We start from the raw sequence: 142,995 nt of genomic DNA, 5'->3' as shown, positions 1-142,995 counted from the left end.
CCTTCCAACCCAAAACATTCTGGGACTCTATACCACACTTGCTTGTCATCACAGGCCTCCAGCTGGGTAATAATTAGCATTGACTCCATGATTCTCAGAAGGCTGGTCAATCACTTTATTATGCTATACTTATTAAGAAACCCATCGCCGTTATAGAAAGTCATGATACAGGTGGGCCCAACTGGTCCTTCAGCCAAAACACCATCACCATTGCCCATCAAGAAACCACCCTTTGGTAAACAAATCTCCATAACACATTCCACATGTTCACAACAGCATGTGCAGCAAGTGAAGATAAGAATTGTCTGTAATTCTTTTCTCTGATCTTCTCACAGCATTTCCCAGCACAACGCCTGGAAAAGTTGTGCATTGCTTTCTGTGGCCAGAGAGCTGCTGCCACACTTGCTTAGCATCAAATCCTCAAAAATATGTTTTTTCCAGACACCCAGATCTTCTTCCAAAAATACTCCCCAGTATAACTGTCAATACTCCATTATGGCTTTGTCCTTTTGGTGTCACTCTGTTCCCACTCTGGAATGTTTCGCCAGCCCTTTTCTAAAACATTCCCAATCTGGTACATGCCAACACAGGCTGCAGTGTGTGTTCACAGCTCAGTAGTTGTGCTGTAAACATAAATACATTCATCCTGTCATGGATGCAATTTAATACACTTTTTTTGTTACATTTGTCCCATAAACCATGGAGTTTTTTCAAAGTGGATCAGATTAATGTTTTACTAATTAACTTATGTCCCCTCCTATTAGAGTGTGTGCTTAATTTTGTGGCCTTAATGTGGTAGTAGAATGGTAATGCATTTGTTTTTCCATTACCATGGACTTCTTTTTTTATGGCTCTGAAAGAGAAATTCCTGTAATTGCAGTTAGAATTCAAACCATCCCAGGTTTGTCACTGTTGTGAGAATAGCCTAGGTTCAGGGCTGTGCTTGACTGGAGAGTTTTCCACAAGTACTGCTAAAGGGGTAATGCTACCTTAATACGTGGTTTCCTATAGTTTTGATGAATAAAGAGAACTCTTCAAATCCTTTGAACAAAAGTTGAGGGTAATTTAAACAAAAACTGTCCATAGAGGCAAATGCTCACCCACAGTCAGGGAGGCTGTGTTCAAGACTGTGAAATCCAGGCCTATGTAAATAGACATAATTTAATAAAAATAGTAATGATCAAGTAAGCAACTTCAAAACAAAATTTGAATATTTTGCTGTTAATCCTATTACCAAAATATAGGTGTATCGCTGTGGTATGTTAAGATGGGCAGGCAAAATTAATATTTCATTATCAAAACTGATTAGAATATATATATATATATATATGATTACATTAGGTTTCTAATTTTCTAAACTTTAATATATCTATTGTCAATGAAGTTATATATAACTATATTCATCAGGTCCCTTTGTTGCCTTTGTCCCAACCTGGAAATGAAACTTGGGATCATTTTAGTAAGGAGGTAGGTAATATAAAAAAGGATCTTTAATGAAGGCCTTCAGGGGCAGTTATGGAAAGATGTCCACAAAAGCCCACTCCCCCTCAGGGGTGAGTGCATTTTAATAGGTTTTAGGAAATAAGCATAATTGATAAAAAGCACCTATTAGGAGGACAAGTGGTGATACAATTCCCCCCCCCCCTCAGGCCAAGCCCCTTCTCTGCAGTCCCCCCTTCAGCACTAGCTGTACTTTGCCCATGAAAATGTGTCTTGAAGGGCTGTTCTCAGCCTTGGCTCCCAGGAAGAACCAAGACAGCAGGGAGCCTTGTACCTCCCGGGGCTTGGAGCTCTGGAATTTGTTTTGTCTTTCTGCTTAGGGAAAGGCCATGGAAAAGTAGCTATTAGTACAATAAGTGACAAGAGTTACAAATAGGCGTGTGAAGAATGCAGAGAACATGTAAAAAAAAAAGGCAAAACCCAAACAGCATCACCTTGACAGAAGATTATGTCCCATCCAAACTCTGTTTTGTCAAACAGCTGCATAGAAAGTGCAGATAAAATGCAGGCACATAAATGATTTCTTTCCAATAAGCAGACTCAGAGAACCACAGGATAGTTGGAATTGGAAGGGACTTTGAAGACCATCCAGTTCCAATGCCCTGCCTTGCACAGGGACACCTTCCACTAGCCCAGGTTACTCCAAGCCCTGTCCAACCTGAGAATCCAACTTAGAGTATTTTGACTTATAGCCAGAGCACACATATTTTTTGTTAGCAGCATGATTAAGGGTGTCTTTCAGCCTCTCTGCTTTGACAGCTCTAGACCTCACACAAGAGGGTTGTAGGCACTGACCACCACTTAAATATTTTTGCCATTCACTTTTAATGTTACTTTAAAAAGTACATGACTATGGGATATGAGAGATGATGGAGAAGGTTAAGGCTGACCTCATAAAATTCCTTCCTTTAAACACAGTACACCCAAAACAAATCTACTTTCCACCCAGTCACCCCAGCCCCGCCTGCAGTTCCACTCTGTAGGTTATTAGCAGCTGGTTAAGCTGCACAGGAGGGGTTTGATGAGGTATAATGCTGATAAAAGCAATTGTTGCAGTCTTGCGAGCAGCTGTAGAGTGGTTTTGTTTGTTGTTCTGGGCTTTTTTTTATTTTGCCTTTTTTTTTTTTTTTTAAACTGCAGTGTTTGTGGAAGGCTGGGAGGGTTTATTTGGATGTTCAGATGTCTTTCTGTAGTTAACACAGCTGTGGGAACAGGCAGTGCTTATACAGACATACTGTACCTAGAATACTAGAAAAGGTTGAAACCAGATGGGGCTTTTCCCCCTAACAAGCCTCAATTTAGGGGGCAGGTTGCTTAGCACCTATAGGCTTGTTCCTTACCCTAATTAGAGCCTGCTGGGGAAGACAAAAACCCCAGTGGCTAATTCAGTGATCTTTCTGGGAGATAGTAGTATGCACTAGCTGCCTAGAGGAAGGTCTCCTCCTCCAATGGCTGATGCTGGGCTGAGTTTTAACACTAACACTGAAAATTCAGAAAATGCCCAAGAGAAGAGCCTGGGAACTGATTCAGGAGCTGCAGCATCAGGTTTAGTGAGAAGGAAGAGGAAGAGAAGAAGAAAGGGGTATCGGAGATGGAGGTCCAAGAAGAAGCAGAAGTTTCAGATCCCGGAAGAATTTCTGACATTTGAGGTAGGTTTCTTAAAAGTTTGGTGGAAAGAGCAATATTGGAAATGTTGAAATTTAGTAAAGATGACTTGGTAGCTGTGGAGTATAAGCCTGAAGTTGATGTGTTTGTGAGAAGTTATGATAAAACAGCAGGATTTTGAAGAACTAGAAAAAATTTGAGGAGGACCAAAAGTCCTTTTTTTTTTTAAGGATAGGGCCCCAGAGATGTGTAGTAGAAAGGCTGTGAGGGAAAGATGGAGGAAAACAAGATACGATGGAGGAACACTTCAGTAAAATATTATGGAAAGCTACTATGTAAACTCTTGTTATCATATGCATGTGAGATAAATAAAAATAGCATTTGTTCTTATCCCCACAGATACTGGGGATAAGATGAATGGAATTGTTGAAAGATGTGGTTATGAAGTGAGAGGTGAGTATACACTAGAAAAGACCTGCCTTGCTCTGATGTGAGCTTGAACACTGATGTCCTTCCCGGTGTGTTTGAAGGAAAGAACACTTGAGGGTTTGTTAAAAGAACAAAAGAAGGCTTTGGTCTGGTCATGCTTTAATGATCTAAGGGAGTCTAACCTACAGCTTGCCCCTTTAGTCTGGTATTGAATTGGAGGGGAGAATAAGCATTTGATGGACTTAGGAGTTGAACTCATGCAGTGGTGTGGCAGGTGGCGTGTTTTATTAGCCTGTCGATTTTTGGTTTTACTAACAGAAGGGGTTTGAAATTAATGAAGTCCTTATGTTTAAATCTTCAGGGAAAGGTGTGTCACAGGAGCAAGCACAAAAGCTGTTAGTGCAGAGGACTAGATATCTGTGCCTGTAGTGGAAAACTTCAGCACATTTAAGGGTTTATCTTGGAGTAAATAGTAAATAAAAAGGAAAGCCTGTCTCAGCAAGCTGTTGCAAAATTACAACAAATTATGTTAGTTATTGAGTTCCTTGGTGTCCACGTCTTACAGCAGCATTAAGTGCTCACAGGTAGTGTGTATGGCAGGGATCAGTATCCTGTAGAAAAGGTCAGCTGTTTGTTCTCAAAATTACCTGCCAGCACCCCTCCTCGCAGAGCCTGCTGCTGACATGGCCTGTCCCTTGGCCCGTAAGTTACTGTTGTAGTTGCTGCTCTGGATGTGTCAGTCATGCAAAACTAGCTGCCTTTTGGTTAATACAATCAAATATGTTTTGCATTTCAGGCCTCTTTTCTTTTCCAGTGTGTCTTTATCTTCTTGTTTGGGTTGTGCTGGCTGCTCGCCTGTTTGTTGGCTGAGTCTTTCCTGTTTTTTATTGCAATAAATCGGTTGTTTGGTTTTACAGCCAAGTTGCTGATGAAACTGAATATTGTGAGTAGGTAATTATTGTGACTAGGTAATGATCTCTGGCTGCTTTTGAAAACAATATTCTCGGCTGCACCTCGATGTTTATTTTTCTGTAAATGTCTCAACATTTACATTCCTTACAGCAGGAAACCCATTATCCAGTTTTTGAAGCTTACTGCTGGTGACATTTTCCCTTCATTTTTTATTACTAAAACATGCTGCATCATCATTATAACACAAATTATGAGTGCTCTTGATTGGGTGGATAAACTGGGCTGTAAAATCACAAGCTTTCTATTTAATCCACTTCAATTGCAAACTGGAATATGTTCTATTTATTTTATTCTATGATTTGCTGGTTTGGTTGGCTTTTCTTTTTTATTTTTGTTTGGTTGGTTTTCAATAGAACAACTTAGTTAAAGAGTGGAGTGTTAATTCTGGAGGGCAAGAAACATGGCAGGTGTGTCCAGCTCCTCAGAACAGGAAAGACAAGGAGCTAATGCAGAACGTCCAGTGGAGGGCACAAGGATTATGAGGGGTCTGGAGCATCCCTTGTGATGAAAGATTGAAAGACCTGGGCATGATTAGCCTAGAGGAGACTGAGAGGGGATCTCATTAATGCAGATAAACATCTCAAAGGCAGGCGTCCAGAGAATGGTGTTGGACTCTTTCAGTGGTGTCCAGCGACCAAATGAGGAGCAATGGCCACAACAGAAATACAGGAAGTTTCACTTCAGCATTGGAAGAAATTCTTTATGTTGAAGGTGGCATAGCTCTGGTAGAGGGGTTCCAGTGAGGTCGGGGAGTGCCCCTCTGTGAGACATTTCACACCCACCTGGAGTTCCTATGCTACCTGCTCTGTGTGACCCTGCCTTGTCGGGGTTTGGTCTAGGTGATCTCCAGAGATCATCTTTATTTTGTGATTCTGTGATCCCTCCAAGATCATTTCCAGGGCCACTTGAATTCTTCACACCCTGGAGCTGCTGCAGGAGTAGCGTGTAATTGGGGCCGGTACCTACCGGCCTGTGTGTATGCAGCTGGACTAGTTTTCCCTCTCAGTTCTCAGTCTGTACCACCGCAGTTTCCCCCCAGGGTTCCCGGTGTGTCTGTACCACTCTAGCCCAGTTTCCCCTCAGGGTTCCCGGTGTGTCAGTACCACTCTAGCCCACTTTCCCTTAGGGTTGCCAGTGTGTCTGTACCACTGTAGCCCAGTTTCCCCCCAGGGTGGCCGGTGTGTCAGTACCACTCCAGCCCAGTCTCCCCCCAGGGTTTCCGATGCGTCTGTACCCCTCTAGCCCAGTTTCCCCTCAGGTCCCCCCGCCCCTCCCTGCCGCCCTTCCCGCCGGACCGCCCTCCCCGTCACGTGCCGGGAGCGCGCTCCGGGTGCACGATGATGGTGGCGGCGGCGCCCGGCGGCGGCGGGTAGAAAATGGCGGATTTCGAGGAGCTGCGGGTGAGGAGGAAGGAGGGAGAGACGTGGCTGCGGGGGAAAGATGTCGGTGCTGGGGGGCCCACGCCATCCTCGGAGGGAGAGGGAGGGAGGGAGGGAGGGAAGGGAGCGGGCCCGCCCGACTTCCCGGGGGTCGGCGGGGTCTGCCTGGTGAGACCCTCCCTGACAGTGCCCGGTTCCCCGTCCCCGCCGCGCGGGTTGTGCTGCTGCTGCCGCCGGGGAGGTTCTTCGCGCTCCTCCCGACATTTTAAAAGCCATCTCGGCCGCGCTGCCGAGCGGCCCCAGGGCTCGAACGGCTCCTGCTGGGCCCCGCGCTCCGTGCGGCTGAAGGGAGGGCGGTGAATAACCACCGGGCTGTTAAAAATGCTGATAGTTGTGGAATCTCTGGAAATCCGTGGACCGCTTTCCATCCGGGAAAGCTCTGCTTGCCCAGCGTGAAACCCAGAGCCGCTTTTCAGACTTGTTTTATTTTCGGTTAATTATCTTTCATACTGTCCTGGTGGACTCTGTGGCAGATTTGTCGGTGGGGGTGTGTGCGTGCGTGTCCTTTCATTTTGTTAAGGTGTGTACACAAAGAGCTGACTGCATAGTTGGTGCTTTTTCTGCTATTTCCTGAACAATCCGCTGTTACCTTTGTGTGGAAGGAGGAGGTTGTCTTTCAGCAGCGTCCGCAGCGGCAGAAGTCGAATTCTTCGTGGGAATTCTGCGTGCAGGCCGCTCCCCCCCACCTGGACTTTGTTGCGGGAGGGATAAAAGCCAGTTAAATAGGAACCCCTGTGAGCTGGGCTTTAGTGGGCAGGAAGAGCTGGTGTTGGTGTGACCAGTGGGAAATGTGCTGCAGCCGCCAGAGAATTTCCCGTGCTGAGGCTTCTTCCAGCACTAGCACTGGTAGCGCAACTGAGGAGCTCACTTACGAAAATACAGTGGAAAGAACTGAGTTTCTTTGTTTGAGGACAGCAGTGCTCTGTCTCAGGTTTAGGTTTAGGAATTGTTGGCTTATTTTTTTGTACGTCAGCCTTGTGGTTTTGGGGTTTTTTCCCCCCCTTTAAATGTATTTGTGTTTACAGATTTTCTTGCTCGGTGTCCTTACCCATTCTCACCCTCATTCCAAGGTGTCTCAAAGGGTTTGGCTGAAGCCCCAGTGTAAACTTTGCACCAGTGGTGACTCTTCTTTTATCTCTTCCTCTCCAGTCTTGAGGTGGAGTTATGATCTGTCTCTCCCAAAGCGCTGGAATCGCTTATCTAGATATCCATAAGTATTGATAGTCTCCCTCAGGGCATTACGTTCCTGAATACCTTTAAAATTGACAGGAAGCTTGAGGTGCATAGATAGGTGTAATGCAGGAAGTATGGAGGGAAAAGGGAACTGTGTTTCAGACTGACTGCAGGGCTGCCCTTTTATCGCTCAAGATGTGCCACTAGTTTAAAAAAATAAATTCTGAAGACATACCTTTTGATATTCCCATTCATCTTATTTGTAAACTGGAGTGCTTGCGAGATGAATCCGTTAGCCTGGAGCTTCTCTAAATGTTCAGTATTAGTGTGATAATAATTCATGGCATGTTGCGGGAAAGCTGTAGGTAATTTTTGGAAGAGAACGTAATTGTCTGCCTCATATCTGCAAGGCCATGGCTGATTTTTTTCCTTTTTTCTTTTTGCATTTGAGGATGCATTTGAATGTGTCTACTTGAATACTTTGTTTTGATGATTAAATTTTTTTTCAGACAACCAAATCTTCCTGCTTTTGACCAAAGATGAGAGAGATTCCCTTATCCCCAGTAGATTTTGTGAATTGACCTTTAGGTGTGATCTTAAATGGCTGCTTTATAGATTAACCTACTGAATGTTTTTATGGAAGTATTGTTTGCTGCTTTCTTGTTGACTGCAGTTTCCTGTAGTATATAATCTCTACCTGCTTTATAAAAGGCCACTTGGGCCATTTTGAGAGTGGAATTTATTTTAGTAATTGGTTAAGGACTGTCTAAAGGCAGGAGATCAGAGCTCTCTTTTAAACCCTGTTTCTTGAAGGAAACAAGCAGGCATAGCTGGGTTTATCTTGGTGGGTTTTTGGGTTTTTTTTGGTTTTTTTTTTTTTTTTGGTTTTTTTTTGTTTTTTTTTTTTTTTTGGTTTTTTTTTTTTTAGATTTGTTAGGACTATCCCTAGCATCCTCTGGATCTTCACAGCAAAAGTTCTGTGGAGTTGGGACCCAAGGGTTATAACTGAGAGGCTGTAGTGAATGAAACCAGACTTCAAGAAACCTATTGTTACATCAGGCCTTTTGAAAATCTTCAGTTTTGTTAAAGGATTTGCTACTTTTCAAGATATTGCTGAAAATGTCTGGTCTGAGGCTTGCCCTTCCAGACCATATGATTAAGCTTTTATTAGCTAGTAGTGTTTATTGATTTCTGTAGATTACTGGTTTCTGGAGTCTTAGGGAGTGGCTGAGAAGATGTGGAGAGCGCAATAGTGTCTAGTTATAGTTAGTTTTGAGATACCATTTCCAGAGCTGCTGTTCACAGATGTGTTTTTAAACCTGGCTCATACCTTTCTCCATAATCCCCTCTCCAGAGCAGCCCAGTAAATGATGAAGGAATTACTCAGGCACAGGCGGATGTGGAACAGAATCATCAGCCTGGTGTGGAGGCCAGAGATGACGAGTAGACACATTTTTGAACAGAATTGGCCCAGAAGTGGGGAACTACAGCTCCTTCTGAGAGCCATCTGTGAGGCAACAATTCCAGCTCCCAGCAGATTCTGAACTCACCAGGATTTAGCTTGAAGCTTGTTGAATCTCAGCAAAATACTGCAGATAAGAGGATCACTTACATATTATTTAGTATTCTTGGGTCCCCTGTTTTTCTGCTGGCGTCCTGACTCTAAAATTGAAACAAAAAATGTGGAGTGCATGCAGTCTTTGAAACAGATCTCTAGTTTAGGTGGCAGTATCAGTCTCGCAGTTTGTGTTTAGTCACATTTTGAAGTAATTTGTTAGTGTCATCTCTGTGGGACAAAAAAGTAGGCTCTTTATAGGCAAATGATTCTGCCTGTGCCAAAACTACTCTGTGACACTTGTGATAGTTTCATAGCCATTGTGGAAAACAACTCATTTTGTTGAGAAGAAATGGAAGAGTGCTAATATATCCTTTCTGGCAGGAGAGATTGAACAAAATTTACTGGAAAATCATGTTTATAAATGCTGGAAGTAGGTCCCACTTTTACTTTTTATTCTTGCACACCCAGTACTGAAGACACACGATTCAAATGGGAGGAGAAATGTTGTTTGGATACCATATTAAAATACAGAAGTTGAAGTCTCATACATTGGATCTCTTGTTCATGCCAGACTTGGTGCCTTTCCACTTCACTTGCTTTATTTTTCCAGTCTGGAAGAACACTGTAAGTGACCACCTCACATTTACCAGGTGAAGCAGTGCTTAGTGTTAAATTGCTAACAAGAAAATGCTGAGAGCTGTTTTCATGTGTCCTCCTCAAGGTCATTGACAAACACTATTTTATTTTATCCATGTTAATGTAATTTTATTGTCTATGCCAACCCATTTATGTTTTTGATGTAGAAAACAAATTCCACATCATGATCTGGGTTAAACTTAAGATGGTGAAAAGAATGGATGTGAGAAGTTGCTCTTGGTGCTGTCATGATCCTTAGGCTGCAATTAAATTGAATTTATTAAATAACATAAATGCTGATAAAACACTCCTAATAGCCTATGATAATGTGCTGTTACCTTGTATCTGCACAAAATTCCTGTGTGCTCCATAGATTCACTGTTACTATTCTAGATCATAAAGGTTTGTTGAGACACCTTAGAAGTTTGTTTATGTAAAATCAGTAACAATTAACTGATTGTGCTGAGACACAGTGCTGGGAAGAGGAAGGAGATAATGAGTTTTTGGATACTGTAAATAGAAGCTGCAGTGAAATGGCCAAGCTTTGTTTTGAATGTCTTAAATATTTGTGTGTGTTTAACTTAGGATTTTTGCTGTTATTAAGTGCATGCAACTTTGGTGCTAATTCCTAATTAAGGAGCCAAGCTAGAATCTGTGCAGAAGAAAATCTCCATAATACTGTGGATCTGATGGTTATGGTTTGCATTGACTCTGGTTTCCTTTAGAGCTGCTTTTGCTGTCCTGCACTACTGACACAGATTTCAATAATGGCATCTTCATTTTTCCCTGTGACGTGCATTTCTTTATCTATGGTTATATCAATTTGAGAAGACACTTCCACTCTGCAGAGAGGTCTTCGATGTCCCAGGACACAGGTTGTTTTTCCTCACCATCACTACCCATTTCTAGCCTGCTGTAAGTCAGCATGGATGCAAATCTACTGCAAAAGATGTCACAAATGTGGTGCTTTGCTGAATGTCCATGAAAGGGCTTAAAGTCAGGAGAGAGGATTTGTGGAACCTGTCCTTGGTGTGTCCCTTCTGTACAGAGCATTCAGACACTTTGGGGATTATCTGGAAAGCAGTGGGGCTGAAGCGGAGCTCTTAGGGGCAAGCTGACCAGCACTTCTGAGTAGGCTGGATTGCTTCTGGAGTGCGGGTGTCCAGTTGGCAGCTCAAGCAGGACTTGCCTTAAAGCCAAGTTGTTGCTGCATATTGTAGGGCATGTATCAAGAATTAAACAAATTAAACAGGCATTTTCAGTTACCTTGCACTGATCTCTCTCTCTCTTTTTACATATATATAAAAAGAGAGAGACATGTAGAGTGACTGTCAATATTGCAGGGGAGTGTGGAGAATTGCACAGGTCTTGTTTGGAGAGATGTTTGATCCCTTACTCTGCTTTGAAACACGCCTGCCCCTTAATTTCAGTGGCATGTCAGCATTTCCTGGGCTCCTTAACATCATCCTCCCAGGGAAATTAATGCCATTCCAGATACACCTACGGCTTAACGCTTTAGAACAGTGCTTCTGCTGATGAATCATGGCTGCTAAAGTTTAACTGTAAGAAACAAAAAAACCATGAAGCTTCTTATAACCTTCAAGTATGAATTTCAGGGGGAAAAATATTTCTGGAATATAAAAGCGCTTGAATTATCCAGTCTGATTTCCTTAGAGTTCTGTCAAACTACTTTGTGTTCATGGAGTAGTGTTAAAACTAAAATGGCTTTGGTTTTGTGTTAAAAAAAGCTTTTTTTATTGGGCTGTGCAGCTGTAAAGAACTTCTCTTAAGAGAAAATGTCATCTACATGACACAACTTGAATGTCTAATAGTAATTGAGTGATGTGAAAAGCATATTAATAACGAGTCTGCAGTCTTCTGCAATATGCTGGAAAACCAAAAGAAAGTAACTTGATAAGGGTTTGTTGGAAGCAGTGTCTGCCTTGCACCATGATTTTATAAATGTTCTCAGACATACATTGCTGTAAAAGTTTATTGATGATAATGAATGTCCACTCTATATTTGTAAATGGAGTAGGAAGATAAGTACAGAATCATAGGTTTGGGTTGTATGGGACCTTAAAGCTTCACTCCCATGGGCAGGGACACCTTCCACTATCCAAGGCTGCTCCAAGCCCCATCCAGCCTGGCCTTGGGCACTCCCAGGGATCCAGGGGCAGCCACAGCTGCTCTGGGCACCCTGGGCCAGGGCCTGCCCACCCTCCCAGCCAGCAATTCCTAATTCCCAATAGCCCAAAATCTGTCCCTGCCCTCTGGCCCTGGGAGCCATTGCCTGGCTGCTGTCCCTGCATGCCTTGTCCCCAGTGGCTGTGCAGCTCTCCTGGAGCCCCTGGAGGCCCTGGCAGGTGTGTTTTCATATACATGTTTGTTGTTGCCTTAAAGGGAAAGTAGAAACAGGTTTAGAAGGAAAGTGTTGTCAAAGCTATTGCTTAGATACTCCTGTTAACTTCACTTTTTGCAACTCTTCTTTCTAAAGCCTAAGATTTTTACATTGGTGGACAAAGCAGTGTATATTTTTCATACTTGAAAGCATTTTTAATGTGGGCGTTAATTTAAAATTTTGATGGCTATGGTATTGAAGCCAGGCTATGTCTTCTAGTAAAATGAAATCCATCTTGTAACAAAGTGCTAGTTTGTGAATTTTTTTTGTGTGAAATGTTAGCTGTATTGAGGCATGACTGACTGCACATTTCACCTTGATTAACTTGCCGGAATGCACAGAAGGCAGCAGGCAGGGTAGTAGACAGTATTTTGCAATACATGCTGTTTCCATAATCTCTGTGTAAAGGATTATTTTACTCATTTGCATTGTGATTATGGAATCCAGCGTCATGCTTACTGCCTGCATATGAAATAAAGGAGCTGGCGTTGCTATCAAGCTTATGCAGTTATCTACAGAAGCATGCAACATGAAGTTTTCTGTAAATTCATGAATACTACTATTATCTTTTAACACAGTTTCTCTTTTATGTTATAACTATAAAGCTGTTACAGTATTTCAAGCCATTTTTTATGAATGTTGGAACACTTTCTTTTCATCGCTCTGAGTGCAAGGAAAAGTAGAAGAGGAATGCTGGGTAGAAACTAACATTCTCCATCTTGTATTGTTTTGTGGTTGAGGTAGGTTGCTGTGATGAAATTAAGGTAACATCTGCTGTTGGTTTCTTCAAGAGTTTGGGTGAGCCACTCAGTGTCTCATGTGACTTTTTGCTTTTATAGACAGGGTGTTGGGGGAATACCTGTGTGAAGGTCACTGTGTTATCTCTGCTCAGAACAGCTTCTTGGTAGAAGAGTCACTGGATCCAAATGAGCTATCTGGAAATGTTGAAAATCAGAGGCTGAAGTGCAATAACCTTGTCTCATCAATGATGAGGAACGGGTGTGCCAGATGAGGTTTCTGCCATACTGTTTTAGATGGTTATTTTGATTTGCATAGGTAATGTGGCCCTTGAGAAGGCAGGTCCTGGCTACTTCTCCTGCTGTGCTTTAATGGCACAAGAAATAGCCAGTGACTTGGATGTGGGACTGCATGTGCCCAGACTTGGGTCCGCGTGTGCCCAGGTGGACAAGGTACCCATGGTGTCCCAGCCAGGCTGTGACACAGCCCCAGGGCAGGGCCTGTCCCTGTGCCGGCACTGCTGAGGCACCTGCAGTGCTGGGGACAGCTCTGGGCCCTCAGGACAAGAGAGACACTGAGGGGCTGGAGCGTGTCCAGGGCAGGGAACGGAGCTGGGGAAGGGGCTGGAGCCCCAGGAGCGGCCGGGGGAAGTTGGGCTCTGCTCTCAGGTAACAAGGGATGGGACAAAATTAAATGACCTCAAGTTATTCTAGGGGAGGTCTAGATTTGATACTGGGAAAAATTTCTTGACCAAGGCTGTTGTCCCGCGCTGCACAAGTTGCCCAGGGCAATGGAGGGGTCCCCATCCTGGAAAGATTTAAAAGCAATGTGGATTTGGCATTTAGGGACATGGGTTAGGGGTGGCCTTGGCAGTGGTGGAGCAATGGTTGTTCTTCATTATCTTGGAGATCTTTTCCAACCTAAATGATTCTGTGATTTTAAGTTCAGTTTTCATCTGATACAATTCACTGGTCTTACTGCCAAAAGAATTTTCACAATATTAAAAAGAGAGAATAGGGAACAGGCCAGGGGCACAGGGAGGATTTTGACTTGATTGGTGGCTGACTCAGTGTTTGGGCAAAAATTGTGTTAAAAATTCAGCTGAGGTCAGATCTGTCAGAACATGAGTATTAACTCTGTGTAGTATTAACTCTGTGTAGTAAAGAGTTGGAAGGTAAAGGCAAAACACTGTTTTGAGTTGTGTCTCTTTTGAAATCAACGCCCAAAGTTTTAGTAAGAGTCCAGATGCCCTTCTGAGCTGTTTTTAAAAAATACATGTGATCCCAGATGTCTGCTGTTTCATCCCTTCTGTTAGCACCTTCACCTCCAATCCTTGAGTCTGGAGTTGTCATGGTGCAGCAGCACAGATTGGAGGCAGGTGTTCTTTCACCTTTAAAAACTTTATCTCCTTCCTATGGTGAAAGGGTCCCTAAGAAATAGGAAGGAAGTTTGTACCTGAAATGGAGGTATAAATTGCTCACAAAAATGAGAGAGAATGCATCTGTGCAAAGTTAATTGTTAATAGTAGTGGAACACAAGTTTGTTTCCTTTTGTACAGTTGGCTTTTTTTTTTTCATTTCTATTTTCACAAACAGTAGGATTCTGAGGATTGAACTGTGAAGTTAAAAAAATTAGTCTTCCAAAACTAACCCTGGTCACCAAGTAAATAGTATTATTTGTTTTGAAGATACCTTTGCGAAGCTTGATGCCAGAATGTGATCTGAAGAGGAGAGGGAGTTCTTTGTGACATTTGAAGAATCAATTATGTTGTTTGTGTGTCATTCTGTATGCCACAGTATGCAATACATAATGTAGCTTTTAAGAACTGTCCTTCTTGCTGTGCATATCTTTCAGCAATGGAATCTGATATGCCTATATCTCTTTATGCTTGCTTTAACAGTGTCCGAAATAAAGGGAGTTTCACAATAAACGGTTCAGAAATTAAGAAATAAAATAATGAAGTGCTTAAAATGTGTTTGAAGGCAGGTGATAATACTGATTCACTTGATTTTTTTTTTTTGTTTGGTATTTTGCTCCACAAAGTGAGACCGATTCTTTGTGGCACAGCTTGTGCTTGTGCTATGAATTTAAGATTTTGTTGTTACTATTGTTTGAGTGTGGAAACAAATCTTTCATGGGCGAGCTCAACCTGCATCCTGGACGCTTTGTTTCTTCATTTTAAACTAACTGTGCTTTTGTGTTCTGTGAAGGTGTGGGCAGTACCCATAACCAAATAACAAGTTGTCAGATTAAGTGATGAAAGATGCCGCACGATACTCCTTGAAAAGGCTTCCTTGGGGTGCTGTGGGCTCACCTGTGCTTTTCTTTCTTTCCCTTTTAGAATATGGTATCAAGTTTTCGTGTTTCTGAACTGCAAGTGCTGCTGGGATTTGCTGGACGTAATAAAAGTGGTCGCAAACATGACCTCCTGATGAGGGCACTGCACTTACTGAAGAGCGGCTGCAGCCCAGCAGTTCAGATCAAAATCCGAGAACTCTATAGGCGCCGGTACCCAAGGACGACTGAGGGACTGTCGGATTTGTCGGCTATAAAACCCGCGGCGTTCAACTTGGACAGCAGCTCCTGTCCAGTGGAGCCTGACTTGGCTGTCGCGGGCATTCACCCACTCCCTTCCACTTCAGTCACGCCTCAGTCTCCATCCTCGCCTGTCAGTTCCGTGCTCCTCCAAGACACTAAGCCCCACTTTGAGATGCAGCAGCCATCCCCTCCGATTCCACCTGTTCATCCTGATGTTCAGCTGAAAAGCTTGCCTTTCTACGATGTGCTCGACGTGCTCATTAAACCCACGAGTCTAGGTAAGTGTTTAATACCTCTGCAGCTTGCTTAATTCATTAAATAAGCTTTGCTTCTGGCAATACTGAGCCCAGATTTCAGTGGGTTTTTGCAACTGGGACAAATGGAAACTCCTTTTCTTTTATATCTTTACATTTTCCTTTTCTTTACCGTTTTTCCCAAAAGTGCAAAACCACACTTCAGAAAATAGTTTTCTGTTATAAAAGTAATATGATTAAAAACTTCTTTCTTTTGAATATTAAAGAGAAGAGCAGGGTTATTCAGTTGGAAGGTAGCTACTATGATCATCCAACTGTCTGACCAAAAGTTAGAGAATAATAGTTAAGGGCATTGTCCAAATTCCTCTAAAACACTGACAGCTGATAGCATTGGCTGCTTTTCTTTGGGCCTTGTTTTGGTGTTTGGCCACCCTCTTGGTAACAAAATGTTTCCTAATACCTAGTCTGCACCTCCACATTTTGGGTGAAGGATTTGGACCTGAAGTTTCTGCTTAGTGCAAATGAGGAGCAATTTTGTCAGGAGTAATAGAAAAAGGATATCAGGGTCAGTAATTTACAACTTGCAACAGGATAAGGAGTTCATTGGTTTGCTGCTTTACCCTTATCTCACAGTAATTCTGCAGGCTCTGAGATCTGGCATTGAAATGGACACTTTGTGCTGCAATGTTCAGTGCTGTGCTCGGAGTAATGAAGTTTGTCAGCCTGAAAGCTGTTGCAGTACTGTATGTTATAATATGGAGTGGACATTGTCTTCCAAATAACCTGAAATCAGCTTTATCTTCCCCAAGTGCCTCAGTCTTGAACATTTTGAATTATTTGGGGCTACATCTTCTGTCTTGAAATTCAGTCTGGCTTAGTTTACATGTCAAAAAATGTTCCCGAACTATTTAGTAACATGTTTATAAAATAAGTAGCATCCTCTTAAACAATTTCATTTCTTAACTGATTACAAAGTCTTTTAGGCTGTGACATGTAACTCGGTGAGGGATGAACTGATCATCTGCCATCCTCCAGTACCTAAAGCAGAAAACTTAATCAGTTTTTATCAGTAATTACAGTGTAATTTTTTTGTATTACTTTATCAGTAATTACAGTGCCTATTGTCACTTCTCTTTGTGCATAGTGACACTCATTTTTCTTGTGCACTTGAGAGTTAAGTATTTAAACATCAGCTAAGTCAGAGAACTAGGAGTATAGTCCGCCTCACTGCTTCATGCTTGAAAAGGGATGAGTGTGGTATTCCTTTGCACTAATATGAGAGCACAAGTGTAGGGTTTAGTTTTAACCCACACCAAATTAAATAACAAAATACTTCTGCTGTCTTTTTTATGTGTGCTCAAGTATTTTTAAATATCCAATGTGCTCTGTGGTGTGTGTGTGCATACATGCACACTGTATCTGTTTGGAATTGCTCGAGGAACTTGGTGTGTGTTTGTTCCACCTGGGTTCCTTTTAATGTTTGACTTCTTTTTGTGTGACTTTTTTGTGGGTATAGAAACAATCTCCCCTGAATGTCACAGTGCGCAAGACAGTCCAACTCTTCCAAATTTGATTGGTTTAGTTGTGCTGTTTTTTCATTTGTCCTCCCTGCTGCTTATTGTAAATTGGACATGCCTTATCTGCCTTTATTTCAGGTCAAAATTTTTAACTTCTCTTCAATTTTAAAGGAAGTAGGAAAGTGACAGGTACCTACTGTGGACTTTAAATATGAAAATACTGCCAATTCCCATCACTGACAGACAAGTTGTATTCATAGATACAATGTGAACATTGTATTTCTTTATTATTTTGTCAGATGCCACTAAAGGGTAACTCCAGACATGAAGTCTAGCTGGCTTCTCTGGCTTGAGGGGTTGTGGTCCCTCACTTCCTCCCCCAAGATTTTCCAGCTGTCCATTAATAACTTCTGGTGCACATGTTCTTCCTGTGGTACCTTACAGTAGTTGTTGGCATCTCTGTGGTATTCCTTTTGTCAGGTATCCAGTGAAATATTTTGTTGTGTATTTGTTTGAACCTTCCTCCTTTGGGAGAAAGGATTGTAACACAGTTTGTCAAGCTGCTTCAGTACTGAAGTGTAATGTGATATTAAACCATCTGAATGTAGTTTAATGAAAGATTTGTTCCATTGCTTTTTTTGTTAACAGTTACACGCAGTTCAACCACCATTTGAGTGACTTAATGCCTTGTTCCAGATCCTGTTTTAATCAACGGCTTTAATCACCATGGTTCAACATCTTTTGTGTCTTTTTTTCTTCTTCTAGTACAGAGCAGTATTCAGAGGTTCCAGGAGAAGTTTTTTATCTTTGCTTTAACTCCACAGCAGGTCAGAGAAATCTGTATTTCCAGGTAAGAAGTAAGAGTGTGGTATAGTGTAGGTAAATCTCTACAAAATTTCGTGAGAAAGTGTGAAGTTTTGGTTCACCATATGCATCACTTACTCTACAGATGCAGAGTGATAATCCTCACTGAAGTTACTCTTGAGTTTATATCTGTTCTGTTTCCTTCAGGAACAACTGTGCACAGAATTTGTGTGCATTTTGTGAAAATTGTACCCTGTTAAAGAATTAACAATTACTCAGTTCCGAATAATTGTCACTGTTTAGAGAGGTGGGAAGCTTCCCTACATTTCTGCTGGCTGTAGGAATGGAAGCCTGCTTTTCTGTTTTTTCCCAGGGTTGATGTTGTAAACTATGAAAATTCATAGGTGCTTTTTCATCCCTGGCAGCATCCTACTTGATTGTTGCTATGAACTTTTGATGGAGGATGCTGACCCTGAAGTTCTGTGTAACTTGGGAGTAGTTAAACAGAAATGTCAGTTGTAAGGTGGCTCATAGCTCAATAAAATAAAAACAAGAGCAAAGTTTAATGATGCTGGGGCAGTTGTGTCAGTTGTTTCTCTGTATGGCTGCAATATGAGTCCTGCTAAGCGGATACTTCTCTTTTTCCTTCTCTTTGTCACAGGGACTTTTTGCCTGGGGGCAGGAGAGATTACACAGTCCAAGTTCAGCTAAGGTACGTTTTGTGCAGTGCTCTCTGAAAACTTTATTGGCTGATGGATGTTTGTGGGGACACTTGAAAATGATGCTTTCTCTTCCTATGAATACAGGCTATGCCTAGCAGAGACAAGCTGCCCTCAAGAGGATAATTATCCTAATAGTTTGTGCATTAAAGTAAATGGGAAGCTGTTCCCATTGCCAGTAAGTATGTATGCATGTATTTGTGGCTTCTTGGTAACTTGTGGAGTGTGTGTGTGTTTTTCTGTAGTGTTAGCTTGCCAGAACAGTCAAGCTGTTTGTTATCACTCAGATTTCTCTAATGTTAGGCATGGAGTTTGTATATTTGCTGTGTGAGATAGCCATTACTGCTGTTAATCATATTACAGCCACTGCACGGACTAAATGTGGTTAAGCCCCCTACAGCAAACCTCGTCTTTTGCTGTTAATGTAACTAAATAATTCAAAAACAATCTGGTGTCTGCATGAAGAATCTTCCTCACAGGTGCTCAGACTCAGTTTATTTGAGGGTAGTAGCCCTTGCTGTGTGGGCTGCCTGTATTTGTGAGAGGCTTGAGTTCCTTCTTGTTCTGAGGCAATGGAATCAGCCTCTTGCGTGCCACTTGTGCCCTGCTCTGCGTCTGTCTGCTTAGAGCACAGTTTATTGCGGGGATGAAGAACAGACACATTTTAGGGTTCCTAGTACATTGCTGATACTGTATCAGAACACTGTTGGCAATCACGCTTCAGGAGTGTCTGATGTTGCAGAAGTTAGTGCAGAAATTGTCACCCGAGGGTCATCTGGAGGCTTGGGTATATGGACAGAAAGAGAAAAGCTCTCTCATTCTCAAAACATCTCTGGAATGGGTTTCTCTCTTTCTTCTTTCAGTAGAACAGAGAGAAACTCTTGCACAACCCATTCAGAAATACTACTTGAGGCTATAAAGTGTGGTAAAAGTCATGGAACAGAGGGTTTTTTCAGTAGGTTTTTTCAATGGGCTTGGAAAGATACCATGTGGAGAGAGAAGGTGTGAAACCTCTTTTTCAGATTGTTTTTAACCACCTTGGTGTGTTAGATGTATTGTCTTGTACCCTCCCTCCTCCCATATGCAACTGTGACTGTTTTTTTAAATTTTGCCTCTACTCAGCTTAAATGAGACTCCTTACATTCTCTTCCTCCTACTTCAGTCTTCAGGTTATAAAAGGTTTCCTTCTCATATTTTCTGGTCAGTGTTTTTTGCAAATGCTGGTTACATTCTGTGTGATAACTTTGAGGGTTACAACAAAAAACAATTCAGTCTGACGTTATCTTTTGGGCATCAGTGTCAGCTGATTCTCAGTCTTGTTAATATAGGTTACACCCTGCTGTGCCCTCCATTTTGTGTGTAAGGTGTCACAGTTGTAGCAGAAACTACTACTAATCTTGGATTATTACTTAGCTTGAGACTTAAATCCGCTAGGTTCTTTCTGCACATGATAAGATGATTTTTTAATCTGTTCAGCTGAACCTTGAACCTTAGATGGGAAAATGAATAAATCATATTGCCGTGGCAACTTCTCCTCCTCATTCACTATGAGCTGAATGACAAATAGAGTCTCAGTCTGAGTGCTTCTGCAGACTTTTTTTGTTCATTTGGTCTCTGTCTGCATCATTGCTCACTTCCTTTCTGTTGCAGGAAGTGTGAGGTAACTTCTTTGCCTCAAAGACCACTGTTTTCCATTGCAGCAGTGTTAGTTAAGCTCTGATGCCAGCTCTTTTTGCCCACTTGCACAGTGCATAAGTGAACTTCTGTCTTTGCCTGGTAGGGCAGTTCACATCTCTGCAGAAAAAACTTTTCTTTAAATTATTCTTGGTCTGTAAGTTATTCTTGGTCATCTCCTTGCTTGCAGTCCTTACCAGAAGCTTCACAGCAATGCTGCCTGTGTGCCAGTACTGCATGGGATTGTGTTTATGTGAACATCATGTTTCCTTGTATCCTGCATCTGTGTCACTGGGAAAAGCCAGATAAATGGGCAGTTATGCTTTCTCCTGATGAGTTTCCTTGCTGTAGCAGATGATACTTGCCTTGAGTAGTGTGGTTCTTTGAAGAACCATGGAAGACTTCAAGACCCCAATAACATTGCCACTGGAGTTAGCAGCCTGCTTAAACAGTGCCAGGCCGTGGAGAAAGCTCCTAAAAGGACAGGAAGAGAAGGTTCCAAATTGTTGTAGGAGTATGAGAGTGAATCTGTTCTCAAGAATAAGCTCTGTGGAAGAAAACTCTAAAAGCTTTACTGAAACAAAGCATGTGCACTGCAGAGTCTGTCTCTTGAAAAAAAAATTGTGAAATGTAAGAGAACTTGCATTCACTCTCTTCTGAAATCATTCTGTGTTTTAAATGTGAAATTGTCACTAGTTCCCATATGACTTTTGCCTCTGTGTTCTGGAATAAAGCCCTCATGGCATACTGGGCTAGTGAGTAGAAGAGGCTGTTTTTATTTTTTTTATATATATATATATATATATATATATATATATATATATTAATTATTGTTTTTATTTCTAGACTTAGCATTTTTCAAAGTAACTCCTTCACCAAACGCTAGGTTGTGAATGTGTGTGTATTTCTCTGATTAAAGATTTTTTTTTTTTCCTCAGCATATCCTTTCTGGTTGAGTTTTTTTAAAAACAACACTGTCTGGAAATTCTTCAGTACTGCCTGTGCAAGAGGCTGAGCTGCACTTGCTGGCATCCTTCATGTGCAGGATGAGTTTGAGATGAGTGGCTGCAGGCTGGCTGTGAGCTCAGAGCAGGGGTTCTCAGGGTGGCTCTGTCAGACTGGCTTGTTGTCACCATGACAGATGCAGGGTGAGAGGAATAAGCTGCAGGCTTATTGTGTGACGAGGGAACTGGATGATCTTTAAGGTCACTTCCGTCCCAAAAGCCCTCTGATTCCATGATCTCTTAAATACAGCTGGTACTCCATGTGCAGCCCTTCTTCAGGGGCCTTGGCAGAGGACAGGTGACACCTGTTGCTAATGGGGCCAGTAGCTAAGGAGGCACAGTAGTCACTGAGGTGATGTGGAGCTCTTGGAACAAGGTGTAATTGTTTCTTAATCAGTGAAGTGTTTTCAGTGTGTGAAACACTGAGTTTAGTCTTCATTACTTGCTCTGTTTGTCACTAAGGCTGTGACCTTGTGATGTTTCACTCTGTTCCAGTAGGGCATGGGGAGAAAGAGGACAGAACATCCACATGACCTTTTACTTTTCCAGTGAACTTACCTGGACCCTAACTGTGTTCTCTTTCACCTGTCCAGTGCTTCTGTAGAACCCTTTTAAAACAACAAATGCCTTACAACTGTGTTTGTCTCCGGTGATCTACTGTGAGAGTCTGATATTTCTCAGAATAAATGCTGGCTTTGCTCTCCTAGACAGCCTCTAAGTTTGCCTGCTTCTCATAGATGTGTTTAAAACTAACAAATATGTGTCAGCAGTTTCAGAGTGCACTGGGGAGACTGGGCAACACATCCATTGTCCTTTTTTTCTACAGGGATATGCTCCACCACCAAAAAATGGAATTGAACAGAAGCGACCTGGGCGTCCCTTGAATATCACTTCTCTGGTTAGGCTGTCATCAGCAGTGCCAAACCAGATTTCCATCTCTTGGGCTTCTGAAATTGGAAAGGTAACCTACATGGTCTGTAGGATGTGGGAAGTCATCTAAATAGCCTGTTTGAGTGTTCCTGCTCCCCGGCTGCCTGATGTGGCTGGCAAGTGTTTTTTGTTAGATGGCTGAGCTTATTATCAGTGCCAGGAAACAAAGTTTGCTCTAGAACTGTAGTAGTTTTCAGTAACACATGATTTACATACAGATGGAAAGACTTTCTTACATGGTTCACATTCAAAAGTCTCCTTTTAGAGTTTGCCTGAAATGCATGTCAAAAATAACAAACTGTTTTTGTGGTGTGGATAGTAAATCCCCCTGTAGAATTTATTAAGGAAAGAGAAGGAGAGTGCAAGGAATTTTTGACTCCATCCTAGGTTTAAATAACTGTTTCAGCACCCTTTCAGCTGTTGTCAAGTCAAGAACAATTTATTCCTTATCTGTGACTGTTTGTGTTAATTCTGGATGCAGTTATCAAAGTAGTTTTCTCTACGAGGTTTTATTCAAAATCAAATTCTCTGGACTAAAAATACCACATATTTCAAAGAGACTCCAGTATAAGCTTTTATATTAAAATTTTAAAAAGAAATAGAATTGAAAGGTAATGTTGAAAAAATAAATGAAGGGCAGTGCTGACATCAAAGGATGATTTTCTAGAACAGGGGTGGAGACAAAGAACTGAGCCATTGCTTCCCAGTCAAAGCACAGAATCTTAAAATGGCTCCAGTCCTGTGTGTGGTCTTGGCCTCTCATGCTGAAGCCTGCTAGCTTTCCTCCCTGTATTGCCAAAATATACTCTGATGGAAGCAGATGACTCGGAATGCTTGGACATCCTCCCCTTAGCCTGAGAGGTGAAGCAAGTTCTGTGGTTTCAGTGTTGGTGCCAGAATTTGCTGCTTTTCATCCTCAAAGTGAGACCCTGGGAAACAGTAAGGGGTGTCACAAAAGGGCTTGTTGGCATGGACTGGGCTGATACTGGAGGGCTACTGAGCCAAGGGGGCATAAACCCCTCAGTGCTGGGCAGACTTGAGTCTCTAGAATCCTCTCTGTAAGGCAACAGTTGGCCATTCTTTAAGGAAAAAAACCAAAATTCTAGGTTTCTTAGTGGTTTCATGTGCAATTAGAATGCTTTATCTGCTGCTCCAGGTTAAGAGCTGGTTTTCCTATAGGTGGTAAAGGAGGATCAGGGCTGTAGGAGTTGTTTGAAGTTCCTGTGCAGTACCCAGGGAGTGCAGGAGCCATAGGAAGATGGCTGACAGGCAGTGGAAATAAGAGGTCACGGGTTGTTCTTGTTACATGGATGAAACCATTATTATCCTGCAGCACTGGGGCTTGCAGACTTTTCATTAGTGACCTAGAAGTGGGAGTGAACAGTGAACAAAAGAAGCTGACAAGTGGTGTGAGTTAGGGAAGAGTAGAAAATGCTGGGGAACGGGGCCAGGCTCAGTGGAACAGACATGGTGTAACAAGGCTGGGCTTAGGAGTACAGAAGAAGCTAAAGAAAAGGTACAAAGAAACTAGGGCAGCTCTGTACCATCAGAAGCTGTTGTTTATACCATAAAGACCATTTATCTTTTTTCACGTGATTCTTTGAGCTCCCCACTGACACTGGGAGAAAGGGGAAGATAAAGGAGACAAAATGTGAGAAATTCTTAAAAGATTACATGTATGAAATGTGTCACATATGATCTTTCCAGGAGGAGAACTCAGATAGTCTCTTGGATGTGAAAATTACCTTTTAGTTCAGTCATAACTGGAGTAGGATAATTAGACCTGATTGGCCAGAGAATTCTGGCAGAATGTTGGACCTCCACAGAGTTGAAGTTGTCTGTCAATGCTCTTAATAATTACTGATTAAGCAAAAAGTCACATTTTCGTTTTTACTATATGCTACAACTAGTGTAAATAGTCATCTATTGTCATAGTGGGAGTATTATATGAAATCAACATTTAATCTTTAATTCTTCTTTTTGTAGAATTACTCCATGTCTGTGTATCTGGTTCGCCAGCTCACCTCAGCTATGCTTTTGCAGAGGTTAAAATTGAAAGGTATCAGAAATCCTGATCATTCCAGAGCACTAAGTAAGTAATCAATTTGCCTGTCTCTACTTTTGGAGGGTGGTTAGTGGCTCTTTAAAACTAGAATTGGTAATACAGAATAGATTTGCTGTATTTTGAGAATAAAGTCCATGCCCAGGGTTTCACAGCTTCCCTTGTCTGTTGGTGAGGCATCACACTCTTTTTCAGTAGGAGTTTTTAGGGAGCATACCCAGAGATCCCATCTGAAATATGGTTATGGGAATGCCACAGGCACTCCTTAGTGGAGTGCTGGGCTATGAGGTGCAGCTAGGTGTCCCGAGTTCTCTTCACTTGTACCTCACTCATAATGGTTTATTTATCTCTTGACATGTTGGCTTGAGTTTGCTCTGTGGTTTTACTGCATCTGCAGTCAAACAACATCAGGTGTTGATGCAGTTTGCCAGTTGCTTATAAGTAGTGAAACTGTTGTTGTTTATGACTAGTTTCCTAGATTAATATTTTTAGATAGCTGAAAAAAAAGTGCATGTACTGCTAAATCAAGGTTAGCATTTGAAATTATGACCTCTATGTATAACTTCTTTATTTATTTTAATAGTTAAAGAAAAACTAACTGCAGATCCTGATAGTGAGATTGCCACAACCAGTCTGCGGGTCTCTCTGATGTGTCCTGTAAGTATGGCTGGAAATTTCCAGATAACGTTCACATTTTCATCTGTAGTGCAGAATTGGGCTGCTTTTCAAAGGCCTTGCTTTAGAAACCTCACTTGTTTTATATTTTATTAGCAAGCTAAGATAAAATAGTGGGGAGAAGCAGCAGTAACCCAGCTGTGGTTTAGGACTGGATGCCTCAGCTGTGATGCACTGAGTCAAGCTGCTGCTTGTGTACAGTGAGGCCTGTAGAGGGATTAATCTCCTATATTGACGTGCTGAGGCTAATCAGGCAGGCTGACAGAATAATTAAAGGATGGAATGATAATTAAAACCTCTTATCTCCTCATCTTGGTGGCTTTGCCTATACTGCAGATGCAGAAGCAATCAAAAAAAACAGGCGATCACCTTATAACAAGGTAATGCTGCCTTGGAGGCTCTCTTCCCAGGAAGAAAATTGGTCATTCTGAATGTAACAAGTACCTGGAGCTGAGGAAAACGCCTGAAATACTGGGTTAAAAGAAAATTATAGAAGAATCAACTTCAGTTGATTGTTTAATAAAAATGAAGTCTTTCAAATAATGTTGTTTCAGGTCCATTAGAAGTGTTTCTGACTGTTCTCAGTGTGATGAGGCCTTGGAGCAGGGCTTAATTTTTCCTTTAGGAGCACTGTGTGGGTGCTGTGATGGGGTGGATTTACTTACAGCACCCTTAGCCCCAGGCACTTCTGTAGTGGGCAGCAAGAGTTGTTTCACCAAATGCCTCTGGATTCATTGTTAACCATTCAGGCCTGTTTCTCTGTCTTCTATTCTGACACCCTTTAAATGCATCTCTTGCAGCTGGGAAAAATGAGACTGACAATCCCATGCCGGGCTGTGACCTGCACGCACCTGCAATGTTTCGATGCTGCTCTTTATCTTCAAATGAATGAAAAGAAGCCTACCTGGATCTGCCCTGTCTGTGACAAAAAGGCAGCTTACGAGAGCCTAATACTAGATGGGTAAGAGACTGGCTTTGCAGATTACACAATTACTTAAAATGTTTCATTATGTAGTGAGTAGCTACTTTTGTGACTTGAAGTTTAGCCATTTCATACTGTTTTTGGTCAAAATACTTTAAATTGGAGGAGCCATTAGATTCCATTAGTTTTTCTTCCCATAATGACCTATGTAAGTTTATCTCCTAAGTGCACCATCAAACTCTCGAGTCTCAGTGTATTTCTTCTGGAGAAATGTAAATGCAACATAAAAGGACAGGTCTTCCTTTTACAATGTCTCTGTCCCTGAAAGGTGTTAACTTCAAAATGTAACTTCCAACTTGTAACAATTGCCTAAGTTGGTTCAAAAGGTGATGTATTCTGCTTCAGAATGGAAATCTGTGCATTGCAGTAGTGTTGGAGTGAATTGTGGATGGGTTGGGATAATCTTATTTTCTGATATCTGCAAAGGCTGTAGTTACAGGCTTTCAGGTAAGAGGAACTACGAGGAAAGGAGACATAGTGGGTAGAAGGTGATCATAATTATCTTTTTATCTGTGTCTCCTTTCACTTAGAATAAAAAATGTCACTTAGAATCAAAAGTGAAACTTTATTTTTTCAGCCTCTTTATGGAAATCCTTAATGAATGTTCTGATGTGGATGAGATCAAATTCCAGGAAGATGGCTCCTGGTGCCCCATGAGGCCAAAGAAGGAAGCTGTGAAAGTGTCAAGTCAACAATGCACCAAAATAGAAAGTATGTACATCTGGGTACTGGTTACAAACCAGCACAAAATGTTGGGGAATTAGTTGTAGCTGGGATAATGCATGTGGATGTTGGTGTTTGTTTTGTAGAGGGCTTACTACTACTAATCTTATCATAATTTAAGCTAGAAAAGAAAGGGCTGTATCTCTAAGAGCGCATTTTTGGTCTTTGTCTTTGCTCTTTATAGTAGCAGTTAAGAAAATAAAAGGTTGCTTTTGTTTTACTTCCTTAAAATGATAATTAAAGCACAAAAGTTTGTTTTTTAATAGTCTCAATGTGACACAGAGGAGTCATAAAGCAGGTACTGGGGCAAAATATTAATTGTAATGGCAAGGAAGGTGATCTAGTATACAGGATCTGGGTTCCTGGTTCTCTTGCAAATAGAAACTGCTGACATCACCATCTTTTGGAGAACAATGGTGTTTCATTTTCTTCTTCAGGTTCCAGTGTTGTTAGCAAACCATGTTCCGTGACAGTGGCCAGTGAGGTAAACAAGAAGAAGGTTGATGTTATCGACTTGACAGTAGAAAGCTCTTCTGATGAAGAAGAAGATCCTCCAACCAAAAGGAAGTGCATATTTATGTCTGAAATACACGGGAGCCCAACCAAAGGGTTTGTCAATTTTAAAGTTAGTTGTTATTCTGTAATGTCTCAGCTGAACTGATCTGTAGAGAAATGTACTTGGAATCCAGCTCTGCACTTGCAGAGGAGAATGTCTAGGCCTCTCCTGTAGAAGGTTGTATTGATGCAGTAACTTTGTACAGGCAAAACACAATTAAATAGATTTTCACTTCACAAAAGAACTTTTTTGTGCGCTGACTGTTGCTGTGTTTGCAGGGACATTTCTCCATAGAAAAGGAATCTGACTAAGCTAGTGGGCAGTGTTCTCCTGAGAAAGTAGATTATGCCAAGTGGAGGAACTTCATGCATTCTTGCTGAGTTAGTGTCATCTTAAAGGCTTTTCTCTTGCTGTCTGCTGTATCCTCTATCTAATCTGCTCTGGTGCCCAGGGAATGAGACTGTGTTGTGTGTTCCATCCATTCTGTCAGTCTTGGAAGGGAGCCACTTTGCTGTTTTGAATCAAGATGAGCTTTTCCTCCATCTCTCTGTTAAATTCTGGAATGTCTTGGATGCTGTTGTTGGCTGTGGTCATCAGTCAATCCTGCACCTTGATTAGCATAACCAATGACTTCCCAACTCCTCCATCTTTGTAGTCAGGCCTGACTTCGGCACCAGGCTCGACCAGTTTCTCTGCTGCTGTGCCCTTGTGTCTGTCCAGACCTTCTGTCTGTCCTGGTCTGTGCACCTCAGCTCGGGTGCTGCTTGTGGCTCCCATGTTTCTGCTCTTGGCCCGTGGGGCACCCCAGACCTGCAGGGAGTGAGGGCCACTGCTCAGGCTCACCAGCACTCACTGCTCCAAGCTCAGCTTTCAGTAATGGCTCATCAGTTAGTGTTGCTGCCTGCATGAGGTGCGTGTCTGTGTCTCTCTGTGTAGTGGCTTATGACCTGTACTAAAATAATAATAATAAACCCAATCCCCTTCTGTTTTGAAGGTTCCCCTTCTGTTTCAGAAGTAATGAGCAGGTGTGGTGAGTCTCTAGTCCACAGGAATGTCTGTGTGGTCCTTGGTGAGCAAGTAGTTGGTCATCTTCAACCACTTTCAGCAGTGATGCTGCAATGCTGTTGCTTTTTTGTGAGGATTGTGGAGGAGTCCTGCAAGAGACTCTTCCTCACTTTTACAAGAAAGTGTAGCTACAAATACATGTCTCAATGAAGTTTCAGAAGGCACCAAGACTTCCTTCCGTGCTCCTATGTTTGAGATGGCTGCGTGCAACTGTAATTGTAGGAGGACTGACTTCTTTTCTCTCTATGACCCATGTATTTTCCTTCCTTTTTGGGAATGGATATGGCATATTTTTATTCTTCAAATCCAGATCAAAGTGAGGCTCTTGGGATATAGCTTATCTCCTTTAAACAGTGTTGTCTGAAGGCTAGTTTTGGGAAAACTGAGGTGTCTTCTTAGAGGAAGCAACAATACAGGCTGAAGTGTGAGAGGTACCTGAGAAGGGAGGGTCTGAAATCCAAGGTTCTGACATCAGAAGTAGGTTAACAGGCAGGAGTGTGGGAAGGAAGATGAATGGATAACACTAAAGGCTGGAGGGAGCGATGCAGAGCATCTGGGAGCAGAATTCTGTGTGTTTCCACCTGACTTGGAGTTCACGAACTGTTCTGTGCACGTGGCTGGTGCCTGGGCACCTGTGGCAGTGTTTGTAACAATGCTGCCAAGAGATCAGGCAGCATGAGGGGAAGCAGAAGGGTTGTAACACACTCCTTGAGAGCTGAACTGGAGGCTGTGAGTAAGGACAGACTTACATTTAACTCCCACCTGTGCAATCTGTGTCATCCTGTGGGGCAGGATAATGGTCAGTTGTGCCCTTACTGTAACAGGTGGGCACTGAGCAGCGGTTCTGTGGAGAAATTGAATGGAACACTCTCCTCCTGGCTCTGGTCACCTTTACATCCCTCTGTGGGTGCTCACAGACACCCCTTTGACTGTTGCCAATGACTCCAGCACTGCACTTTGTTTTAATGCCAACTTGCTCTTATGTCACAGCTGCTGTTGAGAGCCGAGATACGGTCATGTTATTATGAAGACTGTTATGAAAAAGGAAATTAGAGTGGAGTACTGTGTAGTGAGTAGCCACGCTGTAGTTGTGTTGTCGCACGGTGACTTGTGAATGAGAGTGCACAGCAGTGCATGGTTTCCCTTGTGCGACTAACAGCCAGGTTGTTTGTAATTTCCCATGCTGTTTGAAACAGGGTTCTCATGTATCAGCCATCTACTGCCAGAGTGCCCAGCGTGACGACGGTCGATGCTGCTGCTATTCCTCCTTCATTAACAGACTACCCAGTACCATTCCATCACCCACCAATATCCAGTATTTCATCAGACTTGCCAGGTAGGTGCTGAGTGTTTTTCATGTATGTTCTGACAACGGTATTAATTTATGGGGTGGGTATAAATTGGAAGAATTTATTAACTCTTTGTTTTTGTTTTTAATGGAACAAGTCTATATGCAGTATGGCACTGATGGGATGTCTGGACAAGCCTCGTACAGGCTGTCTGCCCATTTTCAGATTGCATTTTGCAGCAGTGATGTGACAAGCACTGCTTTTGGGGTACAAACTGGCACTTGAGCACGGCAGCCAGAAACTGCTCTTGCTGTGCTGAGCCAGACTTTGTGTAACATCTGGTAGTTACATGTTGTAGATGCAAGGGAGAGTAGTTGCTTGTTTTAGTTACTAGAGGTGTGAGGGTGCTAACTCATCCCAGCCCTCAGTGTAGTTACTCTGCTAGTTGATTGTAGTGGTGCTCTGTCTAGACTGTATGAAAAAGGTTAAGGTGAGCTACAATCTGTGAGCTGACCTCTATTGACTTTCTTTACCTAGACATACCCTAAATGCCTATGATGTATTCTTCAACACTGCTGCTAAATATCAGACAAAAGGTGGGGATACTGATTGTTTTCTATCCTGGCTCCTTGAAAAGAACACTGTGTATAGGGACTCTGGGGTTCTCTTGGCCGGCTGTAACAAACCCAGAGCCCAGGAAGTGGTGACATGTGGTGACAGGTGTCACTTTGGCCTCCTGTACTTCCCTTTCCCTGCTCCATTGCCTGTCTCCATTCCTCCCCTGCAACATCTCTGGGTTTTTTCCTCTTCTTTCAGCACCAGTTTGGCAATGAGATGGATATCATTCCCCTTGTTTCTCTGTCCATTTTGGCTCCCTTACTGCTCCCTCCCTCCACTTCTCCCTTGTTAAGAAATCAGTTGTCTTCCCAAATTGGATAGGAGAATAAGCTGAGAGAACAGAAGTCTAGAACTGTTGTTCATCTCTTACCAACTGAAGTTCTAGAACTTGCACAGACAAAAGAAGCTGTCAGTTCTGAAAATGCAGCTGACTTTTAAAATCTCCTTCAAAATTTTTCTCTAATGGAGAAGAGGAGGAGAGATGTCGGACCAGAAGAGATTTGGAGGTGAGGGGAGAGGGAGGGAGTATATCATTTCTTTCTGTTGACATAGCAAACACAAGGCCAATATTTAGGAAAAAAAAAAAAAAACCAAAAAATGTGGTAATTTCTCATTGGTTTTATAATTCTAAACATTTTGCCCTAAATGCTTACACGCAAATGGTGTTTAAGATGGACACTAGTTGTCACTGGTCTTAGAGGATATACATTGAACTACTTGTAGTTTCCTCTTCTTCATTCCTTTTATTTGTCTAGACACAAAACGGGGATGATATTAGAAATGTTTCCTTATTGGCTGCCCGTGGGTGGAGGAAGAGACCTGCTGCTTGTTTTTGGACTTGTGCATGTTGTGACTTTACTTCATTCCAGCATCTTTAATGTGATGACACTCTTCATGTCCCAGTTTGGCCAAGTCAGGTACAATATGCAGTGAAACTTGCATTAATGAACCAACAGCTCCAAATGGCAACCTCCATCTAAGCAACCACATTGAACCACCCTGCAGTATTCAGTGAATAATACATCATTATGTCATCCTCATTATTAAAAAGAGCCACTTGTACTAGATAATTCGTTTTGCTGCTGCCTGAAGTAGTCGTTGAGAGTGGTGTCACAGTGGTATATTCCATTTAGAAACTCTGTATGAATTGCAAAATCTGTTCTACAACCACAAAAAAAAATCCTTAAATTTGTTGTGTGTGAATAAAGGAGATACTTGTCTACTTATCATCCTTCTCTTCTTCCTAGGTCTGGATTTTCTTTCGCTAATCCCAGTTGATTCACAGGTATGTTTCTTATCTGTTGTGGGGTTAATTTCTAAGCCTGATTTTTGTGACATGTGCTACAATAATTGTCAGGGTGCCATCATCCAAACTGTGTTTGCCGTTCACTTGCTTAGACCTAACCAAAGTCTAGGAAAACCTAGCAAGAGCTAGTAGTGAATGTGTATTAAACAGGATTCAGCTTTTCCATGATGAATCCAGGCCTGGAAGCTCATTCTTTACTGATAGCGTGCCTTTTTAAAGTAAATACATGCTCAGCACTAACTTGAATGTACCCAGAGTGTTTTTGAGGCCCTGGCATAGGCTGCACAGAGCAGCTATGGCTGCCCCATCCCTGGAATTATCCAAGCTGGATGGAGCTTGGAGCAACCTGGGCTAGTGGAAGGTGTCCCTACCCATGGCAGGGGATGGAATGAGATGAATTTTAGGGTTCTTCCAGCCCAAACCATTCTGGAATACAAAAAGGGGGGAGGAGGTGAGGGAGGAGGCTGGTGGCTGCCATCCCTGCTTGGTCACTGCTCCGCAGAACTCCGGTTCTCGCTGTGGTCCCGTTGCGTGGGGAAGATGTATCTTCTGAGCATACATTTCCCTCGCGCAGTTAGTCTCTTCACTCTTCATTGTTTGTTTCAAGCAGTACTGTCCTCCTATGTTTTTGGATAGTCTCACCTCAACCTTAACAAGCAGCACGCCTGGCAGCATCATCACCTCCACCAGCCACCACGAGAGCAGCACGCATGTTAGCTCCTCGGGCCGGGCCGAGGCCGGCGTCATCACCAGCGGCGGCGGCAGCGCGCCCGACATCATCTCCCTGGACTGACCCTCGGGGCAGCACGGACCCCGCAGGCATTGCACACAGCTGCTGCTGCTCCTCTTCCCCCCCCACCCGGAATTCCAGCACCTCGGAGCTCACGCTGATATTTATTGAAAGGATTTCCCTCCTGGGAGAGTGGGGTGAATTTTGCTGATGCTCGGAAGAGAAGTGATAGGATGGTTTTTGGTTGGGCTTTTTGTTTTTCTTTCTCCTGCTTGTTGAATAGATGGTTGAATAGAAAAGGCCCTTTTGAGAATACATGTTCAAGCTCTTAGTTTGTTCTGGGGATACTGACTTTCTGTTGTGTGGATTCCATAAGTGCTTTTTAATTTTGTTGTAAAATACAGCAATAATGTAAAAACAAATGAGTTTTTTTTTAATAAAGAAAAGCACTTACTTGCTCTAGAACAGCAGTTAGGAAAAAGGTGCAGAAGTGTAGGAATTAGTGAATTTGTAATATTTTCACTGGGGCCTGTAATAAACTTCATTAAGAGAATGAAGCTTTGAATAGCCATGACGGTGTTTTATGTCTTGTTCCCCACCTCCCCCTTACCTGGGGACATACAGGAAGCCTCTATAAATGGAGTTGTTGGGGGTTTTTTTTCCTAGTGTCATGTTCCAAATGCAACAAGAGCCTAAGCTGTGACCTCTTCCTCTTTATGTTCTTTCAGCTAGGAAGGGGACAGACTATCTATGCAAACCCTGCATCACACAGTCTCTGTGCTGCCATGTTATAATTGGGACACCTTGCCACCACCAAAAACTCCCGGTATACCGTGGAATGTGCAGCTGCTTTCTGCGGCAACTGTAAGCAGATGAAATAGCAAAGACTTCCTCCAGTGCAGGAGTGTTTTCTAGGATTTCCTGATTATGGTTTCTCTCTCCTCAGCAGCTGCTGTATTCCATGTGGACTGTAAGGGAGACTTGGCTTTTTAGGAAATAGAAGCCATAGCTGCACAGTTTCCCCACCTAATTTTGAATTGTGTGTTTAGGGCTTAATGATGCTTTGCCCCACATTTCCTGGCCTCCTGATTGTTGCTTTTCTACTTCAAAGGGAACAACTTCCCCCTGTTTTACTCCTCTGATGACCGTGCTGCTTTGTTAGTGTGTATGTGGTGTCTGCCCACACACACCTGGGGATAACCTCAGCAGTACTGTATGTGGAAGAGGTAACAGACTAGGAAAACCAAGTCATTTCCATGGAGCTGGAATAATGGTATTGTCTATGTATGCTGAAATAACAGCTTTCTCAAGTGTTGCGTTTCTGTTCAGTAACTGTATTTGAGATTATTCATTCCCTAATGACCAGATCTTACTTTTTTGCTAATTTTTTGTTCCATTTTTCTTACCTCTTTAGTAGGATGTCTGGTGCTTTTTGCCTTCCAGTACTGTTACAGTATTTGAACCAAGTACATGGATGAGGTATATTGAAATAGGATGTTTTGTAATTTTTGTCTGCCCTGTACCCCTACCTTTAATGCTGCATTACTGTTCCTTATTGCCTTTTTTGTATGATGTTTCACGCAATCTAGAGTTCACATGTTGGTTTTAATAGTGCCCCAATCTTTCTTTTCTTTTTTCTTATCAGTTTTATATTTTGTACCTGTTAAGGATCAGTTTTTAGCATGATTTATTTCCAATAAAACCATGCTTGTTACAAAGTTTTTCTTGATGGCCTGCAGCAGATCAGTGCTTTCTGCATCACCATTGCACGTCGACTTGACCTGTAAGTAGAGTGTGGAAAGAGGTTCCAAAAGTAATTCTAATAAAAGTTTGAAACTGGTCTCTGCTGAAAATGCTGTTTGTGCTCTTAATGTCAAACTTGAGTGTGGCTGAACTGGCTGAGGGGATAAGAACATCTTGCGTGTACATCAGGAAAGTGAAGTAAGGACAAGTGTCCTTAGGATGTGCTCTAAACCACTCAGGGTGTAATAAAGTACAGCTGCAGATTTGCAAATTACTGTGCCCCATGTAGCAGGCAGTAGTTGGAGCTGAGGCAGGGTTGTGTTCTTCAAACCTTCCAGAGCCATGACAGCAGCAGTGCAAGCTGAAGACATTTCAGCCTGGATTGTCACAGGCCGTGGTGTGTGTGCTTTTCCTGCAGTGCCAGTAAGTGCAAGGCCTGTGTAACCCCTGAATCCTTTAACTCTGCTGAGGATGAGGGTGTACCGAGGTGTCAGAACAGTGCAGTGTCCCCTTCCATCCTCCTGCTTCCACAAGAGAGCAAGGAATTTGTTGGGATGGGTGGGGAGGGGGTCAGGGCTGCAGCTGAGGTGGGGCCTGCACCGCGCCCGTGCTGCTCAGCCAAACTGGCCAGTGTAGCTAGGTGTGGCTTTGGTTTATTTCCCTTTCAGCAGATCCTAAAACACATCAGAATGTCTATCCAAAAACTTCCAACAAGAAAAAGCTTGGAGAAAAGGTTAGATAGGGTCTTGCCTGTTTCTTTCCCCTGTGGGAGTTGATGGTTGCTGCTTGGAGTGGAGCCAGCTGCAGAAGTGCAGTAAAGCTGGTGAGGTCAGCACACAAATTCCCCCCCACTGCATGCAGTGAAAGCCTTGCTCCTCACCCTGGCCTCCTTCCCCTCACCCATTCATTTGCTATGATTTTCTCTGCAGTTTCTGGAAGTGAGCTAGCTGCTAAAATTCTAGTGACAGGAAGACTCTGCCTTCTTAAAGGCTCAGCCTGAACTGGCTTCTGATTTTCATATTCACCATCACACAAAGCTGCCAGCTATGGAGGCAGGACTTTGCTGCCCAACACCACCACACCTGCTCCAGGAGATTGTGCACCCATCCAGCAGCAGGAACAGGCATTTTCTGAATTGGAAAATAGTGGGGCACAGCCCCAGGGCAGGGCCTGTGCCAGCGCTGCTGAGGCGCCACCAGTGCTGGGGACAGCTCTGGGCCCTCAGGACAAGAGAGACCCTGAGGGGCCGGAGCGTGTCCAGGGCAGGGAACGGAGCTGGGGAAGGGGCTGGAGCCCCAGGAGAGGCTGAGGGAGCTGGGAAGGGGCTGAGCCTGGAGCAAAGGAGGCTCAGGGGGGACCTTGTGGCTCTGCACAGCTCCTGCCAGGAGGGGACAGCCGGGGGGGTCGGGCTGTGCTCCCAGGGAACAGGGACAGGAGGAGAGGGAACGGCCTCAGGCTGGGCCAGGGCAGGCTCAGGTTGGATATCTAAAAATTCTTCACAGAGGGAGATTGGGTGTGGGAATGGGCTGCCCAGGGAGGAGGTGTTGTCACCATCCCTAGGGGTGTTCAAGGAAAGACTGGACGTGACACTCAGTGCCATGGTCTGCGTGACAAGGGGTCACAGGTTGGGCTCGATGACCTCAGAGGGCTTTTCCAATCAAATTATTTCTGTGATTCTGAACTGCCAGCCTTTTGATATCCATCCCCCAGAGCACACAGGATTCCTGTTAGGAAATCAAAGAACACATATTTTGTCTGAGAGGACAAAACCTGACCATTCGGCAAGAATTCCTGCCAGAGCAACAGTGACATGAGGTGCCTGCTAGGTTAAAAATAATTGTGGTCTAGGCAAACTCTAAAGAACACCATTAGTCCTGGGTGGCTTTTTTTTAAAGTGGGTTTTTGAGCCAGGCAGGAGTGGTCACAGACAACATACAGGCAACAACAACCACGTAAGTCACATTTGGATGTAACTTTTGGTTTTTTTCTAATTAGGTGGTCCTGTCATCACCGCACTTTGTTAACACTGTGTATTCAATGTAACAATCAAAAAAATTTCCATTTCCTTTCTGGTTTTAAGAGGAAACTGTCAGGACAAAACTACGCAGTTTTGGGCAAAACTGGGCATCACACACCATGAAACAGATGTGATTACAACTTACCTAGGAAGTTATCCAGAGGTGGAACACACTCCTTGAAGTCTTTGCCTTTACCTGTTTCAGTCACAACTTGCCAGGGATCTCCAGGCAGAATCTGCCAATGATCAAAGATGCACTGGAAAAACCTGGCTGCCAGTGTTGGATCTCAAATTGGCAGTAAAATCTACTGGGAAGGAAAATAAAGTAAATTAAAAAGGGATGAGCCAGCTACAGGAAAAAATAGGACTGGCTTATGGTGAGTTTTTGCATAGACAAAACCCTAGAACACCGTGATGGTAGCTAGGGAACAGCTACTTTCCAATTAACTCTTTAAAGCAGGTAAAAAGTGAGGCCAACTCCCACTTGAAGAAAGTTCTCACGTGACCAAGTTAATTGGCAATAAAAAAGTCAAAAACTCAATTCAGGTAGACAGAATGGGATATGGAGAAAAAGGTGTTTCACTTGTCACAGGAACTGACCTGGTCAGCTTGAGCTCCTTGGGCTCTTACAAGCACCCAGAAGTGTTAATTCAGTATTCAGAAGCAGCCAAGGTGAGAAATGGAGTGCTTGCACCTGTTAGGAAAGGAACAGGACACAAAACAATTTGTTCAGTGACAGCCTGTCCTTTATCATGAACATGTGCGGTGTGGCTCTATTATTATCAAAGCAATTACAGCAGAGAAGGTTCCAGAAGGGGAACATGAACAAAGCCCTCAGCACATTCAGCCAGGCTCGGGCCCTCCAGCATGGGAAAGGCAGCAGGTACAGAGGGCTAAAAATTAAACCTGGGAAAAAAACCTCCTAAATACTCAAAGCCAGCCACGCAAGTATGTAGATTATTATTTCAAGAAATTAGATTGCCAGTTTGGACTTTGTAAGTTGGCCATCTCTCATTTCACCACTGATTACTTAAGCAGGCACCACACTGATGCTCTGAAAGGAGCCACCTCCGAAATAAAACCTGGCATTTCTTGCAGTTTTTCCATCTGAGGAGGTCCAAATGTGCCCCGTGAAAGCTCCCCATGCCACAGGACACTCCTGAAGGGCATTTTTAAAAAGGGAGGAGTGAAATGGGACTCACAAACAAAGCACAGTACCACAGGAAGGGCTCTGTACCACACTGAAAATTGTTTCAGTGGCAGCATAAGAAAGATCACATTATTTTCAAAGGTAAGGAGGGTGTCCTGTCATGGAAGCTCCTTTGGCTGGCACAGTGTCCTCCTTTTAAAGCTTCAAATTTCTACTAAATTTTCTACTCTGCTGCTGCTGGTGACCAATTCTCCCTTCCAGGCTTGCTGCAAAGGAAAATCTTCGCTTAAAATGATGGAAACCCAACCTGAAAAGAAAAAGTCTGAGTGTGCAGGAGCTGCCACATCTTTCTGGCACCCTCTGCTGGCACCAAAGCCTGGAGGAGCTGGCTGCCAGGAAAAAAGGAGTGAATTATGTGAACTGGAGATGCTCTGAACTGAGGATGTACAGGACAACAGGCTGACAAGCAGTCTGATAAATACTGTACCAAAATAACCATCAGCTTGGCTTAGGAATATCTCTACAGCTGGAAAACTCCACTGCTTTGCCAGGATAGGTCTCACGAGTCATAGAGGTGGAAAAAATTCTCCATTTTGCTCTTTCGTCCTTGCACTCACATCCTTCACCCTGATGGCCAAGACATTTTTAAGCAGCTGGGCTGGTATATTTCCTGCCCACCACCCAACACTGTGGTCTGGAATTAATTTTAAAGCAGGTTTTAAATCTTCTGATTGCTTTTAAGATAGTTAGGACAAATTGTTAGGTGAAAAGCTGGGCTTAGTGATAAAAAAATAATTTCAGGATGGAATGTATTTTCCAGGCTTTTTGTGGAAATTTTTTTTTTACTAAGAAAATCCAGTTATTCAAAGGCCAGAAGTTAATGTTTAAACAGTTCAAAAAGAGTTTATTTTAAAAACCCCATTCTTTCTGTTTTTTTAGACTACCTATTGCTTGTTATCCTAAAGGTTTAGTGACAGAAAGGAGAGAAGTTACCTCCAAATAGTAACTTCCCCAGAGGAAAGGTAATTTATAAAGAAAAAATTTACCTACCCACCTACATTTTGCTATTTCCATTAAACCTTTTCATAACTTTAGAATAAAAAGCCTGCAGAATCACAGAATGAGGATGATTTGGGTGGGAAAGGACCTTCAAGTCCATCCAGTGCCACCCCAACTGACATGTGCAGGGACACCTCTCACTGTCCCAGGCTGCTCCAAGCCCCATCCAGCCTGGCCTTGGGCACTGCCAGGGATCCAGGGGCAGCCACAGCTGCTCTGGGCACCCTGGGCCAGGGCCTGCCCACCCTCCCAGCCAGCAATTCCTAATTCCCAATAGCCCAAAATCTGTCCCTGCCCTCTGGCCCTGGGAAGCCATTGCCTGGCTGCTGTCCCTGCATGCCTTGTCCCCAGTGGCTGTGCAGCTCTCCTGGAGCCCCTGGAGGCCCTGGCAGGGGCTCTGAGGTGTCCCTGGAGCCTTCTCTTGTGCAGCTGAGCAGCCCCAGCTGTGCCAGGCTGGCTCCAGAGCAGAGGGGCTCCAGCCCTGGCAGCATCTCCGTGGCCTCCTCTGGACTTATTCCAACAGGTCCAGGTCCTATTTTGGGCACCATAGAGGTGAACACAGGACTCCAGGTGGGAATGCTGAGTCCAGGCCCTCTCCAAGTTTCTGCATCACTGACCTGAAGACATTGTTCAGTGTTCAACATCAGAACAGAACTATTGTGGTTTCCTGGAAGTGAATGTGAAAACACATTTAGATGTCTGTCTGTTGCATCTCTCGTTTTGTCATAGCTAGGTTTTCATCTGGGTTTGATGATCTCAAGGGTCTCTTCCTCCTCAGATGATTCAATGATTTGGCAATTGCAAGCCCAGGTACAGGCTGGACAGAGAATGGATCAAGAGCAGCCCTGGGAGAAGGAGCTGGGGGTGCTGTGGGTGAGAGCTGGGCCTGCCCCAGCCTGAACCCCCTGCCCTGGGCTGAGCCCCAGCGTGGGCAGCAGGGCAGGGGGATCCTGCCCCTGTGCCCCTGGGCTCAGGTGAGAGCCCACCTGCAGAGCTGCCCCAGCCCTGGCTCCAACAGCACAAGGAGCTGGAGCTGCTGCAGCCAGTGCAGAGGAGGCCACGGAGATGCTGCCAGGGCTGGAGCCCCTCTGCTCTGGAGCCAGCCTGGCACAGCTGGGGCTGCTCAGCTGCACAAGAGAAGGCTCCAGGGACACCTCAGAGCCCCTGCCAGGGCCTCCAGGGGCTCCAGGAGAGCTGCACAGCCACTGGGGACAAGGCATGCAGGGACAGCAGCCAGGCAATGGCTTCCCAGGGCCAGAGGGCAGGGACAGATTTTGGGATCTTGGGAATTAGGAATTGCTGGCTGGGAGGGTGGGCAGGCCCTGGCCCAGGGTGCCCAGAGCAGCTGTGGCTGCCCCTGGATCCCTGGCAGTGCCCAAGGCCAGGCTGGATGGGGCTTGGAGCAGCCTGGGACAGTGGAAGGTGTCCCTGCACATGGCAGGGGATGGACTTGAAGATCCCTTCTGACCCAAACTACTCTGGGATTAGAGGAGAGCTCTGTCTCCTTTACAAAAAAAAAAAAAAAAATTAGGTGAGCTAGAATTTAATCCTAACATTTCTCCATCATATTCCTGCTGATCTCAACCACGCATTCTCTGAGTCTAAAATAAATACAATTTAGTTTCCCACACATCAGCATCCATCATATAAAGATGTAAGCCAAACTTTGTGTGGTACCCGGAGGCTTTTTTGTTGCTTGTTTTCTCTTTGCAATACCCTGTTTAACAGTGCCAAATTACTAAGTATAACACAGAATACTTAATCTAAATCCATTTTAGGCAGTTTTGCTCATGTGTGCAGGAGGAGTGCTGTATTTTTTACAGCTCTTGGTATTGTGGGGATATTTTTTTTTGCCCAAAGCAGCTTCACTGTCAGGTGGCCCCTCACCTTCACTGTCAGGTGCACCGTGGTGCTTTTATTGCTGGTGCAGGGTAGGGTAGGTGAATGGTGATCACCCAAAGCAAGGCATGTCCAGCAGGGAGCCATCAGCACATCATGCATGGCCTAGGAATCCAAAATTTGCACTGGAATTTAAATTTGTTTCAACAAACTTAACAACAAACATCAAAATAAACTTCTTGGATTCCACATAGAAGGCCTCACCTAGGGATTAATTTCAATTAAATTCAATTTAATTCTATTCAATTCAAAAAGTCATGGCAGCCGTTTGAGATTCCCGTGTGACTACTTAAATCTTTTAAATCTTAAAGCCGTGAGTAAAATACTTATTTAGAACAAGTAATTTGGACACAACTCTATGTTAGAATTACTAAAAAACATCACTCATTGCATTCTATGTTTCCTTGGGCTGATGCCTTATATTCCAACCAAAGGTTGGGATCTTGGATTATATCAAGATCCTAAAAAAAAAGCCATGAATGTCCTTCAAAATAGTACTATACAGTACTAAAAAGGAAAAGGTCCAAGGATAGTGTCCTGGTTCAGGACAAAATTAGGGGAAATCTCCAAAAGGGAGATCCCCCCCCCCCCCAAAACACCGGGTTCGGGAAGGAATTCCTCGGAGGAGCAAAGTGGAAAACAAAACCTATTTATTGACAAATAACAAAAGAACACTCCCCAACACAAGAAAAGAAAAGAAAAAACCAGTTCAGTGTTGTGGAGGGTGCCAAGCTTCTCTTGCAGGCTCCAGAGATCCCGCCGGACGTCGGACGTCCCAGGTCAGGTCCAGAGCCGGTCCAGTGTCTTCACGGGAGGGTGAGAAAGAGAGGACGAAAGAAAAGGGAAAAAGAGGGAAAAAACCAAAACAGCGCAGAAAGCAGCAAAGGGAAAAAAAGCAGCTATCAGCTAGGGCTAAGGCAGTAGCAAGCAAGCGAAGCAGCAAGCAGAAGCAAGCCGGCCAGCCAGCCAAGCAGCTCAAAGCCAGCAAAAAAAAAACCAAAAAAAAAAGTGCACCCAGTCCCCCTCCCTCCTCCCCTCCCCGCCCCGCCGCGGCAAGACGGCCGGGAGGGGGGGGAGAGAGAGAGAGAGAGAGAGGAAAAAAACACAGCTGCCAGACACAATACACGATATTGGGATAAAAGCGGTCATCCCACGACACTCCACCCCTTATCCCATATCGTGAATATACAATAAAAACTTTCATTTCACTTACTCACACCTTTGACACTTACGCATTCCTCTCATCTTACTTGTTCAGACCTTTGACACTTACAGTTTCCTTCTGTCTCACATTCAGCAAACAATGACATTCATATATGAGCCTTATCCCACAATCAGGTCTCCCTGAGGTACACACCGTGTTGTTCCATCTTTCTGCATTATCCACCACGTATAACCTGGTCCTTGAGCAAAAACAATCCCACGGATGGGTTTGTCTGTACTCGAGGCAGGGTTGATCCATACTGTCTTTCCCAATAAACCTCTGACATGGGCCACTGGGGCTTTATCCCCATCTACTATATTAAGGAGCTCAGACTGAGCAGGACCCGCTCGGTTGGTGGAACCTCGAGTGTTAACTAACCAGGTAGCCTTCGCCAAATGCTGCTCCCAGTTTTTTAAAGACCCCCCACCCAATGCTTTTAAGGTGGTTTTAACAATCCATTATACCTTTCCACTTTCCCTGCAGCTGGTGCATGATAGGGGATATGGTATACCCACTGATGCCATGTTCCCTAGCCCAAGTATTAATAAGATTGTTTTTAAAATGAGTTCCATTATCCGACTCAATTCTCTCAGGAGTACCGTGCCTCCAAAGGACCTGCTTTTCAAGGCCCAAGATAGTGTTACGAGCTGTGGCATGAGACACAGGGTAGGTTTCCAACCATCCCGTGGTGGCTTCTACCATGGTTAGTACATAGCGCTTGCCTTGGCGGGTTTGAGGCAGCGTGATGTAATCAATCTGCCAGGCCTCCCCGTATTTGTACTTAGACCACCGCCCACCGTACCAGAGGGGCTTCAGCCGTTTAGCCTGCTTAATGGCAACGCACGTCTCACAGTCACGAATAACCTGAGAGATACTGTCCATGGTTAGATCCACCCCTCGGTCTCGTGCCCATTTATAGGTGGCATCTCTACCCTGGTGGCCTGAGGCATCATGGGCCCATCGTGCCAAGAATAACTCTCCCTTATGCTCCCAGTCGAGATCTATCTTCAATTCCCCTATCTTTGCAGCCTGATGTACTTGCTGGTTGTTTTGCTGCTCTTCATTAGCTCTACTTCTGGGGACATGGGCATCTACATGCCGAACCTTCACAGGTAACTTCTCTAACCGAGTAGCGATATCTTTCCACTCTTCTGCAGCCCAAATTGGTTTTCCTCTGCGCTGCCAGTTCGCCTCTTTCCATCTCTTCAGCCATCCCCATAGAGCGTTGGCTACCATCCAAGAATCGGTATACAAATAGAGCCTTGGCCACTTCTCTCTCTCTGCAATACCTAGGGCCAGTTGAATAGCTTTGATTTCAGCAAATTGACTGGATTCACCTTCTCCTTCAGTAGCCTCCGCAACCCGTCGAGTGGGACTCCATACAGCTGCTTTCCACCTCCGTTTCATCCCTATGACGCCGACAAGAACCATCGGTGAATAAAGCGTAACGTGTTTCTTCTGCTGGCAACTGATTGTATGGTGGAGCTTCCTCAACCCGGGTCACTGGCTCTTGTTCCTCATCCGCGACACTAAAGCTCTCACCTTCGGGCCAATTTGTAATTATTTCCAGGATCCCAGGGCGATTTAACTTCCCAATTCGAGCGCTGCGTAATGAGGGCAATCCACTTACTCCAAGTAGCATTGGTGGCATGGTGGGTAGAGGGAACCTTTCCTCTGAACATCCATCCCAGCACCGGTAGTCGGGTGCCAGAAGAAGTTGTGCCTCTGTACCAATCACCTCCGAGGCGGCTTGGACTCCTTCATAGGCGGCCAAGATTTCTTTTTCTGTTGGGGTATAGTTATCTTCAGACCCCCTGTAGCTCCGACTCCAAAATCCCAATGGTCGGCCTCGGGTCTCGCCAGGCACCTTCTGCCAAAGGCTCCAGGACAGACCATGGCTCCCAGCCGCAGAGTAGAGTACGTTCTTCACATCTGGTCCCGTCCTAACTGGACCCAGGGCTACAGCATGAGCGATCTCCTGCTTGATTTGGACAAACGCTTGCTGCTGCTCAGGGCCCCAATGGAAGTCGTTCTTCTTGCGGGTAACCAGATAAAGGGGTCTCACAATCTGACTATACTCGGGGATGTGCATCCTCCAGAAACCTATAGCACCTAAGAAGGCTTGTGTTTCCTTCTTATCAGTTGGTGGGGACATAGCAGTGATTTTGTTAATAACATCCGCAGGAATCTGACGCCGTCCATCTTGCCACTTCACCCCCAAGAACTGAATTTCTCGGCAGGTCCCTTGACTTTGCTCTTCTTAATGGCAAATCCAGCTTTCAGGAGAATATGAATGATCTTCTCTCCTTTCTCGAACACTTCCATTGCCGTGTTCCCCCAAACAATGATATCATCAATATATTGTAAATGTTCTGGAGCCTCACCCTCCTCTAGTGCAGCCTGGATCAGTCCATGACAGATGGTAGGACTGTGTTTCCACCCCTGGGGCAGTCGGTTCCAGGTATACTGCACTCCCCTCCATGTAAAAGCAAACTGAGGCCTGCATTCTGTTGCCAGAGGAATGGAGAAAAACGCGTTAGCAATATCGATGGTCGCGTACCACTTTGCTGCCTTGGACTCCAACTCGTACTGCAGTTCCAGTATGTCCGGTACAGCCGCACTCAGTGGTGGAGTCACTTCATTCAAGGCACGATAGTCCACAGTCAATCTCCATTCTCCGTCAGATTTTCGCACGGGCCAGATAGGGCTGTTAAAGGGTGAGTGGGTTTTACTGACCACCCCTTGGCTCTCCAGCTCTCGAATCATCTTGTGGATGGGGATCACGGCATCTCGATTCGTCCGGTACTGCCTGCGGTGCACTGTCGAAGTGGCAATTGGTACTCGTTGCTCCTCTACCTTCAAGAGTCCTACTGCAGATGGGTTCTCTGATAGTCCAGATAAGGTATTCAATTGTTTAATACCCTCTATCTCCACTGCAGCTATTCCAAAAGCCCACCTGAATCCCTTAGGATCTTTGTAATAGCCATTCCGGAGGAAGTCTATGCCCAAAATACACGGAGCCTCTGGACCAGTCACAATCGGATGTTCCTGCCACTCCTTCCCAGTCAAGCTCACCTCAGCTTCCAACAAAGTCAACTGTTGTGATCCCCCCGTCACTCCAGCAATGGAAACAGGTTCTGTCCCCACGTATTCTGATGGCATTAAGGTACACTGTGATCCAGTGTCAACCAATGCTTCATAGTCTTGTGGCTCTGATGTGCCAGGCCATCTGATCCACACCTTCCAAAAAACCCGATTTTCCCGTGCCTCTTCCTGGCTAGAGGCAGGGCCCCTCTAAGCCAGATTGTCCTTTTTCCTTGGGCGTATGCCTTAGAAGTTCCTTCAAGGGGATCGGACATGTCATCGTCATACTCAACATCTCGGCTGCGAGCAACCGGAGCTGCCCTCTTTTTGGGTGATACTTCCTCTTCTCTTCAAATCACGCACCCGTTGTGCCAAAGCAGCAGTGGGTTCTCCATCCCATCTCCTCATGTCTTCTCCAGACTCACGCAGAAAGGCCCATAACTCAGCCCGTGGGGTGTACCTTCTCTCGCCATCCAAGGAGCGCCAGCGTTGGATACCAGGGCCTCTAATTTGCACAGCCGAGATTTGAATAAGGTCCTCCTTAATCTCTTCCCGGAGTTTCTTATGATTCTCCTCTATTTTGTCCTCTAGTTTCCGCAGTTGTGTTTCCACTGCTGCAATTCTGGCATGAGTTGGTCCATGCACAGCATCTGCATATGCTCGAAGCTTCTTCGCCATATCAAGCACAGTCTCATATGTATCATCCCGCTTCATTATTGCCAGAGCAGAAGCGTATTCAGGTGGCCCAAGTCGCACAAGTTTCCTCCACATTACAGGTGTGCATGGTACCAGGTCCGGATTCCTAGTTGTTATATCATCTGAGAAAATGAGCTCTGCCACCGCCATTTCTCTCAGGCGTTGGATCCCCTGCTCTATGGTCTTCCACCCTGTCTGCTGCATATAGAGATCATCAGCACATAAGTATCTTTGTGCTACACTCTCCAGGACCCGTTCCCAGAGGCTGTGAGGGCTAGCCCTGCTCATCATACCTTGATCGATAACAGTATCCTGCGACAGGGATCCCAAATGCCTCGCTTCAGTACCATCCAAAATCGTAACCTCCCCTGCAGCATCCCAAAGGCGGACTAACCAACTGATTATAGATTCGTCAGGTTGTCGTCTGTAATCCTTTCTTAGGCCCCTGAGGTCCTTCAGAGAAAAGGAGTCAGTATTAGCTCCAGAATCTGTGCCCCTTGATGTGGCCTCTGATTTTGGTGAGGGTCCTTCTCCTGCATCATCATCATCATCCTCCACCTTTCGATCGGTCTTGTCTTTACACTTTCCACCTCTTGTATTAGCTGCGACAGCCATGGGTTGGGGCCTGTCGTCTGATTCAGCTGCTAGCCTGGAGCCTGGGATGTTAGCTGCAGCCTGGGTCACTGGGATAGTAACTAACTTATCTCCCTGTTCCCTTTCTACTATCTGCTGCTCCACAGTATCTAGCAGAGTACGGTAAACAAACGCTAAGGCCCAGCTCACTGCAGTAAGTCTTTCCTCCTTAGTATTACCATGGCACTTTTCCCTCAAATACTTTGCCACCTCGACTGGGTTCTGAATTTGATCAGATGGAAAGTCCCAGCCTATAGGATCAGCAAATTCCTTTAAAGTCTGGCCCATACCCTCCCATTTCCCACTCCAGTCAAGATTTTCCCTGCTTTGTTTTACTCCTGAATCAGGAGTCTCTCTAACCCCTCTAGAGATCTCGGCTTTCATTTTATATACACTCCAGACAGTATAGGAAAGGCTTAATAAGTTAAATGCCAGAAAGATGGTTTCTTTTAAACTCAGGGGAAATTCAACATTTCCTAATAGAGATGTCAACAATTTGGAGGAGAAGAAGGAAGACAAAAGCTGAGAAGCCCCTTCCCCTTCTTCTCCCCAAACAAACTGAGTACACAGCCATGACAGCAATCCATACATTCCTGAAACAAGGTTTTCCATAAACCTCCGACAAATCAGCACACATAAGACCAGCCCAATGACTATTCTGGTTAGTGCCCCCTGCTTACAGAAGCTACTTATTACGGACAACACCAGAGCTATTTTTGGGTAAGGAAATAACCCTAGGGACCACAAAGGTATTAAAGCTTCAAAAACCCCAAGGGACCAGAAATACCGGCAAACATTCACCCCAAATGACATTATGAATTACCAATATGCCCACAAAACAACCAAGACCAAAATATTATTGTTATAGGTTTGTTTTCCACTGTCTTCGGCCTCCTTTGTTTCCCGGCCAACGCACCAAAAAGGATGTCCTGGTTCAGGACAAAATTAGGGGAAATCTCCAAAAGGGAGATCCCCCCCACCCCCAAACACCGGGTTCGGGAAGGAATTCCTCGGAGGAGCAAAGTGGAAAACAAAACCTATTTATTGACAAATAACAAAAGAACACTCCCCAACACAAGAAAAGAAAAGAAAAAACCAGTTCAGTGTTGTGGAGGGTGCCAAGCTTCTCTTGCAGGCTCCAGAGATCCCGCCGGACGTCGGACGTCCCAGGTCAGGTCCAGAGCCGGTCCAGTGTCTTCACGGGAGGGTGAGAAAGAGAGGACGAAAGAAAAGGGAAAAAAGAGGAAAAAAAAAACCAAAACAGCGCAGAAAGCAGCAAAGGAAAAAAAAAGCAGCTATCAGCTAGGGCTAAGGCAGTAGCAAGCAAGCGAAGCAGCAAGCAGAAGCAAGCCGGCCAGCCAGCCAAGCAGCTCAAAGCCAGCAAAAAAAAAGCAAAGTGCACCCAGTCCCCCTCCCTCCTCCCTCCCCGCCCCGCCGCGGCAAGACGGCCGGGAGGGGGAGAGAGAGAGAGAGAGAGAGAGAGAAAAAAAAACACAGCTGCCAGACACAATACACGATATTGGGATAAAAGCGGTCATCCCACGACACTCCACCCCTTATCCCATATCGTGAATATACAATAAAAACTTTCATTTCACTTACTCACACCTTTGACACTTACGCATTCCTCTCATCTTACTTGTTCAGACCTTTGACACTTACAGTTTCCTTCTGTCTCACATTCAGCAAACAATGACATTCATATATGAGCCTTATCCCACAATCAGGTCTCCCTGAGGTACACACCGTGTTGTTCCATCTTTCTGCATTATCCACCACGTATAACCTGGTCCTTGAGCAAAAAACAATCCCACGGATGGGTTTGTCTGTACTCGAGGCAGGGTTGATCCATACTGTCTTTCCCAATAAACCTCTGACATGGGCCACTGGGGCTTTATCCCCATCTACTATATTAAGGAGCTCAGACTGAGCAGGACCCGCTCGGTTGGTGGAACCTCGAGTGTTAACTAACCAGGTAGCCTTCGCCAAATGCTGCTCCCAGTTTTTTAAAGACCCCCCACCCAATGCTTTTAAGGTGGTTTTTAACAATCCATTATACCTTTCCACTTTCCCTGCAGCTGGTGCATGATAGGGGATATGGTATACCCACTCGATGCCATGTTCCTAGCCCAAGTATTAATAAGATTGTTTTTAAAATGAGTTCCATTATCCGACTCAATTCTCTCAGGAGTACCGTGCCTCCAAAGGACCTGCTTTTCAAGGCCCAAGATAGTGTTACGAGCTGTGGCATGAGACACAGGGTAGGTTTCCAACCATCCCGTGGTGGCTTCTACCATGGTTAGTACATAGCGCTTGCCTTGGCGGGTTTGAGGCAGCGTGATGTAATCAATCTGCCAGGCCTCCCCCGTATTTGTACTTAGACCACCGCCCACCGTACCAGAGGGGCTTCAGCCGTTTAGCCTGCTTAATGGCAACGCACGTCTCACAGTCACGAATAACCTGAGAGATACTGTCCATGGTTAGATCCACCCCTCGGTCTCGTGCCCATTTATAGGTGGCATCTCTACCCTGGTGGCCTGAGGCATCATGGGCCCATCGTGCCAAGAATAACTCTCCCTTATGCTCCCAGTCGAGATCTATCTTCAATTCCCCTATCTTTGCAGCCTGATGTACTTGCTGGTTGTTTTGCTGCTCTTCATTAGCTCTACTTCTGGGGACATGGGCATCTACATGCCGAACCTTCACAGGTAACTTCTCTAACCGAGTAGCGATATCTTTCCACTCTTCTGCAGCCCAAATTGGTTTTCCTCTGCGCTGCCAGTTCGCCTCTTTCCATCTCTTCAGCCATCCCCATAGAGCGTTGGCTACCATCCAAGAATCGGTATACAAATAGAGCCTTGGCCACTTCTCTCTCTCTGCAATACCTAGGGCCAGTTGAATAGCTTTGATTTCAGCAAATTGACTGGATTCACCTTCTCCTTCAGTAGCCTCCGCAACCCGTCGAGTGGGACTCCATACAGCTGCTTTCCACCTCCGTTTCATCCCTATGACGCGACAAGAACCATCGGTGAATAAAGCGTAACGTGTTTCTTCTGCTGGCAACTGATTGTATGGTGGAGCTTCCTCAACCCGGGTCACTGGCTCTTGTTCCTCATCCGCGACATCACTCATTGCATTCTATGTTTCCTTGGGCTGATGCCTTATATTCCAACCAAAGGTTGGGATCTTGGATTATATCAAGATCCTAAAAAAAAAGCCATGAATGTCCTTCAAAATAGTACTATACAGTACTAAAAAGGAAAAGGTCCAAGGATAGCCATATTTTATGGTCGTATTTTCCATACAGAGAATATTAAAAATAAGCCCAAATGTTTTATTAAATCTCTGGCCACTTGTCACAGTGATGTGTTAGGATTTCCCTTCTCCAGAGAAGAGTTAAAGAAATTTACACATCCCCTGGAAACCCTTTTCCTGTATGTTTCAACAAATTTGAAGCTAACGTGAGTTACAAAGGGAACTGGGCAGTTTCTTAATTTCTCTTCTCTTAGCATTCAGTGCTGCACAGGAAGTGCTGATGTCCTTTCAGGCATTGCTCTTCCAGGGGCTGACTGGAATTCAGTCTTTTTGGGTACACTGGAATGCATGAGGGCCCACAGAAACTTCATTTTGGTTGCACAGACACAGCATTTGTATCAGCATTGCACTGACACTGACACCACTGAGAAGAGGCAGGGGGGCAGTGCTGGTGTCTCTTTCTAGTAGGAAATAAAAAATTCCCTCTTTTCTTAGACCAGGTTTGTGCTTTGTGTGCTGCGCCACACTCACATCCTGTTATCTCCCTGGCAGATTCAGTGCAGTACATTCCCAGCACATTAATTCAGATTGTGGCATTCCTGACACACAAATTTAGCACTGACCAGGTTGTGAAAGGACAATTGAATATGCTACTGCACGTAACAGACTGCTCAGATTCTTCTTCTGTCACACATTTTTCACACTGTTCTTTTTTGTTTCTAATATCTACAGAAAGTATGGACCTACTTTAGAAGAAGGTTGGCTGTCCTAAAGGTTAACCTGCTAAAAGTCTATGCTTACCCTCTTGCAGTCAAATCAAGACAAAATAGTGTTTTACCTTAAAGACAGGATCCAGAACTAGCTGGCAGAATGTCCTCAGCAACTTCTTTCCATCTGGGCTGATTTGCTGAGTTTTCCAATTGCTGGATCAAAATATCTGAAGAAGATGTTTATTTTTACTCATCCAGTTTGAACTCGCGGAGTACCCACTTCCCCTGCAAATTTCCACTCGCTTACTTTTAAAAGAAAGCCTTGCAAAGTTTCACATTTAAGCAGAGATTCAAATAACAGAAGGTGGCTAATTTCAGTATAGAATAACTGCTAGAAGTCTGTGGAGGCAAAGGATGGCTTTTTGTTAATTTAGGCCTTTGATTGATTGATTGATTTTACTATAAACACTTTGCATTTTTCCAGGTTGGACAGAGTTTGGAACAACCTGGTCTAATGGGAGTGTACCTGCCCTTGGCAAGGGGTTGGAATAGATGACTTTTAAGGTCCTTCCTACCCAAACCATTCTGGGATTCTTTAATTTCTTGGCTTTTACAGGGAAACAGGTACTTAAAGTAACTTTGCTCTCAAGAATTCTCCTAGACCACCCTGCTATCTCTAACTGCCTTTTGAAGCCTTGCTGAAATAATTTAAAAAGAGAAATCCTGGAGGAACCAGTGGGCTACATAAGCCAAGGTAGGTCAATTTATTACAAAGCACCAGAAGACAAGGAAATACATTGAACTTTCACACCTGTATAAATCATTCTGTTAACAGCAAGCTGGGTACACAGCTAATAGCAAATCGAGCCTGTTGATTTCAACAATGTCAGGTTCATTAAATTCACAAAAATACTCAGTGGAATCATAAGACTGGGTTTGGTCCATAATCTTGTGTTTGTACATTAATTTTACCTGTGCAGGCCAATGAAATAATTTAGCTTCTGAAGCTGTGATGGTGAATCTTTGCTCTTACGGAGAGAAGGCACACTCGGAATATCCGCACGACAAGAAATTTCCTTCCTCAGTGTCACGGTTAAACACCCAGATGTTTAAATATTTCTGTTGCAGGAGTTCCAAACTCCTTCCAGGGGCTGCCTGTGGGAGCTCAGCTCAGCAGAAGCACTTGCATGCTCCGCTGACATCCTCAGAGTGTCACTGTGGTATCTCAGCATGGATCTATCTGCAGCCTTCCCTCTGCTTCCTTTCCACCTCAGAGGCTTCTCACCATCTCTTCCGCTTCATTTCAAGCTCAACCGCAGCTCTGGAGCAAGAGTTTCCTTCCATACGGTGGGAATATTTATAGCAAAGGTTAAATTGAAACTTGAGAAATGCATTTGTAAAGCTCCGAGTAGGATTTGGAGGACGATAGCTTTGTGGTGAGTGTTAACTGAATTGTTAGTGAACTTTCTCTGGCATTTAGAATAGAAGCGGCTCATTCCTGCCACACAGATGGAACTGGCCTGACTTAGGGGTGGCTGAGATCCATGGAATATAAGAATCAGAGTAAAATCCTTAGCTCAGAGACCTTTTTTCAGTAACTAGGTAAGCTGCAGTCAATTTTAGCTGTAAAACAAGCCAGTACGAGAGAATTCCATCTGAACAAAGGGAAACAGAGCTCAAAACTGGGGAGAAAGTTGGTCTTGTACCTATCTGCTGAAAAAAAATAGTATCTGAACCAGCCCAGTTCTGATAATTCTTCACCTTAACAGCTGGACCACCAGAGAGAACTGCCAGTTGACTTTGCTTTTTTATTTTACAGTTCTCATCTGCAACACAGGAAATACTGTTTGTCTTCCTATCCATCTATGCTTCCAGAGGTATCCAGCACATTATCATATAATTGCTGATAGAAAAACAGAGACTTACATCTTCAGATCAGAACAGAGCAAATTAAATATCTCCCCAGTCAGGAATAGCAGAAAGGCCACCTTTCTTGTTGTGTAAGTGACAGAAGCAGCAAAGTGAGGCACAGAAAGCCAATCTTATGGATTTAAAGACCCACAGCTCCCCTTCATCAGTTTGCCCCAGGCAGATTTCTGACACTTGGGGTTTGAATGATGCTCAGAAACCACCTTGAGCATACAGATTTTGTCACCAGAGCATGACGTGCTTTGTGAATTCTCCCCTCCCTCCCAGTTGCTTCCACTCCCCAGTTGTTTGGTCTGAAATAACATCCCCAAAAGAAAGAACGTGGGACAATGAGGGGGGAAGGGGACTGAAGAATGACTCTGAACTGCATTAAATGCATGCAGTTATTTTGCTTCAAGGCTGGTGCTCTCCAAAACTCGGTTTCAACCACAGCAAAGTTTTTATATCTTCTTTACCACAATATCACTCATTGGTCCAGTTTCACCTTCCCCCCATGTGGGAATTGTAAGAGTGATATTTTCTACACCATTCTGGTAAAATTCCTCCAGCTCCAGCTGCAATCCCAGCAAGGAATGGTCCATTTTGTTCATCATCAGTATGGGCTTGATGTGTTCTGCAACAGCCTGTCACAGAACTGTCTCTGTCTGTACACAAACCCCTTAATAAGATATGCCCACTATTAAAAATGGTATTATATATGGTCAAGACTTCTAATCTGCTTGGTAAGAGTGGTGAGTGGGAAAGGCAAACTGGTACCAAAACCATAATTTTCAGTTGTCTGTACTTTTCTAATGGAAGGAGAATAGAGACAGGCACCTCCACTCTCCAGGATTGTGCTGAAAGATCAACTTTATTTCCTGCATTTCTACATTATTTCCTTCATTTTTACACACATGTATTTACTCTACATTCAACCCACAGGTTGGGTATGAAGTGCTACGATCTCCTAAGATAGAGGAAAGGCCGTGGGCTAAAAATGCATGTCAGAATTCATATTCAAAGTTAAACTGTTAGAGGAACAAGCTTCCCCCATCACTTGTGATTTACTTTTTCCCTTAAGAAGATAAAAGCAAAATACACAGAGTTCTTTCCAGCTGAAGAGCATGTTTACCTGGAACAGTCAGTCACAACAGGGGCACCATCAGCGACAGGAGGGTTGCTGTGAATTCAGAGAAGAAATTGACATTTCCTGGGAAGCCAATTAAGCTAATAAGAAAACTCAAACCATCCCTGAGCTGTCTGATGAAGGCCAAGGTGCTATCTGAGAGTTTACAATTCCCAGAAATTGCCCTGTAAGAGAAGAAAATAAAAATTAATAATGCTTCATATTCTGCTGATCTTATAGGTTGCATTGGTTGGGCAATTACTGTGCCAACAGTGTTATGGTGCCAGTATTTCTTAATATACTTCAATATTTCAATTCCTAAAGTTATTAGGATCTGAAATTCTGCTTTTTTGTAATTAATTGTTATTCTTATTCAAAACCAACACGCTAACCTAATAGTCACAGCATGACATATCTGTGAGACACCTGTAGAGCAATGCTCCAATTCACTTTAAAGTTTATTCACCTTAAAACTTTGCAGTTGCAGACCTCAGATACAGAGGAAATAACAAGGCATAGCCCTCCAGAGTAAGAAATCCATGAAAAATGAAGGATTCTACTAAGAAACTCTCCAAAAGCATCTTCCCCCATACTGAGGAGCAGGTGGGAATGGTCAGTGGGTGCCACATAAAAGCTGAGCCCCAAAACTGCTGAGATTTCACTCTGAGGACTGTGAGCTTCTGTTCTGTAGTGCAGAGCTTGAGGCACATGTCAAGTTAAAAAAGATCTGGCAAGAGGCAAGGCTTTCAGCAGAGCCCTGTTCTGTCTTCAGGTTTTAAAGAAAAAGACAGGAAGGGAAGATACAATCAGAATTTACGTAGATTCAATTATGACACATCTTTCTTGCTCTTTTTCTGTGTCTGTGAATCAGATTCCTCAAGCTCTGGCTGAAGAAATCATGCTCTACACACCAAGGAGCCTGACAAGGTTGATTTGTTCTGTTCTACTGTGAAAGTCACCCTGAGGAAGGAGGAAAAAAAGAATGAAAAATCAGCTATTGCTTGCTTTCAAAGTATACAAATTATATGAAGTTTTATAGTTTTACTGTCATTAAATTCACAACCTAAAGAGGAAATGAGGTTGCTCATGATTTTAAGCTTAGTATTACAAATATCCATTCACATTTTTGGCTTGTTTGTGTGAGTACAAAGAGCGGAGGCATAACTTAAAATACATCCCTGGTTTTGTACACACAAAATGTCAACCACCACAGAAAACGAAGAACCCACTTGCAGAGACAGAACAGCTCATCCCTTCCAAATGTTCCAGGAGGGTTTGGTGCACACAGCTGAGAGCTGCAGCTCTCTCCAGAGCTCCATCCTTCTCCTCTCCTCTCCTCCCACCTCTGCTCCCCGCCGTGCCAAGCCCTGCTCCCGCTCCAGCTCCCCATCTCCCAGGATCTGAGCCCTCCCAGGTGAGCCCCTCTTCCCAGCCTCCAGCACACACAAAATGGTCTCCTCCTTTTGGGGACAAAACACCAGATCTAGAAACTAGTGGTCCAGCTCAGCCAAATACCTCTTAAAAAACATTAATGAGCCAAGTGCAGAATTTTTAGAGCCCCTTTCACAAATTGTACCGCTGAAAGAAATGGTTCTTATTTCCATAACTCTTCTATCTCCTCCTAAGTGTATCTCCCCTCTTTCAGCTTGTAAAAAAAAGAAAGGAAAGAAGAAATCTTGACCCCCAGAAGTGCTGGCATTTCTCTGCTAAGCACATGAGACACCTAAGCAAAGGCAGGTGAGATGCTTCTAATCTTGGCCTGTCTCAGTCTGTCACAAGCACCTTTAATTGGTTATTCCTGCAAATCCTCTTAATGCAGGAAGTGCTTCACAGGGACAGGGAAAAGGACAGAAGTGGGAGGGAAAAATTATAGGGAATAGCAAACAAGTGAAGAAAAATGCGCCATAAGAAACACCTAAATGGGTTCCTTGTCTGAGCTGGAGTCACAAATGACTGAAAAATCAAATTAAACACGCGTTTCTATTGCTACACCTACAAAAGTTTCCAACACAGCTGGAGTGCTAATGAGCACATCTTCCTCCGAGGATAAGATATTAATTTAAAATATCAACCAGCCCAGCTGAAAATATAATTAAATGTAAGAGACAAAACAGGATTATTTTGTGCATAGACAGATACACTGCAGAAATAAATTACTGCATGTTCTCTTACTAACTTTGGATCTTTAGTTCATTTTTTTTAATTGTATGTTTTCTCAGAAATTGTTTCTCATTAAAATCTTCAAGTTCTGTTTGGAAATGAGAAATATCTAAGCAGCAGCTTGGCCTCTTCACCCAAAAATGTGTTATTTCCCCACAGTCCTTTTCATTTATAGTTTCTTTCCTACTTAAAAGTCTGTAGGAAACAACCAGCCAACCCCTCCCTCTTTTGCCACCAAGAGAAACTTAGTATAAACAAGACAATTTTTACTGTATGTTTACAGTTTTTTCAGTGATCCACCTCATATGAAGGTACAGAATTTCTGAATTTGACTCTTTGGGTTATTTTTCAGCTTAATAAACAAACAATTGTATTCCTTTGCCATAAAGTTCTACAGTGTCCTGGCACCCAAAGTCTCACAGCAACACTTACATACTTCTTCTGAACTTTGAACTATTTATTTCTTCTCTTTCTTTTCCATTTACAGATGGCACCACTACTTTTCTTTTCTACTTTTATAGTTTTCCCTGTTTTTTAAGTTGTGCTGTGCTAAAATAATATAAAATCCAGACTCTTAGCTAGAATTATGTATAGTTCCATAAGTATGCTATGTACATTTGTTTCATAATGCAAATAAATACCTAAGTGTTGAAAAACGCTCTCTACCTGCTCTTTGTTCTTCCTAATTTTACACTTTCATGATGGTACAACTGAAATTTGTGCCAAATAAATATTTAGCTAGCAAAGATAATTGCATTTTTTCCATTTGCTTTAAGTTTCCACCATATTATTTGCACAGGCCACACTGTGGTTTTCTTTTGGGATAAGGAACAGAGATGGCCATAGCTGTTTATTTTTATTTCATATTTTAAGCCTTCTATAAATGTCTGTTTGCACTAATTCTAAATGTAAACATCACAAGCACATTACTTCAACAGGGCTGGTTGTTACCCCGTGGCATGAACTTCAGGATTATGTATCAATAAATGCTGTCCACTTCCAAACGTTTTATTTACCACTTCATTTACAAAATTCCAGAACAGGCCTGGGCATGTGCTGCTCTGTAAGAGAGAAAAGCACGAGCAGCACAGTTTTTTTTGGTCTTAAATACAATTGAAAACACGTATTCAGATTAGAAATTAACAGCGACTTTATGTTATTCTAATTGAAGAGCTGTTACAGAATTTCTGTTCTGCTGTGTCAGTCAGCAACCAGATCAAAGGTATCTTGCCATGAAGTGCTTGCTGCAGAGGGGTTAAGATCCTTAACCAGCAAACAAGAAATTATTGAGGTGAAAGCAGTATCTATAGAATGGAGAAATATCACCACTTTATTAAAAACAGAACTTCATTTTTTTTCCAAAACTCCCAAGTTTCATGGCCAGAATGGGCAGAAAATTACCTTCCTTCCTTTTAACTTCTGACATTTTTTGGTAGCTCACACTGCAGTGCTGCCAGTAATGCCTCCAAACTAGACTTCTTCTGCAAGGCATCTCTTCCTCTTAAAGGTGATGAAATTCTTATTGGATTGAACAATTACATGCTTCACCTCAGAAATAAATATCCTGAAAGCCAAAGAAATATGAGAGCACTTACAAAAGCGGACATGGGTAACTAGAATGTCCATTTCAATAAAAAGTAACATTAATACAAGGAAAGACTACAAGAATTTGAGAAAAAAAATTAAGAAGGGAAAGAATTTTAATAGCATTAATTCTCAAGAAATGCAAAGGTGCGCAAGCATCTGTTTTTCACTGGTTCACTAGAATAAAAAAAAGCTCAGAATGAGCGAGACACATTATGAAAACTGCAGTGATTTAAAAGAATGATAGAATCAGAGAATCCCAGAATGGTTTGGGTTGAAAGGGACCTTAAAGCTCATCCAGTCTCACTCCCTGCCATTGTTATGAATATGAACGAGGCCAAACTTTCTCCGGAGAAGGAGGTTCTCATTTATTAAAATAGCTACAAGGAACGGAGTACCCAGGATAAGCCCAGGCACCCACACAGCGAGCCAAAAACAAAACAGTGAGCTAACCCCAAGCGCACTGAGATCTTCCCAATAAAAAACAAACATCCAAAAAGAAGAACCCCAAGACAACCACATTTCCCCTATTTATAGCCCCCTTTGAGTCCAGGATAGGTCCATTTTGGATCCGCATGCTGATTGGTCCATTTCCAGGCTTCTCACTGGTCTTTAACGCCGTTCATTCTGGACCAATCGTTTCTGCAGGGCTTCGAATGATTGGTCAGGTCTTCCATCCAATCCCTCTTTGACCTCACCTTGCCGCGCCAGACCACTGTTCCACCAAACCCTGGACCCTTCTCCTAGCACATTCTAATAAACCCTCCCCCCTCTTTAACATAATACAATTAATATAACATAATTAATACAATATAATTGAACTATACCCTAATTTAACTTAACTTTTACCTATAACACCATGGGCAGGGACACCTTCCACTATTCCAGGTTTCTCCAAGCCCCATCCAACCTGGCCTTGGACACTTCCAGGAATCCAGGGGCAGACACAGCTGCTCTGTTCAGCATGGACTGACAGCGGGAAAGAGCTTTCCTTTGCTTTTTTTTAGTTAGTTTTTAGCTAGCTGAGGCAGCGAAGTTCCCTGGACTGTGTTTTTTTCTTTTTCTTGGAACTTTCTCAAACCTGCTCTGGACTGAAAGCCCAGGAGAACACCAGGAGATCACACCTGTGGCCCACTGGAGCCTGGGACACAGCACTTTGCAGCGCAGGAGGGACTGATAAGAGACTGAGCAAGCTGAGCTACACCTCATAAAAAGAACTTTCTAAATATGCCATCTCTTCAGAACAGCAAGAGGCTTTATTGTTTAATATTAATCTTTTATGCTTGTAAATACTTTGCTTACTAAATAAACAGTTTTTTTCATTTTTCTCCAAGGAAATATTTTACCAAACGAGTTGGATGATGGGCTGCTCACATCTGCTTTCTAGAGAGACCGCTTTGGAAGTTTCTTCCAAAATTCACCCTAAAGCGGGACAAGAGCCTTTCCCTGATATCCACCCTCACCCTACCCTGACACAACTCCATGCTGTGGTGTTCACTGCTCTGCTCCAAGAGCCCCCTCTTGTAGCAGGTTTTCCCTCTGAGGATGTTTCGTTTTGATTCCTGGCTTGGAGCAGGTAGTCAGTGCCATAACCCCCCATTAGTTAGCTTTAAAAACGAGTTAAATGACTGATCAGTTCCGTGTTGGAATGCAGGGATGACACCAAGTCCCATTAAAAATAACTCACTGTCATAGAAGGCACTAAAGTAATAAAAGCATTTCATTTTTCTAATACAGACTTTCATCCAAAAACGCCTTTTAGAAATATTAGGTAATTAAATTGTCAAGCGCAGAGTGAGTGTGTGAATGGCTTCACTGAAAAGCTCCAACTTCAGGAACCAAGCTAAGGGAACATTTATACAGGAATACTTCCTAAGAACTGAAGGTCAGGCAAGATGAATATCAAGCACATTATTATATACGAAGGGCTGTGGATGGGCTAAATGGTTATATCAGCCCTACAGAATGAAAGGTCCTTTTTAATAGGACCTGTCAGCCTTGGGCATGGTAAAATGCTGCTGTAGCTTTCCACAGAGCTGCCAAAGGAGAACTTGCAGGATCTGGCTCAGCTGAATGAAACTTAATACGATTACATAAGTTTAAGATGACAAAATACCGAGAGTACACATTCAGAGAGCATCAGAATGTGGGAATGTGGAAATTCTGGCCTGCAGCGTCAGAATTTTTTTTTTTAATTAAACAGCAATTTCAGTGGTCATAAATACTCAGTCTGGAGTTCAAAATTACGTGTTGCCTCAAGGGCATTGTTCATTTTATTAAAAAGCAGGTATTAGGTGCACCGTGCTCCTCAAAGCAGTGCCATAACAGAGGAAAAGCTGGATCTGAGAGCTCCAAACTTTGTTTGGCCAGACAATTAACTTCACGTTGAGCAGGCTGTAAACCCAGCATGTTTGATGCCTTGTCAGCACCTGTACTCAAGACAAAATAATCTAAATAACCAAAGTCCTTTACTTGCCAGGAAAGAGAAGGGCTCCTTTGTTCATCTCCCTCCCCTGGACAAGAGGAAATGTTCACAAGTCACTTCTCTGCCAAGCTTATCCTGCCCAAAGGCGCATTTTTCTTTCAGCTTATCTTTGAGGGGTTATGAAGCAGACATTAAATAGCTTCCTTTAAACAAGCAGGTTGTGTCACAGCAGAGGGAAAGTGCTGTTGTTTTGTTCTGAAGAGATGAGCAGCACTTGTAAGGGCCCTGCTTGTGCAGTCTGAACTTCAGCTCTGTGCACAGTTCTTTGTCAGCATGAACAGTTCCTTCTGAAGACTTGATGTCTGGTAACAAAACCAGCTTTTCCTTGGGTCTGTGTGCATTTAAGTACACAATTTTTGGACCATTTTGCTGAGCTGGTGCTCACACACAGTCCTGTACATATAACTGAAATTTATTTTCCTCTGCCTTTTCTTCCTTTCCAATTTACGCCAATCTGTGCAGGAAAACAAAGCTTAGAGAAGTGTTGAAAAATTTCCAAGCTAACAGCTTCCTGGAAGAAAACACCCAGTGTACACTGGCATGCCATTTTCATGGGCATTTTATTCTTTGTACGACCTCAATTCCATTTAAAAATGACAGCTCTTCCACAAATTGTCTTTCAGTTTGTTACTTACCTACAAAAACCTTCTTACAGGTTCTAACCGTCCCTCTTCCCACATTTGGTTGGGTTTTTTTTTTTTGGTTTTTTTTTGCTAGAAGCATGGTCTTTTGTGTTTCTGGAGCAATTACTGTCCTTATTCTCTCCTCCACAGCATCGCCTTCAGCCCTGGATGAGGAGAGTGCTGTACTGAACCCCCTCCTGGCTGTATCTTCAATCAATATAATCATGTAAATTGTTCCTGCAGAATGAAAGAGCTGTGTGCAATTCAGCACACATTTTAAAGGCAGAAGGGAAATTGAAGAGACATTATTTTTGTGCTTGCCTTCTGCCAGACTTGATTTCTTTAATATGCTGGGGTCTGCTTAGGAGGAGAGTCTAAAATGATTCTGTGTAAGTGATCAATTGTTCTGTGTTTAGAGCACTGTAAATAAGAGCAGGACAGCAATTCTGGAGGATTGAAAAATGCTGAAAAGAGAGGTTTGTCAAAGGGTAGCTGAGGCTTCACGAGGAGAAGTAGGTTCAAACTGCACCCAGTATTTTATCACATTGTACAGAGGGTACAAAGACCCAGAGCCCTTATTGAGTAACATTTATTGGAACAGTTAAAAAGTTGCTTGTTACCACATGTGCGGCAGGAGATGCCATGATGGGATGGGGGGAACCATTTCCTGTGTCCAGTGTTTCTCAGAGTTTTAATACGTTTTCACTTACCCTGTTTTGCCCTGGATCCACCCTTTCTCATGCATGTATTCAGATTTTTCCCATGCATTTCATTTTGGTCTAGGTTCTACTTTCTATTCAATTCAGATAGATGGGTTTGCCTTGTTTTATAGTGCATGGAGTACTTGGTTTTCCACACCTTGTCTATTCAGATAAATTTTGGTAACATTCAGTGGCTTAGAGGATGGGTGTTTCTGAAGTTTACTGGTACATGGGCTTGTGTGGACAGGCAGGACCCTCCCTGGCTATCACCTAGAGTAGCCAAGCAGAAGACAACTCAATCATCATTACTCTGTAGTTTCCACATCGGTGCTTCCTCAGATCTTGAGAATTCCAAGTACATCTGAAGAGCTCAAGCCTGCCTTCACCTGCACAGTTGACTTTGCCATGAAAAATTCAAATTTGAACCCTCCCTGGATAAAAATGCCACAGCCTTAGCTGAAAACATATTTTATTCTGTAAATCAAATGCATTGACTAAAATATGTTCTGATTTGCAGTATTTTTTCATTTGCATTATTTAAGCACTGCAGTTAACAGAGATCAATCTGCAGCCTGTTTATTTCATTTACCAATTGTGTTTCTCTGTACCTACAAATAACAACTCTGAGGGATCCTCTGAAGACAGACGATTTATCCACATTTCAGTATATTACCTGTTTGTATTTCTAGTAATGATGCATGAGAACTAAAAGACTCATAACTTTTTTACTAAGTCAATCTACAACAAAATATTTTACTGTTGTAAGATATCTGATGGGGGCAACAGCTTCTTTTCAGATGGTAATTCACATACTGTCAGGGAGCAATCCTGCAGGTTTCTCATCAAGGAAGTGCTGTCTCTCAAAATACTCAAATTATTTACCTCAAAAATATCCAAAATAGCATTGTAAATCTTCTGCTTTACAACACCTCCGTGAGAATAAAATGATGGATAAGTTCATGGGAACAAAAAGGTACCTGACCAACACAGTGTTAGAAAATCTGCATAACTGATGCCAGTAAAAGAACAGAGCAGTAAAAGTCTAAAATTTTTGATTTTCAGGAGTGGGAAAAGAAAAATGTATTAGTTGTAAATTGGAGTTGTTTGGCTTAATAATCTTTGAAAAGCAGATAATTTAAACCTCAAGCATTTGGGCTTTTCCCAGGGTAGCTCTGAAAGTTTCCCTAATCTGTTGCCATAGTCTTTTTTTTTTTTCCTTTTTGGAAATCTGTTGCCTCAAGCAGCATGTGTGTTTGAACCTTTGAACATATAACTTAATTTAATCTTGATAATCAGGGCAATATAGATTAAGTGTGACTTTAACTTTTCTTTCCCTAGTAGAGGCTTTTTCCTAACAGCTCGCTAGTCCTTTAAAGGTATTAATCAAAAAGCTGGTGAATTATTTTGCTGGGGTTTTTTTGATGAAACCTTTTTTTTTAAATTATGCATTGGCTACAGTCAAGCAATCTCCTTGGATTGTGCCTTCACTTCAGAATAACCTCTGTCCCCCTCACAAAATATGAGGCATTTGACAGGGATATCTTCCTTGGAGGCCTTACTTAGGGATGGAGAGAGACAGGCACTTCAGGAAGGCATTTCAGCTTCTTGCATGCCTGTGATGTGTTGTGACTGAATGACAAGAAGGACGTGCCACATGATATTATTTCCGCTCCTTCGCTGGATGCTGTGTGAGAACATCTGATATTAATTCTAACACATAAAAGCAGCACATATGATCTTCAAAATCTGCTGCGTTTATTCAGTTCTCCTTAAATCAGTGGGATTGCTCTTGTCATTTTAAGCAATTTGCCCCCAAATGACTGTTTTTGAAAAGCTGTAAGAAAAAGAGTGCTAAGCAAAGATAATTATGTGTAAATTTGAAATGGACTGTGTGATCATTTGTGCTAGTGAAACACACTTGCTTGTCTGCCTGTACCAAATGAATAAGTAGGTAACTCATCCAAGCTTATTTAGAGTTTAAGGCTGGCCTCATTAAAAGGCATCTCACTACATTTGGGAAATAAATGGAAGACATTACTGAAAATTTACATAATTTCTTTGCCAAAAGGTCCCTGCTTGTGAGTGAAATTAACAATGCTTCCTTATCTTAAAATAATTTATTATTATAATATATTTTACAATTATGTATGATTATTTTTAATTATAATGTTCAATATAGTGAAATGGATGTAGAAGTAGTTCTATGTTATCAAAGATTCAAAAGGGATACATTTTAGTGTTCATTCAATTCTGGTTTCAAAAGACAGTGAAAAAGAAGGGAAAGCACAAGGAATTAAGTGTTTTTCTGCTACAGGAAGGACGCAGGCAGATTTCCTACAGTGTATTCAATAAGGGCTACCGCTCAGCCTTTGGTATATTGGGAACATCTGCCAAATTGCACTGGGAAGGTCACACCTGTTTATTGGGAGCAGGATGTGTCCTCCAATGGATTGAAAGGAGCAGTGTGGGCCAAAATGGCCGGGCAGGGAGCCTGTCCTGAGCAAGGCCCATCAGGACTCAGCAGGCATCCAGGATGCTCCACCAGGAATGAGCAGTCACAGGGGAACCTTCGTGCACAGGGCTGGAAGTATCCAAGGAATTAATGAGACTTTTTTTTTCAGGAAATGAAGAGATTAAGAGTGAAAGCTCCCAGCCTGAGCTAGGCCCAGCAGCCATGTTCCCTCAGCTCACGGAAGGCATGAGGGGGCTGGAGCGTGTCCAGGGCAGGGAACGGAGCTGGGGAAGGGGCTGGAGCCCCAGGAGAGGCTGAGGGAGCTGGGAAGGGGCTGAGCCTGGAGCAAAGGAGGCTCAGGGGGGACCTTGTGGCTCTGCACAGCTCCTGACAGGAGGGGACAGCTGGGGGGGTCGGGCTGTGCTCCCAGGGAACAGGGACAGGAGGAGAGGGAACAGCCTCAGGCTGGGCCAGGGGAGGCTCAGGTTGGACAGCAGGAGGGATTCCTTCATGGAAAGTGTTGTTAAACATTGGAAGGGGCTGTCCAGGGAGGTGTTGGAGTCCCTATCCCTGGAGGTGTCCAAGGAAGGCCTGGACATGGCACTCAGTGCTCTGGGCTGGTAACAAGGTGGGGATCGGGCACAGCAGGCACTCCATGGTCTTGGAAGTCTTTGCCAACCTGAATGATTCTGTGACTCACTGTAAAACCACTGTGAACACTTTGAAATCTGTGATGGAGGAATAGTCACTTGGAAGCCCAGCTGGATCAGGTGCCTGGGGCAATCTCTGGTCACAGCCTGTTAAGGCAGATGTGCCCCTTTGAGGCAGAGAATGTCACAGGGCTAAGTTTGGGGTGGCCAGAGGAAGGGTAACCTCACTAAAGAGAGGTGGACCAACCTTCACAATTATATTAATCAAGGCTGGTGAAATAATTACAGAGTTTCACAATATTCCTCTCATACCCAGTGGAGGTATGGGGTGGTGAGACTTGTAATAATCAATTTTATGCAGGTTTTTCTTTTAGATATAGCCCTCTTCTAGCAGAAGTGATCAACATACCTCTTTCAGAGGTACTGTGAAAGGAGGTGAAAAGCATTACTGCTACAATAAAATCACTGTTAAAATATTTCTACTTACCCAAGTGATGAGAGGGTAGTTATAAGAGCTTTTTGTGTGGTTTCTTATTCTTACATCTTTTAACATAACTACTGCTTCCCTCGCCCAGCAGCAGTCATGAGTAAGTTCCTGTAATGTTGAATGTGCTCTGAGTAAAAAATGGCATTTTAAGACTGACTGTAATTATGGGTAAAAGCGACTCTTGCTGTGCTGAATGTTTGCTCCTGGTCAGTTCTTTACAAAGCAGTGTTTTTCATTTCATAGGCAGAAGGATGATTTTTGTAAGGTTACACTTCCAGGACAATTTTTAGCATCCCTGCCATAACTGTGAGGCACCAGGTTTCTGCAGAGCAGGCAATTTTGTCAGTGATGCATAACAAAAAGTAGTATCCAAGCCATGCCTTCAAATTTTCATTTGGTCATAATACCAGCAGGCCAATGGACCTGTTTTTGTAATTAGTGGGAAGAGATAGGAAGATTTTTTAATCTTTGGTCTGAGCATGTTTCATAATCAAATGTTCCTTTAAAGCTGGGAAATAACATTAACATTAGGAAAACAAAAAAAGAAAAAGGAACATTTTCTCTCCTAGGCACTGCCATATGTCTTTCCAGGTGGAAATACAACAGGGTGCAGTAAGGCAAGGATTGTGCAGGGCCCCTGTTGTTCTTGGCTGTTGGAAAGCATATGGTGCAATAGTGTTCCAGTTCTGACTGTGAATTTTCCTTCTCTTGTCTTCTCTGGCAAATATGATTGTTCTGATGTGTATTCAGCTTTTCTGTTTGTGGCTAGGTATAGCGTGCTCCTCTATCTTCAAACCTACCTGTAAGATCAGATCCCACTTTGGAGAAGCCCGAGAAGAAAAAGAGAAAAGGTATGAAAATTTTTCTCACTAGTTGTTTGAACCACTTTTACAATGTTGAAGAGTTTGCAGAGGCTTGGATTTCACCAGCCTTCATGGAGACTTTAGGATGCTGAAATTCTAGAAGGAACCTTTCCCCATCTTGAAAGAAAACAATGCTGGTCCTCAGGCAGTTTTTTGCCCTTGCAATGACACTGACCTGCAGCTGGCTTGGTCTTATTGTTTCCTTCCTACCCTTGGAGTTGATTGCTTGGGAAGTATTGCATTTTGGAATTTATTGTTTGTTGCTCAAGTTTCTCAGGACACTCTTCAGGCTATGATGCTGCTGCTGAAGTTTTAGCACTGCCTCAGTGCCTGTCATCCTGCTCCCCTCTGCTTGGCCAGGCATGCCAAGAACTGCGCAGCAAGCTTCTGCATCCCCAGGGCCTTAATTCCTGTGGGATGTGGTGAAACGCTTTGGACACGTGTGTAATCAGAGATTATGGCAAAAAGCAGAAGCAGTTGTATTTGTTTCAGTCTCCTACCTCAGTATCAGGTCAGCACACAGTACTGTTTCTGAGGAAGGCTGCTGCTCGTGGCTTCTGGGGAAAAAGGCATAAATCTTGGGCACAGGGCAGTTTTTAAATAAGAAACTCATGCAGGGAAGTTCATCTGGAATCATATGCAGTTTAATGACTGCCTCCTACTCTGAAGATGTAGGGGTGCTACATCTCTCCAAAAATTCTTATCTCTAGAACTCCTACTTCTATTTTAACTGTGGGTACTTCCATTGTGCAGTCCTTATTAAAAAGCCTATTAGGCTATTGCCCTCCATGATTTCTGTCTGCAGAAAATCTCTTGGAGCAAAAAGAACTTCTCACAAGGTTCCCTGCATGGACGGTATTTCTACACTAGGTTTCCACCCTGTGGAACCCAAACATTTAGAAGCCTCAAGATATGTTTGGCAGCCGGGCTGAAAGGAAATTGTGGATGCCTGTTTGGGCAAGGCTGTAACTGCCAGCTTTGCAGTGTGGTTGTAGAATGGCTGTGACAGCCCTAAAATACTGAATTGTTCACTATACTCCTAAAAACTAGCTGTGCCTCCATCTCACTTCTTCCTTTACTCCTCTTACCTTATCTCCTTCATGCCTGTTGTCCCCAGGGGATGAAAATGCACAGTAATGCAAACTGACTGAAACTCACAAAACAAGTAGAGACGCAAAGCAAATACTGCAGATTCTCTTATTGATTGTAATCCGAGTTGTACTTCCAGGCAGTGACTTGTGAGTGTCACCCCTTGTCAGTGGGGCACATGGAGCACCCATCAGATTGTTTATCTGCCCTGCTGCAGTTGTGCCTCTGTATGCTGGTTGAAGAATTTGGGTTTCATTATTATCATCATCATCATCATCATCATCATCGCTGTGTTCTTGACAGAAAAATTTCTTTTATTTCTTAAATGTTGAGCAGAGCAGAGCTGGCAGCGTCTATGACAATGCCATTTGTGGCATTAGTAGCAAAGTGGCAGCATCATCTTGCTTTCTCAGTGTGTTCTCTATTAGCACTCTCCATGTGCTGAGTGTTTGTTGTATTTTGTGTTTTAATGTTTTTTCTCTGGGGTCAGGGTGCTGCTCCACAACCAGAGTAAAAGAAGGCAGCAAGGTTTTCTGAAAGTGACAGTGGACCCTGCTGTGTTGATAACAATATCCTTTGGAAGCAGTGGGACCTCATCTTCGCTGCTCAGAAGCAGCAGATCTCTTCAGTAGCCCGTGCATGCACATTTACAGCATTTCTGAAACCAAAGCCTTTTGATCTGCTTTGTTTCCTTGGGATAAAACTCTCTGTGAGTTCCCACTCCTGAGATACTCAGTTTGAACTTGCCATTTCTCCTTGATCCTCGAGACTGGGTGAAAACATTGTTCTCACTTTCTTTTTACTGCCTTTTCCATGTGAGGAAACAAAATTTTATCCCTCCTATTCCTGCATATCCCATTGAATCCTGCAAATATATCTGATTTGAGAGTTGTGAAAGCTGGAATATCGTACAGCCATTAATTTCACTGAGTCAGAGTCCAGATTTAGTGGTGGATTTAAACAGGGCGAGTTGTTCAGAGCTTGGAAAAAACATTCTCCAGCTGCTTTTTAAGTCAAGTAAACTGCTAAATTATTACAGAACTGCAAAGGTCTGCTACAGAATTTCAGAGATCTGGCACGGAATTGTATGAGAAAGGGTGTAGTCCTGCAATGTAACTTCTCTTCCACAATCTTATCTGCATGAATGTCTGTAATCAAGCTCACACATTCATCCAGCTTTAAAACTTCAAATGCAATTTGCGGTGCGAAATGTGATGTAGAGTTGATAAGGCAGGGACATTTCTCCAGAAGTCATCAGCAATCTGCTGTGAGTGCTCAGTCTCGCTGCAGATCTGCACCCGAGGCTTTTTGCAGGAGCAGAAAAATGCTTTGTGCAGTGTGTTAAACAAACAGCAGCAGTCAGTCCTGGCCTCAATCAGATATTAAGATAATAACCCAGATTCTGAAAATTTTAACCTGTTTTGTGCTGCCACTATACATAACTGAGTGGCCCCAAACAGGTCTGTGTTTGAATCCAGTTGCTCATGAGGTGGTTTGCAGGACTACCCTGTAGATCCAGCATTTAACTAAAAGTTATGCAGGTAATTTATTTCACCAGCACACCCTCTGCCCCTTGTTTCCTTGGTTTTTTTCCTTTTTTTTCTTTATTTTTTTCTTTTTAGCACTCATGCACATAAAAAAGTTGCATGGATTTAAAATTTTAGATTTAGAATCATGTTATTTTGAGAGAAATAATCCCCTTTAAAAATGGTTTAAATGTTTCTTATGGATATGAAAATAAAGTCTGATAGGAGAAATGCTCCTTTGAGAAGTTTTATTGACTTCAGGGGATTTCAGTCCCACTGGAGTAACTGAGAGATCTGTTTCTAGAAAAGGAAGGGGATTTAGCTCAAGAAAGAGGCTTCCCTCAACACAAACAGCTGTTTCTTGTCACATAAGAGAGGAAAGCTGCAAAAGAAATGGGGCATCAAGCACAGAGTGAATAAAACTGCTGCTTCTCTGCAAACATCCCTTGCAAAGTCTGGAGCATAGGAGGGTTTTCCAGCTCATGATGCAAGAGCCGTGGGCTGGGCTGAAACTTGACATCAGGAGGAAGCTGAAATCCAGCATTGGTGGAAGCTGCCCGTGATGCAGAGGTGAAGGCTGGATCTGGCTCGACGATCCGGGAGGGAAGAGGGGCACAACCCGTGCTCCAAAGAGCCAGAGAAGCCGGAGGAGCCCGTGAGTGACAGTGGAGGAGAAACACAGAGAAAGGGGCAGCCTGGCAAAATAGGAGGGCAGCCACAGCATGTGTGGAAGGTAAATAAGCAGTCACAGTAAATTAAGGGGCAATTTGATTGCAAAGCGCCAGGTTGCCGCTGCTCTCCTAGTCTGGCTGGATTTCTTGCAGAGGGTATGTGCTGCTCTCTGCTCGGCACGTTTCTGACCCATTCCCACGAGTTTTACGGGAAACCCGGCTCCACAGCCATCTGCATTAATCTGAAAGCTGGGTTAAAAACTGTGAGTCAACTCCAAACACAAAGGAATTAAGTTTTTTCAAATGGTAATTTTTCTCTCTAAAGCAAAATACCCTTGTTATGTCAGGAAGTGGGAGTTCAGATGCAGGCATGGCACATCTGTAAGATGCATGCGTGCTATGGGAGGGGGAACTGAAAGCTAAAGATCTCTTGCAATTATGTACAGAACTTCACCGTGGACTTAGGTTGCTTCCTTTAGATGTGGTAGCAAGCTGCTAACACCTGCAGGTAACGGAGTTGCCAAAAAATCCTCGGAGTACTTGAATAATTCTAATAATAGTTTCATATGTTAAGAGAATGGTGTGAAATTGTAGAAGTAGGAAAGAAAGAGGGATCATAATGGAGACTGGCTGTGTGATGAAGTGTAAACAAATCAGAAGTCAAATTAAGTCCTATTTAATCTGACTCAGAGCTGATTTGCCTCAACATGATTTCTGTGGGGTTGTAGGGTGTTTTCTCCTGTGTTACCTAAATAGAATTTGAGCACTGTGCAGATGCTACCGAGTTAATCAAAGAAATGTTCATTTGAGCACGAGCATGAGTTTTCAGGGATGAGTGCTTAGGGTGTTTGCTGAGGCTGCAGCTTATGCAGAACCCCATCAAACCAAATAGCAGGCAGGTGATCCTGTGTGGGGTGGAGATGGGAGGAGAAGGAGCCGGTGTCTTGGCACCTGACCCCACAAATGTGACACTGGCTCTGTCCTTGGAGAAAGATAATTAAGATATTGTTCTCTGGTTTCAAGTAAATCTCTTACCTAGGATCTATTATCTACTTCCCACCAGTTTGCTGGGAGATTGTGGTAATAAATCTCTCCATCACGTGCAGGGGAGGCTGATAGCAGCACTGCACCTCTCTGCCATTACACGCTCTAATTGCATGCAAGGTTTTCAAGGGTGCAGAGACGTCATGGAACAGAGAGAAAGACAAAAGCCAAGATTAAAAAAAAAAAAAACAACAACAACAACAACAACAACAACAACAACAACAACAACAAAAAACGAGATGGACCAGGAGCAGATCAGATAAAACACAACAGACAAAATGCAGCCTGTTTCATGGGCAAAAGGAGAATACTCAGCTATCCCTGCAAGTGTGTCAGAAGTCACAAACAGAGGCTGCAGTAATTGCAATTAATTGCACTCCAGAGGGATGACGCAGCACCCACGGCCTATTACAGCTTTATTTTGAAGAACATAATGACTCCCCAGCCACCCACTGGCCCTGTGCTCAGCGCTGTTTGACAGGAGGGTTATGCACATAGCTCCCTTCTCAGAAGACTTTTCCACAGGTACATCGGTTTGAAGGATTTGATGGACTAATTATTTGTATTATTTTAAATCAACAGTAACCAAACAAGTAGATTTTTTGCTCAAAAATTATCCAAATTTCAGACAGACACCAAATAAGCTTGCTTTAAAGTCAATGTACAGAAGCACCTAAACCTGTTTCTAGAATAACTCTGATATTTCTAGGGCATATCAATATGTGTATGAATCATGGTTTTGAAAGACTGCAACTTTTTTAGATTAAGCTGTTTAAGGAACAAAGGGATGTTTGACCACCAGTCTTAGTTTCCTCCAAATCTAAATCTCTGCTTTTGCAGAGTGATTTTATTCTTGGCTTTTATTATGTTTACTTTAATATTAACTTACTTTTAGGAGTTAACCTCATGTTTCAGGCATAAGTGTTTTTTAAAGTATTGAAAAGCAGCAGTGTTTTCTTGTCAGAAAAAATGATAAAATGGGAATAGTCAGTATTTGCATTTATATAGCATCTTCCCTCATAGGACATGGAAGTGCTTTGAAAATACCAAGTTGCCCAAGATGAAAAGGATTTGTGATAGCTACAGATCTATCACTGACTGCAGTGAATGCAATGAAGTAGGTGCACCCAGGAGCCTCAGAGCTCCAGGATTTACATGGAAACAAACCTTGGAAAAATGGAAAGCAGCCTGTCTCATAAAATAAGTCAATTGTTCATTCTCTGACCCTTGGTAGGGGGCTTTGGATGGCACCTGGGGAGCCATGCAAGAAGAGAGGGACAAGCTTAAGTTGTTACAGAGTTCCCAGATAGCTCAAGTCTAACTGTGTAGAGCTTCCAAAGAACATATTGTTATAGGATTGAATTAGAATAGCCTCCTTTTTTTTATTGGGTTTGATGAATTTACGTCTACCTCATTTTCAGAACAGCTTTTACTTGGAAACTATTTTTTAAATTGGTGTGTGGGAGGCTTGCTAGGTCACTTGAAAATGACAGACTAGAGGTGTAATCAATAGTTCATTTCTGGGAAAGAGTGAGCCAAAGGAGGTGATGCAGGGCAGGTGAATTGCTCTAATAGGATTCAGAGTCACAGAACAAGAAAATTACTTTTTATTGTGTTTGCCCATCATTATCAGTTCTAACTCTTAGTGTTTATTTATTAACTTTCCAATTATTTCCCAAAGAAACAGGATGCAATTGCTTTACAAAACTCTCAAGAATGTGATTCTTGCTATTTGGGTATTAGGACATGCTGTAAAATATTTAATTTTTTTGATTATAACTCAATGCCGTCTCTATTAGGAAAATTAACTTTAATTAGTGCAAAAATCCCACCTCACTAGTGTTCCCACTGAGTCTCTCTGGGTCTTACCAGCAAGGATGTGGAGCCATCAAGGAGTTTCCTTCTCCCTTTTCCAAGAAGAGGAAGAGAGGTACAACTTCAGAAGTGAAATCTCACACTAATGTCTTTGACCTTTAAAGTCTGAAATTCTGGTGTGACAAGTTTAAATGCTAATAATATTTTTGGTGTTCTTAGCTAGTTGTGTAGTTTCAGCAAAATGCCACATTTTGAACCTCTAAGACTGGGCAGATGATAATTTCTGGTTTGTGAACTCAGTTATATATATCCCAGCTTGAGATCTGAGAAGGAAATAGCTGTTGGCCTGTTTTTCCTGGCAATGTGAGAACTGTGTGCTCAGTTATCAGTTCTGTTTTGCTGCTGCTCCTGTCAATATCTTGTAAATGATTTTGCAAGTAAAAATGATGTGTGACCATCTTTGTTGGGGGGAATGCATGTTCCATGTGATCCTGGCAAGCTGTCAATATTTTGTAGCTCCCAAACTATCAAATGCTATCTTTTAAAGAGCTTTCTTATTTTTTCAGTAATACTAATTTTCCAGTTAATTCTAAAACTCTATTACTTTAAATATTTAAATTCTGATATATTTTTCAGTGTCCTAGTAAGGGACTTTTGTTGAGCAATTGTCTATCCTTGCTTAAGTAATGTTATTTACGACATTTCAAGCATGCAACATTCTGTTCTGAAAAGAACTGCAGAATCATGCAGTTTTAGTGGATGGATATGCTCGTACTTATTGATGTAAAGATAACCATAAATGAAGGACCTCAAGTTCTTCATAAGAAGTTCTTCATAAACTCAAGTTCTTCATAAACTAAGAACCTCAAGTTCAATGGATAACTAAATTTTTGAAATAAGACTGACAGCTGGTGAAATTTTCTTAGCATGGGCAGCTTCCTGGACCTGCAGTTGAAACTGATACCCTTCCCAGTTAGGCAGCTAATGAGAAAAATATCAGTTTCAAAGAGCAGATTAAGAGCAGGGCAGATGCCTGTCCACTTCACACCTCAGTAGATCTGTTTGGCAAGAAGGTTTTATTCTTAACGATGAAAAAAAATACTGCTGTGTTATATGTTGAAGTAATTCACAGCTTCTGGTGGCCTATGCTCCTGAATTAAAATCACCAAAACCCCCAGGACTGTTGTTATTTGCAAAAAAGATTGAGCTTAGCACAGGTGACATGACTCCTACTGCTTTTCACCTAAGCTTTGGCTATCTCTCAAGGCCTGGAACAGAATGAGAGACATTATAAGTAAGGTAAATTAATATCAGTACTTTTCAATATCTGAACAAAAAAAAAAAGGTTTACTTAGGGCTAAAAGGAAATTGCTCATGATCCTGGAATACACCAGATTTTCTGGGCAACAAATCAAACTATTTTTATATGTTTTTTTTTCACTGAAATATAGATAGATAGATAGATAGATAGATAGATAGATAGATAGACAGACAGACAGACAGATAGATAGATAGATAGATAGATAGATAGATAGATAGATAGATAGATAGAAAAGGAAAGAAAATCCATCCTGAGAAAATTTACTAAAGTTTAAATTTCAAGGCAAATTTATTAAGTGGGAGCATTCATTCAACATTACAACAGGCTGCTAGGAGGAACTGTGGAATTTCCTTGGAGACACACGCAGACCGTCACTGGAAAAGGCTCTGAGCAAACTGCCACAGTTTCAGGTGGGCCTTCTCCAGATGGCACTGAGTAGGAATAGAGGATCACCATAAGTTCCTGCCTTGCATAAATTGTCCCTGCCTGTGGCAGGGGTGGATTCAGATGGGATATTGGGAAAGAATTGCTGGCTGGCAGGGTGGGCAGGCACTGGCACAGAGTGCCCAGAGCAGCTGTGGCTGCTTCTGGATCCCTGAAAGTGTCCAAGGTCAGGTTGGACAGGGCTTGGAGCAACCTGGGATAGTGGAAGGTGTCCCTGCCTGTGACAATGGATGGCACTGGATGAGCTTCAAGGTCCCTTCCCGCCCAAACCATTCTGAGATCCCGTGATGAGATCAGAGTTCCAGCTTCTTTACAAAAACTACGTGACTAAGATAGAATATCCTCCTAACATTTCATCTACATCATTCATCTTTTAGGTTAAAACCATTTGTCTTGTCCTGTCACTATCTGTCCTTATAAAAAATTGCTCTCCATCTCTTTTATCAGGCCCCCCTGGAGGCCCTGGCAGGGGCTCTGAGGTGTCCCTGGAGCCTTCTCTTGTGCAGCTGAGCAGCCCCAGCTGTGCCAGGCTGGCTCCAGAGCAGAGGGGCTCCAGCCCTGGCAGCATCTCCGTGGCCTCCTCTGCACTGGCTGCAGCAGCTCCAGCTCCTTGTGCTGTTGGAGCCAGGGCTGGGGCAGCTCTGCAGGTGGGCTCTCACCTGAGCCCAGGGGCAGAATCCCCTCTGTCAACCTGTTGCCATATCTAAACTGATAATTTAAGCAGTCTCTGGAGTGAGTGGGGCTGATGAGCACACCCAAGGGCTGATTTGCCTGACTAGCTGCCTTAAAAAACAACTTTTCCAGAGATGCCTGCTCTCCTCTGCTGTTTATAGCACGTGTTTTCTGAACAGCTTTTCTACAGATCTATCACCAAGAGAGAGCTAATATTCTATCAGAAGAACTCTGGCTTTTATGCACCACAGTCATGTTCTGTACAGGCCCAGGGCACATTTCAAGCTGGACTTAATTTTTTATAAATTTTGGTTCAGAAAAAGCACAGAATATATCCTTAATTAGATGTAGATGTAACATACAATTATATTATATATAATAATAATGATATACGCATAGAGCATTAATCAGATTTTTTTATTTGCCACTTTTAATATAATATGCCTTTTCTTTTGAAGTCTTTCTGTATAATGTGACATCCAGAAAACTGTTTTCCTCCTATTTGCAATAAACAGAGCAGTGACAGGTAAAGCAATCTGGTGCCTGAACTCTGGAAGGTGAACATGTGAAGAGAGGACATTGGATCATCAACTTTAGCATCTGAGTAGATTTTGTTGTGGTTTTTTTTTTTTTTGTTTTGTTTGTTTTTGTTTTGTTTTGTGTTTTGTTTCTGTTTTGGTTTGTGTGGTTTTTTGTTTTGGTTTGTTTGGGGGTTTTTTGGGGTTTTTTTTTGGAATGCAATTTTCTTTGTATAATGTATTATTTGGAGCTTAGATATTTGAGGGAGTAGAAATTGCATTACTATTTTCTGTTAAGAACTATCAGAGTAAAACAAAAATAGTAGTTCTCCTTAATCTACATATGGGACATTCTGTTGGTTCACAGAGAAACCATTAAGGTAGGATTTGAAGAAAACAAATGAAAAAATATAATGAAGTAGAGTTGGAGGCAAAATCTCTTATAGAAGCCTCTGAGGGTAAGTGAGTAACCCTAAACATTATCTGGATTTGAGGTGGAGGTTCTCATTATTGATTGTGGACCTAGGAATTGAGCCTAATAGAATGCAGAGTATTAAATGATACAAAGTAATTTTAGAGATGTGACGTAGTGTTTTCAGCCTACATAATACTTTAATCCTCAGACCTACTATTCTAAAAGTATCAGCTGGTGTTAATCAGGAATGCTCGCAGCAGGGATTGGAATGGCCAGTTCACTCCTTTTTTTTCCAATCAAATTCTGCTCTCAGCCACACTGCTGTCCTGTGTACTTGTGAAGGTAGGATTTGGTACATCATTTGATCTTCTTTTTGACTGCAAGCCAAATGAAAAACTGTGTTTGACTTGCCTGTGGTACAAGCTGGTTAGATTTCCCTTTAGATATTCACTAGCCTGTATAAACCAAACCATTTCATAGGTGTTTTAGAATGTGTTTTCAGCGTGTTTTTAAGGGATCTGGACAAAGCTGAGTCATTATTCCTAGCCTTGTCCTGTGTTGGAGTGGTTCCATAGGATGGGGGATTTTTCAGTTTGGCTGAAAAATCTGTGTTTGTGCGTCTGACTCCCAGGTACCCTCCCACCCTCTTCCAGCTTTTCCCCCTGAGTTTTCCTTATGCAGGGCAGGAGAGACTATGCTGGGATTCTGACTTAGTCCCTCCTGGGGACAGGCAGGAAGGCAGGCAGTGTGTCACTTGCTGAGTGACACAATTTTGACATCACTGTCTTTAGGTACATCTCTTTGGTGACTAAAATGATGCACACCATCCTTTCTGAGTCAGGTGATCTCTTTCCCTGAGGCTGTAAGGAGCTGCCTAAGTGTGAAGATAAGCAGAGTCCTTGTCTCCCCCAACAGCTTGGCTCTGCTTCTGCTCATAATAGATGACTCTCCAGACTCTGAGAAAGATCTATTGCCTCTTAATGTGAGGCCAACACTTGGGCAATTCCCACAGTCAGTGGCTGTGGGTTGTCGTGTGAGGCCTTTCCCAGTCAGACAATGAGCTATCTGTCTTCTTTTTGCTGGAAGGGAACAAATAATAATAACTTGCCGTAGCCAGGGTTGAGCCATTGCATGAGCACACTAAAGGTCCTTCACCCCAAGGATGGACTGAAAGCCTCATAAACTTGATACCAGTTCTGGATGTTGAAAGTTTGCCCAGCTGGACCTGGTTTGTCTGGTTCTCTGGTTCACAGGATCCCAGAATCCCAGACTGGATAAGTTTGGAAGGGACTAGAGGGAGTCAATCTGGTGCCACATCCCTGCTCCAGCAGAATCATCTCACAATACAGGGCACAGGATTGTATCCAGAAGGATCTGGAATATCCCCTGGGAGGGAGACTCTACACCCTCTCTGTTTCAGGGCTGGGACACTGCCCAGGGCAGAAGTTGTGCCTCCTGTGCAGGGGAATTGCTGGGCTCAGTCCCTGTCTGTGGCTCTGGTGCCATTGCTGGGCCTGGAGCAGATCCTGGGCCCTGCTCTGACCCTCCTTGCACACAGGGACAGCCAGGGACAGCCAGGGCTGAGGATGCCTCTCAGCTGGGGCTCCTCTCCAGGCTGAACAGCCCCAGCTCCCTCAGCATTTCTGTACAGGAGATGCTCCAGTCCCTCCATCATCTGTGTCACCCACCCCTGGGCCTACTCCAGGAGCTCTCTTTGCATGGATGAAGTAAAGGACACCTCTGGCTGCCCATTTTCCTGTGCTGGCGTATCTCTTTCTGACCCATATTAAAAACCTCCGCTGCACACTCGCATGTCCTGAAATTCCCAGGGCATGCTGTGCAGTTTTCCATGTGCAGGGATGCTGGGTGGATGTGCAGGAGCTGCAGTGCAATAGACCTTTGCAATGGGAAAGGTTCATCACCACAGTGTTGTTGTAAAGGTTTTTAGTAATGGAATGCCATGGGTGAATTTTTCGTCCCCTCTATCTAGATGATATTTCATTTATGATCAGGGATCCTTGCTTTTCAAGAGTTGATTCCTTTCCAGCTCACGGCTGAAGACTTAAAAAATAAAGTTCACATCTTGTTAGCTTATTGTCATTTTGAGAACTCATCCTTCTGAAACCCAGGGTTATAATTTTGCCTGAATCTCACATTGTATAATAGGGAAGAGTTTGTGCCCTTCAGAGTGGCCTTAAATAGCAGTAGCACAAAGAAAGCAATCAGATGCCATTAGCAGCCTTCTGTTGGATTAATGGCCAGCAAAATCTGGTGAAGATGCCTGGAGCTTTCTAGCATCACTGTTGTGACTTTGTACATAATTGCCCACGAGCAGCTACACAAGATCCAGCTCTGTTACTCAACATCCAGCCCAGCACAGCACAGTCCCCCGCACATCCCTCCCCACAGCCTTCCCAAGGGAATGCAGTGCCTCTCCTGAGGGGACACAGCAAGGCAGAAGCTCTCCTGTGCTTAAAATCCTCCATCTCTATGTGGCTCTTGGGCTTTCTGTCCTGCACTCTTGCGTGACGCTTCTTTATCCTCCTGCCTGCTTGAGCTGGACTGGCTTTGCTGGAGAACCAGCCTGTGGTGTGTAAAAATAAAGAGATGCGATGCGATGCTGTCCGAAGATTTCAGTGGGGTTTGCTTGAGAATGCCACAAGTCACATTTTCAGGCCATCACTTTGCAAGCATTTCCAGCTCACAGAAAGCGGCACCACTGCCAAAAACGTCCAGCCTTCTCACCCCTTCATCTCCAAATTCCAGCGTAGCATCCCTTCTCCTGATTTTGCGTCTGTTTTTTTGTAGGGAAGCTGAGCCATCTGACAACTAACCTTTAAAATTCTTTTCCTGCTGGCCTTATTTTAAACTGGATTGCCTCTCAGTTAATCATGGAAAACCCATGCAAAAACTAATGCTGTGCAAGATGAGGAGCAGTGCAACAACAAACACAGGTGGCTGAGAGCAGGACAGGTTTGATTTTTCCATTGGTATTCCAGTTTAAGCTAGGTTGTAGTAGTGCTTGTAGCGATGCAGCTTCATGTTTCCTTCATTAAAAAGCCACTCTGCCCTGGCACACCATGAACTTTTCCATAAAATAATGTAGTCTGGAACAGCTAGTTAGAACTGTTTGAGAAAGTGGTAGTTTTTAAAATTTTACTTTTAATTAGGACCCATTAGACCAGATGCTGCACTTTCATTAAGCAACTCTACAGATGTACAAGAATCAAAGAAAACCCTATCTGCACCTAAAATATAATATAATGATATAATTCAGTCCCTCCCAGAGTCAGAAGATGCTGTTTCACCCCGGGGTAACTTGCAAGCAGGTGCACAGACCGGGCTGCAGACGCAGAAATTGTGAGGGGAGGAGGAGAGGCCTTTGACAACCTCCCCAAGCTGGGAGGCAAAGGTCAGAGAGGGGAAGGGAGCTGCTGTACTTTGGATGTTCAACTTGTCAGAGTTTGTTTAGTGAAAAAAACAGGAATATTTCCCAAAGCTCCTCTTCTGGGCACATCTGTTATTTTTTCGGTAAATGAACTGAAACAACAAAGGGGGAGGAAAGTTAACTCCCTAATGTCACACATGGAGAAGGAGTCATGTCCCTTTCTGGTTATCAGATTCTGATTGTGTTTGGGGGAAACGTCAGCCCCTAGTCCACCCTGAACAAAGATGTTCCCAGTAGCAAGTTTAGAAGAGGATGATACCATGGGACCTTTGCAAAACAGGATCTGACCAGCTCCTGGGAACGTCTTACACCCACCTCAGTGTCTCTGATACTGATGCAACTCATCTTTAACTTGAGCGGGATTTTCAGGAGGAAACATGGATTTTTTTGCAGTGATAGTCTGTCTGAAAATCCCCTTCCTTTTTTACCTCTCACCAAGCACCTGTAAAAGACTGGAGCCCAAGCAAAATGAGTGTGGGGTTTGAGGCAACAACAGCTCCACCAGGCCTGAAACAGGAAAGGGAGCAGGGAAAACAGGACAATGTCACTTGGAGGGGAGCAGAAACTCATCTGCACTAGAAAACGTCTCCTAAAGAGCACAATCTCTCTTCTGTGCTTGCTGCCAATTGTACTTGATTAATCAGGTTTCTGTGGGGGTGTTTTCCTTCGCTCCATCCCTAACAGCATATTTTTCCATAAGTGATCTGAATCTTGTTGCAGATATCTCATTGCCTGTGAGATCATGACTCTTCCAAACGGTTGCAACATTTTGCTCTCAGAAATGAAGAAAATTCTGGTTGAAAAAAACCCACCAGTACAATTGTCGGGGCATTGGTCACACAAAGGTGTTTGTTCTTTTAAAAGTAATCAGTGTGAGCTTTCCTCCCCAACAAAAAGATGGGGGGGAGAGTTAATCTGGCCTTGCTCCTGCGGAGCTGGCTGAAGATTTCCTGCTGGAGTCTATGAGATAGTTTCAAACCAGGGAGCATTTCTGTGCCACACACCTGTGCCAACAGCTCCCCCACCTCGACACAGACAGATGCAGCAGAAAGCCCCATTCACTCTGGGGAAAACACATTTTATAGTAGCATCCCATCCCCCAGCCAAATGGGATCAAGCTGAGGCAGCTGCAGTCCAGGTCCCATGAGGAATACTACAAAAAGTGCAATTAAAATAATTAGTTAATGCCTTTTTATCCGGGATGGTAACAAATAGGGAAAAGAGCTTGAAATAGCTATTCTACATATCAGTCCAGTATGGTACTGGATGCTTCCCAGGATTGCTCTAAGCTTTCCCCAGGGCTTTAAAAGCTTGTGGGTAGTGCTTGGCCACTTGCTGGATTAAAAATCTCTATTACTGATGGTAGCAGGGGTAGGTTAAAGCTACTTGAGCAGTAGATATTGCTGTGAGAACAAAACAAGTGAGTCTGAGTTTGTAATAAAATGATTTAGATTGCCATTCCTCCCTAGGAAATCAAGATTGCTTCCCATTGATTTAAACATGTACTGGCTTAAGCTCTTGATTAAGCAAAATTTGCCCAATGATTCAACTTTATGGGGGATGCATGAACAAAAAAATACATGGCCAAATACATCCCTGGCACAACTCAGTGAAATCTGGCATTTACCCAGCTGTTAGCTGCTTGTTGATTGAGGATTTCTCTGCTAGCCTTCAAATGGTGCAATAAATGAAGATTTCTTTTGCAGGCATTCTTTTCCTGAAGTGTTCAAGGCAAATAAAGCACTGAACCAGGAACTTTAGCCCCAGCAAACTGTATTTGTTATTGCCACAGCAGGTGATATTTATTCTGCAGCCAAGTGAGATGGCCAAAGGGTGAAATATAACCTAGAAATCAGGGCAGACTCTCTTAATAATCTTTAGATCCTCTGATTTCACTCTGAGATTTCATCCAGGGGCCAAATTATGCAAACATTAGGTTTTTTTCATTTTATATTCCTGTCGTCATTCCCTGCAATCCCTGTGGGGTAACCTGCAGGTCAGGCATCTTATTAAAGAACATGAAAATACAGAATAATATGGAATAATAAATGCTTCAGGTCATGCAAGCTGTCCCTGTGTCCCACCTCCGTGGCAGATGAATACAGAATAGCTGAGCTGAAGGAAGTCTGAGTGGCTCACACACATTCTGAGGCGTTCATATGCAGTCTGTGAAACTGCCAATGATCTTACTCTTTGCATGGCTCATCAGAGCAGATTTTGAAGCTCACTAAGCACTTTGGTTTGTGGCAGCGTGGTCCAAAAGCTACCTTCTATAGAACTGGCCATTTCCTTTTCATAGTTTCAAATAATTTCCCTTTTATAATTTCACATTATTTGATTTTTCTTGCTTTTAAAATTATTTCAGTTCTGTGAGACCTGTTATTTTAAAGTATCTCCTTCTCTTATGTTGTGTGGAAATATAACTCCCCCCATCTCCTCATCCCAGACCATTTTTTGATGTCACTGAGGGGGAAGAAGTACCCAAGGTTTGCTTCGTTTTCCTTTTGTCTATGAGTGGAAGGTTAACAGCAGAAGAGGGAAGAAGGGTTAGCAAAGGGGAGTGCTAGTCATGTGGACAGAATGCCAGCAGCAAAGCTGGCACATGTTGTTCCATTCACATGGAAGTATGTTTTATTCATTTTGTGATGATCACCTACAGTAGCTATGGGAGAGAAACAAGAGGACCAGGGTAAAAGTGGAAATCTGGGTAAAATTCTGTAGCTTTTTCCTCCTTTGGTGGTAGGTGGTTGCAGGAAGTGTGATTTTCTGTGACATTTTCACTGGATTTAAGACTGGCACTTTGAGTGGATTAAATCTTAAGGGGAAAACAATCATAGCTCCCTTCCTGATGTTATTTTCCTGACATCAGCTTGTTTCCGTGCTGTTTTCGCACTTGGCCCTCTTGCCATCCCACCTGCAGCTGAAATGGTCATCCAAAGCTCCTGTTATACTCAGGAAAGAAAAAGGTGGTTTTGGGATGTGACTCATTTGACATATCTTCGGGATGCTTTGGGATTCAAAGAGCTCTTATTCTCCATGGAGCATGTTGACTAAATCCCAGCTAAGTGCCTGGAGGGTTTTGGTGAGTGTAGGCACATTCATTGGTGGTGGGAGTCAGACTCATCTCTCTTCAGTGCTGGCAACATGAAGATTTCTTGTTTTCCAAGAGCTGTGCTTGATGCTTGTGCATCTTCAGCAGGCATGACAAGGAACTGGGGATGGGATTGCGTAGGGAGGTGGATCCTGTGCTCAGTCGGGTGGATCCTGCTCTTGCAAGAGCGAGATCTTAGGATCTTAAACTGGCACAATCATATGTTAAAAGGCAGCAGGGATTTTTTTGTTGTTGTTTTTTGTTTTGGTTTGGTTTTTTGCCTTATACAGTAAGTGGAAATTTGTCCTTGCTCCTTCTGCAGTACACCTGCAAGGCCAAGAAGTGCTCTGATTGCTGGTTCAGAAATGAGGGAAGAGGTGCTGAGGAGGGCAGAGACGCCCACCTGTGCTGCATATGAGCTGGCTAGGTGGCAGATGACTCCCCCTCAGCGTGCAGCAGCCACAGTTCAGGTGCTGGAAGCAGCCATCCTATCACAGAAATCCCATCTTGCCTTGCCAAGCCAGCCTGGAGTCCCCAGCACTGTGGTGCAGCTGTGCCTGGAATCAGGGAGGAAGCCTGGTAAGACATGGAGATGAACCCAAACCTACAGCTAATTAGGAAATGATAGTTAGGGTTGCTGTCCCCACTCCAATGAAGATAAGGATGGACTTGGTTTTTTAGCCTGCTGAGAGGAAGTTCAGGGTTTTACATTAAAATAAGACAGTTCTTCAAAAGCAGCAAAATCATTAACTATTCTTTAATTGAAGCTTTTACATATAATATTAATAACCTGTTAAAGCCAATGGGGCGTGAAACGTTTGGAACTGTAGCTTGAAATCACGTTGGATGGATATTGAACTGTGACTTTTTGTAGCTGTGTAACTCTTCACTAGCTGCTGGGGAGATAAAACTGCTAACAGGAACACATTAATTTCTGGAGCACAGACGTGTTGTGATGGGAGAGTGGAGATTGCAAGGACAGGCAGTGGGTACAAAATGCAGAGTTAATGGCTTTTCTGCCTATTTTAGGGGAGGTGATGTGCTGGTTCCAGGCGGCAGCTGGTGAACTAAGAGCTCTGTGTAGAAAACTGGTCAGAACTTGCAGGGATTTTCCAGGTGCGTGGCCCAGAGCAAGGTGTGTATTCCTGTGGAACTGGTGACTGTCTTAGCTAAGGTGATGTGTCACAGCACAGTGTTTGTTGTGAAAACACTGATTTTTGCAGTGCCAGCTGGTTCTGCTTCATCAACTGGAAGGAGAAGTGCTGTGGAAAAAAGTTTGTCCTTCCTTTGTCCAGAGCAGAGGAATGCTGAATGTACAGATCTGAGCTGCAGCTTCCTTGGATTTCCAAGCCAAACCTTCAGTGATATCCAAGGTGAGCATGAGCTGCCAGAGGGAAGCTGATGAGCCTGCCATAGCTCCCTCCTGCACTGGAAGGACTTAATTTTCCTACTATTTTGTGTTCGATATGGTCCTTTTTTCCAGTTGGGAAAGGAAAATAGAAAATCTCTACCTAGAACAGTATATTGTAAGGGATGTCTCCAAATGAGGAAAAGCAAGAGCAACTAGGAGGCTCGAAATCTGTAAATTAAAAAGGAGTAAGGGACATTCTTCATACACCCTTCCCATTTTGCTTTTAATTCCCTTGCCTGGTAAAGCTTAGAGCAAAAATTGAATCAGTTGATAATGACAGTGTGCAACAGTTTAGGATATATCCTCCATAACATCTTTGGCACAGTGGAAAAAAAACCAACAAAAAAACCCCAACTTATTGTGATTATTGCCCCTCTTATTAAACAAATATTTTGTCTCTGATTCCAGCAAGGAAAGGTGAACTCACGGTGTTGTTCTTGTTTGCCAGCTGCTTCCGTGTGCTGCAAGGACCCACAAACAGTACTAGTTTTGGTTTTTGTTGTCACATCAGGGAAGAGCTCTCCTCATCAATTAAGCAACTTTTGAAGCTCTGAAACCTTCTGTGTGAATCTGGCACTGTGGTTCAAATTCTCAAGTGCAGCAAAAGAGAAATTTAGATTTGGGCAATCCATATCTGTGAAAGGGGAACCATTATAACTACAGAAAATGCAGGTCTAAAATGCAGACACAGTATTTAATTTCAACCATTCATGAAAAGAAGCAGCGAGCCAGTGGAGGAATATTTTCACTGGCGATTTTCACTGTTTGTCTCAATACATTGAATTACATTTGGAAGTCATAAGCATTGAAGAATACTTGGTAGACTCTGAGCCCAAACAATGGTTTTGCTGTGCTTGGTTTATCTTCCTCCTTTACCCAGGTCCAAAGCCATTCTCTCTCAATGCCAGTAGCCCTTTTCTTGATGCTGTTTGCTCCTGTGGATATTATTTATTATCATTTGATGTTTATTATCATTGAAACTGAAATTGTAGTTCAGAGAATGCTCTACCAAGAGTAATTTGTTCCCAGCAGGACCTTTTAGCTACACAGTAACATGAAAGCATCAAAATGCCAGAAGAACATTATAAAAATAAACTGCCCTGGTGCTAAAATAAGCTTTAATTGATTGAGAATTGCACTGAGCCTGACAATCTGAGCCATTTATTATTATTTTTCTTTCAAGCTTCAGCTACATGTGATTTAGAGTGACTGAATTATAGTTCCCACATACCTTCCTACCCACAGTGCGTGAAAGAAAACCCACGCACAAATTTCTTAGCTCCAGAGGAGCTGCTGGATACACCTGGAAGAAAATAAAAAAGCTGATTGAAAGTGATGTTTAAATAAAGGTGATGATGATGGGAACATTCTGAAAAAAAAACCTAGTCCTGTTCTGGCTGAATGCCATGCTGTGCTGCCCTCTCCTCATCCACACTCTTCTGGGATGTCTTTCCCTGTCAAAGGCATTTCCTTAATACCTGTCTGCACAGCACTGGATCCTGTAGGCCGTATGGTGTTGGATGTTAGTATTGGCTGTGGATAAATTACCATTCTGTCTTCCTCATTTTAGCTTCTTAGAGAAAATAAACACCTCCAATTGACTGTACTCAGCTATTTAAATGAACATCTGTTGCAGGGTCTCCAGCAAGAGGCCAACACCACCACCAAAACTGTGGATAAAAACTGAAAATTTTCTGACCGATGGATGTATTGATGCTCCTGTTATAGAAAGAAATATGTGGAATACAGCACTGGAAGCAGTTGGAATATAGCTAATGTCATTATAAATCATAGAATCACAATTTGGGTTGGAAAGAACCTTAAAGACCATCTTGTTCCAGCCACTGCCATCAGCAGGGACACCTTCCACTATCCCAGGCTGAGTTTCAGGTCTCGCTCTAATCACAGCCCTGGACAATTCACTTGCAGCCAAGAGCCAAACAAGGATTTTCATTTAACTCCCAACATCCTAAAGGGAGGAAGATGCTTAAATATGTTTTTGGCTGCAGCCCTCCATCTCCCTGCCCATGCCAGCACTGCCTGTAACAGAGCTGTAAAAGGCCAAGCTGCTGGCAGAGGTCAGGGGTGATCCAGGCCCTGTCTGTGGTTGGAGCTCATCCCTCTGGGTGGCTGGTGCTGCCCTTGAGACTCCCAAACTTTTTTGGCAGCAAAACGGACCATTGTTGTCTTGGTTTTGCACTTGTTTGTAAGCCGAGCCGTTTCCATGCTACCAAACACAACTTCCAAATTACAATTCCTGCTGCCTGCCAAAGGGACTAATAAATCCCACTGTCACCTTTCCTTCTTGCCTGGGTAAATTACAAATGCCCGTGGCAGGAGCTGACTCAGCTGATGCCTGGCTGCAGTGTCTGACTGTTCCAGGAATGTTCATTTGTTACCCTAACACAGGAAAGCACGACCCAGGGATTTATGGCAGATCACAGATCCAAAGGAAGGAATTTGAAAATGCCACCAGCTTTATTAATAGCCACCTCTGTGGCCACTTTTCAGGTCAGACCAGAGACTGTGCAGGGCTTAAAATCTGAATCCACACTGCCCCAGGAGGGGCAGAAAGGTGTGTCTGGTCACAGTGCTGTAAGGGTAGAGGTGTCTCTCTTCCAGGTTCCTTGTCCAGGTTCCAGTGGGCATTTCCACAGTGCCAGAAGAGCAAAATAAAATATGCCTCATGAAGAATAGGGATTTTTGAAGACCACAAAAGCCAGACTGATTTTTTTTTAAATAATTTTTGTCATGGACTGAACTAAACATGGACTAACATGGATTATTTAAAAAATCATGATGTGTCTGAATACATACTGGCTTTGGCTGGAGGAGTAGCTCAGGTGAAGTAGCAGTTAGACTAGTGGTTAGTAATGTGTGTAGCCAGCATTGTAATTAGTGCTGTTGGAGGGCATAATGAGGAATGGCTCAAAACCTGAATGTCTGGGCTGCTTGAAAGGTCATGGGAACTGAAGCTGATGGTTAATTCAAGAGGAATATATTTAATTCCTTTGAATACAAAATCACTGCAGCACTGAGATAAAAAGTTACCCTTGTAACTTTTCCTAAATAATTTCCTATAATAGGTGTCTTTTACATCTTGATCATAAGACCAGAGTAAAAATTTGAAGGTTTTAATTAGCTGATAGTTCAGAGGAAAAGTTTCATTTTCACATTTACATCCATTCTTTAATGTGGGTTAATGCCACTCACCGACAGAGCAAAACATATTCCAAAATCTGATATGCTCTCTCTGTGAATTAATATGCCATATTGCATATTTTTAAAAATATTTGAGATTAACCTTTTCACTTTTTCTGTAAAAATACCCTGTTGAAATAGTGAAATAATTATTAATTGTGGTAATTGTGGTTTTAAGCATTAGATAATATGTGATCCTTATTCTGGTCATGGGAAACATTTGTTCATTGTGATATTACTATTGGAATATTTTCATCCAAAAGAAATACCAATCTTTCAACACCCATTAAAGTGAGTGCTACTAATTCCAGTGCTTTCCTTTGGGAGGTTTTAAAGGTGGTTTTGGAGAACTAGGTGGGAGTTATGACTTGTTTGGAATTGAGGCAGGATCACATTTCTTATTTGAGAGCAACTGCTGGCCATGGAAACCCTTTGACCCCTTTATGGCTCTGACAACATCTCAGTCCCCTTGAATTGTTGCTAAACCCAGGGCTCCCATGCAGTGCTCCAAAATCAAACTAATGTTTATTATTGATGATTTCTGTAAATGAATCTGGGTCCTGTTTCTTTTTCTCTGCAGAGAGGCTGGGCTTCCACTGTTCTCAGTTACTTCCAGGGCCATGAGCCTGAACAGGACCATAACAATCACACTTAACTTCCTTTGTTTTCTAGGAACATGGAAATACCACCGGGAAAGCAGAGATGTCTTCAGCTCTGGGTTTTGCATTTTGCTATACATTTTAGCAGGCTCTGCTTTAAGGAACTGTCAACAGTAAATGTACAGCACTGCAGACAAGGCAGCCTCTGCAGGGCTTTCTGACAGAAGACCTTATTCCTTTGAGGCAGACATCATTCCTTTCCCAACAGAGATGATGTCATCAGAGTAAAAAAGGGGTTTTTCATGCACTGGGTCATTTTTTCCCCCATAACAGAGCACTATGTGACCCATAATTGGAGGAAAATTGGTCATGATTTAAGAGATGATGTAATGTGTATCCAGTGTACAGACCATATGTTGTGTTCAGGACATGCCCTCTAACTCAGCTGTCTCCACAGGTGGGAGCCTGGTGCCAAATTAGCCACTGTCATCTCCATGTGGCTGAACCCAGCTCACAGGAAAATAAATGTTTACATCTTAGCTGAATCCTTTCAGCTTCCTTCACTTTCTCAGTTTCAGACATATGGATTTGTGGCAGTGATGGGGGACTAGACATTGTGTTAAGCACTCGATTATGCTAATAAATTCATGTTTTATATCTGCAAAACAATTAATATTGATAAGCATATGTTTATGAGTTTCGTGTTCAGCAGAACCTTCCAGCCATATACCTATGTGCCAGCTCTTTGCAAAATCAGGGATCTAGCAGTTTACACAAGCATTGTAAAAACTGTAAATAGACATGGTTTAATTTTAATTTAGGGGGGAAAATGAGGTGTAAAAAATGTTCTCCTCAAACTGTTTACCACACATAGTATTCTGCAATGCTGTCTGTGGAGTTCTTTGGTCTGAATAACATCCATGAAGAGTGGCTGAGCAGGCAGGAAGACAAAAAATCCTGAAGGGGGACATGAAGCGTGTCTTGTTTTACCCTGAACCTGTATGATTCTGTGAGTTAACTTGTTCAGTTAAGTGTTGTGTGATTAAACAACCAAGAGACAGATCTGCTGTCCCAAATACCCTTGCTTTCAGCTGGGTATTTAGGACAGCAAAGACACCAAATACCCTTGCTTTCAGCTGAAATTAGAATGCATGATCAGTCAAACACTGATTCAAATGACAGGTTCAGTGAAAGATATTTTAAAAAATTCCCAATCAGGCCTGCCTATCAAAAATGAATTTTTCTAGTTCATTTGATTTAAAAAATAAATTGCAGTTCAGTAGGAAGAGATGTGTATTGTCCTTTCAACAGAGAGAGAGATATGAACTTATTGCCTCCAGAAGAGAAGCAGAGTCTGACCCCTACCAGATTTTGTCCTCTTGCCAATTCATCTTCCCTCATATAAAGCTTCAGTACCATCATCTTGGCTTCTTTGTCTTTGAAATTTAATGCTAGCTTCTTTTTTTAAAAAATAAATAAATTCAAACCTGTTTCATTGGGCCCTAAGGGCAAATGATGAGCTCCCATTGGAGGGTGTCTCTGTAAGGAGCATGTTTGTGTTTGTGTTAGAGCACTCAGAGTCTCACTGCTCAGGCTGGAGGAGTTTCTTGTGACAGATTATCTCTGGTGATATTTAGCAAGCAGCTCACATGCCACAAATAAAGGCCAGACACGTGTAAGACTGACTGCTTCTGGCAGCTTCATATTAAGATCCATTTTTGCCAGATTTGCTTTACATTTTGAAGTCTGTGCTCCAAGAATGGATGCAGGGATACCCGTTCTGAGCTTGTGCCTGTTGTACTGGAAATGTTATTAAAGCAGGTGGATGCAGCGCTTGGGGGCATGGGTGAATGTGGACCTGTCAGTCTTGGGGAAATGGCTGGGCTCAATGCTCCTAGAGGGCTTTTCCAATCCTTCCCAGACTCTGGAGGGGATCTGTTGTTGTCTGCTGCTTGTTCAAGTGCAGGGTGTAAAATTATTATAAAAAATATATTTTTTTTTCTCTGCAGAGGCCTGATGCTTTAAAGGAGGCCTGCAGTTTACAAGTCAAATTCTCAAAGGGCCCCGGGAATGAGTGCTGACACTGCTCATTCAGCACTTCTGCAGTCTCAGACAGTTTCACTCACAATAAATATTGCAGGCAACCTTGAGCATCCTATGAAAATTTGTCAATAGACATTCTATTTCTCTGAGCTTGCACAGAGCTGGTCTGCTTCCAGTTTTGCAGTGTTGTTGTACTGGGCTGAGGGCAGCAAACAGATTTCTTTTGCATGTGACGTCGGGAATAATGCCTGTGCAAGCTCTGGCACAGAAAACCTCTCCCATTTTTTGTAGATACCTTTGTACTTTGGGTCTGCAGCTCTCCTGCTCATAGGTCTCTCAGGTGCTGCATCTTCTGGCCAGTCCTGATATAGCAGAGAATGATGAGAGGACACAGAAAATCAAAGACTGACAGAATACATGGGCCGTTTGCTGCAGCTCAGGCTCACCATCACTCCAGGAGAAAGAGCTTCTGCTAGACTCAGGAATTTGGTGCATTACTGCACAGATCTCAAGGGGGAAAAAAAATCCCTTGGAATGGAGGGCAGTAAAAGTGAAATAGCTGAAAGTGTTTTCACCAAAACCTAGGTGATATAAGAATCTGCAAAATCAGTGTCACACCTACAGAAAATCATAGGAAGCCAAATTCTACTCTCTGATAATTTGCTGTTATTGTAAAATGACTCCCAGAGCAACTGAGACAAATTTCTCTGAGTTTTCAAAGCTATCAGCAGAAATCAAACAGTTCAAATCATTAAGTTAATTTTCCTTCACTTCTGAACTTATTGGCCTTGACTAAGCTGCTGCATACCAATCTGCCAGTGCAGTGTCTTGTGGGGTCTCAGCCTGGGAATTTTGATGGCCATACAGCTTTTCCTTTTCCTGAAAGTATTTTTGGTAGATCCATCGAAATGGTTCAGTTCCTATATGGAAACAGTCTTATATAATGTGAGCTTATATGAACTGATCATTTAAAGAATAAATATTTGGCCCCAGAGCTGATGACTTTGACAATAGGGAATCAAACTACTTTTTGTGTTTAACTTGAAGTCCCCTGGTGTATGTATTATTCCCAGGACAGTGCATCCCACTGAGTTATTTCTCTAACCTAAATATTGGTTTTCTTTCCTTTTTTTATGGAAGACTCTGAATGACAAAATTGTAGAAGAGTGTTTCCAAGGAAGTATCAGTATGTCCTTGCCCTCTATCCCTGCTTTTCCCTGGATAATCTTTGATCTGACCTGGGGTCCCCACTCTATTTATAAGCAAGGTGATAATGGAAGCATTTAGCAGGGCTCAGAAATAGAGGTGTGGGATTTGTGAGAGGCACTGAGGCAGGACACACCAGGGGCTGGGTCCCTGAACCTTCTCTGCAAAGTCAGTGTGTCTAAAGTGTCTGAAGTGCTGCTCTCCAGCCTGCAGGAGTTCAGGGTGACCAGCATCACACCTTAAACACTTGTGTGATTTCTGTTGCTTAAAATTAGGTAAGGCAAAGCCTGCTTCAGCCATTGTCTGTCTTGCCTAAATTGCTATAGGTCATGCTGAGGACTAGCCCTGTCTTTAGGGATTGTGTTGAAAGGTTGCACAGAGTTACCTTTGGCCCTTCTTCACATTTTACAGCATGAGTTACAGCTGAAACAAAGTCCATGAACGCTCTGTTTGCTGCTCCACACAGCTGGGCTGCTGGCACACAAGAGCAACTTGCATACGCTGATTTAACTGTTGGAAAATATATTCACACAAAAATCTTCCTATTCTCTTAGACAATGGATTTGTCCCCCCCTCATTTTGTTGTCAAAATCATTTTCCCATCTGTTTTTGGGGCAAAACAACCTCCTAGTCTGAATGTTTCATTCATGGATACAGCTTTCATTGGAACTTGTTTTAGGGTTGGGGCAGATTTTGCTCCCAGTGAAATGAGCGACAAAACTCCCTGTGAGCTGAATTGAGCCTCTCCTGAAAATGAGGGGGTTTTAGAGGAGTTACGATGGCTGTGGACAGGGTCTTGTTGCTCTGCCCTTTCAAAAGAGAACTGTGTCTAGTGGAGGAACAATCAGAATATTTGTCTCTTTAAATGAATGGTTCTTAGAGCCGGCACTGAGAGGCAGGCTCCCTCTCTGCGGCTGTGAGGCTACTCAGAGCCTCCAATAAATCAGCATGCAGGCACTGAGAGCTCTGTCCTTGAAGGGATGCACAGTGACCTTGCTCATGCTTGCTCTGGAGGAATAGGGGAAACAGAGGAGCCCAAATAGTGAGCAGAGTGGGACTGAACGCTCTGCATTCTGCATGCAAATGCCACAGCGCCGGAGCCACGGCACGGACAGCGCGCTGCTGCACAGAATGCAGCTTTCCTGCTAGCCTGACCAGACTGCTGCTGCTGAGCTTCTTTCTCTCTTTTTCTCTTTCTTTTTTTTTTTTCCCTGCAGGGTTCTGAATGAAATCCTCATGATTGTTGCATGCTTGTTCAATAATAGCAAGCCCCAGTCACGTCTCCTTGTGAGCACATTTGGTCGGAATCACTGAGCAGAAGCAGAGAGGAGCTGACGACTATGTGCTTCCAACGCAGGTTGCCGGAGCCCCGTGTTTGCCATTGGCTGCAGTTCTCCGGTTTGTGTGCAGCTTCCCCCATCTGGAATATGAAAATGGGATTGAAGTAGATAATTGCTAGCAGCGGGTTTTCAAGAGAGGCTTAGAGGGAACAGAATGCCTCTCGCACAGCACAGGCTGCCTGCGCTGAGAGAGCTCTGAGAGATGATTTTAGATGTTACCCACGTCTGAATCTCCTGGAAACTTTACCATGGAAGCAATCCATTGCGCACAGTCCTGGAGCTAACATCCAAAAGGGGCAAGGAAGGGGCAGCAGGGCCAAACAATGGGATACCTTGTCCTTGGATTGCTCACAGAAAAGCCAGCAGGCATTCCCCTCCAGCCCCCAGCACAAAGGGCATGAAGGTGGCAATGAACTGAATTTTACCCAGTGAAGCTTCAGTGGCTTTTCAGAAGGATGGGATACACTGACCCTTCATCAAGCCGGGATTTGCTGGGAAACAGAACTTTATTCTTCATCTTCATCTGCGCCTTTGCCGTGGTCACCTTGCTGCAGCAGATCCTCTATGGGAGAAACTATCTCAAGAGGTAAGGGGGGATCACAGGGAATAGGAAAAGTTGTCTGAGCAGGCTGAGGGGAGATGCAGCCCCAGGCAGACCATTACAGCAGTTCAAACCACTTCTCAGTGTTTTGCTGATGATAACAATATCTTGTCAGTCTGGGAAGGTGCATCCAGCATCTGTAATGTTTGTTAGGTTATGAGTGCGGGAGAAGGTTAGGCAGAGTATAATGTTTTGTGAGTTTCCTGGGTTATGTTTAAATCCTCAGCTGTGGCAAAAATATGGGTTTGTATTCAACTTAAACAGACTCGTGCCACCTGTGTATTTGCCCCTTACAAGGCTTCCCACTCTGTGTAAATTCAGGCTGAAATGGCTCGGGATGTTGAATTGAAGTAGCATGTTCATTGCTGAAACTTCAATGTCTTTAGAAACAAACATGCAGATGCAGTTCCTAAAATCAATATTAGTGTTGCAGATAACCAAGAGAGTACTTTATTTTTGCACTGCTGTGTTTTTCTGAATTGCTGCTGAGACTGCCTCGCTGTAGAGCACATCACTCTTTGATCTGAAAATGCTCTTTTCACAGCAAACACCGATGGGGCTCTATAAATGTTTAACCTTGACCCATGCAGAGTTTATTTTACTTAAACCTAGTTTGAGAAGTTACAGCTTGCATGATTTTATGAAGATGAATGTTTCCCTTACATGCTTTGAGGTAAGTGTTTCAGTTGTGTAGGCAGCTGCTGTGGAATTTTTTACTGGAATTGAGCTGCATTCTGCCAGGAGAGATAAATGGTTTGGTTCTTGCCTTGCTTGCAACTCATGTACTTGTTTGCCCTGTGCCAAGAGCAAGCAAAATGCTGGCAAATCAGCCAACGTTTCTCTCTGGGAGGGAAAAGCAAGCATGATATTAATATGTTTAGACAGGGGTGTTGTTTATCCACAGAGCAATTTGTGTGCCTTGTGTAGCACAAGGCCTTGTCTGGGGGACTCTGATTTTTTGGGGCACCTCAGCTCCCAAAAGATGTGACTTTCTCAGCTGGAAGAAGCAAGAATGAGCAGAAGTGTTGAAAACATGGGGTTTTTTTGGCTTGGAGAAAACTGAGGGGAAAAAGGATAACTGACTTGAAATACCCAAATTAAATCTTGGAAGAAAAAATGCAATAAATACCTCTCTCTAAACACTCACAAAGTGCTAATATATTGTAGCAGGAAAGATTTTGATTTAACCATGAGGGGGAACTTTTTAAGAAAATAATTACCTGAGGAGGCATAAAATCTAGATATTTGGGGAGCTTCAGGAACCTGGTAGGTAGACAAGGGTAGTACTAAGCTTCCTCAGTGCTAAGAATATGACTTTATGGCCAGGTCGAGGTCTCATCTTGCCTTATTTTCTCAGTTTTTCCCATTTGTCCTGGAGGCCTGGCAGTCCTGCCAATCCTTGCTTTTCCAAGTCAAAATTACTGCAACGGGGTTAGAGAGAAGAAAAATAAATCACAAGTACAAACTGAAATGAAAAATGTCAGAGTAAAGATAAAATTGTGAGAAGATGCAACCAAAAACTCTCCCACTAAGTGATCTCTGGGGCCTGCCTCTGTCCTGCCTCATGCCCTGGGAACCTCTCCTGTCATCATCAGGGAATGAAAAAAGGCTGATGTCCAATCCTGGGACTGCAAGGAATAAGTCTGGTTCTGAGCCCTCTGCCATCAAAGAGTCTCAAGTAGGGAGATGAGCATATATTTTGTCACTTGGACAGGAAAATATTACTTTTTTTAATTTTTTTTAAACTCCAGCTTGCAATTATTTGTTTCTTTTTACTTTTTTTTTTCCTTTTTTAATTAATCATGTGATAATAGTCTCATAGAGGGCTCCCCTAACTCAGTGCAAAAAAAAAAAAGCACCTCAGCCCTCAGCTCCTTTCTGCTGGGAACTGGCAGTTCCCCTCTTCCATGGAAATAAAAATGCAGGATGTGGCTGTAAGTTTTTGGTGACAGAAAGGTGATTTAATCAGCGTCCTGCATTGTCACCACAATATTATTATGAAGGTACCTTTTTTTTTTTTTTTTCTTCATCTTTTCTTTCCCTCCCTCTCTCTTAACACCCTGCAGTACCTTCTGGTGAGCATTCCAGGGCAGTCTGATTGCCAGCTGAGCTCCAAGCAGGGGCAGCTGTAACCTTTAATTACTCTTGCACTTCACAAACCTCCGGTGTTAAGCCCCCTGCTAGAAGCTGATTCCGGCTGTGAGGCTTCTTGGACGTGTTTTGACTTGTGCCTGGTGGTTTTGGAGAGGCTCCTTGGAGAGGGGAAGTGGGATTTTATATCCCTGGTGCTACTTGCCAAGCTGGAGCTTGGGGACGCAGCCGTTTACTCTCTGGGATTCCATGTGCTGCTTGTTTGGGATGCTTTTGCCTGCATCCCAACACCTGCAGCAACAGCAGGACCCATGGCCTCCTCCCAAGGCAGCAGGAAGAAATTCCCCCATGTATTTGGAGAAACCTGACAATTGCCCTAAAGTACTATTTCTGTAAGTGTACAATGCTTTTAAGTCTAAATATAACACCAGGGTAGCTCTTTTCTCTGCAAGAAGATGGTGGAAATGGGTAAAAGCCATCAAGGCAGGGAAGTGTGACCTAAAACAAGCAGCTTGGGCACAATGCAGGTGACAGCAAAGACTCAGGACTGGTCCCAAAGAGCAGAGTGGAGAGAGGTACCCTTTTCTGGGGGAAAGATGGGAAAGTTTGCTGTGTGCCGTGCCACTTGCCCTTACCAGCAGGGAATGGGCTGGTTTGGTGGCCATGAAATCCCACCTGAGGCTGTCCATGGAGGCTCAGGATCCTGCCTTTGCCCATGGCCATGTTCCCAGAGCATCTGTGGGGGTGGCAGGACTGTGGACAGGAAAGGATGCTCCAGGAATTAAACTCTGCTCAGGGAAATTTGATAAGGGGTCCAGGCTCAGGTCAAAGTTCTCTCTTTCCCCTTATGGGATGTTAATGAGCTCCTGGCATTGCTGGAAGGAGGGACAGTGTAGAGATTGAATTTCTAGGCATTCACACATTTTTCACCCACTGTGTAATGTTCCCCACTCCTTCCTTTGCAGTTTTATGCAGCGTCATTGGAAAGCAGAGTCCTATCCACCTTCTTTTTTCCCCTTTTTCAGTTTTCTCCCAGGTGGGATGGGTGTGGGTGCTCTCACCAAGGCCAGTGCCTCATCCCTGCAGTTGCAGCTGAAGTTCTCTAACAGGAGAGTCAAACCACAAGCTGGAGAAATGGCATCAGGAAGCTCTGGTCTCTGCAGCTTCTGATCCCCAGTAAAAAGGATGATGAAATAAGATATAATTAAGGGACTTTAATACCGATCTCTGGGGTAATTATTTTTATTTTAGGATTAATGTGATGATTAAAATCCACTGCATTGATCTGCTAAAGTAGGTTAAATGCTGTGGTCTTCTGTTTAAATCCAGAGCTGCTGCTTGCTTTTATATTGACTCATCTTTCCAATGCTCGCCTTTCAGCTGAATTTTCTCTTGAATCAGATGCTCAGCTGAGGGCTGGCCTTTTTTTGTCAGCTCTTGTTTGGCCAGCAGGGAATAATCCTGGACTACATCAGGAAACTACCACTACAGTAAAAAAATGTTGAAATCTGTCTTCATTCCCAACCTGTAGCATGGGAGAGATCAATAGGACAGTCCTTCCCTTTGGCAAGGAAAAGATATCAGAGCAATACTTTGCTATATACCAATATTCTGTTGGCAGGAAATTCACTAAATTCTGGGTGTTTTAACAGACTGACTTCTGAAGACTGAAGAGTGTCATGTGAAGAAGAGAATCTGCACCTTTAAAACTCCTTTTATTTAGCTGAGTTAGGAGAACACATTTCCAAAACTATTAAAGACCCTAAACAAATATTACCCCAGGGCCTGCCAGAGGGTAAAAAAAGATTGCAAAGAATCACACAGCAAGATTCAGCAAACCTTCCCATGCAGGCAGCCTGCATTATTTGGAAGATTTGTATATTCTAAATGAGAATAAAACATCACTCTTATGTATGTGTGCCCTCTTATTAATATCAGAATCTCATGACTTGAAGTAAACCCACCATTTTTTTAATATCTTAGGCAGCTTTTAATCAACACTTGCAAATCAATTCCCAAGCATCCTTACCTCTTTCCTTACCATATAAGATTATTTGTGATCACTTTCTGCACTGCATGGACTAAAGGAATAAACCCAGAGAAAATGAACCTGTGCTGCACATTTCATCTGTACCCTAAATTCATGTCGCTCTTACAGCAGGGACAGCAGGAACTGCAGTGAGGACATGGAGGCTACATGTGCCCCAAGCTGTATTTTGTCCTGAACTGGGTTTTTTGTCCCAACTACAGCCAGCTCAGGTCAGCTGAGAGCTCCTGCCCCATCTCTGGTACATGGTCCTCTGGCCAGCTCATAACACCCTGTGAAAGTGTTAGCCATAACCTAAGACCATCTATTCCTGTGTAAAACTCTCCTTCCATTGAAATATCTTCCCCAAAAGGCGTAATCTGAAGGTCACCTAGTGAGTCATCTCTCTCTGGTCACACAGCTCTGTGCTTCCAGCTCTAACCAGAGGGAATTACTACTCCACAGAAATTACATGTATCCTGTGAGTCATCTGGATGAATCCCTGACAAGGTGCTGGGAGGTCTTGGGCTTGGGAAGCTTTCTTCAGAGAAAACTGCTGGAAACTTCAGAACAAAACAAAGTCTTCAAACAATACAGAACACAAAAAAAAAAGTGTTTACAGGATATGGACATCACCTTAAAGTGGCCAGATCTAGTTGAGCACAGCAGGAGAAGCTGACTCATGCTGTTCCTGCTACAGGACATTCCCAAGGCCGTTTCATGGGGTGCAGGCATCTCTGTTGGCAATGGGGTGGAGGGGGCAGAACCAACAGGGAGCTGATAGATTAATTCAGTTGTCTCCAAATTCATGGGCTCACAGAATCACTGAATGGTTTGGGTTAGAAGGCACCTTAAACCTCATCCAGTGCCACCCCCTGCCATGGGCAGGGACACCTTCCACTGTCCTAGGTTACTCCAAGCCCTGTCCAGCCTGGCCTGGGACATTGCCAGGGATGGGGCAGCTACAGCTGCTCTGGGAAACCTGTGCCACCAATCTCACAAGGAACAATTTCTTCCTAACATCTACCCTAAATTTACCCTTTGTCAATCTGAGGCCATTGCCCCTTGTCCTGTCACTCCAGGCCCTTGAATTAGTCTCTCTCCATCTTCCTTGTTGTCTCCCTTCACGTGCTGAAAGGCCTCCAAAGCTTCTCTTTTCCAGGCTGAACAATCCCAATCCTCTCAGGCTTTTCTCTCAGCAGAGCTGCTCCATCCCTGTGATCATCCTGGTGGCTTCCTCTGGACTGCCTCCAACAGACTGATGTTCCTCCATCCAGAGGCTGGATGCAGTCACCCCATCCCATTTCCCCTCCCGTTCCCTTTCCCACTGCTGTTGTTGGTTGCTTTAGGCAATTCTCCTGAATCCAAAATTTTTTCCTTCTTCTACCTGAAGGTTTGGGGATTTTTAACCATGATTTTAATTTGCTTTTAAAGGAGAGCATCAAGTGGCTGAAATTTTAGAGTGTGAGGAAGTGTTGTTTGCTCTCCTGTGCTCCCTGGCAGTGCTCCCCATGGCCCTGATGCAGAAAACCAGCAGGGTTTATATCCCTGCTCCCTCTATGCTGTATTTCTAGCATTGTTTTGTTTCACCTCTGCTGTTGAGATGGCAAAACCACCTGCTGGTCTGGCCTTTGAATTGCCAGTCCTCCTCTCTTCAGATGACAGTAAATTAAGGTAATGAACTTCCCTTATTTCAGTGTTTTACATGTGCAAATTCCATTATCCCAAGCGTGTCACTCCCTGGTGTGTCACACCATGGTCCTTCCTGACTTCATATCATGAGGGATGTGTCCTGCAGGCTGGCCTTTGGACACTTGTCCCTTTTATTGTGGCTGTGGCCACCCAGCAGCTCCTAGGCCAGTGTCCACAAGCCCACCCTGTGGATGGTTTGAATCATGTTGGGCTGATGGAGCTCTCCAGAAACCTTTTGGCCTGGAGCAGTGAATTACAGGTGTCCTGCCTACCAGCCAAAAAGTGGCCATTGTCCTTACCGATTAATACAAAGACAATTAAATCCTGATTCTAATTCATGTAGTACCCAGCAGCAGCTTCCTTCAGTCTAACTTTGTTGTGTGAAGATCTAGGCCTGCTTCTGTCCAAGAAAACAATTCTTCTCGTGTATGTGGCTGGATATCTGGGTTAAATCTTCATTTTACACAGACCTGTTGCCTTGGTATGACAAAGTAATGGTTGAGTTTAGGTAATGCCCAGCATTCAACAGCTTTTCACCCAACATGATTTAACTGCTGTGACATCTCTTTTAGAGAAGAAATGCCATCAACTTGTTTTATGATTTGAAAATAATTACCTGCTTGGCCTCTTTGTGTGTGGGCAGGTACAAAGTTCAGTCTTGCCTTCATTTGTGAAAAGCCAAACCCAGAACCCTGTGTTCCCATTGTGGGTTGTGCCCCACCTGTGTTCCCCACAGCCCCACCTGTGATGGGTCACACCCTCGACCACTGACCTCTGTGGCCTGTGTTGATGACCTGGTACCTTGGTCTTTTATTTTTGACCCAATTGGAGTTTCCTGATCATTCTTACACTTGCTGGATTTGGCTCAGCCATAACCACTGTGCAAAGCTTTGTATTTTCTTACTTCCGCTGTGCTTCATTCTTACCCTTGATTGCTTTTTCATTTCATTTCTCAATTTTTAATTCAAGTGTATTCATTGCTCAGCAGTCCATGTCTCCCTCAGGCAAATTGTGGACTTAACCTCTCATTTCTTTGAGGCATGCTTGCCCTCTGTTTCTTGCATCCATTTTGCTTTTCCATCAGCCCTGCAGATAGTTGATGTCCTTTCACATCCATTTTATTTGGATGGGTTTATGCTTTAGTTCTCAGGGTGAGTGCCTTAAAAGCAGCCTCTGTCACTGGTCTGGCATTTTCTATCAGAACAAATACAGCCAAAGCTGGGCTTTTGACAGTCCTAACTGAACATCTTAGGCTGTAAATATTTTGGAAGGGTTGCCTAAATGGCAGGACAAGACTGTGCCATCCACCTCTGTGATGGAGAGAGAGAATATTTGCTACTCCTGTGCCTGGCCCTGGGTACACCCTCATTAACTGTGAATGCATTTTGCTCATTGTCTTCAGCATGAGCCCTCAGGGCAGTGTGGGCACACTTGACCTGATGCTGAATATATTGGTACTGGAAACTTGAGATGCAGTGCAATTATTTTAGTTAGATCTCTTGTGGTGTGGTGAGATTTGGAACCCACGCTGCATTAGGCATCTACCATCTCAAATGTCAGAATTTGCTGGTATCTTAAAACATTTGGGATTTCCTGTGAGTGTCTGTGCCCAGGACTTGGATATTTTCATTCTTTTTTTCTTTTCTTGAAAGCTACCTCCCTCACTATAATTTCATTCAGTTGTTGGGTTTGTGTTGCCCCTCAATATTACAAATAATGATATTTAAATTATGAATAATTATAATTGTGAATAATTATTGCCAATAAGATTGATAAATATTATCTATTACTCCTTAGATGTTTATCTTCCAGCCACAGATGAGAAAAGGTAAGATTGTAAAGGTTTGGAAGGTATCCTTTGATGTTCTTGAGGTCCTGGTCACCATTAGATCCAGTTTAAGCCAACTATTTGAATGTGTTTTATCCTTCCTGGGAAGTGATTTTAGACCAAGTTTTTTCAGATATTGCTTGTGAGTATCAGATGCAAGATTTAACCCAAATGTGAAATGTGCTACATGAAACAAAACCTTTTTTCTGTGTAATAATGGTTATAATCCAGAAGCTTCCCACCTATGTTTCCAATTTTGCTTTTTGCACTAGTCAAAATATACTCCTCCACCATTTTAATACTATTATTTCCCTCTAACATAAAGAGCCAAACTTGTCCCTGGTATAATTCTGTGAGGCCAAGAGTGTGGTGAAACCAGACATGCTCCTTTCCCACATCGTTCATCCATATTTTGTGTTTTGTGGGGCCCATGTTATTTAATTTCTCCCTTTTGCTCTGAATATATCATTCCTGCTCTTCCACTTATTTTCATACAATTTTCAAAACCTTTTAATAATCTTGTCCCTGTGAGATAGTAAGTGATGAGTTCAGTAATTACCTACTGTCAGTCTATCTACAAAGCTGTAGGTCACTGAGACAAAGGTTGATCTCTATTAAAGCAGCCAGCAGAAGAATGTAAGTGCTTGTATCAGGACTAAAACTTGCATTTTGCTAATTTCTCTGGAGAAATAAGTATTTCTCTAAACTTGGTTAGTCAGAATCAATGCTTCTTCCGCTGAAAAATATCAATTTTTTAATGGACTCACATAAGAAGGAGAGCATATTGCTCAAGTTCTGGAGTTGGCCTCAGGAATGTTTTATTTATTTGTGCCGTGCCTGGCAGGGTTATGGCCCCGGATTCTGAACTGAAAGAGGCCAGCACACACATGGTATTTTCCTGGCATTACAGGTAGTACTTGGCAGAGCACCAGTGAATTGGACCTGGACTGCTACAGGCAGATCTTTTCTTTCTCCCTTCCCTTCCCTTCCCTTCCCTTCCCTTCCCTTCCCTTCCCTTCCCTTCCCTTCCCTTCCCTTCCCTTCCCTTCCCTTCCCTTCCCTTCCCTTCCCTTCCCTTCCCTTCCCTTCCCTTCCCTTCCCTTCCCTTCCCTTCCCTTCCCTTCCCTTCCCTTCCCTTCCCTTCCCTTCCCTTCCCTTCCCTTCCCTTCCCTTCCCTTCCCTTCCCTTCCCTTCCCTCTGTGCTGCATCTTTTAACTTGTTTTGCCTTGCATATTTACTTCAAATTTGATTGGGGTTTTTTAAGTGGTATTTAACTATTCAAGTAAGCATTTGCCTTGTTCTTGTCACCTGGCTTTGTTGTCTTCAGGGATTAAGTCTGGCCCTTTTGTCAGGAAAGAGATTTTGAGCGCAGGCTGGTCTGACTGGGCACTGCTGGGCTCGGCTTGATCCCAGTGTCTCACTGTTCTCTGTGGTAACTTTAGTCCTTTGCTCCTTTTGGGCCCCTCTGATATCTTTTCAAGTGCAGTGTAAATAATCTTGCTTTTTCTGGCCTGTGCAAAAATCAAAAGGGATCCTTGGTTTTGCTCCAAACTTCTTCTTACTGCTGTCTCTGCCGGCTGCTGTGTTTCTCTTCACCTGTGCAGCAGTCTGTCACACTGGACACTCCTGATATTCCCCTCATCCAAGCTCCTCTAACTCCCTGATCCATTTTAGTGAGTGTTTCCAATCACTCTCATCTGCAGGTCACTCATGCATACCACGGCTTTAGTTTTATTTTCCGTACACCCTTTGCACACAGTGAGTCATAGTTTCCTTATTTTGCGGAAAGAAGGAACTGGATCTCTGGCAAGATTAACCATCTGACTTTCCAACACCTCTGTGACACCCCTGCTAACAGGCTAATGGCACCACTTTCCATTTTCAAAGAGAGCAGTGATCATTTAACACTAAAGTATTCAGATCCTCCCCTTCAAGGGCACAAGAATTACAAAACAGGGAAAATGAGGTACACTGAAAGTGATTTTCCAGTAACTTTAGGAAGCCTTTACATGGCCTGGGCTGTTGGTCATCACGAAAGGGACTGGATATGGCTTCTATATCTGAGAAGTGTATATGGCTTCTAGCAGAAACAGGATTATAAAATTACTAATGATATATATGGGATTAATGAATGAACTATTTGCTAATAACTTCAACAGGAGCCAGAGTCACAAAACCTGGATTTCCTGTCACCTCCTAATGGCCTCTTTGTTAGGGAGAGTACATATGGAGAAAGGATGTGAGAACTGCTGAAGGCAAGAGCAGGAGAAGTGAAGACAAATAATAGAGGGAGCTCAGAAAGACAAATAATTTGCCTTGTTCTTGGGCACATCCATGTCTTCCTTCCCTTCCTCTGCTTCTCCTTGTTTGCCCATCTGTGCAGGCCAGCAAAGCTGAGTCAGGTTTTGGCTTAGCTTCACCATTATAAAATAACATTCATTTCTGCCTAGTTTTGCTTGGGCTTGGATTTAGCCTGCCTCTGGTAGATGCCAAATGAGGATAGTTGTAGCTGTCACCTTTTAAAGATGAGTGGAAATCGCCTGCTGCCTGGATTAAATGGGATGAACTGGTGGTATTTGGGGAATAATTGTGGCTGGAGTGGCAGGTGATGGCCCCACTGCCAGGCAGTCCCCATCACCCAGAGGTGCTGATGACAGTGTCACCTGCACCAAGCTGCTCTTGTGCCTGGGAAGCACATGGATCCCTCCTGAGCAGGTTCTGCTGCACACACAGTCATGGGTAGAGCTCACGCATAACCTCCAGCTGTGCTTGGAGATTTTGGGTCTCCTTCTTTCAGCAGCTCCCTTTTATACACCTTGCCTTCTGGTCAGAAGTGAAATTTCACCTTTCCTTTCCTTTTCAGAAGGACAATAGGCACCGCTGAGGGGGGATCTCAGTGTGACAGCAGCACGGGTGCAAAGCTTCTCTCTGCAATTCATCCGCTTGCTCATTCTTGCCTTGTAGTTCAAAATCCTCATAATTATCTGACATCCTCTGCTATTAAAACTTCTGCTTGTGTAGGAGTTGTTTTTTGTTTGGATTGCAGCAACAGGCTTTCAGTCTTTGCTTCCTGCTGCTTCCTGACAGCCAGTTTTGACAAGCCCTTCAGAGTCACTGCTGCTTTGTTAATTTTCTGGCTTTTCACCCCCTCCTCCTATTATTGCTTTACACCGATGTTTATTTGACCACACACTGATTCAACACTTACAGTTACCAATTAGGATCAAAATATTGCTCTGACATTTACCTGAAACTCAAGGCCTCTGTTGCTAAGGCATCCAACTTCACGGAGTTTCTGCAAGGCAAGGCAGAGCATTGCTCACACTTTTATTTGTTAGGGATAAGTCTTGTGATTAATGGTACCCATAACTGACGTACATCTTCCTTGATGAACAATTTGCTTACATTCATGGGCAAAACGAAGCATCTCTGCACTGACAGGGTTTCTGGTTATTGCACCTTTTCTGAATTCTTTCCTTGCCATCATCAGCACCACACGTTGGGGACACATCCCAGTTTTAGAAGTTGTTATATTAGGGCAAGTTGAGCAAATGGCAAAGTTCCACTTGACAATCATTGGCAATATTCCAAGCTTCAAATTAGCTTTTCTTTCTTTATTGTTTCTTTTTAATTTTTTTCTTTTTTTTTTTTCCTTTTCTCTCTTTTTCTCTTTTTTCTTTTTTCTTTTTTTTGTTTGAACTGTTTGACACGAACTATGTAAATTACATAGTAGACCTCGATGTCTCAGTCATTTCCTCAGCTTTCTTCACCTTCTTTTAATCTTTCCTTACCCTCCCTTTTGCTCTGATGCTTTTTCTCTTCTTTTTCTGTGCTTCTGTCCTCTGTGTGCTTTTATATTGCAATTCTGATTCACAGAACCTTAATTTGTTTACCTGTTTAAATGCAGTTACTGCTGAGAGTGAACATGGTAGAATTTGACTGAAATAGAATGCCAAAGAAATACACTGATGAAGCAGCTCAAGCCTCTTTTCTGTTTTCTCAGGCTCTTTGCACATTTGGCCAGACAATTTTTTACGGATGCTTACAACTCAAACCTGAGAGGATTAGAAAATTTTGTATTTCAAAAATTAAATTCTTCTAACTCAAGGCTGATTGAAATCAATGGTAAAGCTCTCAGTAATCCTGTTAGAAACAGAATTAATTCAGTGTTTTTAAATGTCTCATCCTTGGTTTCTACTCAGTCCTAATACTACAAACCATTATTTATGGAAGTAGTTCTTACTGTGAGAAAGAGATTTATTGTACCACCTCTGCACAAAATGCGGAGCAGCAGCTTGGTCTTAGTCTTGCAGACTCACAGTGAGACACACAGCCCTATAAGCTGTGCAAAATTTCTTTGGTGGGGTGTTTTGTGTATTTATAAGTCTGTATTCTGTTAATCCCTGGAGTACCTGTTGGAAGAAGAGCCGTGTGTGGCCTGTCTGTCTCAGGGCTGGACACTTAACTTTAATCTGACCCCAAGCTCAGCTCACAGATCTGTACTTTGTCCTTAACCACAGAGAAGTGTCATACCCAGATCCCTCACTGGATATTTTTGTACCTCCATTAGATCCCCACCCTGCCACTTCAAAGCTAAGTATATCAAGCTGGTCATCATAAGACATATCTGCCATTCCTCAGGGTCAGTCTTCCAATCTCCCCTTGGATCTTACCCAAAATGTGAATGCCCTTTACGCTTGGTGCCTCTGCTGCAGTGCACGCCCTTCCCCAAAACCAGCTTGATGAAAGGAGGGCATTAAAAAGTGATTTTACAATTTGTTTTGCTTGATGGATAGATTCACCCCCCTCCACCTTGGAACATTTATGTAGATTTCCTTTCAGCTGTTACATACAGAGTAAAGACACATAGACAGGGAAAGGACTTTACTGCATGTTTTAATTCTTCATTTAATCTGCCTGAATATTGGCTATTCTGTAGGAGAGTTCAGCTCTGGAGGACACACCAACACCAGCCATTTATCTGGATTAATGCTCTCTATTTCAGTTTGCAAGCAAAATATCAAAGTCCCAAATAGTGAATTTAAATCCAATTAAAAGGCACAATTCCAGCTTGGTTTTCCCACACGTCTACCCTCTCTCCCAGTGTGATGCCTTAAACAATTAAAAGATATTTTTAAGGCCATATACTTAAATGTCTTTTACAAAGATATGTATTTGAAGAAACCATGTTTCTACACCAGTTGCTGTGTGGTAAAAAATGTGTTAGACTGTGGTATATGGGAGAGAGCACTTATTTCAACAAGCCTCAAAGTGAACGTGTCCAAGTAATTTTCTTACATTTTCTTCACACCAATATTCCACTCATAAATTGTACCTTGGGCAGGTCAGCTGACTGAAAACTGCCAGAGAAACACAGAAGTGATGGGGCTGCCAGGCAATCCAGAGCACTGCATTAGCCAATGGCCATCATAGCATAATGTATTCACATTTTGATAAGAATCATGGAATCACAGGGTGGTTTGGGCAGGAAGGAAACTTCAACCTCATCCAGTGCCACCCCTGCCACAGGCAGGGACACCTTCCACTGTCCCAGGCTGCTCCAAGCCCCATCCAACCTGGCCTTGGGCACTGCCAGGGATCCAGGGGCAGCCACAGCTGCTCTGGGCACCCTGGGCCAGGGCCTGCCCACCCTCCCAGCCAGCAATTCCTAATTCCCAAGATCCCAAAATCTGTCCCTGCCCTCTGGCCCTGGGAAGCCATTGCCTGGCTGCTGTCCCTGCATGCCTTGTCCCCAGTGGCTGTGCAGCTCTCCTGGAGCCCCTGGAGGCCCTGGCAGGGGCTCTGAGGTGTCCCTGGAGCCTTCTCTTGTGCAGCTGAGCAGCCCCAGCTGTGCCAGGCTGGCTCCAGAGCAGAGGGGCTCCAGCCCTGGCAGCATCTCCGTGGCCTCCTCTGCACTGGCTGCAGCAGCTCCAGCTCCTTGTGCTGTTGGAGCCAGGGCTGGGGCAGCTCTGCAGGTGGGCTCTCACCTGAGCCCAGGGGCACAGGGGCAGGATCCCCCTGCCCTGCTGCCCACGCTGGGGCTCAGCCCAGGGCAGGGGGTTCAGGTGGGGCAGGCCCAGCTCTCATCCACAGCACCTCCAGCTCCTTCTCCCAGGGCTGCTCCCTCTGCTCATCCCAGCCTGGGTTGATCCCAGGGGCTGCCCTGGCCCAGGTGCAGCTCCACCATTTGGCCTTGTTAAACCTCACAAGATTCCCCTGGGCATATTTTAACACCCCATTTTGTTCCTTTTTAATTCCCCGTGCTGATTATCGCTCCAATTAGACTGGAGGATGGACGTGGCCAGAGAGATTCAGCAGCCCTTGTCATCAGCCTGGTGACCAGCAAAGCTATCGGGGTCCTGGATGCCCTTTCTTTTGGACAGAGCCTGCTGGCAGATTGCTTCCTGGCTGTCCCCACACAGCCCAACTGGGAAGTTAACTTTCAGTATTGGCAGCACCAAATGTTCACAACTCAGCTTGCCAGGCTTCTGAAATAATGAAATAGGGTTAAAAAGGAGAAGTTTAAAAATAACAATCTGCAAGATCCTTTTTTGTTGGCTTCTGAGATAAGAGAAGGCTTTTGGGTTATGTTGTCCAATATTTCCCCAGGGTTTAAAAATTTCTACCTTGCTATTGGTATAGTTTCCACAAGACTGCAGGCCTCATGAGGGCTGGAACAAATCTGTGAATGTTTGGAAAACAGGGGTTTGTGGTGATTGTGTTTATGCATTGGCTTAAAAAATGCCATTTTACCAAACAGGCAAAATAAGCCCTGTATTATGACTTTAGAGACGTCACCAAATGACACATCTTTTGCTAGCAGAGCCAGCAAATCAGAGGAAGAACCCAATGCCCAACACATTTAGGAACTACTGTAGATGTAAAACTGAAATTTGGAGCTTTTACTTCTTTAGCCCTGTGGATTCCCATGTCTTCAGCTTTTTGCCCTTGTCTTTTGGAGAATGAAATTTCTACTTCCTCATAGTTGTGTGTTGTTTATTAACTACTGGCCTTCAAATTTGTGTGGGGAGCCTGGTATTGTTTTCATCCAAGGACTTGCAGAGTCTGTGGGAAGTAAAAATTATTTGTTTACCCTAGTAAGGTGATATCTTGTTGTTCTTGGTATCTTTTAATTGTTTTTGATGATTGTGTCATAGTCACATGTGTATGTTAAGAAATAGGACATGAGAACTCATGCTGATAGACTTGACCTAATGAATGATATCAAATGTCAACTTCCTCATTTTCTTGCTAGAGGGCTGCTGTTTAGCTGGCAGAATGGAGAGGAGTTGGCAAATTGGACCGGCACCTTTAATTTCACGGATGACGGAGCAGTGAAGAGTGGCAGTGACACAGGCACCAGGTACCAACACCTGAGGGAATGGCTGTAGAGATCTCTGTCTCGCTCTCCTTGTGTGAACCACAAATGTGAGCACAGGCTGTATGAAAAATGAGATCTGCAGTGTGCTTTGGCTGCTTGGCACTGCTCCCCACAGTACAGAAGATGTCAGGGATGCCCAAGTGCTGTGCTGTTTTCCCCCTTGCAAGCCTTGGGGACATTTTGGAATATGCCATAAGCATCCATGAAGTCTGCAGGAGGGTGGCTTCTATGTCCTGGCCTCTCCTGTTTCCCTGCCAATGGTGTGTGCCAAGGTGTGGCAGTATGGGAGGATGGGACTTCAGCAGAGAATGTCCCAGCATTACAGTGTTGGTGCACACAGAGCACACTGGGGAATGTGGTCTTTAGAATAAAACATGTATTCCATGAAAACATAGTTTAATTTAAATTCTTTTCAGGGCCTAGTAGGAGGAAAGTGTTCTGTCAAAAAAAGGCTGGAGCATTTCATTTATTTACAGTATTTGGCAACATGAGAAGCACTGATGTGCTGCTGCACTCTTTGTACTTCCTGGTTTGACATGGGCTCAGGTGTCTGCAGGGTCATGAGCAGAGTCAGAAAACTGGCAGCAGGTGTGCCTAAAGAACTCCACAGCTATCCCAGGCCACCTGCACAAATCCAGGCACGGGCATAGTGTGGGTATTTGGGCTCTCTTCCTGGAACACCAGTTACAGGAGTTAAAAATCCTGAGTCATGTGTAGCATCAAGTTCAATAAGCATCAGGGAAATCTTAGAAAGAGCTGTAAAATAAAGAAAAAACTAAAAACAATTAAAAGAACCTTAGACTTAGTACTTGTGTATAAACAAAACGCTGGGTAAATTGCCCATTTTATTTTAAATATCATCATTTTGTAACCATACACTGCTGCAGCTGTGGAGCTGATAGCACTTCAAAGGCAAGCAGAAGTTGCAGAGTCTAGCCTGCCAGAAATCATCCTGTCACTGAACCACAGCAATGCTGCAGTTCCTGTTCAGGCTCTTGCTGTAATGTGATCCTGTACGAGCGCTGCCTGCTGCTCTGCTGGTTGGTCTTGTAAAGGGTCTTTATGAGAGAAACCAGCCTCCACTGCAGTTTTTCTCTTAGAGCAGGGGGAAAAAGGGCTCACGTGTATATGTGTTGGTGTGTGTATCCATCTTCCTCTCTTGTTGCCTTTTCAGTATCTGCATATATAGTCTGTATTTACAAAGTCTTCAGTTTAGGCACTTGGCATATAAAAGAGCTCAGTGTGACACAAAGACCCACATCATCTTGAAGGCATGAGAAAATAAACAAATATAGATTTCCTCCTCTAGACACCTTTGACAGAGGCAATTGAACCATCATTGATTGCATGACTGGGAACCAAAGGCCTTGAATACAAAAGACAGAGTTGTGAGGGGATGAGCCACAGCGCTGCTCTCAGTCTCTTCAGCCTCTTCAAAGACAAAGAGGTTCAAGGTGCAAGTGGTTTTTACACAAACAAACCACACAAGCTAGATATAAACAGGAAAAAGTTATAATATTAATGAAGAAAAAAATTGTGTTTCAAAGCCTGTGTTATGTGATATGTCAGTGACTGTATCTCCACTGCCCAGGCTCCCCAGGGATGGGCACAGCCCCGAGGCTGCTGGAGCTCCAGGAGCCTTTGGACAGCGCTGCCAGGGATGCACAGGGTGGGATTGCTGGGGTCTGTGCAGGGCAGGAGCTGGGCTGATGATCCTTGTGGGTCTCTTCCATCTCAAGACATTCTGTGGTTCTGTGTTACTGACAGTGGAGCTGAAAGCTTTTCAGTCAGGGATAAGTCTACCTGCAACATATTTCACACCTAAGTATGTTAGACATATTATTTATGCTTTTGTATGGAACCTGGGAATATAGGAAAATAAAAAAAGTACTGTGTAAGTGTAGGGATGAGACTGTGTGGTGACTACTGCAGAGCTGTGTCAAAATTGTTTACTATTTACATTTGATCACCTTTCTGACTGTGTTGTCACCAGACATTTCCTGAGAGTCTTAATCTGACACTCAACTTTATGCTGTTGTTGTAGAATGAAAACAAGTCTTCCTTTAATGAATAATTCTTTCCACTGAATGGAAAACTTGCAGACTACATTTCACAGAACTGATTTTATTTGTATATATTTACAGGACTCCAGAGAGATGTCTGAAGTGCACAAAACTAATTGTATGTCAGCATAAGCGCACAAAATACCTTCCACTGCAAAGCTCTTCAGTTTGCTGTGCCACCACCTTCTTGTAAAATGTTTTGTATTTAAAGATATTAATTGAAATAGATGTGAATATGATTTCCATTAACTTGTACTATTTATATATATAGAGACATATGTTTATTCATGCATGTGGGGTATCAACTTGAACATATTCTAGAACTACTCTTTATCTTTTAATTACATAACTTAATACAGGGTGTAGAGATGCTGACAACTCATCCTGTAGGAGTGAAGGTTTAGATGAAAATGAAGGACTTCCAGAGCAAAAGCATACAGAAAGAATGAGTGCATTAGAATTGCAAGTCACCCAAACTTAATGAGAATAGTGGCCTTAGAGAAACCAATCAGCAGTGAAGATTAAACACTGCATGAAAATGATTAAGTAAGAAAGAAATGAATACTATTGTGTTATGTGATTTCAGTAAACACTGAGGCACTCCTTAGATAGAATCACACAATAGTTTGGATGGGACCTTAAAGCCCATCCAGTGCCACCCCTGCCATGGCAGAGACACCTCCCACTGTCCCAGGCTGCTCCAAGCCCCATCCAGCCTGGCCTTGGACACTCCCAGGGATCCAGGGGCAGCCACAGCTGCTCTGGGCACCCTGGGCCAGGGCCTGCCCACCCTCCCAGCCAGCAATTCCTAATTCCCAATAGCCCAAAATCTGTCCCTGCCCTCTGGCCCTGGGAAGCCATTGCCTGGCTGCTGTCCCTGCATGCCTTGTCCCCAGTGGCTGTGCAGCTCTCCTGGAGCCCCTGGAGGCCCTGGCAGGGGCTCTGAGGTGTCCCTGGAGCCTTCTCTTGTGCAGCTGAGCAGCCCCAGCTGTGCCAGGCTGGCTCCAGAGCAGAGGGGCTCCAGCCCTCTGATGGCTGAGGTCTGAAATCAAACACATTTCTCACATTGAGCCCTGCTCTGACAGCTCTGCTGTGCTGGGGTAACTCAGCTAACCCAGGTTTCCATCACAGTGATTAAACACAGTTCTTCAGACTGTGTAGAAGCAGTCCATGGAAATAAAATCCTCTGTCATGTATGTGGTGCAACCAAGAGTGTGGGTCCCCTTTGTGTCACCTAATACTGCTCTGGGCAGGCGCTTGACAGATCCCAATTTGCTGGGCCTTTTTGGGCACCAGAGCCTTCATTTCAATTCAGATTATGTTGCTGAAGGCCTTCTAGGTGGCAAGGAAATAGTGATTACTAATAAGTAAAAGTGAAGCACAGGAGCTCCTGAAAATCCATCCGGATTTCAACCAAAGGAGGACTACCCACACAGATGCAATTGCAACCAGTTGTTGAACACTGGCTTATTTTTGATTCTTGGGCATCACCCATTACTCATATTTCTATCTTTTGCATTTTACTTTGTGCTAAGCATCGTTAAACCTTACAGCATCCCTGTGGAGAATCAGATAAAGGGTTTTATCTAGTGCTGGTGATGACAAGTGATATACACAACCCCTTCCCAGAGCCCTGATTCTTCTGCTCTCCTTTTAATATGTTTTCCAACTTACTGGAATTGTGAGTCTTCATGCTTAAGTAATTTTTCACTGGCAAGAAGCTGCCTTAATGACAGGATGACTTATCTGCCATATGAGTTGGTTTATGGTGTTCTCTTCAGTCTGCTGGAGCTGCAGATAAGATTCAATGTAGAGTTTTGTGATGAGATCACAGAAGCCTTTGGTAGGTGAGTGGAGATTTTACTTTAAGGCCTGTCAATCTGTACGCTGAATTCTCTAGTATGACAAATCTGAAGCTTTGTCTTGTCCCCACTGGCTACAAAATAAAAAGTAGAATCAATTAGATTTGTCAAATACATGTCTTAAAAGAGTGAACATAAGAGTTTAGGATTTTGCTTAAGTCACATTGCTCATACAAGGATCCTAAAATCTAAAAACCACAAGGAAAAAAAATGGCAGTTGCTTGCAATGAGTTAAAATGTGGGGTTTAAGATGTCATTGATGCATAAGGGTTGTCATGAATGTTGCTATATCTTCTAGGTGGGTGGTCACATGGATAACAACATCAGCAGATTATTTCAGTCAGAGTGAATGGGAAAGGGCTTGGTTAAAACACCCAAGCACCAGTTTATTAAAAATCTGAGAGTTTTGAAATGAAATTGGGAAAATAGAGCTTCCTGCAGCAAACTCCACTGCTGCTTGTCAGGAGACAGCATTGGTTTGATACAGCAAAAGACAATAAGCGCCCTGAAACTCAAATCCAATGCAATCTCCAATAAATCATTCACCCACTGCACAGTGGGAACACCTCTAAATGAGGAAGGGTGTCAGTCTGGTTCAGAGAGGACCTGGGAAGCACAGGGGGTGGTGGTGTTGATGGACTGCAAGGTGGGCTTATCTCCAGGGAGAAGCAGGAGGCAGCCTGGACTTTGCTGTGCCATTTAGGGCTGCTTCTGCTGGAGCTCCTGCTGCTACACCCACGGCTGCTGCAGTGGAGCTGTGTTTTGCAACTTCCTCTGGTGCTGTGCTAGGCTGAATCCACGGAGAGGTTTGTGTCCCAAATCAGTGGACAGATGGGAAGGGAACAACGTGCCTTTGGCAGGAGTGGATGTTTGGCCAATTCTCATTGCTAATGAGGTAATGAGCAGCAGGGCAAAGCAATTCCAAGTCATCTGTGTGTGGAGACTTGGAGATGGGATGGGAGAGCATAGTAAGAATGGCAGTGAGCAGCCCAGTGACAGTTTGCCAGGAGCTTCCATGGTTGTGATGAAAAATATATCCTCAGGGCATCACAACCATCATCTTGACTGCACAGATGTGTAGGATACTTGTGGAGTTGTGGTCAGAAAAAGAATCCAGAAAAGGAGCACCTCTGAGTAGAAAAAAAAATGTGTTCTTTCTACTTTTCTGGAGATGTTCAGTGGGCTATACACGAACAGCTTTTAAGGACAGAAATATAAAAGCCACTCCTCCTCTGAAGAAGATCAAACTTATGGATTTATGGCTGGTCCATGGAGCACTTTTGGTTTTTTGAAAGCACAAATTTTAATTTGGAAAACAGGCACAATACCTTGGTCCTTGTCTTGATGGATGGACCTATCTAAAATCATCTATTATCAAACCCCAGAAAAGCTTACTACTCTGTAAGACCAAGCATATAAAAATATCCTCAGTAAATGACCAGTGTGTTCATGAATTAACAGCTTTTAACCTCAGCTACAAGAATCTCCTGGAAAACCTAAGCCCCTGTACAAGAATTCCAGATCCTGAATTTTAGTTACTCTGATTCTTCTAGAAAGACAGCCAATCTTGAACTAAGCATGCCATTTCTATCTTTAGCTTCCAGGCATTGAATACTGTTTTTCCTTCTATACTATATTGAAAACCCTCTTGCCACTGGTAATTGCTTCCTGGTGCAGTATCTCCTTATTCAGTCACCATATGTTTAGATTAAGCTTCACACGCCTCTCATAATATTTTAGAATCCAGAAAATTTCTGCAAGTCCTTTTGTAACTCTCACCAGTATCTCAAACCCCTGAAGATGAAATGTCAGAAGTGGATGCAGTAATTCAGAAGAGCTATTACTACATGATGCATACAGAGATAAATGACCATTTTATCTTGCTTATATTTTAATTTTTTTACATGACACAGCTCATGGTGGCATATTTTGCTCCCACCTACAGACACATACTAAAAGTTCGTGATCAGTTAGACATCTAATGCATTAGAGATGAGGATGGTTATCACCAGTTATTGCCAGTGACATTGTCATCAGCACGAGGTAGGCAGGAGGAATGTGAACCACCTTTCTTAATATTTGTTGTCCCCAAGGATGATAAAATCAAATAGTCTCATGAAGCTGTGTAAAAGAAGCCTGTCTCCAGTCTCCTCTGTTGAACTCGCAGCTCTTCCTCTCTCAGTTCAGCCTTTCAAGCACCATCCTTTTGTGGACAAGTCAACTCAGGCTCTCAAATAGCAGAAACAGCAATGTGATTTTTCTTCCTTTTTTTTTTTTTTTTTTTTATGTGCCACAGTCCTTGTGAAGTTTAAGTTAGTCTAAGGGCATCAAAGATTGCTGCTTTTCTTGCCACATCTACATCAGCTTCTTTACCTGATGAACAGGGATCATCCTTTCCCAACGGGACAAAATAATCTTGGGAGAACAGACCATGCAAAGTGGCAGGATGCTTTTATTAAGGGAGAAAACCCCCTGTATTGATGTAAAACCCTTAAACCTTTTGACCAAATCTTGTGGGTTTTGATGTTGTCACAAAGAAGCATTAAGAGAAGCAAAGGCCAGAGGGATTTGGTCTCTCACAATGGGCCCTGATGAAGTCAACACCTGCTGTGTTCTATTCCAGATGAATTGCCCAGGGCCTCTAGAGCTGTAATAGACTCCACCCCAGCAGTATTTTTGCTCCAGGGACCTGAAGGTTCCATGCAGGCCTTTCCAGATGATGTGAGTCCCCTGTGCTTTGGGGAATGTGTGCTCTGGCACACGTGGAACATTCCTGAGTAAGGAAGGTAAATCTCGACCCAAGGTTGGCCGCGGATCTGCCCATACTGATGAACACAGGCACTGCTAATTGGACAGCCCTCTTAATAAGCATTTAGTGGAAGCCTGCAGGGCTTGGTTCATTTATTCTCATTTCTTAGTCACTGGATAATGTATATTTTTGGAAAGATCTTTGTTTTTCCTGCAGGGTAGGTGGAATCCTTCCTGCCATGCTCTGCGGTCTCGCCGTGCAAGTGGTGCAGACTCACTGCAAACTGTGTTGAGAACTGGCACTTCATGAGGGAGCAGAATGAATGGGAAGGCAGCTTCAGAGAATGATCCCGCTCAAAAGACGCCTGACCATTGCAGTAAATTATACTTTTAAACCTTTGTTCAGTATATCAGACAAATCAGTGTCTCAACTCAAGCGTCACTGGAAGGCAGGATTGAAGTCTCAGGCTTTTTAATTCGTGTAGTGTGATCAAGAAAAGCTTACTTCTGATCAAAGCAGGAGCAGCCCAACTGCAGATGATCAAAGACCTAAGTGTTAGCTGATGTACTGGGAAACCAAATGTGTCTCTCACTAGCGAGCTCAGTAGGCAGCTCAGCTGGAGGTGAGGTTGCAATGGGGAACATGAAGGTTAAAAAAGAAGAAAGTTTCAGTCAGTCAAAAATGGAAAATTACAGAGTGAATAGCGTCTAATTCCTGGGTACTCAGTGCAGTGGGCTGTAAAAAACCAGTGCCCTCTGAGCACTTGCAGCTTGTGTGGTGTTCAGGCACAGAATTTGACCCTGGAAAAGTGTTGTGGGTTTGAAAGCTACGATTGACGTGAGCAGACGCAGAGCAGTGAGTGCTGTGTAGTACCCAGTGCCCTGGGAAAGCACAATCCTACATACAACTGAGCTGTTTGTTGTAATTCATTTGCAGTTGTGTTCTTAAGGTAAAGAATCATGAATTCTTATATTGGTTTTCCTGTAGAGTTGTGACCTTTAAAGGGATAGAAGTTATTTATGTTTCGTCAGGGGCAGTGGAAAAATGCAGGGAGAGGACATTATGGGGGTGACAGATCAACTCTGTTTTATGGATAATAAAACTTGACTGTCATTCTTGTAAAGCCAAAGCACAGACCTTTTCTGCAGCAAAAGGAGTAAGTAGTATAGTCAGGTTTGTCACTTGTCACTAGTCCAGAACATTAATCAAAATAAATTGAACTACATCCTTGTTTCTTAGCTGGAGATCAGACTGAGGAGGATGATGGGGTGGACAGTTTCCATTTGTGCTAATTAAGCTTTCTGACAGGCAAATGTATCTTCGTTCACAGGGAACTACATGTTTTGGAGTGGGCGTTAATAGGCAGGAAGAGCTCTCAGAAACCAGGGAGTGGGTGAGACTGATGCTTCCTCTGGGAAAGTGTGGGGGCCTGATCTCCAAACACTCCCTGCAGGTCCAGACCCTTGCAAGATGAGGACGTGGGTTTAAAGGACATCCCTGGAGGCTGAGGGAACCCATGCCCCTTGTGCTAGGGCCTGGTGTTGTGCAGAAGCTGCGCTCTAGGAAAGCACAATGTGAAGCACTTCTGTGGGAAGAGGGTGTCCAGTGCTTCAGGGCACAGCCTCTGCTAATATCCTGCTAATATCTGCAGCAGGAGGAATCGCTGTGAAGCAAATAAAAAGCATGAATACTCCTGGGAGAAAGAGAGAAACCCTTTTTTTTCCTGAGTCTATTGACCAACCACTGTCTTGCAAAATCCCAATGCTGTTGCAGCACCATTATTATGTGCAGCTGATGTGCAGAAGCATCCATAGCGTTACAACTAAGGAGGGTTCAGTGGTTGTCTGTCTGCTCCAGAGAGATTCAGGCTGATGAAGGACAGCCCAAAGGATGTTTATTCAATAGCTTGGCATCACTGAGCTCACTTCAGTCAAACTGACTCCACGGCCAGCAGCATTTTCTCCCCTCTCTGTGCAGAATGACATTGCCATTGGTGTGCCCTGCCTTTGCTGCACATGTCCCATCAGCTATGTGTCATCCAGCCTGTCCCATGGATCCTCCCTCGGCACTTCCATGGGGTACTAAATGGTGAATTCAATGGCTCTGTTGGGAAGCTCAAGCTGTTGTGAGAGTAGAGACTTGCAGGACTGTGCTTTTTCAATCTACAGGCTCATGGAATAGCTCTGCTAGAAACGCAGTGCTGCCTCATGGATTGATTTCCTTTCAGATCCAGAAGTGGTTTATTTTTGACCCAATCCTTTCCTTCTTAACCTTCTGCTGCTGTGGTAACACATCCTTTTTCATTTCTATTTTTGGTTTGTGGATTGAGTAAACAGACAACGATCAAAGGGAATGGCTGGGACACAGGAAATTTCATCTCCATTCCATAAAATGACATCTTTGACTCCAATGCCACAGGCTGAAGGCAGCTTTCCTGTGCTGTGGTGCTCCCACGTGACTGCATGTGCTGTTCAACATCTGAGCTGCTGCTCTCTAACCTAGCAGCACAGCCAGAAGTGCAGGAAAGATAAAAATAAACGTTAATCTAGATGTTTGCTCTGCTTATCTGTCCTGAGGCGCATTCAAGGCACTGAAATGAAGTGTTGGGAGGCAGGTGAGGGTGAGGCTGATAGGCATTGCTCACTCCTGCACACCCTGAGAAGCAGAAGGGGTGTGTGGGGTGCTGAGTGCTGTGTGGGGGTGTGTAGCTGCCCCATGTCACCGTGTAGAACGTGTAGGGTGCCAGCATTGCCTTACTCAAAGAACCAAAGAAAAGGATTGATTCTGAAAAAGACAGTCAGAAAAAGTATTATTTCAGAGGATTAAAATGTCGTCTCTACTGGTAGCCAGAGAGTACTCCCTCAGCCCTGGAAAATTCTGTGAATTTTCTGTGTAAATGTAAGAAATTCTATGGTGCTGTCTAAAGAGAGATTTTGGTTTCATTTGGGGAGGTTACCTTGAGTACATCCATGCAGGGCTTTGGCCTGGTACAAGCAGGTGGGCTCTTAATCCAAATCCAGTTGAAGCCTCTTCCACAAGTTGCTCAGATCCAGCTCGACAAGACAAGCACATGGGAGATGTGCCAGGGCAGTGGATTTCAGCCGCTCCTTAGTAAATGCTGAATGTCCAGGTGAATAATTCAGCTGGAAGGGGAGTGTGAGCCTTTTGGTGAGAACACAGACAAAGATTCATGTTCTCCCTTCAACAGTCTTTTCATAGAGTTCTTACTGATTTTGGAATACTTTAATGACATAATATCTTCTACAAAACTTATAAAAATACCTTTGTTGCCTTGAAGGCTATACAAACGTATTTACAAATAGCCACAATTTTTGAACATGAGCTATTTTGCTCTTCTGACTTTTTTATTAGGGATTTTTTTGTTCTCCTCCTGCCACCTTTTAAGCGCGGGTTTCCTCCTTTCAGTCTCAAGGGTTTTGCCTCTCACTGGATCACAGAAATCTTGGCTTCGGTTTTGACAAAGCTGAGGTGGTGAAAACCTCAGGGAGGGGTGAAGGAGACACTCTCTAAAGCAGCACTTAACAGGAGAGAAATATTCCCTATTGAAAGCAAATTGCTTTGGGAGGCTCTTGGACTTTTTCCAGTTGCACATGGGTCAGATATGAATTTTGATATTATTTTGCAATGACACAAACCTCAAATATTCCATTTCCAGTGATGGCTTGAATGAAGCTTTTCCACAAATCTTTTCTTTATATTTCTCAATGAAGATTCAAAAATGGAGTTCTTGGAGTCACAACCTCATGAATTCCAGGATTTTAAAGGATCCATCAAAAGAGGTTTCTCTAGCCTTGTTCATAGTACCTCTTCCTCCAGGTCACCTTCTCTTAGTTTTCCATTATCCTCTCAAGTGTTTCACGGGTATGTGCAGGTTTTAGGAATTAGGTTTTAATACAGACTTCTAATGATTAGGAGTGAAACTAACACTTGGTTTAAACCCAAAATCATGTTTGTCATTTCAATGCAGACTCATTGAGTTCACTTGTCAGCCTGGGCTTTTTCTTTTCCCTAAGCATCAGTAGCTACCATTGTGGTTGTCTTCCCCTTCAGCCCAGTGACTAAGGTAAAGAAATTAGCCAATAAATTAAATATTTCTGCCTATATTTTAATCAAGAATATCACTCTTATCTGTGCTGTGTCTGAGCATTCAAATCCTTTTGTTCTTTTTTTTTTTTCCCCAGAATATAATCCCTCTTTCTGTTCACTTCTAAACAGACCAAAAGAGTAAATTTCAGTGAAAAGCTCAGTTGCTCAGGAGCTATGGAATAGCTTCCACAGATGGAATACAACCTCTAGCAGTTTTATAGGACTGTTTTTTCCAACCCAGCCCAGTCAGGCACCCAAAAGATGGGAACAGTGTCCCTTAAATGATCAGTGCTCTTGCCTTGACTTTCAGTTCCAGCTGACTGCTGGAAAAGGTAGCTGGTCCTTGTTGTTGCTTCAAGATAGATGACCTCCTGTAGGAATGGACAAACTGGGCATGGGAGGCTGTTCCAGGACAAGCAGGGACATCTGTGCTTTCCTGTGAAGGAGCAAGCTGCCAATGGGCCAGGCAGTGCAGCCTCAAGTTAGGAAAAAATCGTAAATTACAACTTTCAGCAAAAGCTGATGTGCAAGAGAATTATTCTAGCCTAAACCTTATTTATGATATCTTTTCTTGTCCTTCCTCAGGTATTTTGAGTTTTATGAAGGGCCTTTGGAATACAACTCTACAAAATGCCTGGAATTAAGGCAGGACATCATTGAGGTGAAGGTCTTGTCTATGTAAGTATGAGCTACATGTAAAAAGTAGAAGTACTTAGCAATAAAAGCATTGCTAAAAGTGTTACTTCTGAGGCAGGATGCAATGGTATCTTACAATTACACTGCCAAAATGCTGAAGAGGTGACATCAACAGGGATCTCAGAAGGGATCTCTGGCCTTCTCTTACCTGTGCAAGCAGTGTTTGAATTTGATCTGAGATCCATTTACAGAACAAGGAAGCTTTTCCGATACATTGAGGCATTTTGGTCAGGCCCAGAATTATTGCTGAGAATTCTATACAGTGTTTGTAATATCATATTTCCAGTAATTAAAGAGTAAGAACAGCCAGACTGACTCATGCAAGCATCTAGCTTAAGGCTCTTTGATTGACAGTGGCCAGTAGTAAAGGCTGAGAAAGGAAGAAAATGTTCAGCCCTTCCTGATAATAAATACGGGCATGGGGACTTGTGGACGGGTAGAAGGAGTCCAGAATGGAGTAATAAGAGTGGACAATAGACCTTTCTATTAATTTGTTTACATATTTTCTGAGCCCATTTGTATTTCTGACCTTTTCAAACAGCAGAGAGTTTCACAAATCAAAACTCTTCAGTGAAAGGTAAGAAAATGTGAATCTGGGAAACAATAAAATATCTCTAAATTGTGTTTTGTGGTCCAATAAGTGTGTCAGGAAACCAATGAGTTGAATGAGATGTTTATATGAAGCCATAGCAAGGGAACTGGGTGAAAAAAGTGAGTTTGCCAGTACAACAGTGCACAGCTGGGTGATTTTAGTGTGCCCCTTTTGCATTTTCAGCATTTCACTGAGTTTAGATGCTTAGATTATGCCTAATCCCTCACCACATCTAAAGCCAGTAAGGTTGCAGGCAATGCACAGGGTCTGAAAAGTGCACTGGGAATGTCAGTTCGAAGTGCTGCTCCACACATGCATAACATTGAGCAGCCAGGGCTACAGAAAATACAGTTTGTTGCTCCAGGTCTGCATGAATCTGAGCATGCCTCCCTGACTGACTCTGTGCACAGCAAAATGTAGGTTATGTCCTTGCCTCCTGCACTGGATGAAGGGTACACGAGTAACACACTTTGCGCGGCTTGCTGACTCTCAGCGCTTAAAAATAAAAAGGAGGGGTGAGAATGTCACACTTCTCCAATGTTCTGCTGAAGATCAGGAGCTCTGATTTGCTTTTTTTTTCTTTTTGCATACACAGAGAATTCCTCATTTTTCTTAATCTTACCCAGTGGCCCAAGGAAGGTAGTGGAGTCCTGCTCAGCTAGATATGAGTTACCCTAAATTCTACAGTCGATGCCGTTTGACATTAAATTCTTACTCTGCTGGTCTCTTCTGATGTTCTTGATTCAAATGTGCTATGTTTCCCAAGTCAGCCCTTATGGTAATGGAAGATTTCCAAGTTAATGTGCTCTGGTGGGCTACAGAAAGTACAATATGACCTAATTCCTTCCTGCAACTTCCTCAGCCTGGGAAATGCTCGGTTCTACTCACATTAAATATATAATTATCTTAAAAGTCTATGCTTTATTCAAACATTAAAAGCCCTCAAGCCTGAAAAGAACTCATTAAGACCTATCAATCTAGCAGAAATCACAGACTTCCAAATTTCTTAGCCAGATTATACAGTTGCTTCCTACCTCTAGATATTTGCAAAGCCTTCATTATCTCTGTTGTCCAAACGCACCAGAATATGTGCGAACTTCAGTGAGGAACTTCTTGGAATTGGTGATATCATCAAAAAATGAGTCATTTTCCATCAGCTTAGTTGAAGTAGGAGTGGGGTTTTTTGTTGTGGTTTTTTTTTTCCAGTGTGACTACAGGTGTACTGATTAGCAGAGGAGGAGGTAGAGATCCTTATGTAAAGAGCTTTTCATTTCCCCTTACCATCACAGACTCTTATCCCTACACCTGAGCTTATAAATTGTTCATAAAATAAATTTACCTACAGTGTTGTGCTGTAGGATCTCACAGATTAAGTTAACCTCACCAAAATGCTGCCTTAGTTGGCCAAATTAATCCACTTTTCCAATATCCCCCTCCTGGGCCATTCTGCTGGGTGCACCTTTTCCCCAAAACCCAGCTGATTGAAACTCATTTGGTTCCCAGCAGATTTCGGTAGAGTAGCTGCTTCTTGCTCAATATTGCATTTTTTTTTATCCTGAAAAAAACAGAAAAAGCCTATCAGGGAGAAGAAATCAGTCCCAAACATAAATTCTTGCATGCACAGGGCTTGGAGTGGCTATGTCTGAGCAGGAAAAGGAAGAAAAATTATAAATTTTGTACTGTCGAGACTGGCTGATTTTCCCCATCAATTTGCATGGTATTCTATCTGCAGCTGTTTTAGGAAATTAGCCCTTGTAATAAACTTAATTTTTTTTTTTTATATTTTAGGGTGAAACAAACTGAATTGTTTGACAGATGGAAGAGCCTACAGATGTGCAAATGGGAGATGAATGTCACAGAAGCCAATTTATTCAAGTAAGAATGTCTCACATTAATGAGACTGAGTAAAATTTACTTTAGTTTGAGTTTAGCTTATTGCAGAGATCAAAATTTCACATGGATACCAAGAGTAAGCATGACAACAGTTGGAATACCATCATTTTGAATAAATGTGGACTTTTCCTCCTACTTAAAAAAAAAAACTCAGCAACAAGATTTCTAGCATGTGGAACAGTCTTCCAGGAAAGGCAAGGAATTTGGTGTGGGAAAGATTTCCAGGTGTTATTTGGGCAGCAGTGAGGATGGAGATGAGATTTAATGGCTGCCCCTAACACATCAGCCTAACTCTCTGGCTTGGAATGGTAATATCACTGGTGATACTGCAAATTTGGCCTACAAAATACTCAAACTTGATTTCTTCTGGGTGTTTTAGGTACTGTCAGGCCTTGGTTATGACTTTCTCTGGTTGTTTGGGTTTTTTGTGTGTGTGTGTGTGTGTGTGTTTTAATGGCTTCTCAGCTATTACTCACAGATTATCTACATATTTTTCTGGTCTTCAGAGACCTGTCAGTTAATTTCTTTAGTGTTCTGTCTTTCTTCATGTAACTTCTCTGCTTCATGATCCTCTCAAGACGCAGCTTTTGGAACTGGCCTTGTGAAGGCAGCAGTGGATTGAAGCCAAACCAGTTTTTGAATGTTATATATTGATATATTCCAGTGTCCTATTTGAGTAGGTTTTGAAAAAACAAACACTTTCAGGGTAAGTGCTGTAGACTGAAGTCTGCAAGCCACTGGTACAATTCAGAGATGTTGTTTGTAATAAGGCCCCCAGCTTTATCCCAAATTCTCTTGCATGATTCCAGGAAATAGCTGTCAGGAGTTAATGAGAGAGTGTGAGAATGCATGTGCTGAGTTAGTCATTGACATCTTTAAAAATAACATTGTTAGTCTCAGACTCATAACAGTTTCTCCAACGTGATCTCCACACCTAAGTTTTTTTAGGTGTTTGGTTTTTGTTTGGTTTTTTTTTTTCTCTCCCCTGCATTTTTCCTGGAAATTACTTGGTAGGCAATTATCAGAGCCTGTTTTGAAGAGGAGAGTCATGCAGGATTACAGCTTATTATTTTAAAAACAGCTGGAGTGAGAGGAGTAATGATTGTGCCCAGAGAGAAAGCAGCACTTTGAGGGTATGGAAAGGAGCCCTTTGAGCTTTGGAGGCCAGAGTAGAGGTGGGAGCAATGAGAAAAGAGTTTCCAAAGACCACCAGGAGGACCATCAATCTATCTCAGGCCATCAACACCAGCACATTAAACAAAGAACCCCTCTCCACTCTGTGCGCTGAGAGAAAAAAGAGATGAAGGACTCCTGTCACTGCTTCTACCTGCCTGACTGATATATCACTGCTCCAGGAACCCTCACTGGCACCCAGATGCAAACATAATCTCTGTCACCTGGTCTCAGGACAACAGTAGTGCTTGTAATTCAAAAGAAAAAAAATGTCTAAAGCCTGTTTCATCTGTGTTCAGTGGGGCAGAGACATCAGTGTGTGAGTTTGTGGGGAAGCTGCTGTCCCTTAAAAGCAAACCAAGTTTGGAGGAGGATGAATTGTGTAACCCTCCAAGCTGTGGGATTTTGAGCTTTGGCAGTCCAGTCCCACCATGTGAGATGGGGAGAATCCAGCAGATTTAAATGGCAGCTGCTTGAGCAGCAGAGAGGGATGAAGGGCAAAAAATCACAGTCAGGTTTGTATGTAGAGACTAAGGAAAGCAGTTCCCTTGAGAATCTTCTTCCATCAGATATCAGGCATTCACAAAAAGGCCTGTGCCTCTGGAAAATCAGCTGGACATTAAGGAAAAACATCTCTTTCAATTCCTTAAGGAGCAGCCAATGAAGAGGTTTTTCTCATATCTCAACTATAACAATTCAATTCCTTGAATCTGTTTGTAATTGTTTTTGCTGTTAGACATTATCCGTTGACTTTTTCAGTCTCATTAGCTGCCTTGATCTGATGGTCATTTTGTGCCATCCTGCATGAGTCAAGTATATGAGAGTAATTGGACATCACTGAAATGTTTGCATAATTCTCTATTTGCTTTCTGGTGCTTGTAATAAAGCCCATAAAGAAGACAGGCTTATTCTTCCAACTTAGAATATGAGGCCACACACCCCAGAGGCAAGGCATTTAATCTGGGTTATTTGAGAGCCATCTGGCTTTGCCTTCATGCTTGTACATTTGCCATCACATGTATTTTTCACTAAAGGTATCAAACACATTGACTGGGAAATAAACCCTCTCTGGAATAAGGGTGAACAGAAGCCAGGGCTTCCAGTGCCACCAGTGAAAGAAGAAAAGCATCCAGGGCAGGATGGGAGGTGGGAAAGGGAATCTTATTCACAAAGCTTCTTTTCCCATTTACATTTCATGTGTGAGGGGCTTTTCATTTTTGAGGTATTGGTTGTAGGAGGTTTTTTTGGGTTTGGATTGAAGGTATTTGAGATGGTAGTTTATGTTTGGAGTAAAGTGTTTATTATTTTTTATTAGTAAAACAGTTTCAATACTGTGAGTTTGGCAGCTTTGCATTAGAAGGCAGAAAATGGTTAACAATCTTTTGCTACAAGGCTTTTTAAGACTAAATATTTAATTAAGAATTGACATAGATTTTTTTTCCTTTTAACTTAGTAACTGATTCTAAAAAGCTTGTAATGTGGATTTTTTTGTCTAGTTACAATATGTTACTTAAACTTATGAAGAAGAAGGAAGAAGAAGCATGAAGAAGAAACTTAGGATGACACTTTGTTTTTTTTATTTTGCTTCCATCTACAACATACTAAAAATTTTAAAACTTAAAATTTTTTACTAAGTGATATGCTACTTTCTATAATTTATTTTACACAGCTGTGGATTTTAGTCTATTTTGAAGTCTAGGAAATTATTTCTACGAATGAGGGTTAAAGTTAGTGATGTCTTGGGGGGTTAGGATACTTTAGAGTAGACAGAGAAATTTTTTCTCTGTGTTTTGGGTTTCTACGATGTGAAACACGGCAAAGGGATCAGAGCTGAATGTTTTTTCTCTCTTACTCTGAATCCCATGTTTGGGATTTTATGCAAAAAAAATTTTGGTCACTAGTCTGAGATTTTGGAGTTTTAGGCAAGACCAGTTTGCCTGGCACCGACCTGTTGGGGCCACATCACCTTCCTGATGCACACATGTGCAAGGCCAAGGGCAAAATTAAGATTTTTGAAGTTTTTTCTGTTGTAGTCAAAGTGTGCTGTGCTCCACAGCAGTCTGTCAAGTGGGGCAGTGTCTTTGGGTATTGCTGTGTTTAAATACTGCCCTGCCACATTTCCGTGTCTCCAGAGGGACTCTTGAACATTTCCTGCCCACTGATGAGTATATAATTCATAAATGTTGCTGATCTCTAAAGTAGAGAGGGACTAATTCACTGATGTGGTTTGCCAGGATATGGGAGGCAGAAGCTCATCTTAGGTGCTAGAGCAGGGCAGAATTTGCACATGAATCCCCACAGCCTGGAAGAGACAAGTATAGGTATCTAATTTACTCTCTTTTCTTTTTGTTTCGCCACAGTTTTCTCAATCAAAGAAAATTTCACCGAATCTGAAGTTTTCTGAATGAAAATCCATCAAACCACCATTTTGCCCATACAAGAGCTAAAAAATTTCTTTTTGGTGAAGAACACCTTGTTAGGAGTAACAGCAATTGCAAATCCTGTGTCATGCTATCAGCTCCTTGATCTTATTTCCTTTTCATTTCACAGGTCTACTCTGTCAAGGTGTTGCAACGCCCCATCCTTTCTGTTCACCACCCAGAAAAATACTCCCTTGGGAACTAAACTGAAATATGAAGTGGACACGAGTGGAATCTTTCATATCAACCAAGAAATCTTCAAAATGTTTCCAAAGGTGCCTCTGCCTTTTTGCAGGATCAGCTTCACTGTACTTGCTGCATTAGGCACTATCCTATAGCCAAGCATTTAGCACTTGTTTGACATTTCTACAGAATTCACTGCTTATATTTGATATGAAAATCTTTTTTTTTTTAATACGATATTTTAGATGATTATTCTGTTTTCTGGTGTCATCTGCAAAATATATACATACACATCCATCCATATGTAGATGTAGATGTAGATGTAGATGTAGATGTAGATAGATATAGATATAGATATAGATATAGATATAGATATAGATATAGATATAGATATATAGATATAGATAGATATAGATATATAGATATATAGATATAGACATAGATATAGTTATATACATACACACACACATACGTATGTAATTTCCTGCAGAATATTGCTGACTTAGGAGCAAAGTGGATAATGAAATAAGAAAGCTAAATAAAAGAGACAGTGATTTATCAGAACTCTTTCGAAGTATAAAATTCACATGTAGTAAATCCAACATTTGAGGGTTGGTCTGCTTTTCTTTTTGGCATGATTATTTTATAATTAATATTCACAATGACTATTTTTATACTTATTTCCATTTGCAGATTATCTGTGAACAGGCTTCATAATTTTAAAATGTATTCATCATAATGATTATTCAAAGCCTTTCCAGCAAATAACACTTGACCTCCAGGGGTATTCAAGGTTATAATCAGTGGGCAATTCCCTCTGCACAGAGTGACTGATGAGCAAGAATGGGCTGATGTGGCTGCAGATTTATCACAAGGCACACCCCTTCAATTTACAGCAGCATACTTGGAGGGGGTGGCTGAAATTGATCCCTTTTGAAAAGTCAGACCTATATTCAGGTTAAGTACTTAGAATTTGTGCCATTGAACCTGTCCTTCAGGGTCCAAGCACTTCTAATCCTTTGGCTTTCTGAGCACTGCTGAGAGGAAGGGAAGTGTTGTTATCTGAATGTGCACATGGGGAGCTGGGGCAGAAGCAGGGAAAGGCTGGGATCCAGGAAAGCATTTTGGCATTTGGAGATGTGCTAAGAATGGGTACATCAAAATCCAGGACTATTATCCTCAAAACCCTGCCTGATTAGGCAGATGAGTGCGTCAAAGTCTGAACACCTGAGATCTGCAAGGTTTGTCCTAGATGATCAGGATGCTGCGAAGGCATCATTGCATGCCAAAATGCCTTTGGGAGTCACTGGGCAGTGACCAAAGCCACCCTCTGCATGGGAGCAGGGCTGTAGCCTGGCGTATGTAGGAAATAAAGGGCAGAAAACACAGAAGCAATGCTGTAGGAGCAAGAGCCTTGTGCTAAGCACGGACACCTGCCTTCTGATTTCCCTTCCAGGGCTGCCAAGGGACTGTGTGTTAAGAAATCACTGCATAAAGCACAGACAGCTCCATATTTCCTCCCTGTCAGACAGCTGCTGCTTTTCTCAGACAGGTGTAATTGCATGCCCTTTTTGCCTCATGGCTTATGGATGCCGTGGAAAGATCCTGGGAATAATCACCCAGAAATGTCAAGCCACTCTTGCATCCCTCTCAAGTTTGCAGTGTGAGATTATTGATAAAATATGTATGTACCAAAAACGAGCACTCTCATGCTTATATAAGCACATTCCTACATATTCATAAGGTGTAGCATGGCTCAGTTCTTCGTCACAGCCCTCTCACCCTAACAGCCCAGTTTGTTCTCAGGATGTGATTTTCACTCCCTGGCTTCAGCAGCAGCTGCATCCCTATGTGTGAAGGCAGGATTTTTCCCAAAGATTACAGGAGGATGCATCATCCATGAGTCCATAAAGGTGCCTGACCAAAGGCAGTGCTGGTAGTGCAAATGCTAATTAATAATCATTAATACTATCAGTACAATTACTGGTAAGCAGTAAAATTTGGGCTGCTTTCTGCGATATGCTGTCTGACAGACTTCTTGGGCTTTACTGGCTGTCCTGGAGCTCTGTGTGCAGGTTTCCCAAAAGCAGGACACCAGAGCCTGAGGAGCCAGCAGTTTGCAGGCAGCTCAGAAAACAGTGCCTGAGCTGCACTAATTCATGGTTTGTGCCCTCACGTGGAAATCAAAGTGGAAAGCAAATGTCTAAAATTACTCCTTATGTTATTGAAAAGAACAGGTTATTGGGGTTTTTTTTTCCATTTGGGTTTGTTGCCTGTGCCATCTCTAATTGCACAGCAAAATATCCCATCACTTTGAGTAGAGGGAATATTGCACCCCAGAACAAGTGTCAACATCCCATGGTTAATGCATCAAGGCGCAGCTGCAGAGGAAAAACAAGAGGAAGAAGTGGAAAAGGGACTTGTTTTGTCCATGTTTTGGGGTCTTTAACTGTTTCCTTGCCGTGCTGTTGCAGGACATGCCGTACCACCGCTCCCAGTTCAAGAGGTGTGCAGTGGTTGGGAATGGAGGAATTCTGAAGAACAGCAGATGTGGCCGGGAGATTGACAGTGCAGACTTCGTGTTTCGGTAACCACCACGGCTCCATTTTCCTCTTTTTTTTGCCTTTTCCAATGACAAATGGAACACTGCGAAGCTATTCTCTCTCGCGTGGAAACATGACATTTGCTAAATTGGCCGTGCCAAGCCTGCTTCTTGCAAAGAAAGCTGTGTTTCAAAAAAAAAACCCAAACCCAAAACAATAACAAAAAAGCAAACAAACAAAAAAAAAAACCCAAAACATCTTACTTTATAATATTTTTTTTTAATTAAGCTTTGCGGAATTATTTCTCCCAAACTCCATGGGGTTAATCTGACTTACTGGAAAAGTCTGATGCTCTGTTTCAGGATATGCCCTGCCATTGAGGTTGTGGATTTATCCTTCTATGGGTATTATCCTATAAGCAGTGTCCTATGAACCTGGGCATAGTTTTCTGGGGCAGATCTGAGCCAGAGGTACAGCCTCTATTGAGTGACAAGCAGCTTGGTCAGATGTTAATAGCTCACAGCTGATGTGCCTCAGAGGTGTGTTTCTGGACTGGTGCAGAGCTCAGGTGCTCAATAACAGGATTTACTGTAATCAAAAATCTATCCGGGGCCTCCAGAGCCACCAGAATAACTTTAAAGGTTAAGTGTCTTCACTGCTCCTCACTATATGTGGAATTATCCAGGTTTTGCATAAACTGGGATGTCCCATGATGAGTGTCCCTGGATAAGAGAGTCTAGTGGCAGTTTTATAATCCTTAATATATATGAGAAAGATTTTTTTTTTTGTTATTCATATGCATGACTAATCCCTCTCTAAATCCTGTTAAGCTCTTTGCCTGGGTCATGGCATATGACCGCTAGCTCACAGATTCATGACTTGTTCTCTAGAAAAGAAAAATCTCTTTATTTCAGTTGGCCTATTTTCAGATCTTGGGTATGTTGTTGTCAGTTTGGAATAACCATGCATAAAACAATTAATTCCTCTGACTTCACACCAGTAAAAATTAGATCAGATTTTGGTTCAGTGCAGCCTTAATTCAATTTGACATCATATGAGAAAATTTTACATTCAGGATTCATTCTTTTCATACCCCTGTGTCTGCCTCCTATTCCAACTTTTCAGAAAACTATTATCTTAGTTTTCAATGAAAAAACAGTCTGTGAGAAAGTCCAGGCTTGACATAACTTCTTTCTTAAAAGCCTAGTCTATCCCATATGCCTTAAATAATTACTGTATATTCTCTGGTGCTGTGTTGGATCACAACCATAAGTATGGATGAAAGGAGCAGCCCGTGTGAGACATGGAGATGGCAAGCTTTTAAGCAGAAGCTGAAATGTGTCTGGCAAATCTCATTTATCTTTGAGGTCTTTTAGTAGAGGTCCTTGAATGGTACCAAAACTGGTGAAAAAAAGAGGAGACTGTTACAGAACTTAAAAACTGGGTTGTGTTTGGTAACTGTGACAATCAAAGGGATGTTTAGTTAGAACTGGAATATGAATAAATATATCAGTGCCAAAGAAACCCCTGGTTCACCATCTCCAAATTGTGGATTATGCAAAAAAGATGTGCCGCTGTTTTAAAACTTAAGGTCTGCTGACATCAGTTTTAAAGTAAAGCTTGTGTTCAAGGTCAGGTCTGGACACATCTGCTTTCCAGTCACCACTCCACCAAACTATCAGGAATCATCATCTTGGCCACCAGTGAAATTATATAAAACATTTCACAAGTGTTTATGGAGCCCTGATTACATTAAATGATACCTTCAGAACACTTGGGGGAATCTTTTCTTGCGGCCAGCAGCATGCAGCCAGGATTGTTCTGTGAAGTAAATTCCGAAAGTAATTAGTTATAAAATACACACCAGGGTTGCATTTACCAGTAGTTATTGTCTGTCTCCATCTACTGGCCAGAGGGGACCTCTGTGAATTTAGAGATGGGTCTTCTCTCTTGGTGAGGATGAGTTTTTGGAGTCTTGTGACAAAAGTACAGTTTGTGCAGATAGGACCATTTTTATAAGGCATTTTCACCTTCAAAAAATTCAGTCACTCTCAATCCTGGTGTGAATTTCCTGTTCAGAAACACTGAAGCTGATTATTTGAAAACCCTCCTCAAATATCATCTAATAGGCACAGTGCCCAGTGCTAGGTGGTACAGGGGGTGCCCAAACACCTGAGCTGCATGACCCAGCAGAAAAAAGTCCTAGAAATGGCATTGTCTATGAAAAGGATAGCCAAAATAAATTCTCTGGCCAGATAAAAATGGACTATCTGTAAGGTGGATGTGAACCTTTTAAATGTTAAAAAGACTTTGAAGGCATTTTGTGCATTCTTCTGCTCCCCAAGCTGTCCTCTCTCTTTGACTGAGAAATTATCCTGTCAGCTGAACTGTGGTATTGTGAAAATAGTGAGCATCTTTTACCCTAAATACCATCACAGTTTTTGCTCAGCCCTGTTCTTCAGAAATAAGGACAACTTTGAGAATTAGGCACAGCAGTATTTTAAGATGTGGGGGGCCTTAAGAGTGATAGTTTTAATTGAGGCTTGCAGGTCACTTCAAAAAGCTTTCAAAGTGTCACTCAGTGCCTAACTCTAGCTTAAAGTGTAAAACCAGTTGCAAGGCCACACATTTTATCCCTGAAAACACATACTGAAGGTTTTTTTCAGCTGGATTTCCTTTGGAAGGAAAGAAAGTATGATAACTTGGAGTGTGCATTTCAGTAACTTCAGCATCTCTTGAGAGATGCTCTAAATTTTGTGAGATGATGTATCTAGGACAAGGCCAAGGTGAATGGAGGCTGGGCAAAGTCAAGGCTTGCAAACCTCACAAGTTTGCTTCCAAAAACTTTAATGTCCTGTGGTGAACTTGTAGAGTCAGAATTGCTGCTATTACACCATGTTGTGAGATGCTTATAAATGGAAAAGGAAGTGAAGCAGATAGCTGGGGATTAATTAGGTCTGGATTGATTTCTCTCTTGTGGAACATTTCCCCTAAAATCTCCTGGGTATAAACCAAAGCATCTTAAAGGCAGTGTTTTAGATATAGTTTATTAATTATTGAATACATCTCAGCTACTGCTCAGCAAGCCTTTGATTTTATAGGCTGATTGGCCTTGGAGCTTCAATCCATTTTGCATCCAAAACTGCCAGAGGAAATAGGTAAATTGCTGTTAAGGAGGCAAAATGAGCCTTGGGTGCACCTGCAAAAAGGAGTCATGTCTCACAGGTGAGGGAACAAGAGAGGTCTTCACACAGCCCTCAAGAACTTGTTAGATTATTGCACAGTTTGAGCATCAACATGTTTTGATACAATTTTAAATTCTCACTCAATTTCTAGATTTGTTGCTTGGCAGAAATGCTTAAATAAATTTTGTTTACTAGTCCTGAAAAGGTGAAATAAATTTTTAAACTTTTTAACTAATTTCTCTTTTTTATAGATGCAATTTGCCTCCTATATCTGAGAAATACTTCATGGACGTTGGGGTGAAGACAGATGTCGTGACTGTCAATCCCAGTATAATCACTGAGAGGTTATTTCTGGTTTTTTTGTATTTTAATTTTTCTTGATTTCCCAAATGTACCTTAAATGTAATTCTGTTACACAGAACTTTTTACCAAATCCTACTTTATACCATCACTATGAATCATACATTTCATTCTGGATTGAATAAGTAACAAGTTGTAGAAATGTGTTAAACACTTAAACCTGCACTTTGATGATGGAAAATGGAAAGGCAATGAGCTAAAATTAAATTAAAAGAACAGAGCCATCCTTCCCCTGCTCTCCTTGCAAGTCCCAGTCAAACACCTTAGAAACATTCAGGGTGAAAGAAACTGGATCCTACCTGAAATGCTGAAGTCAGAGAACCAGAGTCATCAGCTTTGGAAAATTAAGATCATCAAGTAAATAAAGTAACACACATTGTTGCATGTTTTAAAGAAATGTCAGTGAAACTTTATTGTAGACAGAACTGACTTGGTGATTTTAATTTTAAATTTGTTAATGCCCTAATGCTACCTTGTGACATTTTTGGGACCATAAGGCTCATTACTGCTTTCCTCTCTCAATGGGGGAATGTGTTTCTTTTCTCAAGCAACATAAAATAGTTTGTTTGACTTTGGATTTCTTTTAAAAATTTTACAGTTAGATGTTTTAAGCACTTGCTAGCTTTGGTGTTGGCCACTTTTTTATACAGGCCTGCACTGCATGGTGCACTGAAGAAGGTCCTCGATCAGAGAGTCGGCTGAGTAATGACAATCACACCAATGTGGCTACATGTCGTTCTCCTTTATTTGGCAACTTTGGCATATTTATTCCTCTCTATACATTGTCTCACACCACTAGTGCTTGATGCTCATTGGTTAAGCAACTGTAGTTACACGTACATGTTAATTACTGATTATAGTAATTACTGCTTATAGTTGTCACACTATAAGCATCTTTAGCTAAGGTGTGCCAAATTAGCAGTTTCCCACAGCGTGCTTGGCATCTAGTCACATCTTGGCACAATGCTCACTCTTCCTTGTTGTATCCATTCGAGGTCGGGACATGGTCTATCTTGTTCCGAGGACAGTACATGGTCTTTCTTGTCCTGAAGACAGCACACGGTCTTCAAAATAACTCTGTAACCTGCAGGCCAGGGTTGTCCAACTCACGTAGGAGCGCAGCATGGTCTTGTTCTGCTAAAAATCCTTCTACAGTGCACCACGTAGCTTGGAAAAATTATGTGCTTCTAATAATACCATGAGAAGCGAGACATGATCAGAAATGGCCACAAGGTTATTATGAAGTTATTATGAACTTTTAAATTTTTTTTTAATTTAAAAAATTAAATATTTTTTAATTTTTAAAAAGAAATTGTAAAAAAAGTTATGTTTTTAATAGCTTTTTAGAAGTATGTAATTTCTACCCTACTTTTCATGCTGATTCTGTAGCTACAAATCTAAGTACATTCCCATTGATAATGGGAAGCTATCAACAGGAGGAATCATCTCAATTATCCCTGTGTCGGAAATATTTTAGTAAAAGCCCATGGGGTGTGTTTCCTGCTGGTAATGTGCCGACCATCACTCATACCCTCTCCCCTCCAGATTCCACAAGCTGGAGAAGTGGAGGAAGCCCTTCTACGACGTGCTCCAGGTGTACGAGAACGCCTCCGTGCTGCTGCCGGCCTTCTACAACACGCGCAACACGGACGTGTCCATCCGCGTCAAGTACGTGCTGGACGACTTCGAGTCCCAGCAGGCAGTCTATTACTTCCACCCCCAGTATCTCATCAACGTCTCGCGCTACTGGCTCGGCCAGGGCGTGCGGGCCAAGCGGGTCAGCACCGGGCTGATCCTGGTGACTGCGGCCCTGGAGCTCTGCGAGGAGGTGCACCTCTTCGGCTTCTGGGCCTTCCCCATGAACCCCTCAGGGATTTTTATAACTCACCACTACTACGACAACGTGAAGCCTCGCCCCGGCTTCCACGCGATGCCCTCGGAGATATTCAACTTCCTCCACATGCACAGCAAGGGGATCCTGCGGGTTCACACGGGGACCTGCAGCTGACAGGGACACTGCTAGAGTATGGCGGGAGCTCGATGGCCTGTGTATGGTGTAGGAGGTTTTGTTACAGCCCGAGATTATGCAATAATTGTTTGATATAAATTTCCTCAAGGTGTTGCATCCCATAAGATCTAGGACACCAGCATCTTTCCTGCTAGCAGAGTTGGGTCCGTAACAGTGTAGGAGAAGCAAAACTCCTGTGCCCCAGGGTACATGCTGTCCTGGAAAGCAAGTCAGATAAAGAAGCACATTTACAATACATTTAGGGATAAATAGAGCACATTAATATAGTTATCATTTCACTATGGAGAAAAGCACCAAACTTTTGAGGAAAAACAGAGGTGGAGAATTTTAGCATAGATTATATGACTTTACATAGGTTTCTGAATCGAGTACCTTGGGGTATTGCCAGATGTTATTGAACACTCTCTTCTCTGGCCTTTAGATTTTTGAAAATACTCTTTAGCATTATAGCTTAATGGGGATATATAACTTAAAATCTTTGTTCTGTAATGTCACAAAGTGTTGATCAAAAATAGCAGATAGATGTGTTAGAAACAAACAAAATCACTTTATGAATTTTTTCAACCAGGATAGAACAGAATGTTGAACTCCCATTCACAGCAACAGGTAACTGTGTGAATCATGTTGTGATATTGTTTTAGAGATTGTTTCTTCTTCCTTCTTGCGCCTTGCATTTCTGTTCTCCTCTGCTGACTGTGCTTCCTTTCTCCTTGTCTGTGATGCTTTCCTTCTGGCTAACACAAGGCAATGTGTGCACTTCCTCCCACAGCCACCATCTCAGCATCACATTGGAGTCCTTGCTGAAGAAACAAGCTCCTTCACAAGGTTTTCTTGAGATGAAGAGCAAGGGGATTACATAGTTATATTTTACCGGTTGATTTTTTTGTTCAGCATAAGATAGAAAAAAAATCATTTCCTCATTGATTTTTATTAAAGACTTTGTGAAAGTATCTGAATGTTGATTCACTGTTGTACAGGTTGAGTTAACACTTTCAGGTATCTGTAATATGTTAATGTCAGGAAATGAAGTTAAAATTCAGAGAAGTTATTTTGTGGCTTAGATTATGATACTTATTTTAAAATTATGCATCTTGAAATGTCAAATGTCTTAATGTGGCATTTTTGTATATTGAGAATGTTATTAGGATAGTAAAAGGGCTGGTGGTGTATTCTTTAGATGTCATCAGTGTAGCTCTGTCAGGTGTGCCAAGCCTAATTTTTCACCTGCTACAGTTGACAAAATCCTGGAGAAGAAAAATGCCAGAAGTTGCTGGAGTTAATTTTGTTGTAGTAGGCTGCTGGTAATTGCCCTTTCATACTGGTATGGCTGCATACACAGGAGGTGAGGTTTGCTGTTCCAGCTGTGCTGGCATAGTTAAATGAACAGAGTTTCCCTGCCTAACTTCTTAGCCTGAAGCACTATGGCTGTTGCCTTGTCTTGTCTTATGTAGATTACAAGATCTTTGATCAAGGATTTGAAGTTTAAAGTTCTGTACGAGGGATATTTTATTTTTGCAGGGGGCTGGCAGGGAGAGGGTTTAAATCCAAATATGGACTTGGATTTTGACTCAGTAATGCATGAATGCACAAAGCTTCTTTTAAAAGCCTCTGTGCTATGCTGAGAGCTGTGCAAGTTGCTCACACTACAGATAAAATGATCACAAAGAAAGTGAAAGCACGTTGGTCACCACTTCAAAAGTCCCTGCTGGCCAGCAGTGACCTGGGTGGTATGTGAGAGTGCATTTTATTTACACTACACTCCTGAGGTTTGATTGCCTTAGAAGCAAACCATATCCTTGATGAAGGTGTCAGAACTCACCTGGGAAACACCAGCCAGGGGCAGGTGAAGGACCAGTGCTTAAGCTTAATATATTATTTGTGGTGATGTGTTTTAGGTCTTAGAGTTACACTCCGTGTTATTGAGCACCCCCTCGTATTGTCTACCTGTGAAATAGGCAGCACTCCCGTCAGCCTGCAGGTGAAATGGTTTCCTTGACTCAATATGCAAAAGAGATCTTTGTCTTTGCTGTGTTCTGTAAATTTGTGTGCAAAGGGCTTTGACAATGAAGCGCTGTGATGAAAGTGCTATTTAGAGAGCAATGTGACACTGCAGGTTGGCCGTCTCGCTGTGCATTAAGTTTTATGATAACAGTAATGACACTGAAGCTGGTACTTAGAGCCCTTACTCCTTATTCTGCCTGAGTTTGGGACTAGTAGTGGCTTCAGGTTTGCTTTGCTGCTGCTGCTCTGCTAAGGTTACCTTCTTTAGTAAGAGATTTTTCTTTACTGTGGTGATGGAAGTGAACAAAATCAACTGAAAGGAGTCTGATACGTTGTAAAAGGCACTTCAAAAAAGATGGGAAAGCACTTGAGAAGCATCCATATGTTGATAGAAATAGTGCAAATCCCTCTTTTTAGTTGCAAGAAATCCTTTTGGACAGACAAAAGGATAAGCAAAACTGCATTTACAGTTAACCTGTAAATACAGGTTCACAGACATTTCCTTTCCATTGTTTGCTTCATATAAATGAGCAATGTAAATTCACTGTAATAAGTGCAGTGTTACTGTGTTTAGATTTTGATTGCTTATAAATCTATAGCTACTATATTTTTTTAATGATTTTAAGAAGTGTGTGCAAGTTACTTGCACATATGCACCAAAGGCCCAATCTTGCCACATTTATCTGAAAAGAGCCCCCATTCAGGTGGGTGGGTATTTTATTTGTGTAGGGACTGCAGAAACAGGCCCAGATATTTCTGTGAAGGTGTACATAGCTGTACAGTTAAGGAGTGATTCTCAAGCCAGAAAGATAATTAATGAAATATATATAAAATAGTCCTTGAGATGAAATACATGTTGCAACATGTTCACTTTCCGATTCATTTTTCAGGTGTTGCTCAAAAAGTGATTGCAAAACTATGGCATTTGTCAGAAATGCCATATGTAGAAGGGCTTTTGCAGAAAGAAGGACCCTCCTTGGTTTCTGCCATCATTCTTTTGTGTGCTGAGCATAACAAAATATTTTTTTGACATCAATCATTTGTCTGAGTTTGGGGCTGGTTTTTTTTTCCCTTCTCCCATGAGGTCTAAGCTCCAAATGTCGAATCTTAACCTCTGAACAACAGGATAGATGAGTGATAAGAAATGACTGTGAGGTGTGTTTTCTGTAAGTAAAGGATGTGTGTAGCACGTTGTGCTTTCCCAGAAGAAAGTCTTCAGGCCCCAGAGAAATCTCCCCCACCAATAATTCTAATCTGTCCATGAAGAAAGGCTGTCAGCTGTCTGGGACCACATCCTGAGCCTGAGCTGTAATCTCAGCTCTGCTGCTGAGGATATGAAGCCTGAGACAGGCAGAGAGAAAATGTTATGGTTTAATCCCCAATCCCTCACATTATTTAGGAGAATCCCTTAAGAAGTTCCTGATACTGCACACACTGGCAATGCAAGTTGAGTTGGAAATGATAACTAGGATTGCTTTGACTTTATTGTCGGGTCAACAGAGGAGGCTTATGAATCTGCCAGTGCTGTCATCAAAGGGAAGGAAGTATTTAGCTGGAATAGTTTAGCTGATTGCTTTTGATTCATGAAATCCAACTTTGCTGTTGGACAGAATGGCTTCAATGGCGATAGGGCCATTATAATATTTTAGCATATTTCCCGTGATTGCAGCAGAGTTGTCAAAGCCAGCTCATGAATTGCAAAAGGGAGAACCATGCCATGACAGCAGCAGCTCCTTCTGCTGCTCTCTCAAGGAGGAGAGGCACCGTGCTGAGCAGGTCTGTGGTCTCTTTGAGAAACAATGTGAAGGGAATACAGGAGGCTGCAAGCACAACTCTGCTCCAGAGCCTTTAGTGCCCTGGAATAACACGGCAGAGACAAGAGGTGAAGTTTCACAGCTTGCAGCAATCAGGGGTGGCTCCTCCAGCCCGTGAAAAACCCAACCCTCTTGCAGGCTTGGCTGACGATGAATCAAAGGTGACTCGGGATGGCCAGATGTAGTGGATGGAAAGAAATCAGCTCCAAGAATAGTCCCATCTGTGGGTGTTTGGTGAATCAGTGGAAGGGCTGCTCAGGCCTTGGAGGCAGGAGCGCTGGTGGTGACGCAGCTGCGTGGGTGCTCAGCCCTCCCTGACAGCGAGGAGCAATCTCTGCTGTGTCTGGGGGGGAAACTGAGGTGAGGAGGCAGGGAATCTGTCCTTTCTGATCTTCTGAGGCCAGGTGGCTTGTCCACTAGTCTGCTTCGAGTGCTCTGAAATGGGCCTTTTTCCCCACCTCACTCGCATTTGAGTGTGAAGAGAGCCTTGGAGTTTTACAGGTACAAGGAAAAAGGAAACAGCAACATTTGGCAATCCCTAAAGGGCCAAGCTCCCTGGGAAATTCTGGAGTGAGCTGAGGTTCCAGGAATAAAGAAGTCAGTATTTATGCTTAGGGCCTTTACAAAATCCAGTGAAATGTGTGGAAATTTTGCATGCTCCAGAAATGGGTCTTGATCATGGGTAAGATGAGCAGCCTCTTTTCCCCCCCTCACTTGATTTCAGATACACTTTTTAATATGCTTTAGATACAGTGCAGCAGCAATACCATGTTTTTAATGGTGTGAGTAAAGAACAAGCTTCTCTGGAAGCAGAAGTGTTGTGACTGTCACTCTCCCTTCCAGACTTCATCAATTCATCTTTTCAAACTCATCTATGCAAAGCATTTCATCGTGGTGGTGTAAATCATACATGAGCCCCCTGTACCTGGCAGTATGTATGTGAACCACAGGCCTCAGGAAAAGAGGGTTTTTTCTGCTTGCTTTAAAATATCAGTATGGAATTTGTCAGTGATATGAATGTGTTGAAGGCAGGATGCAGCCCACTACCTTTGAAGCCGCCACAACATTCACATTTGGATTCAGCAGAAATTGAATTCAGGCCTTACATCAGCGCTTGTAAGCCAAGCCAATGACCTGCATCTCCCAAAAAACCCTCCCAGATTATTACAATTTTGTGTCTTGTTATCATCCTGTCTAATGTGTGGGTGACCCTGCTTGGCATCCTGTGTTTTCTGCATGGTATTAAAAATAAAAAGGAAAAAAAAAAAACAAAACTGATTCTAATCAAAACTGAAATTGTACTTAAGTGCTTTTAAAAATAAACTTAAGGGAAATCCAAATGTACGAGAGGCATTAGGTTGAGGGGGCCTGGGTCCCAGGCTGTCAGCACCTCCAGTGCTCCCCAAAGCCCTGAGCATCCAAGAAACATCAGAAATGAGGGACTAGGCCACAGTGGGAAGCTTGAAGTAAGACAAATCTGCCTCAGTGCTTCAAGGATTGAAAGATGTAAATATGTTACCAATGTGTCTGACTTTCTATTTAGAAGCCATAGATGTTCTCAATGTTTGATCTTTGGGTAAGCTGATGTACATTTTTGACTGTACCAATCACTGTAAAATGTGTTAGCATGTAAAACAGTGACAAATTAAGCCAGAAAAATCAGATACTGCATTGGCTTTATCTTGAGATGTTTGTTGTACCTGAAACTGTCTGATGGACCAAGACACTGAAATATCTCCAGTGCTCCCTACAGCTTGTGAAGACTCTGGTTATTCCTTCTTATCAGTGGAACAGGAACAATTAATCCCTATTTGTTGGCATTGTGTTGGCCAAGTGATTCACACTTAGGTGTGCATTCAAGCCTGTCCCCTTAGAGACCAGGGAAAGGAGAAAAATCCCTTCTCTGTCTTGGACAGGACAAAAATCTGGAGACTTTTGATTCATTTCTGGGCCCTGCTTACTGTCAACCTTGAGGTTCCTGATCAAACCTCTGAATTGACCCCATGTAAATTGTACTGAGCAACTGCTGCCTGTTGAGTATATCCCTGGTTTTCACCTGGTGGGAAACAAATGCTTCTTTTGGGAATACTGGAGTAAAACCTTCTGTCTTCATTGTCGGGGAGCTTGGGCTATGACATAACTAAAGCTGTTTCATGTTTGTTGTTTCTGTAAGGCAGTGGCAGTGAGGGTGGAGAAATCCATGCAGAGTCATGTTGGTTTTATGATGATGTTAATCTCTTGTGTCCTTTGGCTGACCTTTATTTTGTCGACCTTACACCTTGTAATTTTGGCTTATTATTGTTTCTGTAGCTGTACTATGGTTGTGATAGAAAGCCTATCAATTGCTGTAAGCCATAACTAGAACAGTAATCAGGGGTTTTTGGGTTTGGTTTTTGTTTTTTTTTTTTTGTCTGTGTCACTGTGTTTGAAAGATGATTTAATTGAATTGAATAAACAAATCACTTTAACAGTTTTCTGGAAAGGCAATCTTTGGGCCACTTATTGTGCCTTCACATTGATTTTGTATTTTCTGCTGTTCTGTGTCCCTGAACAGGGGGAGTTGGAAGCTCAGCTGGTAGAAATTGGTTCACAAAACTAGAGAATGTCACTGTGGAATTATATTATGATATAGCATCATTTATAGATATATATATAAAAGTATATTTAGAGTTATACAACCATACAAACTGAGAATTTGGTATTTTGATCACTGAACATTCAGTATATGTTCTGGACTGTTGTCTACAAAATACCTAGACATAGTAAGGTAATTTGTTACTGCAAGTAGCAAACTGTGCACAGACAGCCTTTGAAAAGCCTCTGCAATCCCTGGGATTTGCCTGCTTACACCTTTCTAACAGCTCTGTCCTTTACTGTCTTCATCCTTCGTATAAAATCATCTTCTTTGGATCTGGTCTGTCTTATTCAGCCTCAGTCTTTCAAGCTTACACTTCCATCAATATTCTCAGAGAATTAAAACATAGATGTAAAAATATTTGTGGTAATGCATGATAGCTGATGAAACAACCATCTATTTTTTGAAACTGGGTATTTTCCCAATTGCCATTCTATTGTTCCTAGATTATAAACTGAAATGGGAGTATGTAACAGAAATAATACAATCTGGGTATTAGTGCTGGTATAAGGAAAATGTAAATGACTTTGAAGATGCAGGGCTGTGGTGAATGCTGGAGGAATCAGCCCTCATTCTTGCTGACATTAAAACTGATGGATGTACTTCCTTCCCCCAGATGCTTGTGATTATTGTTAGTGATTATTCAATCAAGGAGAGGAAGCATGTGGAGAGGGAAAAATGAATAGACAAATTGACACTGGATGATATAATTTCTGTCTATCACACTGCAAATTGCTCGGCTAAGCAAGCAATCAAAGAATGGTTAATTTCCTAAAGCCTGCAGCATCCGTCATTTTCCTCAGTGGCATTTGCAGCCTTGGCTCCCAGAAAGTCTCCATAAAAAGCCATAGTGAATTACAGAGATGTTTCACCACAGTCTGACAGTGCCCAGAAGTGGGCACTTAGGGAAAGAGCAGAAGAAACAGGGGAAATAATAAATGGCCCTTCTGCTGGTATTCCCTCAGACTGCTATTGGCAGCTTGTATTTTTGGCCTCGGCAGTGCTGTGTGGTACTGAGTGTCAGATTTCAGCTCTGTGTTCATGATGAAGTGGTTCCTTCTGCTCTTAGGAGCTCCCAAGGGTGCCCAGCAAGATGTTTTTGGGTTGTGGGCCCTGCCAGATGGAGCCAGGGCAGGTACTGACCTTCCTTTTCCCAGCACAAGCATCACAGGGAGCACCTCTTGGAATGAAAGTTTAATGAATTTCTATTTGTCTTCTGCTTTTCTTTTTTTTTTTTTTTTTTTTTTTTTTCCCTAGCACTGCTAACCCAAATCTGCTCCTGGGTGGGGAAGTGTTAGCAGTCAGGTAATTTTATCACTTAGTTGTTTTCTCACTCTACATCTTTTAGTCATCTTTTCATCATCCCAATGCATCTGGTTAGAAGAATAAACATTTTAATCCACAAAGAGACTACTGTCCATCACTGAGAGGTAAAACGCTACAATAAGTCTGTATAAGTACTGCCACCAGCACCTTTTTAGGTGGAGGAGATGCTGTTTGCAAGGATGTCAGCACTAAAGCTGCCCATGAGGAGGGTTTCAGACCTCGCTCACTTTTTTCTAAACCTTTAAACTTTTGATTCAGCAAGTTCAGGCTTTAGCCCTGAGCTGAGAGCGTGAGCATTTTGTTGAAGGTGAATATAAACTTCTGTAGACCTCAGAGACAATAATGGAACCTCTGAGTTGTGCAGAGGTCCTTGCTGTTGGGGTAGCTGGTCCCATGACAAGAGGGTCTTGGAATTCCACTGAATTCCTGGGATTCAGTTCTGTCTTTTGAGACCCTCAGAATTAAGGGCTAGTGAATTAAGGGCCTTCCAGATACAAGATACAAGGTGCTCTGCCAGGCCTGAGAGAGTGTGATGAAATCATCTGCAAAAACCAGGTTTCTCTGGGTTTTATGGCATCTTTAGAAATAATAAGGGCTAAAATCCACCATTTCCCCTCCATGGGGCATATTTTGTTTATTTTTGCAAGGACTAGATTTTGTCAGGCGTACAAACAGCCCCACTGTCAGTTTTAGAAGGCTTTCTGTCATGCTGGGCTGAGAGTCAGATTTTGGAGAGTGAAGTTCACCCTTCCCCCGGACAAGGTGAGTGAAATGCCATCGAGGTGTCTGAGCTGATGTCTGGAGCTTCACGTGAGCATTTTTATTTGCTGAGTGGCACTTGGCAAAGCCATGGTCTGCCCTCAGATCAGGCAGGCAAATGCCTTTCAGGCACTGGAAGTTCATCTTGGTGACATCTGTATTTCTAGGCACGTTATTTCCCTTGAGAAGTGCTGAGGCACTGAGGGAGCCTGATAATTTTGCAAATAATTTGCCATCTTTACTGCTCAACACAGACACCAGCAGGCGATAAAATGAAATACTGAGTCCCTAATGCCCTGCTCTTTGGAGGTTTCCATGAGCATGCGGTGCAGGATGATAAATATGGGATATGTGTCCCTTCCCTCTGAAAAGATTAATTAAATTTTTGACTTCCCATCTAGGTGTTTCATGAAGTACTGTGTACTCAGAATGGGTTTTGGGGATTTTTGTTTCAGATCTGTCTCCCCAATCACGTCTTTAATAAATCTCTCACAATTTTTTCCTTTGCGTGGCAACTCTGGGGAAGGATTTGTAATAGTGATGAATTTCAATTTCTCCTTACCTCAAAACTGATTGAATAGGCTCTTTGGATGGTGGTGAGAAAGGGAATTAACCAATCTCAGATATTTCTCTTTGTCCTTGGTGGACAGTCAGTTGCTTGTTCATTACTACTGAGTCCAGATTGTTGGACATGTACATGCCCCTCTCTCCTGATGAGATTTGGGTGTTCAACCACAATCCCTTGAAGGGAATATAGGATCATGGAATTACTGTTGGAAAAGACCTTTAATGTCACAAATTCCTGCCATCAACTCAGCACCACCACCACGCTCACCACGAACCACATCCTCAGGTATCACACACGCACATTTTTAGAGCATTTCCAGGCATGGTGACTCCACCACTTCTCTGGATGCTCCGTCCTGATGTTTTAACACCCTTGACATGAAGTATTTTTTCAAAGTACCCAATCTAAACATCTAAATATCTTAGTGCACATTGCTATATTCACCAGCTCCTTCCTCCTGTTTCAGTGGGATGAGTCTCACTGCTCCTCTTGCCTTTTTCTGGGAAGTCTTGTTTGCATTCTCTACAAGGTAATATGGATGTGTTTCTGCCAGAGTGCATTACTCCAGAAAAACTTTCATCGCAGCAATCTCAAGGCTGCTATTTATGGTCTGAGGGAATCTTTCTGCTTCCTTTTCTTCCCAGAAGCAGAAGGGAGACAGGAGGATTGGACAGAGGCTCTGCACATCACCCTGCACCACTCTCAGACTAGCCCCAGAACCAGGTCTGTCTGACCTCCTGCAGAAGATGCATTTTTTCATGTATTGGTTTTTCTCCTTAGCACCCACAGTTTCATGGCTCTTTGGTCTTTCTTGCCTTGCAACCTTTCACAGTGAGTTGTACACAGCAAGGCAGGTGTTTGGAACAGAGGGGTGTCCCTGGATTTTCCATTCTTACGGGAGCAGAGAGGCCTTGAGGCCCTGCCATTGCCTCAGGGCTGGCTATGGCAGCAGTACATGAGCCACTGCTGTATATGGCGGCAAATATCATGGAATCATAGGATAGGTTGGGTTGGAAGGGGCCTAAAGCTCATCCAGACCCACCCCCTGCCATGGGCAGGGACACCTTCCACTGTCTCAGGTTGCTCCAAGCCCTGTCCAGCCTGGCCTTGGGCACTGCCAGGGATGGAGCAGCCACAGCTCCTGTCTTGGTTTGGAACAACAGGAGTCTGCTAAGCAAGGCAGGACCCTCCCCTGAAATGGAAAATGTAAACCCCCTCCCTTCGAATTCCTGGAAATTTTAAATTAAGGGGCTCTCAGGCAAAAAAATATGGGAGCAGGAAATAACAGCTCTTTAATAGGGAAGAAAATAAAAAGATAAAATAAACAATGCAGTCCACTAGAACAACACTGACAGAGTCAGAACATGACCTGACACCCTGTGGGTCAGGGTGCTGGCAGCAGTCCCATTGGAATTGTGGCTCAGCCCTCCTGCAGTGTCAGTGGTGGTTCTGCTGCAGCAGGGATCCTGTAGAAAAGGTGAAGTATTTCTGAAGATCCAGTGGAAGAGGCAGCTGCTGTTCCTCTGGGAAATCCAATGGAGAAGCCGTGCTGGTGTTCCAGAATCTCAGGATTATATCCAGGTAGGAATGCTTGGCTCCTCCCTCTGGGCAGAGCATCTCCCAGTGGGATGCCGTAGTTCTTGTCAGCCATGCAGTGACATTCAATAGCTGTTATCAGCAGATGTCTCCCTGGAGGGAGGAGTGGTTGTGGAAGAGATAAGGAAAACTGCCCACTGAACAGAAGACAACTACCATACAGATGGCAAATAGAATACAATTTGCTTGGCAATCCAGGACAGCTCCCCTGGGCACTCCACCCTCACAGGGAAGAATTTCTTCCCAATATCCCACCTAACCCTGCCCTCTGGCAGTTTCAGTCTTGCTCTCTGCCTTGGTTGAAATTCAGCGCCAGGGATGGAAGGGTGAGACAGACAGACACTGACAGGGCACTTACACGATGTGCTCTGTAAGAAATCACACCAGTAGGCACTATTTACCCCAAATACTAAACCCAAATAGGTCTGCAGACATTTTGCCAGGCAGATGCTAAATTTTGTCACAGAGGAGAGGCTGATAAGACACGTACAAATGCAGCTCCACGGTTCTCCAAAGAAAGCGGCATGTATTTGCATTTTTATAAGCTCTTATCATTAAATGTTTTGGGTGAGTTTTCAACCA

The 142,995-nt window shown here is 43.0% G+C and overlaps 3 protein-coding genes and 1 pseudogene across 8 annotated transcripts; 2 read left to right on the top strand and 2 right to left on the bottom strand.

The window, feature by feature from the left end:
- The first annotated feature begins 5,797 nt into the window (after positions 1–5,797).
- PIAS2 (protein inhibitor of activated STAT 2) lies at positions 5,798–33,750 on the top strand. Of its 4 annotated transcripts, XR_004061491.1 has the most exons (15): positions 5,798–5,906; positions 14,793–15,267; positions 17,526–17,610; positions 18,226–18,276; positions 18,371–18,461; positions 21,788–21,922; positions 23,878–23,983; positions 24,537–24,610; positions 25,429–25,589; positions 26,188–26,321; positions 26,771–26,942; positions 29,151–29,290; positions 29,781–29,839; positions 31,109–31,146; positions 31,778–31,880. XR_004061491.1 is itself a non-coding variant. In XM_030968428.1 (14 exons), exons 1-14 carry the CDS (start codon positions 5,883–5,885, stop codon positions 31,882–31,884), a joined length of 1,767 nt encoding a protein of 588 aa, XP_030824288.1. In that variant the 5' UTR covers positions 5,798–5,882; the 3' UTR covers positions 31,885–33,750. The 4 variants fall into 4 exon arrangements, 3 of the variants coding, with proteins under 3 accessions (XP_030824288.1, XP_030824287.1, XP_030824286.1); XM_030968428.1 differs by lacking the exon at positions 29,781–29,839 and having other exon boundaries at positions 31,804–33,750; XM_030968427.1 differs by lacking the exon at positions 29,781–29,839 and having other exon boundaries at positions 31,778–33,750.
- Positions 33,751–47,728: 13,978 nt separating this feature from the next.
- On the bottom strand, positions 47,729–48,514 carry LOC115915798 (ribonuclease H-like). The gene is made up of 2 exons (XM_030969475.1): positions 48,017–48,514; positions 47,729–47,803 (listed from the first exon to the last, which is right to left on the bottom strand). Exons 1-2 carry the CDS (start codon positions 48,512–48,514, stop codon positions 47,729–47,731), a joined length of 573 nt encoding a protein of 190 aa, XP_030825335.1.
- Positions 48,515–51,716: 3,202 nt separating this feature from the next.
- On the bottom strand, positions 51,717–65,488 carry LOC115915797 (annotated as a pseudogene).
- A 2,210-nt stretch (positions 65,489–67,698) lies between these two features.
- ST8SIA5 (ST8 alpha-N-acetyl-neuraminide alpha-2,8-sialyltransferase 5) lies at positions 67,699–136,841 on the top strand. Of its 3 annotated transcripts, XM_030969233.1 has the most exons (9): positions 67,699–67,734; positions 90,118–90,826; positions 105,734–105,841; positions 117,226–117,318; positions 119,717–119,803; positions 123,545–123,689; positions 126,072–126,184; positions 129,577–129,669; positions 131,231–136,841. In XM_030969233.1, exons 2-9 carry the CDS (start codon positions 90,696–90,698, stop codon positions 131,691–131,693), a joined length of 1,233 nt encoding a protein of 410 aa, XP_030825093.1. In that variant the 5' UTR covers positions 67,699–67,734; positions 90,118–90,695; the 3' UTR covers positions 131,694–136,841. The 3 variants fall into 3 exon arrangements, with proteins under 3 accessions (XP_030825093.1, XP_030825095.1, XP_030825094.1); XM_030969235.1 differs by lacking the exon at positions 105,734–105,841; XM_030969234.1 differs by lacking the exon at positions 67,699–67,734 and having other exon boundaries at positions 89,943–90,826.
- The last annotated feature ends 6,154 nt before the right edge of the window (positions 136,842–142,995 follow it).

The sequence above is a fragment of the Camarhynchus parvulus genome, chromosome Z (assembly GCF_901933205.1).
Source record: "Camarhynchus parvulus chromosome Z, STF_HiC, whole genome shotgun sequence".
NCBI classification, from domain to species: Eukaryota; Metazoa; Chordata; class Aves; order Passeriformes; family Thraupidae; genus Camarhynchus; species Camarhynchus parvulus.
This window is presented reverse-complemented; position numbering and strand designations above follow the sequence as displayed.

What these genes read in the sequence shown, in the direction of transcription:
- PIAS2 (XM_030968426.1), top strand. Translation starts at nt 5,883, where the DNA reads ATGGCGGATTTCGAGGAGCTGCGG. An exon ending in ACAGTCCAAGTTCAGCTAAG is followed by an intron (nt 18,277 to 18,370) that starts GTACGTTTTGTG and finishes CTATGAATACAG; the next exon opens with GCTATGCCTAGCAGAGACAA. An exon ending in GAGAGCCTAATACTAGATGG is followed by an intron (nt 25,590 to 26,187) that starts GTAAGAGACTGG and finishes TTATTTTTTCAG; the next exon opens with CCTCTTTATGGAAATCCTTA.
- LOC115915798 (XM_030969475.1), bottom strand. Translation starts at nt 48,514, where the DNA reads ATGAGTGATGTCGCGGATGAGGAACAAGAGCCAGTGACCCGGGTTGAG. An exon ending in AGCAGCAAAACAACCAGCAA is followed by an intron (nt 47,804 to 48,016) that starts GTACATCAGGCT and finishes GCCATTAAGCAG; the next exon opens with GCTAAACGGCTGAAGCCCCT.
- ST8SIA5 (XM_030969233.1), top strand. Translation starts at nt 90,696, where the DNA reads ATGGGATACACTGACCCTTCATCAAGCCGGGATTTGCTGGGAAACAGA. An exon ending in ACAGAAGCCAATTTATTCAA is followed by an intron (nt 119,804 to 123,544) that starts GTAAGAATGTCT and finishes TTCATTTCACAG; the next exon opens with GTCTACTCTGTCAAGGTGTT. An exon ending in TCTTCAAAATGTTTCCAAAG is followed by an intron (nt 123,690 to 126,071) that starts GTGCCTCTGCCT and finishes GTGCTGTTGCAG; the next exon opens with GACATGCCGTACCACCGCTC.